Here is a 137,165-nt window from a genome sequence, read left to right as displayed (position 1 = left end):
ATTAAAGAAAGTTGATTTAATAAAAGAAAAATACTAATTAATCAGATGAATCACTTTTTCAAATTGAGGAGTCTAAGGAGGATTTTCTTTTTCTTTTTTTAATAATTTGTTTTATAGACATTCGAAGCTTCGTTCGAATACTTCAATAGAAGCTTCGAATGTAATGGAAATATCAAAGACAAAACGATGACCGTTTTATAAATCATTCTGAGTCATTATTAATAATAGGAAACAGTTTATTCACTGTGCCACAATGAAAGGACAGTTTACAGACAGATACATCATGTTCACAACACTAGCGTCTGCCATAAAGTGACCAAGAGTCTAGTCAGACGTACATTAATACACAGAAATAGAACTGTACATTGGATTATCGATGAAACCTTACTTGGTCCCAAGAAGAGGTCTTGTGTATTATTGGGTTAGGACATTTACTGTACATTGAGGGGGTTGGGTTAGGACATTTACAGGGGCCAGTTTTTCGAATTGCAGTCTCCCGTAGGTGCTCCTTGAAGTGGTTTAAAAGTGGTATGATTCACATTCCTTTACAGATACCTTCATTCGTTATCAATACCACAAAGATATTTACAACTAAAACACCTTCTAGAGAACACCGTCTGGATTTGAGCTGTAGCAATAGATGACGTGTACCCAAATAGCTTGTGTCGATTGGTCGATCTGATCATGTTGATACAATAACACTGATATTGTATATTAAAGTATTGAAATTATATATATTTTATTATGAGTAGTATTGATTTTGATCGATTCCAAACAGAGCAACTTCCTATATCATTGGAAACAATGCTTCTGATTATTACCTACCCAACCACCACCCAACCACCCAACCACCCAACCAACCCAATCACCACCCAAACCACCCAACCACCACCCAACCACCCACACAACCACCACCCAACCACCACCCAACCACCACCCAACCACACAACCACCACCCAACCACCACCCAACCACCACCCAACCACCACCCAACCACCCACCACCACCCAACAATCACCCAACCACACAACCACCACACAACCACTACACAACCACCACACAACCACCACCCAACCACCACACAACCACCACACACCACCACCCAACCCACCCACCCACCCCACCCACCCACCACCACCCACCACCACCCAACCACCACACACCCCACCCACCACCACCCAACCCCCACCCACCCCACCCAACCACCACCCAACCACCACACAACCACACACAACCACCACCCACCACCACCCACCACCACCCAACAATCACCCACCACCACACACCACCACACAACCACCACACAACCACCACCCAACCACCACCCAACCACCCACCCCAACCACCACCCCAACCACCACCCACACACCCCACCCCACCCACCACCACACACCACCACACAACCACCACACACCACCACACAACCACCCACCACCACCCACCCCACACAACCACCACACACCACCACCCCACCACCCACCCACCACCACCCACCACCACACAACCACCACCACAACCACCACACACCACCCACCACCACCCACCCACCACCACACACCACCACCCACCACCACACACCACCCAACCACCACCCAACCACCACACAACCACCACACAACCACCACACAACCACACAACCACCACACAACCACCACACACCACCACACACCACCCAACCACCACCCAACCACCACCCAACCACCACACAACCACCACACAACCACCCAACCACCACCCAACCACCACCCAACCACCACACAACCACCACACAACCACCACACAACCACCCAACCACCACCCAACCACCACACAACCACCACCCAACCACCACACAACCACCACCCAACCACCACACAACCACCACACAACCACCACACAACCACCCAACCACCACCCACCACCACCCAACCACCACACAACCACCACACAACCACCCAACCACCACCCAACCACCACACAACCACCACACAACCACCACACAACCACCCAACCACCACCCAACCACCACACAACCACCACACAACCACCACACAACCACCACACAACCAACCAACCACCACCCAACCACCACACAACCACCACACAACCACCACACAACCACCACACAACCACCACACAACCACCCAACCACCCAACCACCACCCAACCACCACCCAACCACCACACAACCACCACCCAACTACCACCCAACCACCACCCAACCACCACCCAACTACCACCCAACCACCACCCAACCACCACCCAACCACCACACAACCACCACACAACCACCACACAACCACACAACCACCACCAACCACCACCCAACTACACCAACCAACCACCACACAACCACCACACAACCACCACACAACCACACAACCACCACACAACCACACAACCACCACCCAACCACACAAATTAGTTCAAGAAGGCAAATAAAAAGCACCCTAAAAGCTAATTCCATACCCAGGTGTGAACTGACATTGAGACACCAATGCCAAGGAAGATAACACTCAAACACACACTATGACCACTCACACACTATGACTACACACACTATGACTACACACACTCAAGCACACACTATGACTACACACACTCACACACTCACTATGACCACACACACACACACACACACACACACACACACACACACACACACACACACACACACTCAAACACACACTATGACCACACACACACACACACACTCAAACACACGCTATGACTACACACACTCACACACTCACACTATGAATACACACTCACACAGACACACACACACACACACACACACACACACACACACACACACACACACACACACACACACACACACACACACACACACACACACACACACACACACACACACACACTATGACGACTCACAGACTCAAACACACACTTTTACCTCACACACTCAAACACATATGACCACACACTCATAAACACAAATGTTACCTTCTTTTTTATGTAGTACATCCTCCACAGTGTCACATGAAAACTCTTCCGTCAGAATGACCCAAATGGTGCAAAGCAAGTGGGACCATAGCCTAACCACATCAACAACCCAGGACAGCAAAGGTTAGGCGTGATTGAGACAAGGAGAAATGAACGACTGAGAGAGAGAGATAGATTTGTAGCGCTGTGGTGCGTCTGACACACTTCATGATGTTAGTCTGCTCTGCTCCGGGTCACATGTTAGTAGCACACACACATGCACAAAAAGTACACAAATCCTAGGGCTGTCCTGGACTAAAGAAGTTCTTAGGCTGCGGTTACACTAATGGCCAGTTTTCGTTTTGTTGTCAGGGTCAGTTTCGCTTTTCAGAATGCAACGTAATGGCAGGCAAGTTAGACATTGGTTTTGCCTCCTGAGCACAGTGATGTAGTACAATGCCAAAGCAGTAGGTGTCAGTAGGTGGCGAACATGAGGACAATTTTCAACCAATCAGAAAAGTTTACTGTGCCAATACACTTCCTGCAAAAAAACAACAAACCACCATCTTTAAATGCCTCGCGTGAGCCATTTAGCCAACGTAGCATTTATTTTTCAGCAAAGAAAGTGCAATAAAAGTGCAATAAACAAAACGGATACATTCACTGTGTGTTCTGCCTCATTTGTTGATGATTTGTTGATGAAACAAAACTAACATCAACACAATTGACCACCAAGAGCGGAGTTTTAGTCTCACAAAAAGATCTCCGGTGTTGTTAGCTACATGCTAATGTGCATGTAGCATCATGTTAATAGCATCGAGTAGAAATGGGTGAACACTTTATTTAACAGATTGCAGAATGGATACAATACAATACGGCTCAATACACACAATTGTTAAGGGTATGCAGACTGTTGTAGCTTGGACTGGGCTCCTTATAACAACTAACAGGGTTTGGAAGTAACGTTAGCTAGGTAGCTAACGTTAGCTCATGTTAGCCAGCCAGCACCAAACTGATGATATCAGGAGCTATCAGTAGCTAGATAACATTAGACAACGCCTCATGTATTAAACAAAAGTTGTAGCTTGGACTGGGCTCCTTATAACAATAACTTGACAACACGGTAGCCACAGCTAACAGGGTCTGAAATTAACGTTAGCTAGGTAGCTAACGTTAGCTCACGAGCGACGAGCCAGCCAAACTGATGATATCAGACATTGATATCAGGAGCTATCAGTAGCTAGATAACATTAGACAACGCCTCATGTATTAAACAAAAGTGAATAGATGACTGGGCCATTTTGTTTAATGCTTGTTATGTTGAAAGAGGAGCTCTGAGCTAACCAGAACCAGACCAAGGGCCGAGGTCAGCCCGGGGGAGCGACTCCGGTGAGGTGATTCTGGGAAAGAAGGAGACGAGCTGTGCTGTCTGGAGGCGATAAGATTGATGAGGCCCCAGGGCGGCTAGGTGGTGAAGTGGGCAAGGCACTCGCCACCAGTGTGGAGACGCTAGGATTCGCGTGTTCGAATCCAGCTCTCCACATTGTTTTTCAGTTTGGCTGGTCGTCCGCAGTAATACACATTGGCCGTATTACGGGGAGGGAAAACTGAAGGGTGGGGATCGAACGTTGTGAACAAGCAACTCCTACAAGTCGGTTGGTGCGCCTGCGCAGTAGAATCAGGAAGTGTCGGGGGCAGCGTGAGCCTCCCACGCGTTACTCCTCGACACTGAGAGATCGAGCTGCGCAGGTGAAAAGATGCGACTGCTGTTACCTCAAGTACCGGAGGGGACTTGTGCTATGTATGACTTAGTCCACATTGCAGCCGGCTCGTGGGAGGCAAGAAACAGCGTTCGTGACAGGGGAGGGTTGAATTGGATGATACGAAATTGGGATGGGAGAAAATATGGAAAAATGGGAGAAAAAGTGGATCAAAAAAAGATTGATGAGGCCCCCCTCCCCCCTCCCTCCACCCCCCCTTCTCTATCTACCCCTGTCTTCGTGAGTAACTGGCGCCTATGTCTATTGGACGGCCTGCCTCTGATGCGCGTTGGTGGGGGCCCTTAGGCTGCTTCATTACCAAATTCCTGTCCCCCAGTCTCCCACGTCCCCCCCCTCCCTTCATCCCGCCCCCCCTCCCGTCACCAGGCGCGATCCATCTTGTTTACTACTCGGTGTTTGAATGCTGCCGACTATCGCGCATACGGTGTCTCAGGCCTCCTGTAAGATGACATGTGTCAACAAATGTACATGTCTGTTGAATTTATGCTGTGCCATTGTTACTGTAAAAATGTAATGATTGTGATGTTGTTATTATTAATGAGACGTTGAGCTGTATGTGTGTGTCACGAATTTCCCCAAGGGGATTAATAAAGGAATATCTTATCTTATCTTATCTTAACAGGGTCTGGTAGCTAGGTAGCTACGGTAGGTAGCTAACGTTAGCTGATATTAGCCAGCTGCTCATGTAATCGTTAATGCTAGCAGAATGAATGGATGTAAACTTTATTTAACAGATTGCAGAATGGATACAATACAATATGGCTCAATACAAACAATTGTTAAGGGAATGCAGACTGTTGTAGCTTGGACTGGGCTCCTTATAACAATAACTTGACAACACATGGTAGCTGCAGCTATTTGGGACAGCTCTGCTGTAAACACTGGAAATAACCGTGCAGGTCTCTACTGCGCATGGGCGTTGAGCAACAACGGCTCCGTATCCGGCTCGCGCAGATTACATGGCAGCATTGTCGGCGAGTTTTGGCGAGTATCCAAAACGGAAACACAATTTCAGCGTTGCCAGTAACCAGCCCCTTAGTCGACTAATAGTGTTTTTCTACTAATCAATTAGTTGACTTTATCTGCAAATCTGCAAAAAGATTTCCTGAGTTTTCCACGTGCAATAATACAAAAGTACATATCTAGTGCTGATCATAGATATGATCATCATCTGTCAGGAAATAACTCATTCAGCACAAGCACAGACGCACGCACGCACACACAGTCGCACACAGTCGCACACACACACACACACACACACACACACACACACATATATATACATACACACACACACACACACACATATACATACAAACACACACACACACACATGCATGCACAAGCAGAAGGGGAGGCTACAGGGAAACAATGCTACTGCTGTAGTTTTTCTATCAAAGATATTTTCTTTTTTTTATCCACTTTTTCTCCTCTTGTTTTTCTGTGGTTTTCTCCCATCCCAATTTAGTCGTTATGCCAATTCCCCCCTCCCCTTCCTGTTCGTTGCTCGCATGTGCCCCCCACTGGTCGGTCTAGGGAGCCCTGAAGTCTATCAGATGCTTCCTCCGAGACATAGGAGACAGCCAGCAGCATCTTTTCACCTGCCAGCGCGGACTCTCATTGGCGAGGTGTAACGTGTGGGAGGTCACACTACCCTCACCAACTCCCTCCCTCGCTGTGCAGGCGCCCTGACCGACCTGTAGGAGTCGCTGTTTACAACGACCAGAACACCACCCCACCGGCTTCCCTCCCGCTGACTCTGCCAATTGAGTCAGTATGACGGCCGGCCAAGCCAGAGGCAACGCTGACAGCCGGATTCGATACCAGTGTCTCTCGCGTTGGTGACGAGCGCTTAGTCCGCTGCGCCACCCAGCCGCCCTCCTATCAAAGATCTTTTCTATAATTTTTTAAATACATACTGTACAAAATATCAATAACAGTATCAATAACTCTTTCTGCCAACAGTGTCTACTGTAGATATGGACAATCAACAACAGCAGAGTCACATTTATTACCAGAACTCAACTAATGGAACTCCCTTTAGTGTCCCTCGCTTACAGGTAGAGGACAGACAGTATCTCCATTATGACTAAATGATGTGCGAACCAGGGCTCCTGAGGGATTTTGGACACAAAAGAAAGCCACTGAAATAATATAATATAGAAGCAATGTCTTTATTCTCACTTTAATGTGAGTTGGGCTAGGCATCGTTTCAACATTTAAAGACCCAATATCGATACCTTGCATTCGTTATCAATACCATGAAGATACTTTGTACGATACTTGGTGTAGGATGGAGGAACTAAAACACGCTTGCTGGGAAAAGCAGGCCATCTAGATTTGAGGCTGTAGCGAATAGATGACGTGTACCCAGATAGCTTGGTGTCGATTGGTCGATCTGAGTCATGTTGGATACAATAACGCTGATATTGTATATTATTAAAGTATTGAAATTATATATTTTATTATTATGAGTAGTATTGATCACCCAACCACCACCCAACAACCACCCAACCACCACCCAACAACCACACAAATTAGTTCAAGAAGGCAAATAAAAAGCACCCTAATCAATAATCAATAAAAGCTAATTCCATACCCAGGTGTGACCTGACATTAAGACACCAAGGCCAAGGAAGATAAATGGCTACACGTGTTTGAAGCACACTCACACACTCAAACACACACTATGACCACTCACACACTCAAACACACACAATATGACCACTCACACACTATGACTACACACACTCAAACACACACTATGACCACTCACACACTATGACTACACACACTCAAACACACACTATGACCACTCACACACTATGACTACACACACTCAAACACACACTATGACCACTCACACACTATGACTACACACACTCAAACACACACTATGACCACTCACACACTATGACTACACACACTCAAACACACACTATGACCACTCACATACTCAAACACACACTATGACCACTCACACACTATGATACACACACTATGACTACACACACTCAAACACACACTATGACCACTCACACACTCAAACATACACTATGACTACACACACTCAAACACACACTATGACTATGTACACACTCAAACACACACTATGACCACTCACACACTCAAACACACACTATGACCACACACTCATAAACACAAACGTTACCTTCTTTTTTATGTAGTACATCCTCCACAGTGTCACATGAAAACTCTTCCGTCAGAAAGACCCAAATGGTGCAAAGCAAGTGGGACCATAGCCTAACCACATCAACAACCCAGGACAGCAAAGGTTAGGAGTGATTGAGACAAGGAGAAATGAACGACTGAGAGAGAGAGAGAGAGAGAGAGAGAGAGAGAGAGAGAGAGAGAGAGAGAGAGAGAGAGAGAGAGAGGAGAGGGATGGGAACCCAAAAAATGGTACGTTGTTCTAATTATGGCATGCCCAGACTTAGACAGGCAACACCGGGGTACATGTACGCACACGCTAAAAAACACCTTGCGAAGGCCTGCACTAGGTAAACACTGTCTGGTCTGACATGCCCCAGAGAGAGAGAGAGAGAGAGAGAAGAGAGAGAGAGAGAGAGAGAGAGAGAGAGAGAGAGAGAGAGAGAGAAACTTCAGGTTTACTGTACAAAATTTTAGCAGTTGAGCAGTATTCTCGATACTGCTCGAGGAGATTTCCAGGAGATAAACACTAAAGTGAGATGTGTGACACTCTTGCACACAATACTTTTATAACCAGAGAGAGAGAGAGAGAGAAAATTAGGTAAGAAGGAAAACGTAAAAAGAGGGTCAGCGACCGAGGTGGGGGCCGTGGCTTTTTGTCTTTTAGGCCACTCCCCTCTGTGTATCAGTTCTGAGCTAAATCAAAAGCCCAGACCAAGAAGGATCGTTGGAAAAAATTACACAATTTTACATAATGTCTAGATTACGTAAAAGAAAAGTCCAAAGCGTGTTAGACGGGACGATGCCGAACACAGGGTTCAATAGCTAGATATCATAGCTTCTAAAATTGAAGGTCCGCACTGGTCTGTGTGCATTATTTAATAACAATCGCGTGTTATTGGAATTCTGATCATTTTCTACCTGGGCAGGTCTCAAGGTATAGGCCTACTGAAATGTGGCACAGATTGATCTAACGTGAATCAGTACTCAATAGTAATTCTACAGACGTAATTCTGTTGGTACCCTTGAAAGTACAGTATAGAGACTCTAGAGTTTGATACCCAACCCTAATATCCACAGAGCTTTTAGAAAGGTGCGGAATACCACCCACAGAAATTTGTTCAAGTATGCAAAAGAAAGCACCATAATCAATAATCAATAAAAGCTAATTACATACCCAGGTGTGCCAAGGAGACGCCAAGGCCAAGGAAGAGAAATGGCTACTCGTGTTTGAAGCACACTCACACACTCAAACACACACGAGTGCTACAATGTAGGTCAGTATATTAGGACAAATGCATGACAGTAAGGTTAGTTATAGGGTTATAAAAAAAAGAAAAGTCAGGCATTGATAGAAGAAGTGCGTCTTTAGTCGATGGCGAAAGATTGGTCGGGTTTCAGCTGTCCTAACTGTGGTGGGAAGTTCGTTCCACCATTGTGGGGCAAGGACAGAGAATAGGCGGCTTCTCTTTGATGACCCTCCCGGAGCTTGGATAGGAGTAGGTCTGAGGCGGCCAGAAGATGCAGAGCATAGAGGTCTTGAGGGTGTGTAGTTAGAGACCATTGACCGGAGGTAGGTGGGAGCCGTTCCCTTTACCGCACGATATGCCAGGTCGAGGGCCATGAAGCGGATTCGTGCAGCAATGGGGAGCCAGTGCAGGTCTCTAAGAAGTGGGGTGACATGGGTTTGAGATCAGGCGGGCGGCTGCATTCTGAATGAGTTGAAGAGGCTTGGTGGCAGTGGTCGGAAGGCCAGCAAGCAGTGCATTGCAGTAGTCGAGGCGGGAGATGATTGTTGATTGGACGAGGAGTTGGGTGGCTTCTTTTGTCAGGAAGGGGCGGATTCTTATGACGTTGCTCAGGAGTAATCTGCAGGTTCTGGTCATCGCTGCGATGTGAGCAGAGAAGTTCAGCTGGTCGTCAAGGACGGGGATGCGGCCACAACTACATTCTCCACTGTGATGGAAAGGTCGGTCAGGGGGGAGGATTCGGCCGGCAGGTGAAGCAGTTCAGTTTTGCTTAGGTTCAGTTTGAGGTGGTTGGACGTCATCCAGGCGGAGATGTCGGACAGACAGGCCGAGATCCGCTCAGCGACGTGGATATCCGAGGTCATCTGAGATTTTGAGTTTTGTACCATCGGCATAGCAATGAAACGAGAAGGCATGAGACGTGATAATGTTACCCAGAGTGTAGAGCGAGAAGAGGAGGGGTCCAACGACGGAGCCCTGAGGGACACCCGTCTGCATGACACTTGGTAGGAGCGGTCGCTGAGGTAGGATGTCAGCCATGTCAGCGCGGAGCCAGTGTTGTGGAATATTTAATGTGGAATATTTAAAATGAGCCATCGACAGTGAACCGTAGAAATTGAGATTGAGTCATTTGTTTATAAAAACATAGAACATGGTTTAATATCTGTGCTTCCACAGAGATCAGTTTATAGAGAGACACACATGTGTACTGCAAAAAGTGACCAAGAGCTCTGGTCCGACGTACATTAATACATAATTGAAATGATGTCCACTAGACGTCACCCAGAAAGGTAAACAAAATGCGCCCCAGTTAGGGAATAATAACAAGACTGACTCAATAGCCTTTGTTATGGCTTAACTGAGGAGAGAAATAACCTTGGCACCTTGGAGTCCGTAAAGAGACACACACAGACTGTAGCCTAGTGTCTGGGCTGTTTATACTAGTTGGTCATATTAACCAATCAGCTGTAAGACATATAATATGTATTTTAACACAGATGTATAGACATAGATAACATTTCCATAACAATAGCCACTCCCATTCCTGCGAGGGATGCAAGGAGGATCTGGTGGTTGACTGTGTCGAAGGCTGCAGACAGGTCCAGGAGAATCAGGACAGAGGAGAGACCTTTCGCTTTTGCTAAGTGAAGAAGAGCCTCTGTGACCGCTGAGGGCCATCAGAAAGACACAAATGGTGCAAAGCAAGTGGGACTATAGCCTAACCACATCAACAACCCAGGACAGCAGAGGTTAGGAGTGATTGAGACAAGGAGAAATGCATGGCTGAGAGAGAGAAGAGAGAGAGAGAGAGAGAGAGAGAGAGAGAGAGAGAGAGAGAGAGAGAGAGAGAGAGAGAGAGAGAGAGAGAGAGAGAGGGGGAGAGAGAGAGAGAGAGAGAGATAGAGAGAGAGAGAGAGAGAGAGAGAGAGAGAGAGAGAGAGAGAGAGAGAGAGAGAGAGAGAGAGAGAGGGGAGAAGGATGGGAACCCAAGAAAATTGTATGTTGTTCTAATTATGGCATGCCCAGACTTAGACAGAGGCTGGGATCTGTGCCAATATGACCCTGAATCAAGTACAGGCAGTTCTATAAGTCATATGGGGACAGCTGCCATAGACAGTCAATAATACAGTCCTATAGGTCAGGGGTTCCCAACCTTTTTTCTCCCAGGGACCCCCAAACATCTCTGATGAAATTCCTGGACCCCCCTCCTAATAAAATACCATAAAATACTTTTTTTTGTCATTTTAATACTTTTTTTTGTCATTTTAATACTTTTTTTTGTCATTTTAATAACAAACTGCTTATACACAGGCATATGCATCATAATTAGACCCACTATGCTTATTTGACTTGTACCTTCAATCAACAAATCTAATCTTGCACCATATGTATTTCAAAATGTTGGCCAATATTCAAATCCTGTATTCATCCTCTCAAATCAGGCCCTAATGGTGAACGGTTTGCATGTATGTTGAATGAAGTAAGAATCCACTGCAGTAAAAATATCCTCACCTCGAGTGGTGGTAGTAAGGTTGACTGACATGAGAATGTCCTGCTTCAGATCCTCATTTTCGATATACTGCACATAAACGATGAGCACAGCCTCGTCTGCGACAGTTGTAGTTTCATCAAGTTATATGGCAAATGGACCCTTTCTAAGCTTTTCTGACAGCTGCTGCTCGCAATCACTTGACATCTTATCAATTCGGTCTTTCACTACATTGTTCGAGAGTGGTACTGATTTTAGTTTATCCGCCACCTGTGGGCCGCACAGTTTCTAAACCATTTTGATGCAGGCTGGTTTGATGAGCTGCTCGCCAATATTGTGCGGTTTCTTTGCTTTTGCAATTAAAAGCGAACACTCAAAGGAGGCTTCGGTAGCCTTCTGTAAATCACTGCCACCCCTGCTCCACGCTACTCTAACATCAACGGGCTTGTTCGCCTTGAGAGACTGTTCTTTCCTCCGAAAAAAGTCTGGACCTTCCCAACGGTTTCTGGGTGCTTAGACGCCTGATGTCTCTTCAGCTTGCTGGGCTTCAGGCTCGAGTTTGCCAACTTTTCTCCACAAATCACACACTCAGGTCGTTTGTCTGGTCCCTCAGTGAAGCCCATGGTGATGTAATTTTCACAATTGCTGTAGGTCCTAACTTTTTTTGCAGATGAGCTGCCGTCATCTCCTTTTCGTTTGTCACACATTTTCGCCTCTGGCGGCTGACTGCAGACAAGCCGAGAAAGTTAACTAGCGTGCTAGGCTAGCTACGGAAAGTGATACAGTCAACTGATTCGCGTTTTAGCGGCTACCCGGTAGCCTACTGTTAACGTTCAGAAATCATGTCTAGATGTTTATTTATTTATCTTTATTTTTTATTGTAGTGAAGAGACTATTCATGCTTCTGATGATAAAAATATGCTAATTAAATATTTTCTATATTTTGTATATAATATTTTATATAATATTTCTAAAAAAGAATACTCAAATCATCTGTGGTCTGGCGGACCCCCTGCGCCCCCTGGCGGACCCCCAGGGGGTCCGCGGACCCCAGGTTGGGAATCACTGCTATAGGTCATACGGGGACAGCTGCCATAGACAGTCAATAATTCAGTCCTATAGGTCATATGGGAACAGCTGCCATAGACAGTCAATAATACAGTCCTATAGGTCATATGGGAACAACTGCCAGTCAATAATACAGTTGTATAAGTCATATGGGGACAGCTGTCATAGACAGTCAATAATACTGTTATATAAGTCATACAGAGACAGCTGCCATAAACAGTCAATAATACTGTTATATAAGTCATACGGAGACAGCTGCCATAGACAGTCAATAATACTGTTATATAAGTCATACGGAGACAGCTGCCATAGACCTCTGATATACATTTGTGGTGGAAGGCCATCTGGCTTCCCCTTTGTCTCTTTACCACCTACCTTTACCATGCCCCCTTCCGGCCCTATGTGTCTCCCCACCTCCCTCCTCCACCCCTCTCCAGCCCCTGGAGCAGGTTATCCTACCTGGTCACCTGATCACACCCCCTTTATCCAGGTATAAAGGTCTACGTTAACATTATTCTAGGAGCTCTCTGGGGTATCCTGACCTTGTACCCCGGTGGAGTCATCCGCCATAACTCTTGACTAAGTTGTATTTCAATTTTGAAACTGGCCCCCGTAAATGTCCAAACCCCCCCTCCCACCCCCTCCTAATGTACAGTTTCCTCCCTCGTATGTATATATTATCTGTTACGATCTCTGTTTAACAGTACTGTATATTTGCATATCTTGTATGTCACAAATGTAACAGTACTGTATACCTGTATGTCATGTATTGTCATAAATGTCATGATATATATCTGTATATCTGTATGGCCCCCGTAAATGTACAAAACCCCCCTCCCACCCACCCACCCCCTCCTAATGTACAGTTTCCTCCCCCTCGTATGTATATATTTTCTGTTAGGATTTTCTGTTAGGATAACAGTATTGTATATTTGCATATCTCTTGTATGTCACAAATGTAACAGTACTGTATACCTGTATGCAGGGCCTCCGGTAGGCATGTGCGAGCAGTGCGGCCGCACTGGGCCTCGCGAGAAGGGGGGCCTCGCGAGAAGAAGAAAAAATTATAATAATAATATTATTATTATTATATATATTTTTTTTATATTAAAATAAAAATCATCTATCTGAAGCGGCGCGCATATAAAAATCTGCCATTAAGCGCTGGCACGTGGACTGGTGGTCACTCACAGGTGTGTAGAGTAAGGTGGATGACTGAGTCAGAGTGGTGCAATTTTTTTTTAACACAATGTCGACGAGAGAACGCGATAAAGGGTGGAAATCTGTCTCCGGGAATTTTCAACGAAAGAAGGCAAAGAAAAAAGAAGTGTTCAATAACTCGATGAGAGGTTTGTTGGATAAATGTATCACAAAAAACAGCGACCCGACCGAAGCAGCAACAAGCCCCAGCAGGGCCTCGCGGGGGAAGAAGCTAGCAAGCCCCATGGAATACTTAGTTATTGCGACGCTGAATTCAGTATGCAGTAAAGGAATATAGCATCAGCCAATGGACATATCGATCTACCAGATGGCGATCAATAACTGGGACATCCTTTTTGGAATCAACATTATACCGGACGGGCACCGCCAGGACGGACGTTTCCATATGGAATGCATAGAGAAGTGCCCGCGTGGCGTGGTTGATTCAATGTCAAGGTGAGACCGAGGCGGAGGGACATACACACATCAGGAGGACGTGGACAGTCAACTCAAGAAAAGTGCAATTTGTGCAATTTAAACGCTAATGTTTTCTGAGTGGAATCGCCGTATTCTACAGTGCTAGGAATCGCTAGTGGGAGCTAACTGGCTAAGTGGCTCTGCTGCTAGCCACCCGAGTGCTAACACACTGCTAGCGGCGCTAGCCAACCAAGTGCGTCTGCATATTTCTCTGATGATGAATTGAAGCTAACAAGGTATCAGGTGAGACTAGTCATTTAATAAGCTAACGTTATGATACAGAAGGCTAACGTTATGATACAGAAGGCTAACGTTATGATACAGAAGGCTATAAATGTTCATTTCCTCTGATATAAACGTTCATGTTCATGTCCTCTGATATAAACGTTAATGTTCATGTTCATGTCCTCTGATATAAACGTTCATGTTCATGTTCTCTGATATAAACGTTAATGTTCATGTCGTCTGATATAAACGTTAACGTTCATGTTCATGTCCTCTGATATAAACTTTCATGTTCATGTCCTCTGATATAAACGTTAACGTTCATGTTCATGTTCTCTGATATAAACGTTAATGTTCATGTCCTCTGATATAAACGTTAATGTTCATGTCGTCTGATATAAACGTTAATGTTCATGTTCATGTCCTCTGATATAAACGTTCATGTTCATGTCCTCTGATATAAACGTTAACGTTCATGTTCTCTGATATAAACGTTATCGCTCATGTTCATGTCCTCTGATATAAATGTTCATGTTCATGTTCTCTGATATAAACGTTCATGTTCATGTCCTCTGATATAAACGTTCATGTTCATGTTCTCTGATATAAACGTTAATGTTCATGTCCTCTGATATAAATGTTAATGTTCATGTTCATGTCCTCTGATATAAACGTTCATGTTCATGTTCTCTGATATAAACGTTCATGTTCATGTCCTCTGATATAAATGTTAATGTTCATGTTCATGTCCTCTGATATAAACGTTCATGTTCATGTTCTCTGATATAAACGTTCATGTTCATGTCCTCTGATATAAACGTTAATGTTCATGTCCTCTGATATAAACGTTCATGTTCTTGTCCTCTGATATAAACGTTAATGTTCATGTCCTTGTCCTCTGATATAAACGTTAATGTTCATGTCCTTGTCCTCTGATATAAACGTTAATGTTCATGTCCTTGTCCTCTGATATAAACGTTAATGTTCATGTCCTTGTCCTCTGATATATCACAATGTCTCCCTCTGAAAGCTATTGTCTGAAGGGGGTTTCCAGGGTCCACTGAGCCCAGGTGCTGCTGCTGAAAACCATTCAGATGAGTTCATCTTCTGCTGAATGAAATGACTGAGGTAACTACCAGATGTAAGCACACACACACACGTGCACACACGTGCACACACACACACACACACACACACGTGCACGCACACACACACACACACACACACACACACACACACACACACACACACACACACACACACACACACACACACACACACACACACACAGGTGGGCTAGGTCCTAATACCTCATCTCTGCAACAAGTTGAAACACAGAAAGATCCTCCACTGCCCCTGTGTGTGTGTGTGTGTGTGTGTGTGTGTGTGTGTGTGTGTGTGTGTGTGTGTGTGTGTGTGTGTGTGTGTGTGTGTGTGTGTGTGTGTGTGTGTGTGTGTGTGTGTGTGTGTGTGTGTGTGTGTGTATGTGTGTGTGTGTGTCGGTGTGTCGGTGTGTCGGTGTGTGTGTGTGTGTGTGTGTGTGTGTATGTGTGTGTATGTGTGTGTGTGTGTGTGTGTGTGTGTGTGTGTGTGTGTGTGTGTGTGTGTGTGTGTGTGTGTGTGTGTGTGTGTGTGTATAATGTAACCTAAGTGTTTAAGCTTCCCACTCTGACAGCATCTAACGTCCCCCATGGCAGCCATCCCATTAGTTGACGCTCAGCGCTCCAAACATTCACCGACCTGTAGATAAGCTGCAGCAGTCCTCCACCGTCAACATGACGGAGACACAATAGGCTGAAGACACGCATCATCATATACAGGCCTCCTAATGACCTGTGTTGTGTACTGCTTAGTGTACTGTCATATACAGTAGTAGTTAGTAGAGTATGGCCCATAGTAAGGGGAAAACACTCATCCTCTGTGATGGGGTATGGGGGGTTGCTATTGCTGGCTACACCTCAGACTCTGACAAGAGAGAAAGTGAAAAACCAAGCAGGGCTCTAGAGGTCGCTGTTTGACCGTGTTACAGTTTCTACCTTTAAAAATGTTTTGTCTCTAAAGAATGTACATTTTTTACATCAAACAAATTGATTGGGATCCTTGTTCTCAGTGCGTACTTAGGCTGGTAAAGCTATGCCTCCTAAAGTGTGAAAACGGAAATACAGGAAGTACCGGCTACAGGCTTTCCGGTTTCGACAAAACAATTATAGAAACGTGTGAAGTGCACAATATTTCCTTGTGTAAGCCACTGCAACGTTTTGCCTGAAGACTTTACTACATGACCGGGACGTTCTAGCTTGTTTGCCGACAGGATTCGGGAAAAGTTTGGTCCGTTCGGAGGCAGCTTCCAGGGGAAGTACATACACCGGAAATTCTACCCCATACACACTTTCGGCCGTAGTGCTTTACCAGTCTTTATCTCACGGAGGAGATAAAACTGGGAACGAGGTTAGTGCGTACTACTCGTGCCCCTCAAGCACAGACTAGTACTGATCTGTTATTAACAACTTGTACTGAAAATGAATTCACGAGAGAAGGGAATAGAAAAGTCTGTCAGGCTCCAAAAATGAATGACATGCTATCACATGCAAATGAGTACGTGTCTAGACTGGGCCCAGTGTTATACAGCAGAGAGGTACAGTTGAGTTGAGTGAGAGGGGAAAAGGAATTGTCTCATCTAAGTTTTGAGAAAAGGCTGCCCCCTTTTGGTGGGAATATTTGGTGAACTACTGCCCGTTGATTCTAATGATGCATATGTCAAGGTGGAGAGAGATTATCCATACTGTACATAACAAATGCATATCATTGACTATTATAACATTTCCATATTTAAAGGACCACACCAGTCTTTTTTGACATGTGGGTTCCAAGTCTTTCTTGTCTTGATACAAAAATCAAGTCGCCCTTCTTTCTTCATAAACTTTTAATGTTACTGAAAATGTATTTTCTGCTGAAGCACCATTGTATCCAGTGTATCTGAAAATGTGTCTTAAACACCAGATAAACCAATGAAAGTTACCACATCTGATTATGCTAACATCTGACTAACATGCCATGCTAACATCTGACTAACATGCCATGCTAACATCTGATTAACATGCCATGCTGACATCTGACTAACATATGCTAACATCTGATTAACATGCCATGCTGACATCTGACTAACATATGCTAACATCTGACTAACATGCCATGCTAACATCTGACTAACATGGCATGCTAACATCTGATTAACATGCCATGCTAACATCTGATTAACATGCCATGCTAACATCTGAGGTGCCTTTATTTTTCTGAATAGTTTAGTTTCCCCCCCTGAAAAGTTGCTCTATTGTGTCTAAAAGGGAAGAAGAGGAATTATTCCTCAGATAGCCTAATGTATTACATCACAATGGCAAAACACATAAGATGTTTGCATGGCATTTTAGTCAAATGTGGTGACTGGCAAGAATGACTTGGAACCCACGTGTCAAAATGGATATGGTCCATATATAGGCCTACTGTGACTATTATTACTGTATTCCAACTACTTCTACTACAGTATCAGAATATTTATTTTTTAACCTTCATTTACCAGGGAAGGTTCGCTGATGCTCTTTTTCAGCAACGCCCTGCTTCACAGTTACATACATTCACACCTGGGAGCTGCCCAGTACAACCACAGTCTGACACTGTCGACCACTAAGAGCTGCCCAGTACAACCACAGTCTGACACTGTCGACCACTAGGAGCTGCCCAGTACAACCACAGTCTGACACTGTTGACCACTAGGAGCTGCCCAGTACAACCACAGCCTGACACTGTTGACCACTAGGAGCTGCCCAGTACAACCACAGTCTGACACTGTCGACCACTAAGAGCCGCCCAGTACAAACCACAGTCTGACACTGTTGACCACTAGGAGCTGCCCAGTACAACCACAGTCTGACACTGTTGACCACTAGGAGCTGCCCAGTACAAACCACAGTCTGACACTGTCGACCACTAGGAGCTGCCCAGTACAACCACAGTCTGACACTGTTGACCACTAGGAGCTGCCCAGTACAAACCACAGTCTGACACTGTCGACCACTAGGAGCTGCCCAGTACAACCACAGTCTGACACTGTTGACCACTAGGAGCTGCCCAGTACAACCACAGTCTGACACTGTTGACCACTAGGAGCTGCCCAGTACAACCACAGTCTGACACTGTTGACCACTAGGAGCTGCCCAGTACAACCACAGTCTGACACTGTTGACCACTAGGAGCTGCCCAGTACAACCACAGTCTGACACTGTCGACCACTAGGAGCTGCCCAGTACAAACCACAGTCTGACACTGTTGACCACTAGGAGCTGCCCAGTACAACCACAGTCTGACACTGTTGACCACTAGGAGCTGCCCAGTACAACCACAGTCTGACACTGTCGACCACTAGGAGCTGCCCAGTACAACCACAGTCTGACACTGTTGACCACTAGGAGCTGCCCAGTACAACCACAGTCTGACACTGTTGACCACTAGGAGCTGCCCAGTACAACCACAGTCTGACACTGTCGACCACTAGGAGCTGCCCAGTACAACCACAGTCTGACACTGTTGCCCACTAGGAGCTGCCAAGTACAAACCACAGTCTGACACTGTCGACCACTAGGAGCTGCCCAGTACAACCACAGTCTGACACTGTTGACCACTAGGAGCTGCCCAGTACAAACCACAGTCTGACACTGTCGACCACTAAGAGCCACCCAGTACAACCACAGTCTGACACTGTTGACCACTAGGAGCTGCCCAGTACAAACCACAGTCTGACACTGTCGACCACTAGGAGCTGCCCAGTACAACCACAGTCTGACACTGTTGACCACTAGGAGCTGCCCAGTACAACCACAGTCTGACACTGTCGACCACTAGGAGCTGCCCAGTACAACCACAGTCTGACACTGTTGACCACTAGGAGCTGCCCAGTACAACCACAGCCTGACACTGTTGACCACTAGGAGCTGCCCAGTACAACCACAGTCTGACACTGTTGACCACTAGGAGCTGCCCAGTACAACCACAGCCTGACACTGTTGATCACTAGGAGCTGCCCAGTACAACCACAGTCTGACACTGTCGACCACTAGGAGCTGCCCAGTACAACCACAGTCTGACACTGTTGACCACTAGGAGCTGCCCAGTACAAACCACAGTCTGACACTGTCGACCACTAGGAGCTGCCCAGTACAACCACAGTCTGACACTGTTGACCACTAGGAGCTGCCCAGTACAACCACAGTCTGACACTGTTGACCACTAGGAGCTGCCCAGTACAACCACAGTCTGACACTGTCGACCACTAGGAGCTGCCCAGTACAACCACAGTCTGACACTGTTGACCACTAGGAGCTGCCCACTACAACCACAGTCTGACACTGTCGACCACTAGGAGCTGCCCAGTACAACCACAGTCTGACACTGTTGACCACTAGGAGCTGCCCAGTACAACCACAGTCTGACACTGTTGACCACTAGGAGCTGCACAGTACAACCACAGTCTGACACTGTCGACCACTAGGAGCTGCCCAGTACAACCAGTCTGACACTGTTGACCACTAGGAGCTGCCCAGTACAACCACAGTCTGACACTGTTGACCACTAGGAGCTGCCCAGTACAACCACAGTCTGACACTGTTGCCCAGTATAACCAGGAGGTTAAGTGCCTTCAAGGGCACTTCAAATGTTCACTTCTCCACACATTATTTCACAGATTTTCTGGCGTCCGGTGGATCAAACCGGCGACCTTCAGGTCACAAGCCCACTCAGTACCGCTGGTCTATGAATTATGAAGCTATGAGGAAGCACATAAAGAATCTGTCAATGGTTCAATAACATACATCCCCATCCATTGTTCCTACTCACAACCATACACTGTATCATTTATCATTGTAAAAATCACAACCACAAACAATAACAAAATTTGGTTACACATTCTTTCACAGTGAAAGAGTAAAGTGTTAACTTTAGGCCGAGCCAGGATACATACAATCATTCCATGTCCCAGTGAAGACTATTACAGAATGCAACATTTCTGTTTTAAAGTCCTATTCTCACACGTCGTGTAATTACATTTTTAAATAGGTAAGATTAACTTGTGAGAAGTTATAAGCATAAAGAGAGGGTTACAGTGGCTCAGGAGATAGAGCGATCGTCTGGTAATGAGGTAATTTGCGGTTCGATTGCGGCTCCTCCCGGCAGCGTGTCGATGTGTCCTTGAGCAAGACACCTAACTGCCCGATCAGCAGGTTGGCACCAGCCGTCAGTGTGTGAATGTGTGAGTGAATGAGTGAATGTGAGGCATAAGTTGTAAAGCGTTTTGAATCAAAGAACAATAGAAAATGTCAGTCCATTTATCATTTAAAGATGAGAAAGGCCTCTTTAATTTACATCCAACTCCAGGGTCAATAAGTTCACTACCAAGCTGTGGTCTAATTCACGATACATACACACCACAGACCTTTACACCAGAGTACATATTAGGCTATTGTACCTATGTAACATTAAGCTATGAAACCAAGTCAAAATCCACTTACCGTGCTACAACGTTGCATGGGCTCACTAATGCACAACATGTTAGGGTTCCCTCGCAGCGTGGCGATGTGGGGATGTGGGGATGAGTCCCCACACCCAGCTTTGGATGGTATAGGAGCGGTTAACTTGTCAGGCTCTACTCAAAAAGCTACAGTCACTCATCTAAACTGGGACTGCAAGGGTGGAGCTCTACGATTCTAGCTGAGCACTTGTTAGCGCAGGTCATGATGCAGGGATGCAGGAAAAGTCTTCCCTCTCCTCTCCTCTCCTTTCCTCTCCTCTCCTCTCCTCTCCTCTCCTCTCCTCTCCTCTCCTCTCCTCTCCTCTCCTCTCCTTTCCTTTCCTCTCCTCTCCTCTCCTCTCCTCTCCTCTCCTCTCCTCTCCTCTCCTCTCCTCTCCTCTCCTCTCCTCTCCTCTCCTCTCCTCTCCTCTCCTCTCCTCTCCTCTCCTCTCACCTGTTTCCCTTGCCGTGAACTGGGCCTTCTCAATAAATCCTGCTTCTAACAACAAACCCTGGCCCTGCCCCTTTCTCCCTCTCTCATGACTATGCATTACCCGCCCCAGGCAGGCCCAGGCTTGCCCAATGAGAGATTGGAACCTACAGTACAGTAGCAGTATCCCAGACCTGATAGGAGGGAGGGAGGGAGGGAGGGGGCAGCCTAGGTGTGTTTGGGAGTGAATTACTTTTACTAACTGTATCCCCTGAGAGATGTACTGTGATTACGCACACACATTTGATTTTGATTTGATTTTGATTTGTCTCGAACATAGAAACATAAAACAAGTTTAAAAAACAAAAAGGTAAATAGTCAAAGACTATTTCCATACAATAAGTGTTCGAGAAGGAACAGGGGGAAGTAAAACAACTTATCAAGCCCTGCCCCTTCCTTACAATATTTGACATTATAATTAAATAAAAATACACACACGCACGCACGCACACGCGCGCACGCGCACGCACACACACACACACACACACACACACACACACACACACACACACACACACACACACACACACACACACACACACACACACACACACACACACACACACACGCACACACGCACACACACCTTGCCGTGCAGATGGCTCTACAGCGGAGCAGCAAGGAGCTGTGGCTTGGCCTTTAATTAGGGTGTGTGTCACCTCCCCCTGATCCCAGCAGGCCACCGGCCAGGAGGGAAAACGCCACAGAGGAGAGGGAAAGTAGGAGGGAATCTCCTCTCTGGCTGTCGGGGAATATTAGGGGTGGAAGATGATGCCAAAATATGATTGGATATCTTTATATCTTATCATGATATTTTCTTTTGTATGTGATTTCCTAGTATAAAAATGACAATGTTTATATAAAGCAACATCTTTGAATATATATATATATATTTTTTTAATACAATTGTTGGTGAAACTTTATTCAAAATGGTCTTTTCTCATCCGATCACAAATTGACTATACTACTGCAATGTGTAACTCATGTATGCTTTATATATTAAAACATAAGAATATAATACTATATACGGTACTGTGTATATTATTGACAATGGTATTGTAAAAATACATACCACTAGATGGATCCATGATGGTATACCCTAAAATATTGAATATCCATGGACAGCTTGCCTTCTAGCGAGTCTTAAAGTGCAACAGCATGCAATAGCCACACAAAACGTCCATACAACCATAAAACAACCAATAATCCAACTACAAAATTCATTAAAAACAGCACACAGTCAAAACAGAAAAGGCATAGAATGAGGAATAAAAACTCATTTATAATAAAACACAAGATACTTGTCATAAATATGTGGTATCTTGACACCTTTAGCCTCAGCAGCTACACAGAAAGCTGAGTAGGTACTGACATGTCTTGAAAGCTGCTGACTTGGAATTCCTGGTAAATATCAATGGGTGCTTTTGCTCATTTGCATATTCATAGATCCTTGCGTTCTCAATGAGGGTAAAGGTGTAGAGAAGCTGCTGGACCATTTTCAGTAATTCAATGAACAATTGTGTGGAACCCCTATATATATATAGACAAAGTGTTCCTTAGTATACCACATTTTAAGGGTTTGAAATACATCTGGGGGCGGGACTCTTCAAAACAACATATTCAAAGCAACATGATAGAGCTCTGCATTATCTTACAGTAAGTCTGGAGGGTGGGGCTTAGCACCAAGAGATGGAGGGGAGGGTGGGGCTTAGCACCAAGAGATGGAGGGGAGGGTGGGGCTTAGCACCAAGAGATGGAGGGGAGGGTGGGGCTTAGCACCAAGAGATGGAGGGGAGGGTGGGGCTTAGCACTAAGAGCTGGAGGGGAGGGTGGGGCTTAGCACTAAGGGCTGGAGGGGAGGGTGGGGCTTAGCACTAAGAGATGGTGGGGAGGGTGGGGCTTAGCACTAAGAGATGGTGGGGAGGGTGGGGCTTAGCACTAAGAGCTGGAGGGGAGGGTGGGGCTTAGCACTAAGAGCTGGAGGGGAGGGTGGGGCTTAGCACTAAGAGCTGGAGGGGAGGGTGGGGCTTAGCACTAAGAGATGGAGGGGAGGGTGGGGCTTAGCACTGAGAGCTGGAGGGGAGGGTGGGGCTTAACAATAAGAGCTGGAGGGGAGGGTGGGGCTTAGCACTAAGAGCTGGAGGGGAGGGTGGGGCTTAGCACTAAGCTGGAGGGGAGGGTGGGGCTTAGCACTAAGAGATGGTGGGGAGGGCGGGGCTTAGCACTAAGCTGGAGGGGAGGGTGGGGCTTAACACTGAGAGATGGAGGGGAGGGTGGGGCTTAGCACTAAGAGATGGAGGGGAGGGTGGGGCTTAACAATAAGAGCTGGAGGGGAGGGCGGGGCTTAGCACTAAGAGCTGGAGGGGAGGGCGGGGCTTAGCACTAAGAGCTGGAGGGGAGGGCGGGGCTTAGCACTAAGAGCTGGAGGGGAGGGTGGGGCTTAACAATAAGAGCTGGAGGGGAGGGCGGGGCTTAACACTAAGAGCTGGAGGGGAGGGTGGGGCTTAGCACTAAGAGATGGAGGGGAGGGTGGGGCTTAGCACTAAGAGCTGGAGGGGAGGGTGGGGCTTAGCACTAAGGGCTTGAGGGGAGGGTGGGGCTTAGCACTAAGGGCTGGAGGGGAGGGTGGGGCTTAGCACTAAGAGCTGGAGGGGAGGGTGGGGCTTAGCACTAAGTGCTGGAGGGGAGGGTGGGGCTTAGCACTAAGAGATGGAGGGGAGGGTGGGGCTTAGCACTAAGAGCTGGAGGGGAGGGTGGGGCTTAGCACTAAGTGCTGGAGGGGAGGGTGGGGCTTAGCACTAAGAGATGGAGGGGAGGGTGGGGCTTAGCACTGAGAGATGGAGGGGAGGGTGGGGCTTAGCACTAAGAGCTGGAGGGGAGGGTGGGGCTTAGCACTAAGAGCTGGAGGGCGGGGTGGGACTAAGAATTATATTTTTCTTTAGCTAAACGTAACCGGATCAAAATGCCATGAATTGAGAGCAACAATCAACAGTAGCCTGTTCCTACCATGTTGTCGTTCATGTCTCTCATGTGGTAAACGTCCATGCAGACCTCGGTGGCGCTGCACTGGTTTCCTGGGGTGCTGGTGGAAGGCACTGGGCACTCTCCTGATTGGCTACCCTGGGGGAGCTCAAAGTAGGTGCTGTCTGGCTCCCTGGGGACAATGGTAGAGAGGATGCATGATGTTGGCGTGGGGGTTGCTTCAACATTCACAGGCAAAGTTGTGGTTGTGTGCAACTAAAGGCCCAATCTGTGATCTAAATGAACACATGGGTAGCCCCACCACTATTCTTTTTTGATGTGGTGGCATGTTTTCATCTCTTATGGTTCAACGACTGAAACTAAACAACTGGTAAATATTAAATTGTATACTGTGGCTGCAAAAGGTTTGTTGACAAAGTTTGTAAACATTATGATTAAACAGACATTCTGATTTACAGTTGTTGAAGGAGGTTCCGAAAAGCTTCTTTTCCATCGATAATTCAAGCACTCAAAGAATATATGTGAATACACCCCACGTTGTATGTTCAAAAGATTCTGCATTGTGCTTTTAACACATCTCTTGCATGACTGTGTGAAACACATGACAAACATTCTAATCCGTTTAATTTATTGAAAGATAATTTTCTAAACCATTCCGATAAACTCTCTTTGCATTGCTGCGGCTAGGTGGTGTAGTGGTCTAAGGCACTCGCCACCAGTGTGGAGACGCTAGGATTCGCGTGTTCGAATCCAGCTCTCCACATTGTTTTTCAGTTTGGCTGGTCGTCCGCAGTAATACACATTGGCCGTATTACGGGGAGGGAAAACTGAAGGGTGGGGATCGAACGTTGTGAACAAGCGACTCCTACAAGTCGGTTGGTGCGCCTGCGCAGTAGAATCAGGAAGTGTCGGGGGCAGCGTGAGCCTCCCACGCGTTACTCCTCGACACTGATAGATCGAGCTGCGCAGGTGAAAAGATGCGACTGCTGTTACCTCAAGTACCGGAGGGGACTTGTGCTATGTATGACTTAGTCCACATTGCAGCCGGCTTGTGGGAGGCAAGAAACAGCGTTCGTGACAGGGGAGGGTTGAATTGGATGATACGAAATTGGGATGGGAGAAAATATAGAAAAATGGGAGAAAAAGTGGATCAAAAAAAAAACTCTCTTTGCATTGCTGACACATATTATGGAAAATGGGTTTTTATGGATTTGGTCGTCTCAAATGTTATGTAGGCACTGGGGGGAAATTATATAGAGACTCATTGCTATGAGTAAGTCTTCAGATTAAAAGATTCATTATTGCTGTTTGTGATGTCACAGGGGTAACACAAGCAATTAATTTGCTTTGATTAATCAATTAGCTGTGCTTTTTGGAGTCAGGAACATTGCCTACCTAATGTACTGTCTAGTTTACAAACGTGTTTTACTGTACTGTACTCTGGGGTAGCCAGGCAGGTAAAGAGATAATTAATAAAAAATCTGCTGTGTGCTGCACCCACCAAAACACTGTGTTCAATACAAGGGAAGAAAGAGGTGCTGGAGAATAAAGAATGAGAAGAAAGAATAAGATAAGATAAGATCAGATAAGATATTCTGTTATTGATCCGATTGGGGAAATGCAGGTGTCATGGCAGCATGGGGGAGGGGGGGGGGGAGGTACAGGTATGGGCAGGGTAATAGAAGAAAGACAAATAAATATAGGCAATACAATTTTATCTGAATATAGAAATATGAGAAAATAAATAATAAATAAATAAAGTGTAAACAAAGATGTATTCCCTATCGGTTATAATATATGTTACAATAAATATAGACAATAAATAGACAATGGAATCTGAATATATACTACGAGTAAAGGAATAAGTAGACACAAGGTGCAGGTGAGACTCTGAATATATACTACGACTAAAGTAAACAGTAAACACAAGGTGCAGGTGAGGGTCTGAATATATACTATGAGTAAAGTAAACAGTAAACACAAGGTGCAGGTGAGGGTCTGTATGAATCTGAATATATACTATGAGTAAAGTAAACAGTACAAGGTGAGGGCTTGAAGGTCTGTCTGCTGAAGGTCTGTATGGCCAGAAACATTAGTTTTCTATAAATAAGTGTCTGTCGCTCGCCACCAATGCAGGAGACGCTGGGTTCGAGCCCAGCTCTCCGCATTGCTATCAGCTTGGCTGGTCGTTCATACTAACACAATTGGCAGTGTTAGGGGTGGGAAAGCTGATGGGTGGGGATCGGACGTTGTGGACAGCGACTCCTACAGGTCGGTTGGTGCGCCTGCGCAGCAGAATCAGGAAGCGACGGGGGCGGCGTGTCCCTCCCACGCAGACCCCCGCCGCTGAGAGATCGCGCCGCGCAGGTGAAAAGATGCGACGGCTGCCTCCTCGAGTACCGGAGGGGACACGTGATGTAAGGCTTCGTCCACATTGCAGCCGGCTTGTGGGAGGCATGGCCTAACAACGTTCGAGACAGGGGAGGGTAGAATTGGACGATACGAAATTGGGATGAGAGAAAAATAGAAAATGGGAGAAAAAGTAGATCAAAAAAGAATAAGTGTCTGTATTGTTTGTTACCTGAAATAAAAATATATACTAGACTAGAAAAGAAAACTAACTGAAATTATATTGTATACTTACAAAACAAACTAAAACTAAATTAAAATATAGAGAAAATGTCTTTAGTTTTAGTTTGAGACTGATGTCTACATGACTGAGTCATATGTTCAGACTGAGACATCTACCTGACTGTGAGTCAGTTACCATCACAAAGTGGTGTGTGGTTGTATTACACAATACCTACTCTGAACTTCTTAATTGTTGCCCTTGAAAAATAACCCAAATGTTATATAAATAAAAACGAAAACTAATAAAAACTAAAACTAAAACAAAACATTTTAAACAATAACTAGAAATACCACATTGTGGTTGTATTGGGGGGGGGGGGCTTAATGCTACTAGATATACTATAAACCAAAAAATCATTGGCTAAAACATCTTTAACCACTCAATCTGCACTGTCAAACTTTGACCAATTTGAAAAGAGAAAACAGTAGTAACTTGGCCAATGGTAGTGATGCTTCACCAGGGTAGTGATGCTTCAATAACTAGCGATGCTTTACCAGGGTAGCGATGCTTCACCAGGGTAGCGATGCTTGGCCGAGGGTAGTGATGCTTAGCTGAGGGTAGTGATGCTTCACCAGGGTAGTGATGCTTCACCAGGCTAGTGATGCTTCACCAGGGTAGTGATGCTTCACCAGGGTAGTGATGCTTCACCAGGCTAGTGATGCTTCACCAGGGTAGTGATGCTTCACCAGGGTAGTGATGCTTCACCAGGGTAGTGATGCTTCACCAGGGTAGCGATGCTTTACCAGGGTAGCGATGCTTCACCAGGGTAGTGAGGCTTCACCAGGGTAGTGATGCTTCAACAGGGTAGTGAGGCTTCACCAGGGTAGTGATGCTTCAACAGGGTAGTGATGCTTCACCAGGGTAGTGATGCTTTGATGCTTTAATAATAGGTTCAGCCAGACCTCTCTCCAGCGCTGGCACAGCACTAACTTAGTGTGGAGAGAGGTCTGGCTACGAGAGACTAGCTAACCCAAACAAGTTTAATATTGTGATGACTGCTGGTGCAATTATAATTGTCGAAGCTCTGGCATAGTATGTATTAAATATAGAACATGTCATTATCATTGAAGAGTAAAAGAAGCAGGGCAATGTTTCCTAACCCACAATACCATTACCTTATCAACACTGTATCACCCAAAACACCTTATCAACAACTTATCACCGAAAACACCTAATCAACACCGTATCACGCAAAACACCTTAGCAACAACGTATCACCGAAAACACCTTATCAACACTGTATCACGCAAAACACCTTAGCAACAACTTATCACCGAAAACACCTTATCAACACTGTATCACCCAAAACACCTTATCAACACCGTATCACGCAAAACACCTTAGCAACAACTTATCACCGAAAACACCTTATCAACACTGTATCACCCAAAACACCTTATCAACACCGTATCACCTAAAACACCTTATCAACACTGTATCACCCAAAACACCTAATCAACACCTTATCATGCAAAACACCTTATCAACACCTTATCACCCAAAACACCTTATCAACACTGTATCACGCAAAACACCTAATCAACACCTTATCACCCAAAACACCTTAGCAACACCTTATCACCCAAAACACCTTAGCAACACCTTATCACCCAAAACACCTTATCAACACCTTATCACGCAAAACACCTTATCAACACTGTATCACCCAAAACACCTTATCAACACTGTATCACCCAAAACACCTTATCAACACTGTATCACCTAAAACACCTTATCAACACTGTATCACCCAAAACACCTTATCAACACCTTATCACGCAAAACACCTTATCAACACTGTATCACCTAAAACACCTTAGCAACACCTTATCACCCAAAACACCTTATCAACACCTTATCACGCAAAACACCTTATCAACACTGTATCACCCAAAACACCTTATCAACACCGTATCACCCAAAACACCTTATCAACACTGTATCACCTAAAACACCTTATCAACACTGTATCACCCAAAACACCTTATCAACACTGTATCACCCAAAACACCTTATCAACACATTATCACGCAAAACACCTTATCAACACCTTATCACCCAAAACACCTTATCAACACCTTATCACGCAAAACACCTTATCAACACTGTATCACCCAAAACACCTTATCAACACTGTATCACCCAAAACACCTTATCAACACTGTATCACCCAAAACACCTTATCAACAACTTATCACGCAAAACACCTTATCAACACTGTATCACCCAAAACACCTATCAACACTGTATCACCCAAAACACCTTATCAACAACTTATCACGCAAAACACCTTATCAACACTGTATCACCCAAAACACCTATCAACACTGTATCACCCAAAACACCTTATCAACACTGTATCACCCAAAACACCTTATCAACACTGTATCACCCAAAACACCTTATCAACACCTTATCACCCAAAACACCTTATCAACACTGTATCACCCAAAACACCTTATCAACACTGTATCACCCAAAACACCTTATCAACACCTTATCACCCAAAACACCTTATCAACACCTTATCACGCAAAACACCTTATCAACACCGTATCACCCAAAACACCTTATCAACACCTTATCACCCAAAACACCTTATAAACACCTTATCACCCAAAACACCTTATCAACACCTTATCACGCAAAACACATTAGCAACACCGTATCACCTAAAACACCTTAGCAACACTGTATCACCCAAAACACCTTATCAACACCTTATCACCCAAACACTGTATCACTAAAAACTAGAAAGTGGCAACAATTTTATATTTATTACATAGGCTACACTACGGACTATAATTTTGAGCCTCCAGAACAAATCATTCAGTTATCATCTTGTGTAATTATCAAATGGTTTTATGCTGTGTTTTTCAGAAGGCATAGTGTGCGCTGTCCGCTCTCAATGGTTCTGAAATGAGTAATAAGTGCTATCAATGTCGCCATCTACAGGTTGACAGACGTAGGGTACTTGGCAGACTACTGACTTGTTTGAATGAGTTTGGACAGGTTTTATATAGTGTGCTCGTGTTCTCCTTTTCTGTGTAGATTATAAGTAAGTTTATAAGTAAGTTTATAAGTAAGTAAGTAAGTAAGTAAGTAAGTAAGTAAGTAAGTAAGTAAGTAAGTAAGTAAGTAAGTAAGTAAGTAAGTAAGTAAGTAAGTAAGTAAGTAAGTAAGTAAGTAAGTAAGTAAGTAAGTAAGTAAGTAAGTAAGTAAGTAAGTAAGTAAGTAAGTAAGTAAGTAAGTAAGTAAGTAAAAGTATAAACTTTCTTAAGATTTAGACAAATAATCAAAGACAAAACCTGTTGAGATTAGTGCTACAGGGCTTGACACTTTTTTTCCAAAGAGCACATGTGCATGAAAACATTTAGGACGACACAAAGAAATGTAGGAGCACAGTGAAAAATGTACGTACTGATACTGTTTGTCAGTAGGGTTGGGTATTGTTTGGATTTTTATAAATGTTTGTTCTGGTTCTGCTTATCAAATCAGTTTTTTATTGAATCTTCTTGAAATTAAATATCAAGAACCGAAACTATTCATCCTTGGCAGATTTAGGCTATAAATTGTGAACCATGACATGAAGGTATCTTTTTTCTCGTAACCTGCTGTAACTTGGCCTTTAGTTTTTGTCATCTGTTTGCTGCATTTTGACAGGAATAAAGGATATTAGATGTATTAATATTGATGTGGATGATAATGTATTTTGATAACTGTTGCTCTGTGAATATATATTTGTTACTCGAGTGGCTCGCATATATAGCCAGACCTCTCTCCACGCTATTTTAGTATACTTGTGCAGCACGGGAGATAACTCTAGTTTAAAGAGCGTCGCTATGCTAATTGTACAGTATATGACTGGGAGACCACAACATGTGAAAACAGTGCATGGAGGGTTGAAGCAAATGCTTTGTCATATTGGAGGTGCTTCCTTGCTGCACAAAATTGGGCAACACTTGAGGCGCTGTTGCCCACAGGGACACCGTGAGGTCTTAATCCGGGCCTGGATATAGGCACTTAACGAAGAACATATTTAGGACTAGAAAAAAAGCATAACCTCGGAAAACAAGCACAGACCAGATGATTTGAATATTAACTTCTTCTATGCATGTTGATGATGGAAATAATTTGTCATTACAAAAAAATTAAACCTATATAAATGTACATCTTACATCATGCAAAAAAACAAACACATTGTCAAATGGATGATAGGAAGCAGGTTGACACTCACAAGGAGACCCACAGGTGTTCAAAGCCGCCTCCTTCGCTTGCAGTGGCGGACTGAGACATCTCAGGTGACGGGTAGCTCACTCTGTAAAGGACACAGGCGGCACGTAAATCACTCATTAATAACTGTGCACATATTCCTGTAACAGTATGAACAAACTAGGTTTGAAAATGTTATAAATGCTAATGTTTCTTTCATTCAAGATATTTTTGGTCAGTGGAGATTATGCAGAATATAGAACACACACACACGCACACACACACACACACACACACACACACACACACACACACACACACACACACACACACCTACACACACACACACACACACACACACACACACACACACACACACACACACACACACACACACACACACACACGCACACACACACACACACACACACACACACACACACACACACACACACACACACTTGTATCCAGGTGTGATCCACTGGTGTGAGCTCAACAAGCTGGTGAGGGTGTCGAGGGGCCTGGTTGGTCGTGCCCAGACCTGCCTCGCACCTCATCCCCTTCTCGCCCCAAGAGAGCTAGTACATGATGTGCCATGTGGCAGAGCAACATGCTTCCCCCTCGCCTCTCTGCAAAGCACGAGGCCCAAATCAAGTCTCTCTCCCCAACACCACCGGCAGACACTATGACAAGGCAACGAAGCGACATATATCAACTAGACTCCAATACACACGCACACGCACGCACACACACACGCATGCACACACGCACACACGCACGCACGCACGCCCGCACGCACGCACACACACACACACACACACACACACACACACACACACACACACACACACACACACACACACACACACACACACACACACACACCGTGGTATATGGAGGCCACTGGTAGACTCCATCTATTTCCCCAGATTTGCGTTATTTGCTCCTCCAAACCAACAGCTCTTCTCATCAGCCTGACTGACAACTCGCTCCCTCTTGTGGCATTTTGAAATAAATCTGATCTGCATGCAGCGAGCAAGTGTTTGGATTTTGTCCGACTCGAATAAGGTTGTGTGTTTCTTTTCTTTTTTTGTTTTGTTTACTTTATCCTAGTTGAAAACATGAACGACATACATAACAATAACAAAAACAAAAACTGTCAGCTACCATCATGCAACTAATAGCCTGTACGTGGCATTTCACTCACTCGTAAATTAGCACATTACCCACTTCTAAAACAATGCCTGTAAATTTTACCTTTGGGCAAAGTTAGATAATAGCTCATAGCCTGCAGTTTTGTGTCCACACAATGCAAGTTGTCCAAAAAAGTTCCGAGTCGAATTGGAAATCAAACAGACAAGGGGCCTAAAATATACCGCGAAATGCTAAAATCATCACTCTCTTTCCCATAAAATATCAAATGTATGTAGACTATGGGTTATAATATACACACAACACGGTGTCGACATCTTGGACCGTGCGTCGCACCAAAGCTCTATATCCTCGAGTGAGTCTAGTGCGCAGCGTCATATATCTCCTTAGTAACCCCGTATTGTAGGACTGCAAAACAAAACTGTGGCAAAGGTCCATGTGCGACAAATGATACACGTTTATGACCCCGCTTCGAATGAAGCTGCTAGGTGACTTTAAACAGACTCCAGTACGAATGACTTACATCCCTGCACGGCCAGTTATACTATTATTCACATCAACTGTCTATTTATCTCTCTATAGGAGTTATGAGTTATTAGTTACCCAACCTCCTCCAATGTACGTCAAATCAAATGTATATACTCTCTTTTCTGGACTATTTTTGTATCACAAACTGTATTTGCAAATCTGGTATGTCATAAATGTATAGATGTAGCACTAGCAGTACTGTCTATCTGTATGTCATGTATGTCATATATGTTATTATGATGAATTGAAAATGGGGGACCCTGATGTAAACATGACGAAAGTCTTTCTCTGGTCTGCATCCCCTTAACAATTGTATGTATTGAGCTGTACTGTATTGTACCCATTCTGCAATCTGTTAATAAACTTTTCAATCAATCAATCAATCAATCAATCAATCAATCAATCAATCAATCAATCAATGATCTCCGAATAACAGCAATGGTGAATTTTATTTCCTTGTTATGTGTATTTTGTCTTGCTCTGGATCAATTATAGAGATTAGCCTAGAAGCACTGACCATCTGAAATTACGTTAGCGTGGCCGTGGGGGGTGTTTTGTTTGTTCCTTCCCATTCCTGAATGACACAATTGTTCACCTATAAGATTCGTTTTTCTAAATTAGATAGGTTTTTCTAATGTAAACCTCAGACATTTCAACTGCAAGTTTAGTTTAACACGCACGCACACGCACGCACGCACGCACACACACGCTAGATTAGTAGACTGGAACACATGATGCGCAATATGAACACTCTTGGTTCCCGCTATTCCCGAGGCAGCTGCCGCCTCCAGAGCGCTGGGTACAATTTAGGGACTCAAGTGAGATCCACCCGGACAATGTTTTCACTTACTGTAGACAGATATAGACGTACAGATATAGACAACCTATATGCAGTACAGCACAATAGGCACAATAGGCCGCCACTGACTCGAGCAATCGTGATATTTGAAAATATAGCCCATCAAATGACCGACATAATGATCGCACTACTGTCGTCTAAGTAAGTAACACATGACAATGGGGTTTTATAGGCCTTATAGTAATTTCTACTCACCTGTCTCAGGCTACTCCCAAGTTACAGCAGCGCCATGACAACGACACGAGCCCCACGGGCATTTCCTGCTAATGAATTTAAAAAACCGAAACCATTGAACAAAACATTTGTTTTGTTTCGTTTTAAATAGACTAACAGCATACAACAGGTCTTTACATAGATAATATTAAATAATAATAATAATAATAATAATAATAATAATAATAATAATAATAATAATAATAATAATAATAATAATAATAATAATAATAATAATAATAATAATAATAATAATAATAATAATAATAATAATAATAACAACAACAACAACAACAACAACAACAACAATAATAATAATAATAATAATAATACATGAACCTTTTTAATAATAAAAAAAATCACGGGCCTATCTACTATTATCAGACAAACAGTAGGTTAGATAACATGATTCGTCTTTTATTATTATTATTATTATTATTATTATTATTATTATTATTATTATTATTATTATTATTATTATTATTATTATTATTATTATTATTATTATTATTATTATTATTATTATTATTATTATTATTATTATTATTATTATTATTATTATTATTATTATTATTATACAGCCTCGGATATTATGATTTGCCAATGCATGATGCCAATAAACTGTAGGCTAATCATCAAATCAATGAAAATAAATTTTCATTAGCAGACCTGTTTACAAACAAGGCTACAGATTTAGCATTTAGACACCAACATATATATATATATATATTTATTATATTATATTGTATTTTATTGATGGCTATTTAGCTCGTGCTCTCTACTGCATGTACAGGTCTGCTGACCAATTTAACAATGCAAATATTTTATAACAATAACAAAACAACCCACTTTCTGGGCAAAATATTTGGGGTGCAGTGTAAATCTGGCACAGCACAGTAGATACTTGATAGTTCTTTGTGTAGGTTAAACACGTTATCTATTCAAACGACTAATTTATCTGATTTTAATTTACCATATAAGAGTTAGCTGTTGACATCCTAATAGCCAAGAAGTAATTTTCAAAACACTGCATCCCTTTATGGGCCCCCGGTCCAATCTATATTTCCCATTCACAGACATCAACCAAACGAAAAACGGATTTGGCGACATTATTATAGCCTCAATCACTGACCCATGACCAATAGTGAAAAGGAAAACAACTTACCAGAGAGCTATTGTGATCCCAATCGAAACGTCAATTAAACAGCACAGAACACAGTGTTTTCTGTCATGCCAAAATAGTTCCCCCTCCATAAAAAAAGAAAAAAGAAGAAAAAACTCATTTGACACGTGATAATAACGACCTTTGGAAATAATTAACTTTTCGAAGAATAATATTAACATATGGCGTTTTAGGAGAAACGTCGATTTGCCTGCTTTTGGCTATTCAGGGGAGTGTGAGCTTTGCTGTTATTGAAGTGAGGAGCTGGAAGGGCTCGTTGGGAGAGGAGGCGGTATAGCCGCGGTTTGGCTGCAGACAAGCGGGAAGCCTTATTCCAACTCACCAGGGGACTAGTGGTCGAGACTAATAGATGTATGGGAATATATTCATAAAACATATATATCTAATGTATACGTATGGGGATATATTCATAAAATATAACTCTGGGGCTACAAGAGGAAAAATTGCCATTTGAAGGATTGTTAATTTGTTTACGTCCCAGGGGATTATTATAAGAAAAAAATACATTTCAAACTCCTTGCTTTCACATCACAGTGTTGTCTTTTTCATACTTTAATGTGGCCGAGAGATGAGAGACAATTGCAAACTATTCATACATACATATTCATAGAAAAACTCACCCAGGCAGGACACACAGTATACTGTATATTTCTCTGCACCCACCCACCCCCTCCCACCCATCCTCCCCATGTATACTCTCTGTCAGGATCTATGGGTAACAGTACTGTATATTTGCATATCATATATGTCACAAATGTAACAGTACTATATACCTGTATGTCATGTATGTCCCTATGCCATAAATGTCATGATGTCGTGTATGTCATAAATGTCACTATGTATGAATTGAAAATGGGGGACCCTGATGTAAACAAGACGAAAGTCTTTCTCTGGTCTGCATCCCCTTAACAATTGTATGTATTGAGCCGTACTGTATTGTATCCATTCTGCAATCTGTTAAATAAAGTGTTCATTCATTCATTCATTCATTCATCCACTGTCTCAATTGGACTACATTTCAAGTCACCGTCACTATTGGACTACATTACCCAGCACAGGAAGCGCGCGGTAGGCGGACGCGCTGATTGGTCGCCTTTCAACGTTCATAGTTCTGGTTCAACAGCAACAGTCTAATCCAGTCCGATAAGAAACATGTGAACCAGGAAAGTTTTCAAATAATGTCTTGATGTTTACTGAATACAATATACACCCCACCGCTCTGCTGCTTTAAAAGGTAACGTGTAACTGCCTGGTGAAGTTTATGAGCGTGAGCTTTGAGCTACATGTCGTTAATTGAACCATGAATGAGCCGAATGCATAACTACATGGTAGCGTTAACGTGAAGCTAACACTGGCTAACCTTACTGTCCTACTACTTCCCTCTGCCTTTATTGATTATTGATTGATAGAGCGAATCCTTTATTTATTCTCGAAATGGACATTGAGAGGCTTTACCCTAATTTGCAACGCCGTCGAGATTACATGTTCAAACAGTTCAGAATACAAATAAAAACACCTGTAGGTGAAAAGAGAAAAAAACTACGAAAGAGTTTGATTGATTGATTGAAAACTTTATTAACAGATTGCAGAATGGGTACAGTACAGTACAGCTCAATACACACAATTGTTAAGGGGATGCAGACCAGAGAAAGACTTTCGTCTTGTTTACACCAGGGTCCCCCATTTTCAATTCATCAGGACATATATGACATACGTGACATACAGATAGTCAGTACTGCTACATCTATACATTTATGACATACCAGATTTGCAAATACAGTACTGTTTGTGATACAGAAGGAGTCAAGAAAAGGGAGTATATACATTTGACGTAGAAACTGTACATTGGAGGAGGTTGGGTGGGGGGGGTTGGGTACACTGGGATATTGACAACCATACTGGGTAATTTACATTGGAGGTGGGTGGGGGGGGGGGGGGGGGGGGGGGGGGGCACATTGTATAAACAAGCAAAACTGTACATTGAGGGGGGGGGGGGACGACTCTGTACAAACAAACAAAATTGTACATTGGACTATTGACAAGACCATACTAGGTAAATGACTGTACATTGGAGGGGGTTGGGTTAGGATATTTACAGGGGCCAGTGTTGCATTGCAGTCTCCCGTAGGTGTCTCTTGAGAGAGGTTTTGAAAGTGGGTAGTGATCCACATTCCTTTACAGCTTTGGGTAGGGCGTTCCACATTGATGTGGCATAATTGCGAAACGTGTTTAGTCCCTTATTTGAGCCGAATCTGGGTTTAACATGATTTGTGGAGCTCCCTCTGGTGTTGTGATCGTGGTATTCACTGACCTTTGGGAAGTATTTTGCCATGTACATGGGTACCTTGGTCGTGTAGTGTATCTTGTAGACCAGGCCCATTGCAAGTTGCTGTACTCTGTCATCTACTCTAAGCCATCCTAGGTTGTCAAAGTGGGCAGGGGTGAGGTGGGTTCTAGGAGTAAGGTCAAGCAGTAGTCTGACCAGTTTGTTTTGAGATGTTTGTAATTTTGTTTTTAGCGCCTTTGAGGTGCTTTGGTACCATGAGGTGCAAGCATAGTCGTAGTACCCCTGAGTGATCAATTAAAAACAATTACACACTGAGGTAGGGATTGATTGAAAATTGTATTAACAGATTGCAGAATGGGTACAGTACAGTACAGCTCAATACAATTGTTAAGGGGATGCAGACCAGAGAAAGACTTTCGTCTTGTTTACATCAGGGTCCCCCATTTTCAACTCATCATAACATGACCTACATGACATACAGATAGACAGTACTGCTACATCTATACATTTATGACATACCAGATCTACAAATACAGTACTGTTTGTGATACAAAAAGAGTCTAAGAAAGAGAGTATTTGAGGGGGAATAAACTGTACATTGGAGGAGGTTGGGATTGTTTGTTATCATGTTCTTAAATTGTCCATAGGGTAGCGGGGTATTGATTTGTAGAGTTCAAGATCATTCCAGGAAGCTGGTGCATCAAAACAAAAGGCAGACATACCAAGTTTAGACTGAACTCCTGGGACCTTAATAAGTGTGAGCCAACCATTTATATAATTTACCTTGTTATAATGATATTAATGTTATATTATATAACGTTATATAACCCACTGTCTAATGTTAGTCAAGTCTCTTAACCAGCTGTTTTAATGTTAGTCAAGTATTTTAAACCAGCTGTCTTAACATTAGTCAAGTCTTTTAAACCGGCTCTCTTAGTCAGGTCTTTTAACCGTCTGTTTGTTAAGTCTTTTTACCAGCTGTCTAATTTCATTTAAAACCTTTATTTAAACTCCAACAGCAACTGAGGTTTCCTTCATTTACAGTCATGTCGAGTGTACAGAAATAAGTAAAAAAGGCATATAAAAATCACACAGAATAACAATAAGACAAGTAAGGACAACAATCAATTAAAACATGTACAACTTGATTGGCAATGGTTGGAGATCAAGCTTTTAAACTCTGAAACAGAGGGGAGAATCTCAAGGTTTAAAGACTGTTGGACTTCATTCCATGAGCTTTTAAACCAGAGTCTATTCTCTTCGGTGCAAATAACAAACTCAGCAAGACCGATGGCTTCTCAGTTACAGTGGGTGACAATATTGTCACAAGGAAAGATGAAATTACATACCTAGCTAGGTTCCATCCTAGAGGCAAATCTTTCCTGTGACAAAATGGCATCCAATGTAATAAAAAAAAGTCAACCAACAAACTAGATTCTTGTACCGGATCTCCTCTCTGGTAAACAAGAATACCCTGAAGACTCTGGCAGGAGCACTCATTCAAGGGTACTACGACTATGCTTGCACCTCATGGTACCAAAGCACCTCAAAGGCGCTAAAAACAAGATTACAAACATCACAAAACAAACTGGTCAGACTACTGCTTGACCTTACTCCTAGAACCCACCTCACCCCTGCCCACTTTGACAACCTAGGATGGCTTAGAGTAGACAACAGAGTACAGCAACTTGCAATGGGCCTGGTCTACAAGATACACTACACGACTAAGATACCTATGTACATGTCAAAATACTTCCCAAAGGTCAGTGAATACCACGATCACAACACCAGAGGGAGTTCCACAAATCATGTTAAACCCAGATTCGGCTCAAACAAGGGACTAAACACGTTTCGCAATTATGCCACATCAATGTGGAACGCCCTACCCACAGCTGTAAAGGAATGTAAATCACTACCCACTTTCAAAACCACTCTCAAAGAGCACCTACGGGAGACTGCAATTCGAAACTGGCCCCTGTAAATGTCCTAACCCAACCCCCTCCAATGTACACTAAATGTCCTAACCCAATAATACACGAGACCCTCTTCTTGGGACCAAGTAAGGTTTTGTCGATAATCCAATGTACAGTTACCCCCACCCCGCCTACCCAACCACCTCCAATGTACAGTTTCCCACCCCCCCTCCACCCCACCTACCCAACCTCCTCCAATGTACAGTTTCTTTGTCAAATGGCTTTTTTAGACTCTTTTTGTATCACAAACAATACTGTATTTGTAAATCTGGTATGTCAAATGTATAGATGTAGCAGTATTGTCTATCTGTATGTCATGTATTGTATGTCATATATGTTATGATGAATTGAAAATGGGGGACCCTGATGTAAACAAGACGAAAGTCTTTCTCTGGTCTGCATCCCCTTAACAATTGTGTGTATTGAGCTGTACTGTATTGTACCCATTCTGCAATCCGTTAATACAATTTTCAATCAATCAATCAATCAGTCTGATAACTATGATTTCATTCTAGTACCACATTTATGCACATAAATTGGTCTTGGAGCACCACCCTGTGTTCACACTGATGAACTACACCATATTTGAATGGCACTTAGAAAATTTGCTTAATGTTAAAAAAAAATTACATAAAAAATAGACATTTTCGTTTTCTAAGCAGATATATACTCTGATTTTTTTTGCCGAACCACTGCTGCCTGGGCGCAGTGATTTCACGCATCGCCTCAAAAGCCCCGTTGTAACTATAGATCTCTCAGTGTCATCTTTACCATCTTTCTTTGTGTCATCTTTACCATCTTTCTTTGTGTCATCTTTACCTTCTTTCTCTGTCATCTTTACCATCTTTCTTTGTGTCATCTTTACCATCTTTCTTTGTGTCATCTTTACCTTCTTTCTCTGTCATCTTTACCATCTTTCTTTGTGTCATCTTTACCATCTTTCTTTGTGTCATCTTTACCTTCTTTCTCTGTCATCTTTACCATTTTTCTTTGTGTCATCTTTACCATCTTTCTTTGTGTCATCTTTACCATCTTTCTCTCTGTCATCTTTACCATCTTTTTCTCTGTCATATTTGCCATCTTTCTCTGTGTCATCTTTACCATCTTTTTTGTGTCATCTTTACCTTCTTTCTCTACCATCTTTCTCCCAGTGTCATCTTTACCTTCTTTCTCCCAGTGTCATCTTTACCATCTTTCTCCCAGTGTCATCTTTACCTTCTTTCTCCCAGTGTCATCTTTACCTTCTTTCTCCCAGTGTCATCTTTACCATCTTTCTCCCAGTGTCATCTTTACCTTCTTTCTCCCAGTGTCATCTTTACTTTCTTTCTCCCAGTGTCATCTTTACCTTCTTTCTCCCAGTGTCATCTTTACCTTCTTTCTCCCAGTGTCATCTTTACCTTCTTTCTCTGTGTCATCTTTACCATCTTTCTCTGTCATCTTTACCATCTTTCTCTCAGTGTCATCTTTACCACCTTTCTCTCTGTCATCTTTACCTTCTTTCTCTCAGTGTCATCTTTACCTTCTTTCTCTCAGTGTCATCTTTACCATCTTTCTCTCTGTCATCTTTACCATCTTTCTCTCTGTCATCTTTGCCATCTTTCTCTGTGTCATCTTTACCATCTTTTTTGTGTCATCTTTACCTTCTTTCTCTACCATCTTTCTCCCAGTGTCATCTTTACCTTCTTTCTCCCAGTGTCATCTTTACCATCTTTCTCCCAGTGTCATCTTTACCTTATTTCTCCCAGTGTCATCTTTACCTTCTTTCTCCCAGTGTCATCTTTACCATCTTTCTCCCAGTGTCATCTTTACCTTCTTTCTCCCAGTGTCATCTTTACTTTCTTTCTCCCAGTGTCATCTTTACCTTCTTTCTCCCAGTGTCATCTTTACCTTCTTTCTCCCAGTGTCATCTTTACCTTCTTTCTCTGTGTCATCTTTACCATCTTTCTCTGTCATCTTTACCATCTTTCTCTCAGTGTCATCTTTACCACCTTTCTCTCTGTCATCTTTACCTTCTTTCTCTCAGTGTCATCTTTACCTTCTTTCTCTCAGTGTCATCTTTACCACCTTTCTCTCTGTCATCTTTACCACCTTTCTCTCAGTGTCATCTTTACCACCTTTCTCTCTGTGTCATCTTTACCATCTTTCTCTCTGTCATCTTTACCTTCTTTCTCTCTGTCATCTTTACCTTCTTTCTCTCTGTCATCTTCACCTTCTTTCTCTGTGTCATCTTTACCACCTTTCTCTCTGTCATCTTTACCACCTTTCTCTCAGTGTCATCTTTACCACCTTTCTCTCTGTGTCATCTTTACCATCTTTCTCTCTGTGTCATCTTTACCATCTTTCTCTCTGTCATCTTTACCTTCTTTCTCTCTGTCATCTTTACCTTCTTTCTCTCTGTCATCTTCACCTTCTTTCTCTTAGTGTCATCTTTACCTTCTTTCTCCCAGTGTCATCTTTATTACCACCTTTCTCTCACCTTTCTCAGTGGAGCAGCTCCAGACTTTATACCTGATAACATCATAGAGAGTTGTTAGTGTGTTGGCTAATATATTTGGACTGTCTTAGACCACAGCAATTACATGTAGGGCCAAAACATTTCCAAATTGTGGTGTCGTTTCTCTTTAACGTCATTGGACCTCGTGCCCCAAGTAAGTAACTGACCACTGGACGCAGTACATGAGATGCCCCGGTTAAATGTATTACGGTTTATTGAAACAGTGGACTGTCTGATGAAAATAATCAACAGGTCATGGCATTCTTTCATTTGATTAGATTTATACTTTCTTTTGTTCGTTTTACATTTCAGAATTCTCCCATCTCTTATAGTGTTGCAACATAAAGGCTAAACCATAGAAGATGAATTTCTCTGAAGTCTTCAAGCAGTCCAACCAACTTTGCAAAGTGTCCCCTGATGGGAAATATTTGGTATGTGTGGTTTAGTTTTTCTTTTTGTCTATTAATCACTATATATGACGACGTATAGATTCAACATCTTGCCTTGTGACGAAAACATATTTTTAAATAATGTGGTAGTTGTTGGTATAATACAAATTGTATTAAAGCCAATGCCTGGATTACCCACCTGGCATTGCAGTTGTGTACTTGTGATCAGAGTCCTCTCTCTCTCTCTATGCTCTCGTCAGGCTACCTGTGTGCAGTACAGGCTGGTTGTGCGTGATGTGAACACCCTACAGATACTTCATCTCTACACCTGCCTGGACCAGATCGCCCACATGGAGTGGTCCTCTGACTCCCTCTTCATCCTCTCTGCGATGTACAAGAGAGGACTGGTGCAGGTAGGATGTTGGGAATTGTTATTAAAGGAGCACTTCACTAAAAAAACAATGCTGACCTATTTTTCACATAATCTCACACATCCAAAAAAACGCTAAACAGTTTAGCACACATCCATTTAATTTGACAGTTAATGGGCCTCATTCACGAAGCGATATAAGAACAGATTTCCTCTTATTTTGTTCCTAACTAGCATTTCTTTCTTCTTTTGTTCTTACCTGGGATTCAGCAATGTTTTGTTACTTTTGCTTTTCTCTTAGGCAAGACCAAATTCTAAGAGTGGTCGAGAGCACTCTTACCCAGATAAGAAACTCTTACCCAGATGAAAAAATAAATAAAGCCTACCATTGGTCAATTGCCCCCAAATACGACTTAAAAAACCCAGAACTTTTTAATAATAATAATAATAATAATAATAATAATAATAATATTATTATTATTATAACTTATTGTGTGCCTTCTGCTTCTGCAATGGATTATATAATGCTGTTAGAACAGTTAGATGCTCTAGGCGCCCAGGCCATACGCATATAACGCATATTTAGAGATCGTACTCTAGATCTATTTGCAGAGCCAGATGAGCGGCTGCTTAACCGTTTCAGATTGCCAAGAGCGGTCCTTTTAGATGTATGCAATACTCTGGAGCCTCAACTCAGACACAACACACGCCGGTCAAATCCTGTGCCTCCACACCTACAAGTTCTGAGCCAGTCAGGGTTTTAGCCACAGGGACCTTTCAGAGAGATAGGTGACAGGTCAGGTATTTCCCAACCTACTGCACGATTGGCTCTTGACAAGCGCACAGTCATTCAGTATTGACGAAGCCTACTTTGCTGGAACGATTCATTTTGCACGTATACAGTACGTGTGTGAGTGTGTGTGTGTGTGTGCGGCACAGCAGGTAGCCAGGCGCGCGCAACTAGACGGTATAAATATGGAATATTAATACAGTCTATTTAACTATATAGCTATAGGTGCTGTATGATGACAATACATTTGAATCTGATCTAATTTTGATCCGTCGCAAATACGGGGAAATTGAGCACAGTGAAATGCTTTGTACTGTATGAGCCCCTGAGAATGTGCTTCATACAGTAAAGAAAATAAAGGAGGAATAACAATATACAATACAATATATAAACTAAAGTACAACCTAAGTACAGTGAAAGACAATGAGGTAAGCATTTTTCTTTTGATTTCAACACAAATCTTTGTGTTGTGTTACATACAGCAGTAGATGCAACGTTTCGACCTTACCGGTCTTCCTTACCGGTCTTCCTCCTTGAGGAAGACCGGTAAGGTCGAAACGTTGCATATACTGCCTTTTTTGTTTATTAAAATCACCTTGGAACTACAAGTGAGTTGCGAGCCCCGCTTCGTTCTTATGTATTACTGTTTTTACAGTTTGGCTCAGCACCAACAAACGGAGGATGTGCGTTATTTATTTACAGTGTTACATACAGCACCATGAAATGATGTAGATGAAAAATAGCAACACCTTGTCTTATAGGGACTGTTACCTTGTAATTTAATTGAGCTGTAATTAGCCTGCCAACATTATGCTGTGAAAAGGGGCTTCAAATTTGCAGGAATATTCATTTGATTTTGGTAGTTTTATCATCACACAGGCACTGAGGAGATGTATATTTACTCTGGGTTGCCAGGATGTGCAGGAAGAATTAAGCATAGTGTATGAAGGGGATAATATGGTTTCTCAATCTAACACATATCCCTCATACAAAGCCTGATTTTATTCAAGTCACTATACACAGCTTAATTTAAAACCTTTTTGTTAAACGGATGATTATGTATGTTGACAAAAGAAGCATGTGATCTCTATCTTGGCTTGTTGCACAAATGTAATGAAATACTATAAGTGACAACTACAGTAAATGAATAGCCACTGTCTACTGTCACTTGAATTATGCATGGGAGGTATTTGATTGATTTCACAACATTATTTGGTTATTTTTAACTTACCAGCTGTGAAAGTAATAACATTATGATGATGAAAAATCACACATTTGGAAATGTATGGGAAATGCCAACAAAAACTGCCCAATCAGTTTAATCAAATCTGCGATTCTTCTGATCTTTTCCTGCTTTTGGTCCATTTTGCTTTCACACCTCAAACTAACTGCTACAGGGTTCATTTGGAAGCGGGCTGAGACCACCTCAAACAAGTAGACCAGGGTGAGACCACCTCAAACAAGTAGACCAGGGTGAGACCACCTCTAGACCAGGGTGAGACCACCTCAAATAGGCAGACCAGAGTGAGACCACCTCTAGACCAGGGTGAGACCACCTCTAGACCAGAGTGAGACCACCTCTAGACCAGGGTGAGACCACCTCTAGACCAGAGTGAGACCACCTCTAGACCAGGGTGAGACCACCTCAAACAGGTGGACCAGGGTGAGATAACCTCAACCACGCGGACCATGGTGAGACTACCTTAATCATGCAAACCAGGGTGAGACCACTTCTAGACCAGGGTGAGACCACCTCAAACAAGTATACCGGGGTGAGACCACCTCTAGACCAGGGTGAGACCACCTCAAACAAGTATACCAGGGTGAGACCACCTCTAGACCAGGGTGAGACCACCTCAAACAAGTATACCAGGGTGAGACCACCTCTAGACCAAGGTGAGACCACCTCAAACGAGTAGACCAGGGTGAGACCACCTCTAGACCAGGGTGAGACCACCTCAAACATGCAGACCAGGGTGAGACCACTTCTAGACCAGGGTGAGACCACCTCAAACATGCAGACCAGGGTGAGACCACCTCTAGACCAGGATGAGACCACCTCTAGACCAGGGTTAGACCACCTCAAACGAGTAGACCATGGTGAGACCACCTCTATACCAGGGTGAGAGCACCTCAAATAGGCAGACCAGGGTGAGACCACCTCTAGACCAGGGTGAGAGCACCTCAAATAGGTAGAACAGGGTGAGACCACCTCTAGACCAGGGTGAGACAACCTCAAACACACGGACCATTGTGAGACCACCTCTAGACCAGGTTTTCCCAGGAAATCTGTATAATCACTGACGAATGTGCATATTAACCACTTATTGTACTCTGACCACCAGTGCCGTGCAATAGGGCTGTCAACCATCCTCTAGAATCCCATTCGAATTTTTATGCTCTTATCATTTTTAATATTCCAATTGTATTCGAAATTTCTAATGCTCAAATTAGTTGCTCAATTACTATGTACCTATAGGCTTATGCCAATGCCAGCACTATCAGTTGTTCTATGTACATTCTGTCCACTAGAGGGCATTCCAACCCCTTGTTGTAACATTCCCAATAAACATTTGGAATTACCACTATAGCTTTCTTGTTGGGTCATATTTATTAAAAATAAATACAAATTTAATTGTATAGAAAAAATATTGAATATATATCCCTTATGTGGTGTTAGGGTCTCCAGCGACCCGTTTCAAGGTTATAATATGTAATAACTACCATGTAGTTGATTTTATTAGAACAAGGCTTTATGATATCCTCCACAACACATATATAAGCACAGCAAAACTATGTTTCACCATTTAGAAAATTCTGAAGGTATCTGCAGAAAAAAAGGTACGACCGTGGTGTTAGGGTCATTCTTGACCCGGCAAGGTAAAACTATACTATAGAAATACTAAATATAAATAAATAAAATAATAATAAATATACTAAACTTTTTTTCAGAAGTTATATTCTAATATTGTTCTATTATAGTCAGAAAACATTATTATCTATTAGGGCTGCAACTAACGATTATTTTGGTAATCGACTAATCTGCCGATAATTTTTTCGATTAGTCGACTAATCTAACGATTATTTTTGTCATTCGATTAGTCGACTAATCTAACAATTATTTTTGTCACACCCTCAATCTCTGCTTCCTGTGGACATGGCTCCTTCTCCAATGCATGTTTTACCTCACATGCTCAAGTCTGCACACCTGTGAATGTCACCCTGTTGTCCAGTCCCTCTGCCTTAACAGTTAACTTAACATAACATGATGATCCCATAGCAAATTAAAATAATGACTCATGAAACATTTGAATTTGGATCTTAAGCAACTTTCAATCAAAATGTATTTGAACAATACAACAATCACTCATAACAAGATAAATAAATTAAATAATACAAATTAAAGTGGAAGTGTTTAAATAACTAAAACAAATATATATAGCAGACTTCTTAGCTTAACATCCCAGGGAACTAATGGGATAACTGGGGATGTTGTTTGCTCCTGACAAGAGTCTCACAGTCTGGGGTGATGGTAGACAAAGCAACTCTGAGGTCATGCTCAATGTCCAATCTGTTCCTCTGCTTTGTCTTCAGCTGGACCAGAGCTGAGAAGCCACTTTCACAAAGATAGATAGTGCAAAAAAAAATTTATTAAAAAAGATTTTTATTTTTTTTATATTTTTTTATATGACTAATCGACGCAAACATTCTGCGTCGACGAGTTTTTATGATCTATGTCGACTAATCGTTGCAGCCCTATTATCTATGGGTTTCACATTTCATCTTAAAAATAAGGGACATGATGTGTCTCGGGGGCCATAAAATCAAATCACAATGGGATTATATGGTTATGAATGCATATAATATTAGTTAGGACGTAGTATTAACTATATCGAGTGATACTCCTTTCCATTTAGTGGTCAGGACTGAGTTAGACCCCGGGTCAACATTGACCCGCTAACAACGGTCAGTGGTGCCAATTCCTAACACAACATGAGGGATATATATATACATTCATATGGCAATTTCAGCATTCGAATAGTATACATTCTTTTAATATTCAAATCCCCGGAAATCGAAACGGCCCTACCGTGCAAGCGATCAAGCAAATGTGCATAGGTGTAACTTGACGGCGGCCAAAATGGTTTGACATGGCTTTCAGTAATTGTTATTGTTGTTTTAAACAGTGGAGGGTGCGACTCCCTCATACATCTGTCAGAACACGTGCTGCTCCAGACATGCAAGGGCCTTACCTTTGAAGAGGGTCCTTCATGTTTCTGATGCTGCTCAAGTGTTGAGGACAAGAGAGTCTGTAGTGATTTGTCTGTCTCTCTCTTATCTCTCTATCTGTCTGTCTGTCTCTGTCTGTCTGTCTCTCTGTCTCTCTCCCTCCAGGTGTGGTCTCTGGAACAGCCTGACTGGCACTGTAAGATAGATGAGGGCTCAATAGGACTAGTCTCCTCACGCTGGAGTCCAGACGCACGTCACATCCTCAACACCACTGAGTTCCATGTAAGTGTGAACCCGCTGTGTGTGTGTGTGTGTGTTTATATGTATGACTGTCTGGACTCAACTGTTGCTGGCCCACAAGGAAGAGAGGGAGCTGAAAATAGCCAGAGACACCAGAGCCTTCCTTTACCCTTGCAGACCCCCCCCCCCCCCCAATGTATTCAGCCTGGCAGTCAGCGTCTTGTCACACACAGGTTTCAAGTACCGTCTGGACTTTGTTGGGATGTGCAATGCGCCCTTTCCATGCATCTCTGATATTTTCTTTGTTGCTGATACGTTAGTGATGCGTTTTTGTCTTTTGGCGGTGATGCATGTTAAATTTAGATTCTTCCAGTAGGCACAGTCTATGTTTATCTGACAAACTTGACACATCTTTGACACATTAAAGGAACATTATGGGAAAGGCGCTTACCGTCTTTTCCAGAGTCCGACAAGATGATAGACACCAATTTCCTCTATCTGCGTTCAGTAGAAAGCTATCCGACTGCAAGGTACTGTAGCCTAGCTTAGCACAAATGAGTGGAAGTGGATATGGATCAGCTAGCCTACCTCTCTCTGAGTTTTAAGCTAGGCTAGTGGTCCGTATCCGCTTAGGTTAATTTGTGCTAAGCTAGGCTAGCTTGCAGCCGGATAGCTTTAGGAAATTGGTATCTATCTCCTTGTCTGATTCTGGAGAAGACGGTAGCGCATTTACCTTAATGTGGGCGTGTTCCTTTAATGTGTCGCAACTTTGAAACGCATCACAAGGTTGGTAGAAGCCATGCCATCATCATGTTTACAGATAAAGACCACATTCCATTGGTTTGAATAAATGCACTTTGATACAAACTGTGGGGCGCAGCCAGGCAAATTGCAGGGTGTGTGTTCTATGGTTGTTCCCTCATATAGTTCTATGATGCTAAATGTGTCCACTTAGGGGGGCCTGACTGAAAAAGTTTGAGAACCACTGATATAAAGGGATGTCCACTTTGTAGTAAGCACAGATCTCTCACAGTCCACTTTGTAGTAAGCACAGATCTCTCACAGTCCACTTTGTAGTAAGCACAGATCCCCACAGTCCACTTTGTAGTAAGCACAGATCTCCCACAGTCCACTTTGTAGTAAGCACAGATCTCCACAGTCCACTTTGTAGTAAGCACAGATCCCCACAGTCCACTTTGTAGTAAGCACAGATCTCTCACAGTCCACTTTGTAGTAAGCACAGATCCCCACAGTCCACTTTGTAGTAAGCACAGATCTCTCACAGTCCACTTTGTAGTAAGCACAGATCCCCACAGTCCACTTTGTAGTAAGCACAGATCTCCCACAGTCCACTTTGTAGTAAGCACAGATCCCCACAGTCCACTTTGTAGTAAGCACAGATCCCCACAGTCCACTTTGTAGTAAGCACAGATCCCCACAGTCCACTTTGTAGTAAGCACAGATCTCCCACAGTCCACTTTGTAGTAAGCACAGATCTCTACAGTCCACTTTGTAGTAAGCACAGATCTCTACAGTCCACTTTGTAGTAAGCACAGATCTCTCACAGTCCACTTTGTAGTAAGCACAGATCCCCCACAGTCCACTTTGTAGTAAGCACAGATCCCCACAGTACACTTTGTAGTAAGCACAGATCCCCACAGTACACGTTGTAGTAAGCACAGATCTCCACAGTACACTTTGTAGTAAGCACAGATCTCTCACAGTCCACTTTGTAGTAAGCATAGATCCCCACAGTACACTTTGTAGTAAGCACAGATCTCTCACAGTCCACTTTGTAGTAAGCACAGATCCCCACAGTCCACTTTGTAGTAAGCACGCACAGATCCCCCACAGTACACTTTGTAGTAAGCACAGATCTCTCACAGTCCACTTTGTAGTAAGCACAGATCTCCCACAGTACACTTTGTAGTAAGCACAGATCTCTCACAGTCCACTTTGTAGTAAGCACAGATCTCTCACAGTCCACTTTGTAGTAAGCACAGATCTCTCACAGTACACTTTGTAGTAAGCACAGATCCCCACAGTCCACTTTGTAGTAAGCACAGATCCCCACAGTACACTTTGTAGTAAGCACAGATCCCCACAGTACACTTTGTAGTAAGCACAGATCTCTCACAGTACACTTTGTAGTAAGCACAGATCCCCCACAGTCCACTTTGTAGTAAGCACAGATCCCCACAGTACACTTTGTAGTAAGCACAGATCTCCCACAGTACACTTTGTAGTAAGCACAGATCCCCCACAGTCCACTTTGTAGTAAGCACAGATCTCCACAGTCCACTTTGTAGTAAGCACAGATCCCCACAGTACACTTTGTAGTAAGCACAGATCCCCACAGTCAGTGTTGGGCAAGTTACTTTTAAAAAGTAACTAGTTACAGTTACTAGTTACTTCTTCCAAAAAGTAACAAAATTACTTACTCAGTTACAAATTATAAAAGTAACTAGTTACTTCAGAAAGTAACTATTGCGTTACTTTCAATATTTATTTTTTTACATAAACAACATACACAAATCTAAACTATTTTAATGTTGCTGTGGGACAAAGTGAGACTAGCCTCCAATCAAATGCCATGTATGTAGATATTATAATTACTATGTTTATATAGTGGATCATACAAATACAATAGATGTTTTGGAACTTTTGATATGTATTGCGCCTCAACAGGCCACAACTGGGCAACATTAAATTATGCTTGTTAAGCACTATACCAAAAATAAATAACAAATATATACTGATTGATTGAACATTTTAATTAACAGATTGCAGAATGGGTACAGCAGTACGGCTCAATACACACAATTGTTAAGGGGATGCAGATCAGAGAAAGACTTTCGTCTTGTTTACATCAGGGTCCCCCATTTTCAATTCATGACATTTATGACATACACAACATACAGATATAAGAATCTAATCGAATCATTCTAAACCAGGGGTCTCAAACTCAATTTACCTGGGTAGAGAGCTGGAGGTAGAGTCTGGGTGAGGCTGGGCTGCATCAAATATTCCACAAAAAAAGGGTTTAAAGTATTCCAAAAAAAAGTACAACTGATCCAATCTTCTCACAAACAAACTCACTAAAACCTCACAAACACCAGCAACTGAGCATTCTCAGTGGTGTCAGTGGACTCATCCACAGCTATGGAAATGCATGTGCATTTTTTTAACAATAATTCTGCTTGCAGCTTGATATGATTTCATTCCATTTATTTTTGTGGTTCTTAGCACTGAATTCTGAGGAAAGGCTGCATCAAAATAACTGTGTTTTGTTTCATAGTGGCGTTTCAAATTGCCACTCTTCACAAGAGCTACCGTTTCTTGGTGCTGGGAGGATGCACGCATATTTTTTAGTCCATGCACCATTGAATTGCAGCGATTTTCACTGTCTACTTTTCTTTTACTTTCTTTGAACATGCCACATTTTTTTACTAACTGCCTGCTGGCGAAACTAGGCTACTAGCTACATTTATCTCACAGGGATACAACTGGGAATGAGGTTACTAGCTGCAGATTAGACTACATGTCGATGCGCTGTCAACTCGCTCTGACTGGGACCCGCTGAAAGACAACATGCATTCCGTGAAGACCCGCCCTATTCTGCTCTGATTCGCAGACTGTGGGTGGGGGGGGAGACACGCTGACGGGACGCTGAATGTGATTGAACCAGAGTAGACAGACACAGACAGTGGAGCAGTGCTTGCAGAGGAGATGAGTGGAGAATTTGCGCACTAAACAAGGAAGAACATATTGCCCCTCAGCGCAGATATCTGTCTGATGAAAGAAACAGGTTCATTCATAGTAACGCATTTATTTGCAGTAACGGTAACAGCGTTATTGAGATTGGAAGAGTAATCCGATTACTCGTTACTGAAAAAACTAACGCAGTTAGTAACGTCGTTACTTATAGCGCTGTTATTCCTATCACTGCCCACAGTCCACTTTGTAGTAAGCACAGATCTCCACAGTCCACTTTGTAGTAAGCACAGATCCCCACAGTCCACTTTGTAGTAAGCACAGATCTCCACAGTCCACTTTGTAGTAAGCACAGATCTCCACAGTCCACTTTGTAGTAAGCACAGATCCCCACAGTACACTTTGTAGTAAGCACAGATCTCCCACAGTCCACTTTGTAGTAAGCACAGATCCCCACAGTCCACTTTGTAGTAAGCACAGATCCCCACAGTCCACTTTGTAGTAAGCACAGATCTCCCACAGTCCACTTTGTAGTAAGCACAGATCTCTCACAGTACACTTTGTAGTAAGCACAGATCTCCACAGTCCACTTTGTAGTAAGCACAGATCTCTCACAGTACACTTTGTAGTAAGCACAGATCTCCACAGTCCACTTTGTAGTAAGCACAGATCTCCCACAGTACACTTTGTAGTAAGCACAGATCTCCCACAGTCCACTTTGTAGTAAGCACAGATCTCTCACAGTACACTTTGTAGTAAGCACAGATCTCCCACAGTCCACTTTGTAGTAAGCACAGATCCCCACAGTCCACTTTGTAGTAAGCACAGATCTCCCACAGTCCACTTTGTAGTAAGCACAGATCTCCCACAGTCCACTTTGTAGTAAGCACAGATCTCCCACAGTCCACTTTGTAGTAAGCACAGATCTCTCACAGTACACTTTGTAGTAAGCACAGATCCCCACAGTACACTTTGTAGTAAGCACAGATCTCCCACAGTCCACTTTGTAGTAAGCACAGATCTCTCACAGTACACTTTGTAGTAAGCACAGATCTCCCACAGTCCACTTTGTAGTAAGCACAGATCCCCACAGTCCACTTTGTAGTAAGCACAGATCTCCCACAGTCCACTTTGTAGTAAGCACAGATCTCCCACAGTCCACTTTGTAGTAAGCACAGATCTCCCACAGTCCACTTTGTAGTATGCACTGATCTCAAATGGTAATTTATTATACAATTCTTACCTGTCCGATGCGAAGACATTAAACTCTACTCTGCGACCAAAGTCCTCTCTCCTTTGACAGCAGTCTTTAATCGTTGTCCTCTGCTTGCATAGTGAAGACATATCAAACGTCTATGAACGCTACACAAAGTAGGTGACATGTTGTTGGTACAATTTGGTCCATAGAATCCTAGTTAGTTTTCCTGGCTCTCACACACACACACGCATGCACGCAATTTCAGAGAGACTTCTGTTTGATTAAGATTGCTGTCAAAACAAGCACTTTTATTGGATGTACGTTACTGGGTAACGGTAACCAAATAAAAACAAGAGGGAATTATTTTCATAGGACATTATGTCAGAAGATATTGAAATATGTTGGACTTCAACACACAGGTGGCTCATAATGAACAAACAGGACACTCATTTAGCCAAATGAATAATAATAAACATTTTAAATAAATCGGAATCTGAACTGAGCCCCGAATGCCAATATACCAAACAAATTACGAACCATTCAAACGTTTGCGCCAGCCCTAGAGTAAGCACAGTACACTTTGGAGTAAACACATATCTACCAGCAGGGGGACATGGTGTGTGTGTGTGTGTCTTGTGTGTCTGTCTGTCTGTCTGTGTGTGTGTCCTGTCTGTGTGTGTCCTGTCTGTCTGTGTCCTGTCTGTCTGTCTGTCTGTCCGTCCGTCCGTCCGTCTGTCTTATGACGAGGCTTAACCTGACACCTGTTACTGTGTCTGGAGGAGGGGGCAGGGAGGAGGGGGCATCTGTAGCATGTTGTCTGGTTTATGTCTGTCTGAGCGGGGGTTCTTCCTCGTACCATAGTAAGTAGTGATAATAAGAACTTTTTAAAACAGCGGTACAAATCGGCCGATGAATCAATATTTGACTCCCTAATATTGGTATTGGTATCGGCCCCAAACATCCAGTATGGGTCGGGCTCTACTGTGGGCCTCTGTCTGGGCCTAGAGACGCTCCACATCCTCGGTAGAACCATAACGCTGTAACAGGAGATGGCTTCTTATGTGGTGCCCATGTCCTAATCCCCTGCTGACAGAAAGGCCTATATGGCATCACACACACACACACTCACTATGACCACACACACACACACGCGCGCACACACACACACACACACACACACACACACACACACACACACACACACACACACACACACACACACACACACACACACACACACACACACACACACACACACACACTTGGATAGTGGAGAGGTTTTCTTGTGGTTTGGGGTGATTAACTGCTGCTATAAGTGGCTTATTTATCAACGGTTGCCCATAGGAAGATTCCTCAATTGTGTGTGTCTTTGTTTACTTAAAAAGAGAGAATGGTTAGGTACTGAAAGTGAGTTGGAATGTTATCTGTTTGAGAAGCGTTGTTTTCATATCTCTTTTGATGGACTTGTGTGTATATATATATATATAGGCCTATTCACGCTACTTACTGGACGGGCTGTTAGTAGTTATTCTTCCATGTTGCTATGTACAAAGAATTGTGCCTTTTAGGTGATGGAAAGAAAGTTGCATCAAGGCTAAAGTCTGAGCAAACAAATCTGTACCCAGCAGCAGCGGTTGGTTATGCCAGGGATCTCGTGGATGAACAGCAGCTGTTAGGAGCCAGTCCCAGCCTCCTTGCTACGGCCCCGATGATCACCTCTGGTCATCCACCCCCCTCCCACTGCACGCTGCAATGCACAGAGAAGCATTCACACACCTATTATACTCCGTTTAGAGTTACACTTCCAACTCCGTCTAACCCCCGTCCCCCTTTCGACGGATACGAGGCCTCTGAGAAGTATGTGTGTTTGAGCTGTGTTGGTGTTGGTTGCCATGGGCTGTGTCCAGGGGGGGGGGGGGGGGGGGGGGGGGGGTCTGGGAAGCGCACGTTGAGGTGTAACTACTAGGCCCACACAGCTGGATGTCTTGCGCCAACAAGAGCGTGGACACTTCAAACCTGGCTACAGCAGATGACAGACTGGCCGGTTCACATTACTGTCTGGACCGTCTTGATTTCAACACTTTTAACTGTGCAGATTCCAAGTGCTAGGCAAAACATTAAAGGATGGGTTCCCTTTTTTTTTTTTTTTTTTTTTTTTTTAAAAAGCCAGGCCGTACTTTAACATTGTCTGGCGTAAAGATAAGATAATATGTAAGGGATAATGTATATCTACGAGGTCATTGTCGCAAAATAATTGACCGACACAGAGTTTAGAATACAGAGGCGCCTCGCCGAGTTGTTCTAAACGTCAGTGAAGGTCAATTATTTTGCGACAATGACCGAGTATAGCTATACATTATCCCGCTTATTACATGGCTAACTTACTAACAATATACCTAATTCATTTTACACCATCGACAAGACGAGATCAAATGCAGACGCAGTTGTTCTGTGGCTCTGTCAGCCCAAATAAAGTGATTATTATTATCGCCGGCAGCCGGCAGGTGTGTCTGATTGCACTGATGCAGTGTGTGTCAGTGGGCTTGATTGCTCCAGCTGCGAAAAGCAATAATCACCGGTGATTATTGCGTGTTGCCCATGGCAGCGGTCAGTTATCGAAAAATTATTCACCGCTGTCGGGGGCTATTGACCAATCACAATCAAGCATTTCGGCGAATGTGAAAACGCCATGTAATAAATTCCTTTATTGATCCCCTTGGGGAAATTCAGGCATCATAGCAGCATGGGGGAGGGGAGGTACAGGTAGTAGAAGACATACAGGTACAGGTCACAGAATTGTAGTACATTGGAGAAGTAAAAATAAAAATAGAATAAAAAGGCAGAATAAAGAATAAAGAATAAATATACAATATAATTAACTCTGGACATGCGCAACATGATGTTGACTAGTACGAACCATGATGTCACCGATCGCTTTAGCATTGAGAAACTTAGCACTGTGCTGCATCTATCTCACAAGATCTCACAAGTGTTTTAGCCTTCAAACACCATGATACATGTTCTTTTCCACAGTAGCAATCTCAAGGTATAATCACATGTGTCTTAATATGTTCTACTGAGGTAATGGTTGCAAAGTTATTAGTGTATTAAGCCAGTTATGTAACTGGGCAACTTGAATAGGACAAAAAGGCCTATGAAACTCATGGTACGATGTGTATAGCTTGCAACCATTTCCTCAGTAGGACATAATGAAGACACATCTGATTATACTTTGAGCTTCCTATTCTGGAAAAGGACACACCAGACAATGTTTAAGTAGGGTCTCTGAGTTAAAACAAATATATATATATATATATATTTTTAAAGTGAACCCATCCTTTTAATGATGCTTAGTTTTTAGAATATTGTGGAACGGAAGTGGTCCAGCACATGGGATAAGTTTAGTCCAGCATTTTCAGAGCTCTTAACATTCACAGACGGGGCTGCATGCACATTATTATTGGCTTACAAGCTGTAAAAGTGGATATGAGCCGTGGATTTAACACCCCTACATTAAATTGGTGGGCTTAACATGGCCACGCTATTTGCATTGCTTGTTAATGACTACTGTCCAGGGTTGTGTTTAGGTGGGTGCAGTGTACCACATGAAACGCAGCTGACACTATGTAGCATAGAAGCCAGACTATTTATTTACAACCTATTAACCGGCTGTACATCTTTGGTGATGTGAGCATGAGGAGCGAGAGCACAGTGCCGTTAGTTTCACCGGAGCGAGGATCACATTTTAATGGGTTAAAGGGGAACTACGCCATAGTTTCAGAATTCATACATGTTCTTTTTTATATCCACTTTTTCTCCTCATTTTCTATTTTCCTCCCATCCCAATTTCGTATTATCCAATTCTTCCTTCCCCTGTCTTGAACGTTGCTAGACTGCCTCCCACTGGTCGGCTGTAGTGAGGATAGAATCCTTGCATCACGTGTCCCCTCCGGTACACGAGGAGGCAGCCTGTCGCATCTTTTCACCGCAGCAGCTCGAACTCTCAGTGGCGAGGAGTAACGTGTGGGAGGCTCACGCTGCCCCCGCTACTTCCTGTTTCCGCCACACCGGCGTCACCCAACCGACCTGTAGGAGTCGCTGTCCACAACGTCCAATCCCCACCCACCGGCTTTCCCAGCCTCTAACACTGCCAATTGTGTTAGTATGACGGCCGGCCAAGCCGGTAGCAACGCAGAGAGCTGGGCTCGATACCAGCATCTCCTGCGTTAGTGGCGAGTGCCTTGCCCACTGCGCCACTCAGCCGCCCTAGAATTCATACATGTTATTCCTCTGGTCCTAATGCTAGAAACACACACCCCACGGAAGTGCCGGGAACAGCAGCCAGTTTCCTTTCGGCGCCTCTGTTACCAGATTGGTCCGTTCAGACCAGCCATGTTACCAGATTGGTCCGTTCAGACCAGCCATGTTACCAGATTGGTCCATTCAGACCAGCCATGTTACCAGATTGGTCCGTTCAGACCAGCCATGTTACCAGATTGGTCCGTTCAGACCAGCCATGAAGTAGAAGTCTTTATTTGTCATCAGATTAACACACATGCGATGGCGACCCACAGGAACACACACGCATGCACTGAGTCGCTGACGAAATATTCTCTGCACCTCCCATCCCGTCGTCCTTCCCCCCCAAGGGCAGCAGGGAGCAGACAAGGGCTGCAGCGTGCGCCGCGCCCGGGGACCAATCCAAGTTCTCCTGTCCGTCTTCGTCAGGGACGCGACAGCGTTAGCGATCTGTTGTGCATGTTTTTCCATTGGGTTTATCTTATCGGGAGGGGAAACCCTTGCGAGCACGGGGAGAACATGCAAGCTCCACACAGAAAGGCCCGGGAGATACCCCACCTGGGTAACTGGCAACACGGCAACCTGGTCCCCAAGCGGGAATCGAACCCAGGACCTTCTAGCTGTGAGGCGACAGTGTTAACCACTACATCACCGTGCTGCCTATACCAGATTGGACCATTCAGATCAGCCATGTTACCAGATTGGACCATTCAGACCAGCCATGTTACCAGATTGGACCATTTAGGGCGCGTTCACACCTACCCTGTTTGGTCCACTTTAAGTGGACCATGGTCCCTTTAAGTGGACCATGGTCCCTTTAGATCGATAGTCCGTTTGGTTTGTACAGGTATGAACGCAAACCGAACTATAATGAGGACCAAACAACCGAACCATGGTCCTCTTGAAAAGTTGGGACTCGGTTCGTTTCAAAGTGGACCATGGTTCGTTTGCTGTTGGTGTGAACGCAAAACGAACTTTATATAGTATCTAATCTAGAGCAAATGACTGAAATGAGTGACAGGTGCCTAGTGGCGGCGGTCGCGCGACCCAACTTGACAGCGCCAAGTGACAGCTTGCGCGCGACCCAACTCAAATGAATGACAGGCGCGCGGACAGTCTCTCTCGTCCTCTCTCTCTCTCTCTCTCTCTCTCTCTCTCTCTCTCTCTCTCTCTCTCTCTCTCTCTCTGCCTGCCTCTCTCTCTCTCTTCCTCTCTCTGTCTCTCTAGACTGGCGCCGCGCGCGGACAGTCTCTCTCGTCCTCTCTCTCTCTCATCTCTCTCTCTCTCTAGACTGGCGCCGCGCGCGGACAGTCTCTCTTGTCCTCTCTCTCTCTCTCTCTCTCTCTCTCTCTCTCTCGCTCTCTCTCTCTATATCTCTACTCTCTAGTCGACTTGCGCCACGCTCGTAATGACAGTATCTCTCTGCTTTATCACAAGAGACGCTGTCGGCAACTGTTATGTTTGTGAGTGCTAGTCCAATAGATGAACGACTTGGCGACAGCATGTCCTTTGTTTACAAATTAGATCCGCACCAAACAGGGTAGTGTGAACGCAGACCAAATCAAACAATGTAACATTTTCACATTTGGTCCACCAGAAAGTCCGGACTATCCACGGACTTTCAGATGTGAACACACCCTTAGACCAGCCATGTTACCAGATTGGACCATTTAGACCAGCCATGTTACCAAATTAGACCATTCAGACCAGCCATGTTACCAGATTGGACCATTCAGACCAGCCATGTTACCAGATTGGTCCGTTCAGACCAGCCATGTTACCAGATTGGACCATTCAGACCAGCCATGTTACCAGATTGGACCATTCAGACCAGCCATGTTACCAGATTGGTCCGTTCAGACCAGCCATGTTACCAGATTGGTCCGTTCAGACCAGCCATGTTACCAGATTGGTCCGTTCAGACCAGCCAGTCGGCTCGCCATCTGCAGCGATAGTTTCCGCATCTGGTTTATTTTCTCTGTGAGCGAATCCGACATAATTATACCAGATAAAAAAAAAACATAAAAACTGAATAAACAAACACGTTATTAAGGTTTTAATATGTTAATTGTATATCAGTGAAGGTACAGATGAAGGGTAGGATGTGCTTTGTCAATCTGTTTGGTTTTTCAAATAAATGTTATGGTTCAGCCACAATTTTGTGTTTTTATAAATTGTTAATTTGTTTTATTATATTTTGCTACTTTATATATGTTATTATTTCATAATATGCATAATAATATGCTGTCCATTTGCAGTGAGGAGAGGAGGAGGGGAAGCATCGTAAGACACACAGCCTTTAGGAGCTCTTAGGTTACACATTAGTAGCCTGGCTGATTGAGCTCTTAAAGTACAATAAAGTACTTCTATTCTATTAATAGGGGGCTTTTGACGCTCTCAATGCAGGTCTCAATGCTCGGCGCTCATCATATAATGTCAATCAGCGCTAGTCCACTAATAGTTCTTGTAAAAGTGAATGGCTCATGGCAGCGGTGTTGTGTCCAAATGGCTACTGTTATGTAGTTGTTCTAAGGCTGTGCCACAACGCCCTGGGAAGTGATCATGTCTCTTTTAGGTATGGGTCTTTAATGTATTCATGCTCCACATACATTTACAGGGAGATGAGCTACATTTTGGTTTCTCCTCTGCTCTTTTTGACAGTTGAGAGTTACCGTCTGGTCGCTGCGCACCAAGGCTGTGTCTTACTTCAAGTATCCCAAGGCGTGTCAGAAGGGTGAGTGTGTGGCCATTTATATATTTTCATTTATTTGTACGTCTTTTGTGATATTGTGTTATGAAGAGTACCTGGGTAGATCATAGGGGTGGGGGGAAAAATCGATACGTAGTAGTATCGCGATACTTTGCGTGGCGATACTGTATCGATACAGGGACGCCAAGTATCGATATTTAATTATAATTATTTTGGATAAGGAAGTTGCATTGTTCATTTCAATACCTGTAATAGTACAGTAGTCCACACACACACACATGTGCATTCAGTTAAGTTGGAATATGACTGTAATACAAACAGTTCAGTTTGTCAGGTACATGCAACACAGATTACAGTGTTTACATCTGTCTGCTTGAGAAAATCCCATTTGCTGCAATAAAAATGATTGAAGTGAGATGAACAGACTGAACTTTATTTTATTAGATAAAACATGTTGACAAAGTTTTACTTTGCAGTTGAAAAAAGGTAATAAATAAAATGTGCTAAAAAAAATACTCTGCGTATCGCGATATATTTGGTATCGCACTACTATCGTATCGTGACGCAAGTAACGCTAACGCGATCGTATCGTGAGGTCTCTGGCGATTCCCACCCCTAGTAGATTACATGTTGTCCTTTGCAGGGGTGCAGTCGTAATATCAGAAGTGCCTGTACTCTGTTTAAATGACGCTGCGAGCGCGCATGCGCATACATGTTCCCTCGCGTGCGCACAGAACGGATGATTATTATGCACAAATAGTAGGAAACATGTTTGTATAGGAAATTACTAGTTTTAGTTTAGTAGTAATGTTTTAAATGTAATTGTAGATACAATATTGTAGTTACAATTTCTTTAATTGAATTAACTTAAACTAGAAAAGTAAATACAAACTAAATTAACAATGTAACTTACAGTTTACAGAAGGACAGTTTCCTTCTGAAGCACAAGAAATGTCTCATCCTTTCAGTCTGGACCATTTTTGTCACACTGAGAGGTTCCACAGCTCAAGCAAACCCCCACCAATTGGTACAGGGCTTGTATTTTGGTTTTGCACTTCTCGTTCTTTGTTATGCTATTGCTATGCTATTGTTACGCAAAGACTAGGTGATAGCTGAGTACCGGTACTTGGCGCACGGATGACGAGTCGAGTGAAAGTTGTGAACACATTTTTGTGTTTGCGCGCGGGCACGTACTTCTGCTCAGAAAAGTGCTGGGACGCGTTGTACCGCGTGGCATGACCACTGCACCCCTGGTCCGTTGACCTTATGGCTCGGCCTTGGGTCTCCTTTGCTGACCACTGTGACCCTTTGCTGTGAATGGGGCATGTTTACCATAATAGACCTGTCGGTGGCTTGTGGCTCTCCTGCAGTTTCACATGCAACCCATGCCCCTATGTGACCCACCATATAAAAAGTACCGCCATGTTGGTTACATGACCACTAGGGGTGGGGAAAAAAATCGATACGTAGTAGTATCGCGATACTTTGCGTGGCGATACTGTATCGATACAGAGACGCCAAGTATCGATATTTAATTATTAATAAAAAAAATCTTTATTTTCTTTTCTTTTGTATAAGGAAGTTGCATTGTTCATTTCAATACCTGTAATAGTACAGTAATCCACACACACACACACACACATGTGCATTCAGTTAAGTTGGAATATGACTGTAATACAAACAGTTCAGTTTGTCAGGTACATGCAACTACAGTGTTTACATCTGTCTGCTTGAGAAAATACCATGTTCTGCAATAAAAATTATTGAAGTGAGATGAACAGACTGAACTTTATTTTATTAGATAAAACACGTTGACAAAGTTTTACTTTGCAGTTGAAAAAAGGTAATAAATAAAATGTGATAAAAAAAAATAATAATCTTTTTTTCCGCAATACTCAGCGTATCGCAATATATTTAGTATCGCGATACTATCGTATCGTGACGCAAGTATCGCGATAGTATCGTATCGTGAGGTCTCTGGCGATTCCCACCCCTACTGACCATGTTATTGTTCATGACGCTGCATACTATGTTCAATGATCATTTTTGTAGTCCAGTTTTCTGGATTTTGAATATGTGTTTTCCTTGCATTGTACTCTTCTTTAAACCCCCATAACACATTCACGGCCAGGGGTCGCTGTTTACCTTCTGGGTAGAACGCCAGCGCTGTAAGTCAATGGGGCGCTTTGTTCACTTGCGAGTGCTTAAAATATATGAAATATTATAGCTATGGATCTAATACACCCGTCGATTGTCAGTGAGTTGCTTCCAGTCAACATGCATGAAACAGATTGTTTTTTCATCCGTACATTTCCGTTTTTATACAGTTTTGAATATGAGTATAGTTTGGGTGCTTCCGAGTAATTTCAGGAAAAGACGCGATAATAGCGTTTTAGTGAAATCCACTTATCACGTTGTAATTTTTCGCCTGATTATCTAATCATCCTGAAATCAACGCTAGATTATCGTTATTATCCTTCCTCATGCAAGAATGAAATGTGGTTTAGAGCGGCACGCCCCCCCCCCATCCCCTCCCCCCCTCCTGCCACCAACGGCACACACACACACACACAGCTTCAATTGCGGGAGAAAAAAATATCAGATCACCGCAAGATTTGACATATAGTGTTCTTACCTTGTCTCTGATGTAATGCAAAAAAAATAATCCAATTATCTGATCACCATTTGAAGTACTGGGCGCGGAGGTCTGTGCCACGCTCTCCAGCATTGCATATGGAGGGGGCAGCCTCGTAGATGTATGGTGGTGACAGGTTACCTTGCCGGAGTATTTAAACCCCGCCCACACGGCTCAGCTCGGCCCAGAAAAAAAAAACATGGTTTCTAATGGAGTGCAATAGCGGCCACAATGCGTTAGGGGGCGGTATTGACCGTCTGCAACCGCAGACACACTCAGAACGGCATGCACAAGGTGCCTCGATGAATTATGAATGGCAATAATGAATAAAATAAATAACGAGTTAAAAACGTATATATACGTGATTGGCCGTCAAGCGCTGGCTCCCAATCACGTATATATACGTGAATGGCCCCGGATGTGTTAACAGTTAGATGTAGCCTAATGAGTTTTTTCCATTTACAACCATTCAATAACAGTCAGATGTTATACCTGGCTAACACTATATAACACTAACCCCTCCCCTAACACTATATAACACTAACCCCTCCCCTAACACTATATAATACGAACCCCTCCCCTAACACTATATAACACTAACCCTTCCCCTAACACTATATAACACTAACCCCTCCCCTAACACTATATAACACTAACCCCTCCCCTAACACTATATAACACTAACCCCTCCCCTAACACTATATAACACTAACCCCTCCCCTAACACTATATAACACTAACTCCTCCCCTAACACTATATAACACTAACCCCTCCCCTAACACTATATAACACTAACCCCTCCCCTAACACTATATAACACTAACCCCTCCCCTAACACTATATAACACTAACCCCTCCCCTAACACTATATAACACTAACCCCTCCCCTAACACTATATAACACTAACCCCTCCCCTAACACTATATAACACTAACCCCTCCCCTAACACTATATAACACTAACCCTTCCCCTAACACTATATAACACTAACCCTTCCCCTAACACTATATAACACTAACCCCTCCCCTAATACTATATAACACTAACCCCTCCCCTAACACTATATAACACTAACCCCTCCCCTAACACTATATAACACTAACCCCTCCCCTAACACTATATAACACTAACTCCTCCCCTAACACTATATAACACTAACCCCTCCCCTAACACTATATAACACTAACCCCTCCCCTAACACTATATAACACTAACCCCTCCCCTAACACTATATAACACTAACCCCTCCCCGTAACACTATATAACACTAACCCCTCCCCTAACACTATATAACACTAACTCCTCCCCTAACACTATATAACACTAACCCCTCCCCTAACACTATATAACACTAACCCCTCCCCTAACACTATATAACACTAACCCCTCCCCTAACACTATATAACACTAACCCCTCCCCTAACACTATATAACACTAACCCCTCCCCTAACACTATATAACACTAACTCCTCCCCTAACACTATATAACACTAACCCCTCCCCTAACACTATATAACACTAACCCCTCCCCTAACACTATATAACACTAACCCCTCCCCTAACACTATATAAACTAGAGCGCATTAGCATGGTTCTTCTGTAGTAGGATAAGTAGCGGGAAAAGTGTAGCATGGCAAAGCTAACCGTTTCATGTATGTGAATGGAAAATGCTAAAAACAATTAGCACCATATTCCGGAAGGTACAGTATAGTTAAATAAAAACACAGATTTGCTAATCTAGTTGACTAGTTATTCAATTAGTCAGGCTTTCTAACCAAGTAGGGTCCAGTTGATAGATTTGGTAGTTTTATAGCTAAATGTTTTAGTGGTTAAATAGACATATTAAATGGCATCCGTTAGGCCTATTGTTTATTCAATAAAAGTATTTCTTTGCACCGCTCCCCACCTCAGGTGTGGACTTCAGCCGGGACGGCTGCTACATGGCTCTGGCGGAGCGCCGGGACTGTAAGGACTACGTCAGTGTGTTCGTGTGCGATGACTGGCACCTACTCAGGGTGAGTGTTTTCACATCCAAGTGTTTAGTCTACATTAAATGGTCAGTTTTTTCATTGGGCGTCTTTTCTCAAGCAATGTCAGAAAGAGTTTGGCTCAGCAGCAGAGAAACTGTCACGCCTACATTCCAGTTAATTCGGTTATTGTAAAAGTTGGCATGTGTATTAAATGAAGGTAAGGAGGACACATGTAACATGCAAGTTAATTTCAACACCAACCAAATAGAGGATGCAAACAAAACACGTGGCATCTCCTTCTACACCGGGGTAGGGGTAGGTCTTCTAGCTTTGGCTTGTCGTTTGCGTTCGCCATACTCTGAGGCTACTGTATGCTAAATTACAGGTAATCTCTCAGTGGTGTGCGTGGGCTGAACGAACAACATCTGGCCCTTTGTGCAAGTTATACGTTGGGAAGGGGTGAACTTGGAGTTTTGAATTAAGTTCCACACACCAAAAAAAGTTCCGCACATGCATTCCGTTAGTGGTTAAAGTAACATTGCATGATGAATTAGCTAAACCAAGATGTTGGCGCCTGCACAGCGTGCATTTCAGCATATCCAGATTCTGCAAATTAGTGCTCATCTACTTATTCCTTTTAATTCTGCTCACTTGGAACCGTTTTGCAAACCTATCATATACCCAACAAGAACTTTTTTATATTAAGTACATTAAGAATAGATTCACCTGGACCCACAGACTCCAGAAAAATTTTGTTTCTGAGAGTTACGGTTGAAAAGTGACAAAACATTGTTTGTTGTTATAGCGCCACCATCTGGCCAAATGGCACCAATTCGAGTCAAATCGTGTGACTTGAGTCCCCCACCTCTACAACGTTGGGTACTATGCCTTTCACAGTCAGATCGGTGCATGAGTTCCCCATCAATTCTACAAATGAAAGTATTGCCTGGGGGTCAACTTGATGGGTCTCAGGCCTGACTCTCGATGTACCTTGTGTCCAGCCGGTGCCATTGGAACATACATGCATATGTATTGGGAATGCCCACCTGTGGAGAGCTTTTGGGAAAATGTCACCACTCAACTGTCAGAGATTTTCTCTCTAACTATACCGGCCTTGCCTTCAGTTGTGTTGTTAAATGATGTTTCTCAACTGCCGACCTCTGCACAAGTAAAGAGACTAATTTTGGCTGGTCTGACGGCTGCCAAAAAGCTGATTGCCTCACGCTGGATACAACCAGATAAGTTATGTCCGAAGGTATGGATTCTCACCTATCTTGATGTTATTTATTTGGAGATTTCCACTGCACGTATCATAGGTGTTAATGAAGCCAATATTGCGGTCTGGTGGAAAAACTAAAAGAACGCATATGATTCTGGAAGATGAGTACTGAATAAGATGTTATGTTTATGTCTCACGTTGGGGTCTTGGGGCGAGAGGGGGTGGGGGGGGAGAACGAGCGAATATTCATGTATGTTGATGATTATGTTCTTTTTTTGTAATTTTTTTTTGTTTATTATTATTATTTTTCACTCAATATTGATTGATCCTATGTATATTTTCTGACTCCCTTCTGGTCTGGTCTGGCGATCGTGGGCTATGGCTGGGGGGGGGCGCGGTTCGGGGTCTCTGCGGGTCGGGGCGCTAAAGGGGCATGGTGCTTTGGCTCGCGGGGGGGCCGGGCAGTGGTTCCTCCGGGGTGGTGGCTCGCGGTTGCCGGACCTGGAGTTGGAGGGGGCTCGGTAAGGAATTTTTTTATAGTATAATATTTTATTTTATTATCCTTTGACATTGTTTCAAATTATTTTGACTGGTTGTGTATGCAATATATAATAGGTCTAATTTATGGTCTAATTATTGTTGTTAGTTTGTGTTCTTGGATGTATGTATAATTGTCATTATTGTGCTGTGTTGTTTCTTGTTGAAAAGTGAAAATAAAAAGATTTGGTCACAAAAAAACAAATGAAAGTATTGTAATGATTGAATTGTCTCAATTTCTTTTTTATTATTAAATAAACGGTACTATTGCAGCATACACTATAAAATGGTTTGGTTTAGTGTATGCGTTTCCTATATCTGCACAGGCCCGGCTGCAGCACACATGTAACAGCCAGGGAGCAGCAAGCTACCCCAGTGGTACAAAATAGTAGGGCTCTGCAATTAATCGAGTTTCAATTTCAATTATGACTTTGGTTTCCCGTAATCATGATAATCGCGATAAAAAGATGATTGTGCTGCATGCCGTGTTGCTCTCATTTAGTTTTGTGTTGTAAATGCAGAGCACCCTTCCTTCACATCGGTGCGCTCCACCCCTCCCCCCAAGTCCAAACAGTAGTTTTAGCTTGTGTTGAGAGGGATTAGTTAATCATGGCATTTCTCCAGTTATTTTTAAACGTCTTTGGTAACTTGAAGAAGATGACAGAAAGGCAGCCTTTGGTCAAGAAGAAAGGTAAAAGAAATTCAGTCATCATATGATGTTCTCGAATCAATAAGTAATTGTGTTTAATAATCGTGATTTCAATATCAATCAAAATAATCGTGAGTATATACACCATCATTAGCCTTGAACTGAATAAAAAATGACCTGTCATGCTGGGTCCTATCAATCGTAGCAAAAGTAGCTACTGTAATGTGATTGGAATGCAAGTCAAGCTAAGGCTGATAGCAGTGGTTGCTAAGATATGATTGAAGGGTCAAGAAAACAAGCTGCGCAATCTAGACGCTTGCGCCCATAAATATGAGATAGGTGGACCCGGGCCCTAAGACAGAGAGGGAGGAATGGATGATTTTCTGTAACCAAATACGTCACAGCTTATCACAAATGACATGCTCGTTCTAAGTGACTGTTATTCAACTTTCGGGTAGATATTGTCAGGTAGATATTGTCAATGCCCTTATAAGAGCTCTTCACTTTTCTTTTCCACTTTCTTGCAGCATTTTGAGACGGAGACGCAGGATCTTGCGGGGGTGGAGTGGTCACCCAATGGTTGTGTATTAGCTGTGTGGGACAGCTGTCTAGAGGTGAGTCATCCCCCAGACTCTGAGGAGTAAACTAGATCTAGGAAGATGAAAGAGGAGATATCAATTTCACTATCTTTTTAAGGGTTGGGGGACACATACCCAGTAAAAACCAGTGGCAAGACTAGATAGACTATGAAAACCAGTGGATAGACTATGAAAACCAGTGGATAGACTATGAAAACCAGTGGATAGACTAGACACTAGATAGACTATGAAAACCAGTGGATAGACTAGATAGACTATGAAAACCAGTGAAAATCAATGCATTCAGATTTTTTTTGCCGAACCACTGCTGCCTGGGCACAGTGATTTAATCACCTCAAAAGCCCTGTTGTTTTTTGAAACAATTCTGTTATCGGAATGAACCATGTGTTGTACCCAGCTCTGACTGCTGTGATGTCCTCAGAATGAACCATGTGTTGTACCCAGCTCTGACTGCTGTGATGTCCTCAGAATGAACCATGTGTTGTACCCAGCTCTGACTGCTGTGATGTCCTCAGAATGAACCAGAAAGTATGCAGAACCTAGTGTTATGAATACCATGAGCATTGTGTCAATGTGATGTATTTCCTCTTTCCAGTACAAGGTTCTGCTGTACTCTCTGGACGGCCGCCTGCTGTCCGCCTACAGCGCCTACGAGTGGTCGCTAGGTATCAAGTCACTGGCCTGGAGTCCCAGCAGCCAGTTCCTGGCCATCGGCAGCTATGATGAAAAAGTATGAAATACAGTTGGTTACAAATGCCAGTCCTATAAATTCATTCAAATAGTTTCTGCATGTTGAGACACATAGCACTCAATCCCATTTGATTTTCATTCAAAGCCTCAGCCCTTAAGCCCTCTGATCAGATGAACACTCTGTGATTTTTGAGCCTTCGTCATTATGAGGGTCAGAGAGAGAGAGAGAGAGATATTATTTGACAAGTACATTTTTACATATACCATGGATCTAACTCATCCTAACTATTTAGGAGCAGTGGGGCAGCCAGGGTCCAACAACAGTTCTAATGCCAGTGCCTTAGCCATTCTAAGTGAACATAGAACACAAATAATGCATATCAATACTGCATTTAGCTAATACTAACAAGAAAAGGCACAATAATGATGGGCTTAATAATGTGAGCTTTTTCTTCATAATGAAAACGGGGATGACCCATAAATGTGTTTCAGATGCCTAGCATGCATTTATCTTATGGTTGAAGGAAACCAGAGTACCCAGAGGAAACCCACGTGAACAAAGGGAGAGCATGCACACTCCACACAGAAAGGCCTCTTGTCGGGGTTCGAACCCACAACCTTCTTGCTGCGAGCGGGCTAACCTCCATGCTACCGTGCCGCCAGTTAACACTTGTCTGTAATGTCCCTGCTAGGTACGCATTCTAAATCACATCACATGGAAGAAGACCACAGAGTTTGAGCACCCAGCCACCATTAGCAACCCAAAAGCTGTGAGTATTGTCATCATGTCATTTCGAGCCAGATAATGACCTGCATTCATTCATAATTGTATTCCCTTCTGGAAGAGCCTAACCAGGGATGGATTACTGAGTGGACGACCCACCAGGCGCTGGCCCAAGAGCCTACGGGCATAAAAATGGCACTGATTGGGCCATAGGGGCCGCTATAATAAGCATGCAAACTCTAAGGCTCAGCCCGGCCACCCCATTTTTCATAGAAATGTGAAACTTGTGAAAAGATGTATCTGAATGTGCCAAATAATTTTGCCTCTAGGACCGATAAAGTCTTCCTATAAAATATTTCTGACTTTGCAGGGCAGGACCATGGGCTATGCCTAAACATAGACAAGAGCTAAGAGATTGGTAAAAAATTGGCTAAATTATTAGGCAATCAATTTGACACTGTTAAATATCCACTTGAGATTTGTCATGGCAACCAGAAACATCTAAAAAATGTAAGTCAAACCATAGAAAACCATATTTCTTTATATATTTTACTTTACACTTCTCAACCCCCCTCCCTTTACAATTCTTGCCCCCTCCCTCAGACTTCTGGGGTATTTTGAGATTTCTTGGGGGACTTTTTGTCCTTTCTGATGCTGAATTGAGGCAACTTTTTCTGATCAGAGTTTGTGCCCCTGGGTCATCATAGTTGTAGTCTTAGGCAAGGGCTGTTTCAGACGCTGCAGTGCAGAGGATCATCGCAATGGTTGATTCATTCCACAATGTATATCGCCTTGCTCACCTCTCACTTTATATTGCCTTGCTCACCTCTCCTTTTTCACTGTCACATTGTATGTAGATTGTCAGTGCAAACACTACACACTACACATAGACGGGAGGGGTTAAACGCAGAGCTCAATCGCATCGGCGACTGAGAAAAAAGACAATGCATGTGTGTGTGTATTCCAGTGTGTGTGTGCTGCTCCCATTCCATGTCCCAGTTAGTTGCATGCCGAATAAAGACCTCTAAAGAGGTCCTGCATTAAAAAAAAATAATAATAATAAAAAAAATAATTATAGTTGTATCTTTCTTGACTCGTGTTGGTTCTTGGTTGTGTCATCAGGTTGTTTATAAGGAGGTGCAGAGGAAGCCAGCTGAGGACCTGTCTCTCCTCAACATCACCACAGGCAGCAGTCTCTTCAACATCCAGAGTAAATGTACGTCTTCTGTCAAGAGGAGAGATACCCATAGAACAACATTTACATTACACTATGACTACACAGTACACACACACACACACACACACACACACACACACACACACACACACACACACACACACACACACACACACACACACACACACACACACACACACACACACACACACACACACACACACACACACACACACACACACACACACACACACTATGACCTCACAAACTCAAATGTTACCTTCTTTTTTATGTAGTACATCCTCCAGTGTCACATGCAAACTCTTACATTACATTTATATTTTGTCATTTAGCTGATGCTTTTATCCAAAACTGACTTACAAGTTTTGTACAACAAGACACCAGGAAGGGTACAACTCTATCAGCTGAGTAACAATGTTCATCAAAGTGTTGAGTGCTACAGTGTAGGTTAGTATATTAGGAGTACACGACAGTAAGGTTAGTTAGGTTTCTAAAAAAATAAAAATAAAACGTTTTTAGGTACAACCCCTCCAATTGTAAATAGTGGCATCTTCCTTTTTGAAATGGCTATAGAATTAGCCTTATTAATAGTGCTGTAATATGGTTCCATAATAATTCCTAGCCTAGCTCCCCTAGTGCTATCCACGCTTCACATTACATTCATCATTCATTACAACCCCACACTTAATGTATCGCGTAATTTCAATGTGGAATTAAGGAATACCAAAATAAAAGCACACGTTGTTGAACTTGATCATGCATATTTATTAGATCATTTTATTACAGCACTATGTTATCAATACACATTTATAAAACGAGGCATATTTATCCAAAATATGTTGCCAGAACATTACACTTTTGCGGCCAACCACGTATATATACGTTATTGGGCGCCAACGGTTAACGGCCAAAAACATATATATATTATGTTGCCGTTAAAAGGCATACTGGGACTCCGTAGGTGCATTACACCTACTGTAGACCTCAGTATATTTTTACTGTATTTATTTACTGTATATTTTATTCCATTTTTATTCTATTTGATTCTACTCTTATCTTAGGCAATTTGATTTGTTTTGTTATTCTTATTTGTGGCCTGTTCTGTCTAAATGTTTAATGTTGAGCGATTTGCAGTGTCAAATTTCCCTCGGGATAATAAAAGTATTTCTATTCTATTTAGAATATTTACCTGTTGTATGTGCTGCTCTATATTGATGCTGCTGTTATAGGAGCCAAGAACAAATCATTTCACTCCTCTTATGCTGTAACAGGAATAGAAAGATGAGACCATAGAGCTCATTGTGATTCTTCTGATTCTGATCCCAATCCCAATCCTGCTGTATATTTTCCCTCGTTTAAACTGTTTTGGTAAAACGATGCTTGGCTAGAAGATGTTCGGTTAAAGCCTAATAGAACTCTTTGGGTTAATTAAAGCAGCAGTTTCATCAGACACTGTGTTCTGACCCACTCCAGATGAGATCTGTCCGCTGCCGTTCCAGATCCCCGTCATCAAACCAGACCCAGAGCGAGCTAACCCTAAAACCGGGGTCTCCACCCTGGCTTTCAGTGCAGACAGCCGCTACCTGGCAACCAAGAACGGTACGACTTCCATGCTTGTTTACATTGACTGCTGCTGTCGGTGAACCAAAACACACATAGCCTGATGAATGGTGGACAGGGGAACTTTATATATAAGGAGGAATCGAATTTCATCAAGGTCTGTGCTGTCAGGTTTGTGATCAAGTCAGGTGATTGATTGATTGAAAATGTTATTAACAGATTGCAGAATGGGTACAATACAGTACGGCTCAATACACAAAATTTTTAAGGGGATGCAGACCAGAGAAAGACTTTCGTCTTGTTTTACATCAGAGTCTCCAATTTTCAATTCATAATGAATTGTAAGTAAGGGTGCAATTAGCACCGTGCAATCCATTCTTTGTGGATTCCGCCCTTAGTCGGGTCCCAAGTCATTAATGTCAAGTCTCAAGGCAAGACCCCAAATCAAGTCTAAGGTCAAGTGGGAAGTCAGGTTTTCCAACATCAATTTAATAAAACAAGCGCTCTTGAAGTTTTCATTGCAATATCCTTTGAGTCGTGTCATTTATCTTTCCTTTTTTATCGAATTAGTAGAGTCAAAATTTTTTTAATATAAAATCCAAGTATATATATATATATTGCTTGTAAAAAGTTTCAGGCAATGGGCCTCATGCAAGAACCCTGCGTCAGGCCAGATGTGATCTTAAATCAAGTTCACGTTTCCGGCAATTTTGTCTTCTATATTGTCTTTATTCATTGGTCAATACCAGAGTGGAGTCGGTGGTGCAGTCGTACAGGATACACACAATGGTCCAGTGGCTCAACCACGGATTTATGAAGAGTGAAAGTCCATAGATTGATTTCTTTACACAAGGAAACATTAGTTTTGATTAGGGATGTCCGATATTATCGGCCGATATTGGAACCCAGCATATATCGGTATCGGTTGATATCGGTATCGGAAATTAAGAGTTGGACAATATCGGTATATCGGTAAAAAAGCCAATATCGAACATCCCTAGTTTTGATATAAGTGAACATAGAATACATATAGCCTAATGCATATCAATACTAATGCATTTAGATGATAGTAATACTAACAAGAAAAGGCACAATAAATGATGGGCTTAAGTTAACAATGTCGGCTTAGATTCATAATGAAAACGGGGATGACCCATAAATGTGGTTCAGAAATGACATATAATAAAACAAATACATGTTTCTGAAATAAGATGTCGCACTGCCACATCCATGTGAAGACCAGGCAAACATAAAAGGATATTGTTATAATACAGACCTGTAATGCTAGCATGTACAATGTATACCTATTACAGGGGCGTCGTTCTGGTATGGCAAGGTATGGCACTCGCCATACCTTGGCAAATAAAAATGTAAAAATAAAAAAAATACATTTATTTTTTATTTTATTTTTTTTAACAATTCTTTATGTTGATTTAAATCAAAATCAAATCAAATCAAATTTATTTATAAGGCCCGACAACACACGTTAATGTCCCCATGGGCCGTACAGGTCCTCTTTAAACAAGTCAAGAAGAAAACATAACAATAAGTCAAGAACAGAACAAGAACACCATAAGGTCCAAATAGAATTCGAATGTCAACATTATGAACGAAGCTTCGAACTATTCGGTACAGCCCTAGCATGTTTTGATATTGTCAATTATCTCACTTTTACTAGGTGACTTTTACTGTGACTAACTGAAATATGCCCAAGAAAAAAGGAAAATGGACATAGGGACGTTTTTTAATCAAAGGGCAGCAGAGACAAGTGATACAGGGACACAGGTAAGGTCTGGCTTAGTGATTATAATAGTGCAGTTCAGCATTCAGTAACCCATACTTTTTGTGAATGTGTTTTTGATACTACATTCTGTTGAACACACACCTCAAAACCGTACCTAAGGAAAATTTGGACCTGTCTCAAACCCCGCCCCTTTTCTTGATCCTCCAATCACAGCTGTCGCTTACCTCTGACTTCCTCGTACAAACTTTGTTTGTACGAGGAAGTCAGAGGTAAGCGACAGCTGTGATTGGAGGATCAAGAAAAGAGGGCAGGGTTTTGAGACAGGTCCATTGCAAGAAAAGTAATAGACAGTTATGATATTACATTCTGCATAATTCGTATGCAAAATATTGTGGTTCCCTGCTTTAGTCTGTTGACACATTTCTATACTAAAAATGCTTGTGTAGTCCTGTGTCATACCTAAATGTCATATAACTGAATTGTATAGAAACAACTCACCAAAAGTGACTATTGCACAACTGATTTGACAAAAAAAATCCACCAAGGGGGGGAAACACCCCCTTCACCCCCCCCACCACCTCCCTCCTCGCCATACCTTGCCTTTTACTGAAACGACGCCACTGACCTATTGGCACGTGTCTCTTGCCTCCTCCCCACAGACAGCATGGCCAGCGTGGTGTGGGTGTGGGACATGCAGAAGCTCAGCCTGCTGTCTGTGCTGGAGCAGACGTCGGCCGTGCGCTGCTTCCAGTGGGACCCCTGTCGGCCCCGGCTGGCGCTGTGCACAGGCAGCTCCAAGCTGTACCTCTGGTCTCCGGAGGGCTGTGTCTCCGTCCCAGTCCCCGCTGAAGGTAACCAGCTAGGGCTGTACTGAATGTCATTTTTTAACATTTGAAGCTTCGATTGAAGTATTCGAACAAAGCTTCGAATGTCTACAAAAAAAAAATGTACTTCATAAAAAAAATATTTATTTAAAAATAATAAAAAAATGTAATAATTCTTTTTTACTAAATCCTCAATTTGAATAAAGTGATTAATCTGATTAAATGAGTATTTTTCTTTTATTAAATACACTTTCTTTAATGAATATAACTCAGCAGTTTCGTCAACATAAATAATCCAATAAGGGCACGGTTGGTATGAAAGTGATGGTGACGTCTTATAGTATAATGTTAGTGTAGCCTAATCTTTAAAGTTAAAGATTAGGCTACACTAATCTTGTAACTGTGAAGAAACCCCCCATTGGTTTAAACAGATTAAATAGACTAAAAAAAAAGATTTTCCGTCTTTTAGACCTGAAGATAAACATCAAGAGGATGTTTTCACACACGCATGTCTCTTTGTCTTTCACGTGAGCACTCCAAACAAACATCAGACTTGTTAGACAGTCCAGAATGTGTTTTTTTATAGCTGCAACCATATAGTTAGTAATAACATTTTATAAACAGGCATCGTGTGCCGCTCCCTAGCACCGGCAGGAAGCACCCGCTGCTGCGTGTCGATGTGGCAAAAGTGAAATTGAAGTGTTGTCGTCAGGGACTCCTCTTTATAATTGACTATATTGAGTCAGTAGCACTGTCTGTAGTACTAGGCCCTATGCTAGGAATGTTACTGGTGCAGTTTGTTCCTTCAATACATGTGTTTATTAGTGTGGGTGCTCTAGGCACATACATTATTATAATATTGTTATTAGTGTGGCTGTCCTAGGCACACACATTATTATAATATTATTAGTGTGGGTGCTCTAGGCACACATTATAATATTATTAGTGTGGGTGCTCTAGTCTAGGCAGTGGCACACATATTATTATAATATTATTATTAGTGTGGGTGTAATATTTTTTGTGTCTGTCCTAGGCACACATATTATAATATTATTAGTGTTGGTATCCTAGGCAGTAGGCACACATATTATTATTATATTTTTAGTGTCTGTGTTCTAGGCACACATGTTATTGTTTTCTTTTTTTTTTTTTATCTTTTTCCCCCTCCATTTTCCTCCGATTTTCTCCCATCCCAATGTTAGTCGTTATGCCAATTCCCAATCCCCTTCCTGGTCGCTGCGCACTTACCCCCCACAGTCGGTCTGGGAGAGTGGAGGCTACCACGTGCTTCCTCCGACACACGTCTAGCCAATCAACCGCTTCTTTTCACCTGGCAGCGCGGATCCTCCCTGAGAGGGCGTAGCGTGTGGAAGGATCACACTATCCCACTCAAGTCCTATCCGCGCTTAGCAGGCGCCCCGACCGAACTGTAGGAGTCGCTGTTTACAACGACCCGGACCCACCCCGCCAGCTTCTCCCACCCTCTAATACTGCCAATTGTATTAGTGTGAACGGCCAGCCAAGCTGGTGACAACCCCGGAGCTGTGAGCTGGATTCGAACAGGCGAATCTAGCCGCTCCGGGGTTTGGTGACGAACGCAATCTCCGTTACGCCACCTGACCGCCCCCCGGCACACATGTTATTGTAATATTATTGTTAGTGTTGGTATCCTAGGCACACATGTTATTGTAATATTATTATTAGTGTTGGTATCCTAGGCACACATGTTATTGTAATATTATTGTTAGTGTTGGTATCCTAGGCACACATGTTATTGTAATATTATTATTAGTGTTAGTATCCTAGGCACACATGTTATTGTAATATTATTATTAGTGTTGGTATCCTAGGCACACATGTTATTGTAATATTATTATTAGTGTTGGTATCCTAGGCACACATGTTATTGTAATATTATTATTTTACATTTAGTCATTTAGCTGACGCTTTTATCCAAAGCGACTTACAAGTTCTGTGCGACAAGACAGCAAGAAGGGTATAACTCTATCAGCTGAGTAACAATGTTCATCAAAGTGTTGCGTGTTACAGTGTAGGTTAGTTTATTAGGACAAGTGCATGACATTAAGGTTAGTCAGGGTTCGATTTTTTTCTTTTCTTTTTTCTCTTTGATGACCCTCCGGGAGCTTGGATAGGAGTAGATCTGAGGCGGCCAGAAGATGCAGAGCGTAGGGGTCTTGAGGGTGTGTAGTTGGAGACCATTGACCGGAGGTAGGCGGGAGCGGTTCCCTTTGCCGCACGGTATGCTAGGTCGATGGCCTTGAAGCGGATACGTGCAGCAATGGGGAGCCAGTGCAGGTCCCTAAGAAGTGGGGTGACATGGGCCGACTTCGGTAGGTTTGAGATCAGGCGGGCCGCTGCATTTTGAATGAGTTGAAGAGGCTTGGTGGCAGTGGCCGGGAGGCCAGCTAGCAGTGCGTTGCAGTAGTCGAGGCGGGAGATGACTGTTGATTGGACGAGGAGTTGGGTGGCTTCTTTTGTCAGGAAGGGGCGAGTTATTGGGGGTTATCCAGGTCTCAGTAAGAGCCAGGAGCTGCAGATTTAGACTATGGGCGTAGGCAGTAATGAAGTCAGCTTTCTTGACTGCTGATTGACAATTCCATAAGCCTCCCTGTACTGTGACAGGTGTATTAGTGGCTGTAGGAGGGTAGGAGAGATTAGCCGGGTTGCTAATGTGTGGTATCCTAGGCACACATAGTATTATAATATTATTATTAGTGTTGGTATCCTAGACACACATATTATTATAATATTAATTATTAGTGTCTGTGTTCTAGGCACACATAGTATTATAATATTATTATTAGTGTTGGTGTCCAAGTCACACACATCATTATAATAGTATTATTAGTGTGGGTGCTCTAGGCACTAATGCTAGTAGGGACCATTTTGAAGTGATTCTGAGCAACTTGGGGGAGAAAGTGACATCACGGCTCATAAAATGTTACTTTAAATATCTCAAAAACTAGTGATGCACGATATAACGGCCGCCGATATAATATCGGCCGATATGGCAATTTTTTTTTTTTTTCTTTTTTTTTTTTTTTTTGTACATGTTTTGGCCTTAAATATTTTCAAAATATCAGTAATTTCTGAAAATAAGTTACAAAAGTATTAGTTACAAATCGGCCAGAACAGCGATATTAATATCGGTTATCGGTATCGGCCACAATTTTCACATCGGTGCATCACTATCAAAAACCATACTGGCACAAACAAACGGCACTAAGAAATCAAATACCTTTTGATTACATGGGGTGTTGACTTCGCGCGGGTAATCTATTGCATTATAAAAAGTGTGTTTTTCTCGAGTGAAAATGACTCCCCAACATTTTAAACGTCACACAGTATCCCATTAATAACGAACCATTCGGAGAGATTGAATGCAGGGTGCTAATGGAGAGATAATCACGTTTTAGTGGAGGTTGAAGTCCATGACGTGTGGGTGTCTCTCTCTCTCTCTCTCCTAGGTTTCCAGGTGCAGTCTTTGAGTTGGCACTGCAGCGGTGACTCCCTGATCCTCCTCGGGAAGGAGCAGCTGTGTTTGTGCTACATGGACGCTGAGCAGGAGGACCAGTGACCAGTGTGGCACACAAATGGGCACGTCGTCCCAACCACCACACCACATTCCCTTGCCCCCTTGAACGGTACCCTCTTAAGCTGATGATCAAAAAGATGTATGGAAAGGAGACCAGTCGGCTCAGTGGCTGTTAGGACGTCACTCCATGGGATCCTTTACATATTCTTATGTCGAGACCACCTCACAGGAAGTGCTGCTGACCAGGGTTGAGGTTCCTCCTGAGCACCTCCTTGGAGTCATCATTCTACCTGATAGATCTCACCTACATACCTGTAGACTAGGTCTGCTCGTCTGAGAATGCATACTGAGGTCATTCCAAAAACTGCAAAGATAGAAGTTTACATAGTTTCACAATTTTGTCATACCTTATTATAGTTTGAAGTTGTTTGTATGTATGTGTTTCCATGTAAATGTTTGATAGTAAATTATTTTTAATAAAGTTTTCTATAACTGAATACAGATTGGAATCAGTGACTATTTAAGCTATGGATGTGATATTGTGTCAACTAAATTACTCTCTGCGGGTTCTCTGTGTCAAGACTCGAGAGTAATGGTGGTAATGGTAAAATCTTTTTTCTTTTGTAATGGCCTATTCCAGCGACGCGGAAGTCAGCAGTGGGGGTGCTGAGATAAGTGATATAATAATAACGTCATAGGTTTACCACTCTGGTAAACGAACACTCTCGTTCACTAGAGGAGACCACTGCCCAACTCCGCGCTCTCACGCATCTCTGCGGAGCGAGAGCTGAGCGTGCGAGACAAACAATGTAAACGTTTTGATGCATACATCTCTGCCCAGCCTACCCCACCTATTGCGCCCCCGCACAGAGAGCCCCATGTCCCCGCACCAGAACGCTATGACGGGGACGTCTCTAAATGTCGTGCCTTCATTTTTCAATGTTCACTAGTATTCGGACAACAGCTGCACACTTTCAAAGTGATACATCTAAAATCGCTTACCTTACCTGTCGGGTCTGCTCAAGGGTCCAGGACTCCTGCGTTAGAATAGGCGACAGGCAGCTCTCCACTTCAGTCGGTCTTCCCTCTGCAATTCGTTCCCCGCATACATCGCCAAGTTGCAAAAGGTCTTCGATCACCCTCCCGGGGGCTCGTATAGTTCTGCTGGCTTGTTCGCCATCCGCCAGGGAAACCGCAGATATATTCCTTTACTCAATTGAGCGTCCCAAAAACTATTCCAGGCCGCTATTTTTTTACCAACGGATTTCCAGTTCCGCGTTGACGCTTCCAGGCCGTGTCTATCCGAATCCCAACTGGTTCATGCGTCGGCTACACGCTGCTTTAATAACGCTGCATTATCGAGACAGCGCCCCTATGAGGATCTGGCAATGAATTCCAAGAGTAGGGTAAATCTGCAGTGCCGCTCTGCTCTGTGACATTGAGTAGCCTCGGTATTACAATGGAATAAAAGCCAAAACAACCTTGCAGTTGCAGTTACACTCCCCGCCAGCAGGGGGTGCTGGCGCACCCGCCGCACCCCCACTTCCTGCGTCCCTGGCCTATTCAACATGTTCTAAAAATGTCACTGTTTGACGAGGCGGCAGTTTAGACTCATTTTACGGAGCACTGTGGATAGGGGATAATGGAGGTCGCTGTTCAGCATGTTACCACTAGGTGCTCCCCTATAATAAGGAATGGAAAAGCCTGTATCTTGTGCATTGAAGATTGCGCTGCATACAATCAGTGTCTGTCTAAACTGCCTCCTCAAATGGTTTGCAACTAGGCTGCACCTACGTTCGTCAGAAATTTCATGGAAGATATTACTATCCGTATTTTTTTATTAGAATCAAATGTAATCATGACGTTGCAGAAACAACAGCTTTGCAGATGGTAATGTATCAGTCAGTTCCAAAAGTTCACAATCACCAAACTTTTCTGCCCATCAAAACGGACACAACATCAACCCTGTCCAACAACCAGATACTCCTCATTGAAAATGTATTAACACATTGACGACCAGCGTGTCGCGCCCATTTATAGGCCAGAGGACCGAGCGTTGTCAACAAACCGATGTACTTTCTAACAGCTATATATATACTTTATAGTATTGCTATCTGTCCATTCTCATTGTCACTTGAGTGCATAAACCGTGCCTTCATAATGGCTTAAAGAAAATAAAAATCCATCGGCTGGTTGTCATTTTATAGTGCCGTGAATATAAGGTTTATCGCAGTTTTCGCCTAGTCTTTTTTCTGGGGAGCTAGATAATAGGCTAAAGGCTAGTCACGTTATATCAAACGCCATTTCTGCTGTATATATACGAATGAAATAAAACAAACTGCGTAGCATCCGGACTATTACAGAGCATCTATGGATGAAATGGGTGCGGCGGGCGACGCCGATTACTATTATTGATTAGCAATACAGTGTGCGTTCAATCAGCCATTTTCACTGATCGATCACGTTGCGTTTTAAAACAATGTCCAATCCAGCTGTAATTTGGGGGAATAGTATCCTACCGTCAGCCCATGTGATCGCCGGCAGCATTTCGTCAGTAGTCATCGGAATCTGGTAGATCGATATGTCCATTGGTTGATCATAAATCCCATTATTCCAGGCTGAAATCTGCGTTCGGTAACGGGATCAAAGATGGAGCGTGTTCGTTTGGGACCGAGGCTCATATGAAATGCCCACAGACAGTAAAATTATTTTTTTCAATCGCCCTCAATGATACTGCAGTGGAGCGATGGCGCCCCCAAGCGGATCTGGCCGGTATTGCATGTTTCGAAAATCAAATATGTGGGTAGGTCCTGCAAGTCGATCGCGGACGTTAATAGCGTTATTAATATGGAATAAAACAATAACAACTTGCCACGAGTTAACTCGTGGCTCTGGTCCACAACGCATGGCACCGAAACACGAGTTAACTCGTGGCTGGTCCCTAGACGTATACGGACAAACACAACAGATCAATGTAGTATTTATTTATTTTTTATCCACTTTTTCTCCTTATTTTTCAATTTTTTTCCCATCCCAATTTTGTATTTCCAATTCTCCCCTCCCCTGTCTTGAACGTTGCTCGACTATGCCCCCCACTGGTCGGTTGTTGACTCTCAGTGGCGAGGTGTAACGCATGGGAGGCTCACACTACCCCCGCTACTTCCTGTCTCTGCTGTGCAGGCGTCCCCCAACCGACCTGTAGGAGTCGCTGTCCACAACGTCCAAATCCCCACCCATCGACTTCCACCCGCTAACTCTGCCAATTGATGCTGACACCCGTATTCAAGACCGGATTCTCTTGCATTGGTGACGAGCGCAATCTCCGCTGCGCCACCCAGCTGCCCAGATCAATGTAGTATTGATAAATAAATTAGAGAAGATGGGAGGCATTATTTATGAATATAGTGCTGAAAGATTTGGAATCATTGAGAGGAAGAGGGTGGATAGATTAGACAATTAGGTCCAGATGGCAGAAAGAAAGAGAAATGAGTGAAGGAGAGGAGACGCTAAGAAAGGCGTCAGTAGATGAGAAAGAGGGAATTCATGTTTTGCAGGAGCTAATAAATCGACTGGCAGATGGCAGTACTCATTCAGGAGGGCAGAACTTAGGAGGAAGAGAAAGAAGAAGAGGGAGCGAGTTAGGACAGCATTTTATAGGGATTCATAATAAGTTTGTTAAAGCCAAGGAAAGAGAGGCTAACTCAAAGCTTCAAAGCAAGAGTTTGAATACTTAAAAAATACGAGGGTGGTCGGGTGGCGTAGTGGAGATTGCGCTCGTCACCAATGCAAGAGGCTGCGGTCTCGACTCCCGGAGTCAGCATTGCCCTGTGGCTTGGGCCGGTCGTCATACTAACTCGTTTGGCTGAGTTAGCGGGAGGGAAGTTATGGGTGGTAATCTGGCGTTGTGGACAGCGACACCTACAGGTCAGGTCTGGGCGCCTCCTCAGCGAAAGGCAGGAAGTGGTGAAGGCAGCGTGACCTCCCACGTGTTACACTTCACCAATGAGAGTCCTCCCTGCCAGGTGAGAAGAGAGCCGCTGGCTGTCTCTGCACGTGTCGGAGGAAGCATGTGGTAGACTTCAGGGTTCCCTTGTACCGACCAGTAGGGGGAACATGCGCACAACGACCAGGTACGGGAGGGGGGAATTGGCATAACGACTAAATTGGGGAGGGAAAGCATAGAAAATCAGGCGGAGAAAAAGAGGATACAAAAAAAAATACTTACTCGGATACAGGAAATAATAGAGAAATGTGCCTTCCTCCAGATATACCACCGTTAGGAGAGATAGAGTATACGATGGATATTAGGCCACCAAGATGGAAGGAAGTGGAAGCTGTATAGTAAGGCATGCAAAGGCTTCTTCAGCCCCAGGGCCGAATGGAGTCCCCTACCGGGTTTATAATGGAGTCCCCTACCAGGTTTATAAATGTGCGCCTGATGTACGTCGTTCACATCCCTAATTGAAGCAGCCTTTTAAAGTGGAATGACTGTATTCAACATATTGCTATTCATTACCTTCAGGAACTAATGTGGTCATTAGCAGAAAGTTTTAATGTGTTCCAGAGCCTGGATCCTCAGACTGAGCTGGCTGTCTGAAGCTGGCTGTCTGTCTGAAGCCGTCTGTCTGTCTGAAGCTACCTGTCTGAAGCTGTCTGTCTGTCTGAAGCTACCTGTCTGAAGCTGTCTGTCTGAAGCAGAACTTACACTGCAAGTATTTCATACAACCTTGTCAAAAGAAACTACCAATTTAATGTCTACTATGACCACTACTCTTTAAATCACTTTGTCGACTACAACCACTAATCTTTAAATCACTTTAATGTCTATCAAGATCACTAATCTTTAAATCACTTTAATGTCTATCACAATCACTAATCTGTAAACCACTTTAATGTCGTATAACGATCACTAATCTTTAAATCACTTTAATGTCTACTACTACGACCACTAATCTTTAAATTAAAGTCTACAACAATCACTAATCTTTCGACCCATTTTGTTTAGTATTTGTGTGGTATGTGGTGAAGGGTTTAAGATGGCCTGCCCAGTGAATCTGACCCTCTTCAACGTTCAGACTGTATTGGTATCTGGTTAGTTAGATAGCAATAACATGCAAGTCAAGTCAAGAGTTTTATTTGTCACGGCATACGAGTATACAATGAAATGCGGGTGGTCTTGCCCGCAACGATGTGCAATACAGTGGGTACAACATATAATAGAATCCAATACAAAAAACATTGTGCAATAACAGGTAACAGGTAACATGGTGTGACATCAAAATCGGTATCTGTACATAGTTATTTACAGAGCATATAGGACATGCTAGGTAGCTTTGGTAGTGCAATACACTGTTACTGTTGCTAATACTGATTTAAAGTGGCCTTTCCTTTTGGCAATAAGTGTGAGTGTGTGCCCGCTCATGTTGAAGTGTTAAAGTGGCTGCTAGTGTGTGAGCGTGCGTGTCGTGTGTGTGCTTATGTGTGGATAGTTCAGTGTTCTGTGGTACTCAATGTTCATTGTTCAGGACTCTGATGGCCTGGGGGAAGAAGCTAAGCCTAAGCCTCTCTGTCCTAGTAGCTGGGGTTCGCAGGCGTCTGCCTGACCTCAGCAGCTGAAACAGGCTGTTATTGGGGTGGTGGGGGTCTTTCATTATTCTGCAGGCTCTGGATTTGCACCTCTTGTTGTATAGAACCTGCAGGGGAGGTAGTGCAATACCCGTGGTACGCTCGGCTGAGCGCAGCACTCTCTGTAGGGCCTTCTTGTCCTGTGCCGTGCTGTTTCCATACCAGGCAGTGATGTTTCCGGTCAGGATGCTCTCTACAGCTCCTGAGTAGAAGGACTGGAGTATCTTCCCCGATACTCTGAACTTCCTTAACTGTCTCAGGTGGTAGAGGCGCTGTTTCGCCTTCTTTACTACTGTGTCTATGTGTGTTGACCATGTCAGATCCTCTGAGATGTGGACCCCCAGGTACTTAAAGCTGCTCACCCTGTCCACGGTAGCCCCGTTAATCATCAGTGGTGTGTGCGTCTCCTGCTGTCCTCTCCTATAATCCACGATCAGCTCCTTGGTTTTACCAATGTTCAGGAGCAGGCTGTTGTCCTGGCACCAGCGTTCCAGTACCTCAACCTCCTCCCGGTAGGCCTTCTCGTCGTTGTCCGAGATCAGCCCCACCACCACCGTGTCGTCTGCAAACTTCACTATGGAGTTGGAGCTGAACTTGGCCACACAATCGTGTGTGTAGAGTGAGTACAGCAGGGGGCTCAGAACACAGCCCTGGGGGGACCCGATGCTCAGGGTGATGGTGTTGGAGGTCTGACCTCCCACCCTGACCGCCTGGGGTCTTTCGCTCAGAAAGTCCAGTACCCAGGCGCTCAGGGCGGAGCTCAGACCTAGCTCGATCAGCTTGTCTGGTGGGGACTATGGTGTTGAACGCTGAGCTGTAGTCAATGAACAACAGTCTCACATAGCCCCCCTTCTTGCACGGTCAAGGTGCGAGAGGGTGCTGTGCAGTACCTGGGAGACCGCGTCGTCGGTGGACCTGTTTGTCCTGTATGCAAATTGCATAGGGTCCATATCACTGGGGAGGGAGGCACAAATGTGGTCCTTGACCAGCCTCTCGAAACATTTCATGACCACAGAGGTGAGTGCCACCGGTCTGTAGTCATTTGGACATGTTGGGGAGGGTTTCTTCGGTACAGGGATGATGGTAGACATCTTGAAGCAGGCAGGGACCACTGACTCCGCCAGGGATTGATTAAATATGGCGGTGAACACTGGGGCCAGCTGGTTGGCACAGGACTTGAGTATGCGTCCTGTTATACCATCTGGGCCAGCAGCCTTCCTGGTGTTCACCTGCATAAATGCTCTTCTCACACTGTGTTCCGACAACGAGAGAGCGTCCCCGCCCCCCCGCGGTTGACCCCCCCCCTCCCTTTTCAGCAAGCAAGGACTGTGGATTGTGTTGACCAAAAAAACAACAACTTAAAAACAATGTTTTTATTCAAAACGAAATATTAAGCCATGACATGTAACGGTGTTGACCAAAAAAATAATTTAAAAACTGTTTTTATTCAAAACGAAATATTAAGCCGTGACATGTAACGGTGTCAACACTTGTTGTGTCTACATAGATATGGCAATGTGGAAAAGAGAAAGTAATTTATATTAACAAATCCAACATGGAATATTCCTCTCAAAATAACTCATGCAAACCCAACATGCAGGACACATGCACAACAAGTTAAGACCAGACAAAAAGGCATTTGGGGACAAACCTGTTCATCACTGTTGAGCATAATAATATGACCTGTCACTGATGAGCATGATAATATGACCTGTCACTGATGACCATGATAACGACTGGTCACTGATCACCATGATAATATGACCTCACCATTGGTACTGTAGCACAATGTACAGGAGGGGAGAGGGGAGCAGTGCAAGGAGAAGTGTCCTGAAACTTGTAGACCATTCATTTAATGGTTTGCATTAAATGAAAACACACTCTAATATTTACTTATCAACCTGAAATGTTTGTTTTTCTTGCTACTACATGACAGTGATTCCTCTTTTCATCCTCTGTCAGTGTCTTGCCATTATAGAATTTTCAGGATCTTGAAGACAAATGGGGGGGGGGGGGGACATAGTATCATAATATACAATACAAACTTGCATAACACCAGCTCACATTCAGTTCTTCAGAAGCAGCTCCACATTGACTTTGCAACGACACAACTTAAGCAAATTACACAAAAGCAAGAAGATACAAAGTGTCCCAACATGATGAGAAGGTCACACAAGCCATGGGCCACATCTCCAGAGATCACAGATACTCAAATGAGCAGTTCCGTTTACATCAATGTAATTTGCCATCTGTTGGTAAAAAGCCTGAGGCCATATATGAAGCCTCTCAGAATAGGAGTGTATATCTGGGACCTTGCTTTTAGCCAAGTTATTCGTGACGATTATGTGAACTGACCACAGTGAATTTAGATCAGTAGCTGCTCCATAGGGAGGGAAAGTGGTGACTGTTGCCATCTGGTGGTTGTGGTGGAAACGTATTGTAGGTTTGAATCTACATGATGTGGAACATACGGTAGGCTTGAATCTATGATGTGGAACGTACTGTAATTAAATTATGTGGAACATACTGTGGGGTTGAATCTACATGTGGAGCGTATGGTAGGGTTGAATCTACATGTTTTCCCCCCTTCCATCTGTGGAAAGCCTGAATAAATTTCATTCTAAAACCCGAAATAATAACCCTTATGTTGCCATTCTTCCAACAAAAATGAAAGTTCATATTAACCTTGACAGTCACTTTCACTCAAGGGTCAACCTAGCAGCATCAGCTGACAAGGTCAACTTGGCAGCATCAGATGACGAGGTCAACTTGGCAGCATCAGATGACAAGGTCAACCTGGCAGCATCAGATGACAATGTCAACTTGGCAGCATCAGATGACAAGAGGCTTGTTCAAGATGGGATAGGCGGACGCAGATCTGCGCAGGTTTTACTACGGCCTCGCCAAGCGCGTTGCATGACGGTTAGAATGTTGTCCGATTTGCTCTGAAAATCTGACGAGGCGAGGCGCGGAACTCCCGCGGGAGCGAGCCTCGCGCAGCCTTCAGAGCGAGGCTCCACAGTACCTCTCAGCCGGCTGCTCCCGGCTGGGAAGCGACTTGCTACGGTCGCGCAAAGCGCCTATTGGCTCAGAAAAGTTGTCAGTCACCAGCCATTTGACAGCCAGGGTGTTATGAGACGTTTGATTGATTGAAAACTTTATTATGTTATGCGTTATCAACTTATCATCATATCATCATGATAAACTTCAAGCTGTCAGACACACACACACACACACACACACACACACACACACACACACACACACATACAGCAGTGTGTTGTGTGTGCGTGCGGCCAGGAGCGCGCAACAAGATGGTATACATTATGGTATATGAATAGTATATTCCACTGTAGCAGTATATGGTGTGCTGTACATTTGAATCTGATCTAATTTTGCACACGGCTATCGCATTATAATGAGCTGGACAGGTGTGTAATGTGTGTGTGGTGACGTGAAAGCGTATCTGCCGTGCGAGACTAGGCGAGAGGCTCTCGTGAAATCGGCAGTGTCCGCCCTCTTAACTCCTCCCCCGGCTTCACTCGGCTACTCTCGTCTACTAGTCGAGGCAAACCGAAATCCATCTTGAACAAGCCTAATGTCAACCTAGCAGCATCAGATGACAAGGTCAACCTAGCAGCATCAGATGACAAGGTCAACCTAGCAGCATCAGATGACAAGGTCAACTTGGCAGCATCAGATGACGAGGTCAACTTGGCAGTATCAGATGACAAGGTCAACCTAGCGGCATCAGCTGACACGTTCAGTCTGCCTTAATATGCTGGAGGGGGTTAACTGATGCACAAACTTCACACACAAGACTTCATATTTCCTGCCACACATATTTCTCCCAACTTAATTGGCACACCCTCCTGAGAGCCCAAGCAGCTGTTGCAAAACCAGAATAGTCCTTTGTAGGAGAGGGGTAGAGAACCAGTAGTGATGAGTGGACAGTCTAGGGGTAGAGAACCAGTAGTGATGAGTGGACAGTCTAGGGGTAGAGAACCAGTAGTGATGAGTGGACAGTCTAGGGGTAGAAAACCAGTAGTGATGAGTGGACAGTCTAGGGGTAGAAAACCAGTAGTGATGAGTGGACAGTCTAGGGGTAGAAAACCAGTAGTGATTAATGGACAGTCTAGGAGTAGAAAGCCAGTAGTGGTCATGACACCAACTTAGGGAGGGATGAACACCTCAAGGGTGCAAATTGGAACACAGAGATCGACTGCAGTCACACTGACCGCTTCCCTCATAGACTTCAGGGGGTAAACTCTACAAAGCAACTCAGGGCGGGGGTTCATGGTGTTAGAAGCCAATCTTGCCGCGGGTCATGGAGTAGCCCAGCTTGGCCTCGTTGTTGATGAACGACATGATGCCCAGGTAGGTCTCGATGAGCAGGGGTCTCTCCAGGATCAGGACCCCGTTAGCCCGTCCTGGGATGGGGTGATCCTTGTGGGCCTTCTTCACCGCCTGTACCAGCTGGGTCCGGAAATTGTCCATCTTGGTGGAAAAGGGGACAATAACAAGCACATAGTCAACCCAGACAGAGGTGGGTTCACTCCTTCTCCAGGGCAGTGAGCTTGGACTGGGTCCATTTAGAATGTTCACTGTATGTTGTGAAGTTAACACATTGGGTGCCTCGTAGGGGTGGGAATCGCCAGAGACCTCACAATACGATACTATCGCGATACTTGCGATACGACAGTATCGCGATACGATGAGTATTGTGGAAAATATTTTTTTCTTTTTCTTTTTTTTTATCACATTTAATTTATTACCTTTTTTCAACTGCAAAGTAAAACGTTGTCAACATGTTTTATCTAATAAAATAAAGTTCAGTCTGTTCATCTCACTTCAATAATTTTTATTGCAGAACATGGTATTTTCTCAAGCAGACGGATGTAAACACTGTAATTTGTGTTGTACCTGACAAACTGAACTGTTTGTATTAGTCATATTCTAACTTAACTGAATGCACATGTGTGTGTGTGTGGACTACTGTACTATTACAGGTATTGAAATGAACAATGCAACTTCCTTATACAATTTTTTTTATAATTTTTTTTTAATGAATAATTAAATATCGATAAAGTATCGCGATACTACTACGTATCGATTTTTCCCCCCACCCCTAGTGCCACGCCCCTTTGCCCAGATAACACCTTGAGTGCCAGCGCTTTAGTCAATGGGAGGTCGGGGATATTTGCGAACTATATCTTAAATTATGGCTATGGGTCTAAAACACCCCTCGCTTATCAATGACTTGCTTGCAGTCAACATGTATGAAACGGATAGTTTTTTCATTGGTACATTTACGTTTTATACCGTTTTGAATACGAGTATAGTTTCGGAGAGTTCTAGTCATTTCAGAGAAATTCCGCGATAATAGCCCTAAGTGGAATACACAAAACACTGTAATTTTTCGGCTTATTTATGAATAGTTTTCAAATAAACACTAGATTATCGATAGTATAGGTGTACTTATGCACGCTAGATAAGCGGGCTGAAAAATCTATTATCCATGACCTGGTCAGCGCTAACGGCATACACACACACACAGACACGTTGTGATCGCTATGAAAAAAACATCTGATTAACCCAATACTGGTAAAATAGAGTCCTTACCTCACATCAGATGTTCTGCAAAAAGATTAATCCAATTCCTGATCGCCATTCCAAATATTGATCGCATTTATTGATCCAACGTTATAGTCTGAAACGCATAATCGACGCTGCTCCGAGCCTCCCCAGTGAATGTGGTAACAGAGATGGGGAAACCCTGGACCGGACTTTCTTTCTGATGCACATGGTCACTCAATCCAATCCAATGATGTGCATTACCATCCGGGAGACGATAGGCGGCGGTATTTGCCCTTTTCGAGCTCAGAGCCATTCCCAATGATAACGTCAGGCTGGATGGATGAAAAATGTATGGATATCGCTAATAAAAGAAACAACGATTAAAAAAACACGTTTTCTAGTTTTTTCTCAGGCCTTGGCACTCAACGCATGGCTTGTTAAAATGACTAATCTCGTCGTTGGCACTCAATGTGTTAATAGAATTAGGCTCAGGAATCAGTTATTAAAGCTAATTAGCCTAATCCATGTAAAAATAGCCTATAGTTTGACTAGTATAGTCAAAGTCAGCTTTATTGTTGCTTCTCATAATGTGCAAGACATACAGAGAAGTGAAATTTCGTTTTCCCCTTCCCACGGTGTATATAAAAAAATATATCTATTATAAACAAAGTAACATATAGAACACTAAATAATAATAAATAATACCTCTTCTGTATTAGAAAATCCAGCTTTAAAAAATATATCTTTATCTTTTCAATGTAATGTAAATTATAAAACAGTAACCTCACAAAGATACTAATTTAAAAGTGCACTATGCAGTTTTGAATTTGTACATTTGCATAACTTGCAATTAGTGTACAAAACTAATTTATTACACACATAATCCTTAGAATGATTGTATCATAACACGCATCTTATCAAACCAAAACATCATTTTGAGGCATCAAAATAGTTTAAAATTATTTTCTTTCTCTCTGTATAGCTGCATACTTCAATCAATTCGGTCAACTTTGCCATCAAACTCTCGCCTCGCACAGCTTTATTTGTAATGTTTTTCTGTGTCCATGTGAGCTTTGAGATCGCCAGCACCTTTATTAGACACAGAAACATATGGTCAAGCTTTGCATGTGTTGCACTCCGCTTCCAATTAGTCTCGACCGGGACGGTAAATTGGGAATTTTCTCTGCAGTTCATCTGTAATGTACATTTTCGCATTGTGAGCAGAATCAATGCTGGTCGGATCTGTCCGCTTCCTCATCTGTTGTGTGTGTGTGTGAGCGCAGTAGCGACGCCCACAAAGCACTGAAAGCAGGCTTCTCTGGGTAACGTCACTCGCAACAGGGTACCGTAGTATTCGGTGCAACGCGCCAGTCAATTTAACTATGCATATTTTACACAAACGTTTCTATGTGTGCAAGAGATTTCAGATGTGCGCGGGAGCGTTTTGCTATGTGCGCACGGGCGCACCTTAGAGGGAACATTGATAATAACTATTATGATCGACTTACTCTCTAGTCCTCCTGTAACTGAGGGGTACAATTCCCTGGCTGTATTGTTAGATATGATACTTACTACCACTACCTCTTGTACTTTAGACTCTGGCCACCCAGTACTAGGCATAAATAATTATGGTAAACACTCCCACGTAGATGAAACGATCCAACACAAATGTACCAAGTCGAAAGTCTGCGTTTAATAATAATTAATACATAGCAAAAGGTATGTAGAGCAATCACTTAATTACATTTATGATTTGAAATAGGATGCACTTTTATGGCAAATGAGTATTCGTTGGTATATCAATAGAGAACGTCCAATCTCTGGTGGCGCAGGCGGTAAATATACAACCTGGAATATTTAAGGAATAATAGCAATGATACTTTAATGATTATAGAACTGGATACACTAGGGGGGAATTCCGGTCGCTTGTAAGACAACTGGAGAAGGGGGGGGGGGGTAGAGTCTGGCTGTATCCGTCTGGCCGAGGGTATCCTGGGAGAACCCACGGTTGTGCGGCTCGGTGCCTCAGCGATCCTCGATCCACAGATGAAAGCAGTTGGACTCTCTGTGGGCCGGCTTCCTCCGGTCCACGATGGAGAGACGTGAAGCGACCTCGTCGTGTAGAGCGTCTCCTCACCTGTCGTCCTCTCCGGGGGGGGGTTTCCAACACACGGCAGTGTTGGTCTTTATCCATAGAATAATCACTGTATACAAAGCATAATCCGTGCCTGGGAAGGCGGGCTGTCGTCGGTAGAATAATCCGGTATGCAGGTCCACTCGCTCGTCGGCTCTGGGGCTCCTCGGGTGCAGCCTCACATGGGGTCGGCCACCCTGGATAAGCAGCCAGTTCTACCCGAAACGATGGGGGTACTGACTACGATAGTATTCTCACCGCACGAAGCACTACATATGAATAGACTATTATTAGCTTAATAGACTACGTCCAACTCGACGATATAGTGCCAAATATGACTATTCAAATATTAATATACACGATGTCTCAATACCGATGGTAGGCCGAACTTGGCCTTACTCCCACACGTGGCGTCGCGGGGAGGCTTTACGTCTGTCACTCTATTGGAGGGTAAGAAACTGGACTAAAAGGGAAGTCCTACTTTAGTAGCGCAGTATATATACGCACTATGAACAAATAGTACCATTAGTGGTGCGGTAGCCAGATTCCTACGCGGAACTAGGACTTGTTCGTACATGTTGAGCGGTACGTTTGAACTGGGTCTGGGGGGTATGGCAGCCTGGCACCAAGGTCTCGACCAATAGTAGAATGGAGACTATTATGGGATGTTCAGTAGGCTAGAATGGATATTCAATGCATATTGTACAAGGAATATACAAGGGATATCAGGGAATATTAGAGAATATACAAATACAATTAAATATATATATATAAATAAATATATATATTCGGTTTAATCTGGCCCTTCACAACAGCCACCCCCTGATTGGTCCCAGACCTAATCAGTTAAGCAGAGACAGATTAATCGCGTCTATTGTCTATTTACACATAAGGGTTTGCTGTAGGGGTCAGTCAACTTCACAAAGTCATAGGGTTATAGGGTCATGGTCATCATCGATTGTGTCTGGGAGTCGGGGCAGTTCTATGAGCCTCGCCACGGGACGGGTGTAAGTGCGACCCTGGACAAGCACTTCAGCTGCTCGGACCTTGCCGTCGGCACCGGTGATCACTTTGCTTACGCGGCCGGCCGGCCACATAGCTCTGGGCAGTGATTGATCAATAATCATGACGACTGTTCCTTCTGTCAAATTGTCTCTCTCCTTTACCCACTTCTGGCGGGTCTGTAGAGACGGTAGGTAGTGCAGTAGGAATGTCCTTTGTTGTGCACTCTCTATGGTAGTGCAATCATCTATGTTGGGGTCTGCGGAGATAACAGTGCTCAATCCACAGAACATAGGTTTCTTATTCCCAGCCTCCTCTTGACTGGCTTCCCTCGGGATAGGCGTGGGCCACTCTCCTTCCGGGAGCTTTAGGAATGCTGGGCCGTCACTGTAGACATTGCGACGGGTGAGGTCATCTAGGGGCATTCCCCGGGTGATGACGTCAGCTGGGTTCTGTTTGGTATCAACGTAGCGCCACTCTGTTTCTCCGGTTAACTCTTCGGTTAAGTCTTGAATCTCGGTGACTCTGACTCCCACGAAGACTTTGTACTTGCATGAGTCCGATTTGATCCAGGCGAGTACTGTCGTGGAATCTGACCACAGGATTGTTCTAGACACCGGTATGGTGAGCTCACGTTGGATGAGCGTGGCTAGGTGCGCTCCGGCTAGGGCTGCGCAGAGCTCTAGACGTGGGATAGATTGTTGCTTGCGTGGGGCTATTCTCGAGCGGGCGAGGACAAATGCTGTGTAGATCTCTCCCCCCTCTTCTTGGGCCCGCAAGTAGGCTACTGATCCGTATGCGACCTCTGAGGCGTCACTGAAGACGTGTAAGTCCATTTTACATGTCTCTGGCCTCACCGTGGGTGGGAAGTAGCTTCGGCGCATATTAACGCCTGGGAGTGAGTGGAGCTCCATCTCCCACTCTCTCCAGGTGGATGCAAGGTGTGCGGGAATGGGGTCGTCCCAGCCCTGGTCCTTGTCCCACAATGCTCGTACAATCATTTTTGCCCTGGTGGTGTACGGTAGAATACATCCTAGCGGGTCATATTGTCGGGCGAGTGTTGTGTACACACTCCGTCTGGTGGTCGGCGCCGCCGCCGGCCTTCCCTGCTCCGTAGTCAGGGGCTTGTGTCTGTAGTGAAGCGAATCTGTTTTGAATCGCCACACCAATCCCAGGGTCATCTCCTGGGCTTCTCCCGGGATTGTAGCCATCCAGGTCTCGCTGCTGGCTGCCTTGTCCTCGGAGGAGAGGCTGCGCAGTACTTGCGGATCGCTGCTGGCCCACTGCCTGAGATCAAAGCCGCCTTTGATCAATGAGGCGCGGAGTTTAATCAGGAGAGCCTCGGCTTCTTCCTGGGTTGAAAGGCTTTGTAGACAGTTGTCTACGTAGAAGCTGTTCTTTACGCTGTGTCGGACCTCTTCGTCCGCTGCTGGGTCCTCTGCTACATGTTTCTGTAGTGCAAATGTAGCACAGCAGGGGCTGCACGTCGTTCCGAAGGGGAGGACTTCCCATTGGTAGATGGCTGGGTGCTCATCTCCTGGCTTCTCTCTCCATAGGAACCGTAACAGGGGCTTGTCCTCCTCTACTAATCTCACCTGCAGGAACATTCCTTTAATGTCCCCGCTGATGGCCACCTTTTCCTGGCGGAAGCGGAGTAGAACGCCGAGTAGGGAGGGGCCGAGTGTGGGACCGGGCAGTAACTCTTTATTCAGATTTTGGGATCCGATCTGGTAGCTGCAGTTAAATACTATGCGGTCTTTACCGTTGTGATGGACCTTGTGGTGAGGCACGTACCACGATTCAGTGGTCTGGTCAGCCTCTTTAATGTCCATCTTTGTGACGTGTCCCGCTGTGATGAGCTTCTCAATCTCGGCGCGGTATACACTCTCTTGGGCGGGGTTCTTGGCTAAGCGCCGCTCCGTGTTCAGCAGGTACCGTTCTGTGGCGTCTGTCTTGGCGTGGAAAGTAGGCATTCCTTCTCGCCGCAGGAGTGGCGTGGCGTATCTCAACACGCCGTTGACCGGGACTCTCTTGGTCCCTGTCTCGAGGAGGTGAATGGCGTAAATGTCATCTTTAGAGCGAATGTCTTTCTTTCCGTTCTTAAAGGGCATTTGTTCCAAGGTCCATAGCCGCTCTACGTGTTGCAGGAGTGCGGTTTCTCCCTCTGTGACTCGGGAGTGGAGACATCTAGTGGCTGTACTTCGGTTGAGAGATTTGGCGAGCGGGCCTTGGAGAGTCCATCCCAAACGGGTCTCGACTGCTGCAGGACAGCCTCGGGGTCCGGTATGAACCCGGTCTATCGGGACAATGAGGTCTGCATGGTCGGAGCCTATCAACAGGGTCGGCATAGCATTGTCTATGAGCGGGATCGGTAGCTTGCGCAGATGTGCATATTTCTCCATCAGCTTGGCGACGGGGTATGTGTACCGCGACAGTCCTATTTCTTGGCTGGTGAAAGCGTCTGTAATCTGGTACCGTCGCTCAGGCTGGCCGCTTGCTGCGATAGAGAATGAGACATTCTCGCCCTTTATCGTCTTCAAATCTCGTCTTATTGTCCGAATTGTCATTTGGGTTTCGCTTCCCCGCAGCCCTAGCTGGGCCGCAGCGGAGGCGAGCAGAAGGGTCTTCTCTGACCCGTCATCGAGGACGGCGTAAGTGTCCAGGACTTTATTCTGGTAGCTTAGTGTCACACGCACTACTTTTAGGAGTACTCGGGCTCCACTGCTGCTGGCGGGATCGATGTACATGACGCTCGCTTTGCTGCTGGATGGTGCGGGTGAAGGGCGCCGTCTGTTACTGTCGTGAAGTATGTCCAGATGGGCTCCATCGCACTTGGTGCACCTTTTCTTTAAGCGGCATTCGGCTGCCATGTGTGAGCGCGCACAGCGAAAACAGCGCTTGTTGGACTTTATCCATTGACTTGCTTCCTCCGCGTTCAGCTTGGGGAAGGAGTCACATTGCGCTAGCCAGTGTTCTTTCTCACAGTAGGGGCACACTATCTTCCACTTCTCCGTTCTGGAGGGGGTACTGTGGCTCCTGCTGCTCGGTACTGACTCCGATTGGTGCATCACAGTCACCGATCTTCTTCCATCATTTAGTCGTCTGGTTCCTTCTCTGGAGCCAGGGGTGCTCCGTCCGAATGTATCTAGCCGTAGGCTGCTGACTTCTCTCGCCAGGAAGTCTGCTAGATCGAGGAGGTTCGGTTCGGGACCATTCGGGTCTCGGTGGTCTCTCTGCCGCCTAAAACGCTCCTGTCGAGCGGGCGGCAGCTTCTCCAAGATCCTTTCCACATTTGAGTTGGCGTAAAGTTCATGCCTCCCCTTCTCTCTCTGCGCTCCCAACATCCCTACCAGGGACTGCACTCTGATGGACAGGTCGTCCAGTGCTCGATTGTCTATTGCTGGGGGTAAGCGGTCGATGTGTCGGATCTCCTGGATCACGTAATCCCATATGCGCCCATACCTCTGGTCCAATGCTACCAGCGCTGCTGTGTATGGGGTGGTGGAAGTCGCGTAGGCGAGCGCTATATTATGTGCGCGGGGTACCTTTAAGTGCTTCAGTAGGATGGCGTATTTATGGCGTTCATCCAATACATCCACCAACATGGTCTCCAGACACATGCGGAGTTCTGTATACTGGGCTCGGTTCTCTTGGGTGAAGTCGGGTACCATAGGCGTGCCAATGTATGACGCTGACTGTGGATACATCGGCGAGCGTTGGGGGAGAGGCCTCCTAGGCGAGTCTCCTCCCGCTCCTTGGTATGGGCTGGTACCGGCAGTGTACCATGGCCCGCTTGTCCAGGTGCTGTTCCTCGGTGCGGGTCGTGCGTCGTGCTCACCCGTGTATAGAGTCGGGGGTCTGTAGCGCAGCTCCGCGGGAGTATAGCCTGGGCTGTACCGGACCTCCTGGTCCGGTAGAGTACTGTGCTGTCGTCGGGCGCGGTTCTCCTCCTCTTCCTCTTCGTCTTCAGTTAGGTCATCCAGTGCTTGTAGTCTCTGGTTTAGCCTCTCCACAGGATATGCTGCTCCTTCCCGGTTGCTAGGTCTCGCTTGGACCGGTGGGGGGAGGTGGTCTGTGGGGGGTATAGACCTCGTCTGTTGGTCAAGTTCAGGGTTGTTTACTCGGCTAGGGGATGCCGCCCTGGAGGTGTGTCTAGACGAGTTCCTGGAGCCTCTGGCGGAGGGAGAGGGTGTTGTCCGTCTGATCAGCTGTTCTATTAGTTGCGCTTGCTGTCTGTCGCGCTCTGCGTCCCGTAGAGCACCAGCAGCTGCTCGCTGGCTGTCTGCTCGGTCTCGGGCCACATTCTCTTCCATCTGAATGCGTCTTATTTCTAGACGTATATGCTCTTCTTCGCTCCGCTGCTGGATCTGCAGTCGGTCGCGTTCAGCAGCGGCGTTCAGGCTGATGAGGAAGGCCTGCTGTAGGGTCCTCTCTGCCTCGCTGGGAGAAGGCGGTTGTATAGGGGAGCCTTCCCTCGGGGTACTCCTTGCGGAGCCTTGGAGCTCTATCTCCACGGTGCTCTCCCCGTCTTCTTCCGTGCCGAGTTCTCTCTCGGTAGCGTTGTATTCCTCCCGGGACTCATCGGGGACTACTTCTTCAGTACTGGCGGGGTGTGAAGTCATGTCTGGTTCCCACTGGTCCCCACCGTGAGCTTGGTCAGTTACATTAGAACCCGTAGGGGCCTCTATGGTCGGGGTAGTCTGGGCGTTGGGGTTAGACATACTTTTACTTTCTAGTTTTACCGCGTTTACTGTTAGTAGAAGACTAGGTTGTTGACTGACAGCGTAAGCCTCTAAGTACTGAGGGAGCCGTCGTTCGCGCTGCGGGCGTTGGTTAGGAGGATCGTTTCGTGGAGTGTTCATCATAGGCCATTTCAATATTAATAACACTATATTAATATTACACTAATTACCCTCCGGCTCGAAGGACCAATTGTAACTGAGGGGTACAATTCCCTGACTGTATTGTTAGATATGATACTTACTACCACTACCTCTTGTACTTTAGACTCTGGCCACCCAGTACTAGGCATAAATAATTATGGTAAACACTCCCACGTAGATGAAACGATCCAACACAAATGTACCAAGTCGAAAGTCTGCGTTTAATAATAATTAATACATAGCAAAAGGTATGTAGAGCAATCACTTAATTACATTTATGATTTGAAATAGGATGCACTTTTATGGCAAATGAGTATTCGTTGGTATATCAATAGAGAACGTCCAATCTCTGGTGGCGCAGGCGGTAAATATACAACCTGGAATATTTAAGGAATAATAGCAATGATACTTTAATGATTATAGAACTGGATACACTAGGGGGGAATTCCGGTCGCTTGTAAGACAACTGGAGAAGGGGGGGGGGGGGGTAGAGTCTGGCTGTATCCGTCTGGCCGAGGGTATCCTGGGAGAACCCACGGTTGTGCGGCTCGGTGCCTCAGCGATCCTCGATCCACAGATGAAAGCAGTTGGACTCTCTGTGGGCCGGCTTCCTCCGGTCCACGATGGAGAGACGTGAAGCGACCTCGTCGTGTAGAGCGTCTCCTCACCTGTCGTCCTCTCCGGGGGGGGGTTTCCAACACACGGCAGTGTTGGTCTTTATCCATAGAATAATCACTGTATACAAAGCATAATCCGTGCCTGGGAAGGCGGGCTGTCGTCGGTAGAATAATCCGGTATGCAGGTCCACTCGCTCGTCGGCTCTGGGGCTCCTCGGGTGCAGCCTCACATGGGGTCGGCCACCCTGGATAAGCAGCCAGTTCTACCCGAAACGATGGGGGTACTGACTACGATAGTATTCTCACCGCACGAAGCACTACATATGAATAGACTATTATTAGCTTAATAGACTACGTCCAACTCGACGATATAGTGCCAAATATGACTATTCAAATATTAATATACACGATGTCTCAATACCGATGGTAGGCCGAACTTGGCCTTACTCCCACACGTGGCGTCGCGGGGAGGCTTTACGTCTGTCACTCTATTGGAGGGTAAGAAACTGGACTAAAAGGGAAGTCCTACTTTAGTAGCGCAGTATATATACGCACTATGAACAAATAGTACCATTAGTGGTGCGGTAGCCAGATTCCTACGCGGAACTAGGACTTGTTCGTACATGTTGAGCGGTACGTTTGAACTGGGTCTGGGGGGTATGGCAGCCTGGCACCAAGGTCTCGACCAATAGTAGAATGGAGACTATTATGGGATGTTCAGTAGGCTAGAATGGATATTCAATGCATATTGTACAAGGAATATACAAGGGATATCAGGGAATATTAGAGAATATACAAATACAATTAAATATATATATATAAATAAATATATATATTCGGTTTAATCTGGCCCTTCACAACACCTCCTATAATAACTGATGAGAGGCTGTCTGTGTTGAATGGAAGCTTTTTCTGGAATATATTTAAATTAGAATGTACATTTGATCATTAAAATGCTATTCCACAACAATATTATCATTTTCCACTTATGTAAGCATTATTTGAATCAAAATGTAAATAAAAATGAAATAATCCACTTCATTTTCATTTCAAGCGCGACAGTGGCTCGAGAGGTAGAGCAGTCGTCTGGTGATCCGGAGGTTCCCGGTTCGATTCCCGCTCCAGTAGCAGAGTAGTATCATGTTGTAGCAGAGTATCATGTTGTAGCAGAGTAGTATCATGTTGCAGTTAGGGATGGGAATTGATAAGATTTTATCGATACGATTCCATTATCGATTCTGCTCATCGATCCGATTCTTTATCGATTCCCTTATCGATCCCTGATAAATTTATAATTTAAATAAATAAATTGGAAATGCAACAGAACTAAGCTGGTTAGAATAACAACATGCAACTTGACATTTCTGATTGTCATTTATTGTTGAGCCCCCATGTCAGAAAAATACAAAAACTATAACTAACTATAGCCTACACTTAAATAAAATAATGTATGAGATTCTCTTAAAATTTATTTATTTTTTGAATTTTTGTATTCTTAAACTAATTTAATCTATTGAATAACGACCTGTTGAATGTAACTACAGTTCAATATCTTAAACTAATTTAATCTATTGAACAGTAGTTGCATTCAACAGGTCGTTATTCCTCTGACTCGCGCGCACACACACACACACACACACACACACAGTGTATGTTGCACGGTACTTCCTGACTTACCTGCGTTATTTTTTTTCGTAGCCGCAGTTTGCCGAGACGCTCTCTGATTGGCCACTGACGTTTCTGGTCATGTGACATGTGCGCCCAGTCGCGTGACGAGCTGTGTCTTTGCCCATTTCCGCCTCGAACAGCCTGCAAACTACCTAACGCCTAGTTTATCACTGGTTAAGCTTAGGCGACTCTTTCGAAGTTGGTTAAGGTTAGAGTTTGGAATCAGGGCTGGTGTTCTATCGCCATGCTCTAAGACAAACTCTAACCTTAACCAACTTCGAAAGAGTGCCTAAGCTTAACCGGTGAAAGAAACAGGTGTCACACGATTGGGTGCACATGTCACATGACCAGAAACATCAGTGGCCAATCAGAGAGTGTCTCCGCAAACTGCGGCTACGGAAAAAAATAACGCGACTTACCTACTAGTAAACAGTCAACGTGATCACACGCTCTCCGTCTCTTATGTGAACTAAAGAGTACAAGGTTTACACAACAGCCCCCACATTTAATTATTTTTATTTGTACCTGTACTACCTGCTGTCAGCTGTTATCTCTCTCTGTGTCTGTATGAGCTTGGTTAGCTAGCGTTAGCTCCGCGGCTGTTAGGTTGCCCCAAATTAAATTAATGACTCGGTTCTAAAGCATTAGAGTAGTTTTCTATCACTGCACTTAGAAACAGTCAAACAGCGGGAGCATTTCAGGGCCCTATTCCCCGTACCTGGTTCAACTAAGTCGATCAAGAGTCCCATTATCCAGATTCAATTAACCCGATGTTTGAATCCGGGATGTTCCTGTTCCTCGAAGGTGGATTCAGTCTCGTTCATTTGAACCAGACTTGAGACTCAGGATAATTGCGGACGGCCGCTTCAGCTGAAAAGACAGCAGGTGTCGATCGCAGAAATCCTGATCTTCTAACGGCATTGATTGATTGATTGATTTAAAACTTTATTAACAGATTGCAGAATGGGTACAATGCAGTACGGCTCAATAGCCTCGCCGACAAGTTAAATGCATAATCTATAGGCTAATTTTAAGTCCCTCATTACCCCAATCAATCGGATTATATTTCTTTAAACGTGCCTGCTGGCAGTAGGCTTATGGAATGAATAATCAAATGAGATCTTGCTAGCGAAAATAATTAGTTCAACTCTTTCAGAATAAGGATACGGCTCTCTTGTCCATTGATGGATGTATGGTGGATGTTTTATTTGTCTGGCACCGTGGTGTGATGGTTAGTCCTTATGCCTTTCACGCGGACGACGCGCGTTCGAATCCCCCCTTTTTCTATTTTTTTCTTCTTTTTGCAATGTAAATGCTTCAATTTGGTGCACTTTGAGAGCTATATAAAGAATGACATCCTCAATGCATGTAGATTTATAATATTTTAACTTAAAACTAGGCTACTTTTGCGTATAGTCATTAATATTATATTCCAAAGAAATTATATTGGAAACGCGGGGTTTCGAACTAGGGTCATCCGCTTGACAGGAGTAAGCACTAGCCGTTGCACCACTGTGCCAGACGGGATATATCCATTGTGTATCCATCAATACAAGAGTCCCGTGTTTCGAATATTTTTCTTTTGAATGAAGTTTTATCTCTTTATTCTCAAATGCATTAATGTGACGTCAACGGCTCATTCAATTGCTCAAATCCGTCAAACAGCGCATCTCATCAGACATTTTAATCCCAGTTACAATATCACAATAACGTGTGAGTGATGATACAATTCAACAATCCTCAGATTCCTTGTAATTCATAATCCACAAAAACCACAATCCACGCATAGACACTTCAATTTTATGCTTGAATGAAACACAATCCGGGCGCTCCGTTAAGCAAATCTACAGCGGAGAATATATGAAACTAATCAGAGCCAAACGGCCGATAGGTTTCATTCATTAAAAATATCCCCGCGGGATTCACATTTGCAATGCGCCGTTATTAAAATAACCACATGCAGCGTGTATCGCGACTCCGAGCGCCGTATATGACGTGCATTATTTTATTTAGGACAAAGTAAATCTATAGGCTGAATATGATTTATTATCAGCATTTAGTTCTATTATTATACATTTCAAAAGCCCCCTCTAGGAAAACGAAGCACAAAAACATAATTCAGAATGGTATAATGGGATCTAGACTGTGAGAAATATTTCAGGAAGCGAGCTGGCATTTCTTTGCGAGGGCGTGGCCATGGTTCATCCAGCTAACTGAACTTAACCCTGCTCCGGACCAGGTTCAAACTTTCTGATCTGTTACCATGGTGATTTAGAAAATCCGACTTCGGGGAACGGAAAGGTCCGGCTTAAGTCAAGCTATGCTGAAAATTATCCGGCTAACTCAGTTAGCCAGGTACGGGGAACGAGGCCCAGGAGCATATGACCAAAACCCAGGCAATTTCGAGCCCTTAAGGAATCAAATAGTCTGCCATGGCTACATGCGTGGCGCTAACGTTATTGTTTTGAAATGCGCAACTGTCAGAAAAACCTGGCAGCGATAAGAGGAATCGATAGTCACGGAGGCATGCGATTCCAGGAATCGAACAATTAGGAACCAGCTCCCAACGGGAACTGGTTTTCGATTCCCATCCCTAGTTGCAGTAACTGGAATATGGGCAGAGTCACTATTGTGTGTATTGGCAATAGAGAGTGCATTTTCTGTGACATTTATTTATATGAACATATTCAAGATTGTTACTTTAAGCCAGTATGGTAATGGTGTGTGTTTTTGGTAGGAGCCTTATGGGGCTGGCACAGCCCTGAAGCGCCACCGAGCGCTGGGATCGGCTTTCAGCACCCTTGTTAACATATTATACAGTTCAGATCATGTTAACAGATTATACTGTACAGACCATGTTAACATATTATACTGTTCAGACCATGTTAACAGATTATACTGTACAGACCATGTTAACAGATTAGACTGTTCAGACCTTGTTAACATATTATACTGTACAGACCATGTTAACAGATTAGACTGTTCAGACCTTGTTAACATATTATACTGTTCAGACCATGTTAACAGATTAGACTGTTCAGACCTTGTTAACATATTATACTGTACAGACCATGTTAACAGATTAGACTGTTCAGACCTTGTTAACATATTATACTGTACAGACCATGTTAACAGATTAGACTGTTCAGACCTTGTTAACATATTATACTGTTCAGACCATGTTAACAGATTAGACTGTTCAGACCTTGTTAACATATTATACTGTTCAGACCATGTTAACAGATTAGACTGTTCAGACCTTGTTAACATATTATACTGTTCAGACCATGTTAACAGATTAGACTGTTCAGACCTTAACATATTATACTGTTCAGACCATGTTAACAGATTCGACTGTTCAGACCTTGTCATATTATACAGTTCAGACCATGTTAACAGATTGGACTGTTCAGACCTTGTTAACATATTATACAGTTCAGACCATGTTAACAGATTGGACTGTTCAGACCTTGTTAACATATTATACAGTTCAGATCATGTTAACAGATTAGACTGTTCAGACCTTGTTAACAGATTGGACTGTTCAGACCTTGTTAACAGATTAGACTGTTCAGACCTTGTTAACAGATTATACAGTTCAGACCATGTTAACAGATTGGACTGTTCAGACCTTGTTAACAGATTAGACTGTTCAGACCTTGTTAACAGATTATACAGTTCAGACCTTGTTAACAGATTAGACTGGACCGGTTTCAGTGTCTCGTCTATTTTAAGCATGAGCCGCGAGTGAATGGGACATATACCAGATTAGAAAACCATGCAAACTAGATGAACAAACATGTTATTAAGCATTTAATATGTTAAAATGTTAATGTACAGATGAAGGGTAGGATGTGCTTTGCAAATGCTGTCCATTGTGGAGAGGAGGGGAGGGAAAGCAGAGAAAGACACACACACACACACACACACACACACACACACACACACACACACACACGCACACACAGAGAGGAGGGGTTGGAGAGAGTGGAGAGAGACAGTGCAGGCAGACACTTTCTCTCTTGGGCCGAGACAGGTACAAACGGAGACAGAATGGTTTCAAATCATGGATTTAAAATGTCTCTCCACGCTGTCCCACAACCCATCCCCTCTCCTCTGTGTGTGTGTTCGTCTTTCTCTACGCACGCACACACACACACACACACACACACACACACACACACACACACACACACACACTGTCACACACACACACACACACACACACACACACACACACACACACACACACACACACACACACACACACACACACACACACACACACAGAGGGGAGGGGTTGTGCGACAGTGTGTATCAGCTCTACCTGTGACAGCAGAGCAGACTGTCGCGTGAGAGAATCACTGCTGGTGTGAACAACCAGGTGCACTGCTCAACACAAGAAATTAGTTTGTGGCGCTTTGAGGCTATTCAGCCCTGGTCTGTTCCCAGTGTCATGTGTGTAGATTAGCTGCTGTACTAGTCTCCACCTTTTGTTCTTTTAAAATGAACACAGACTCCGAAAGAACACCGTAAATACATTTGACATATTTCCTCCATGGGCCTGAAATCTGCAGAGTGAAATGGACTAAAACTGAATTGTATTTAGCCACTGCTTTAGTGAAGGGAAGGGTTGGTACCTGGCAGAGCGACGCCACCTTCTCATCAGCACGTGCCATGGGGTGCTCTGTGAACGTGGCATACGGCATGTCTGTGGACCAGGGGTTCCAGCGGTTCATGAACGAGGCCCGTGGACGTTTGTCCCACTGGACACGGATTCCATAGCCTTCCCGCCTGTAGGAGATGGACCATGAAGGGTTTTTACCACACAGCATTGTCAATGAGGGTAAGCTGTGATGGCTACGCCAAGGCCATGATGTAAAAGAAAAATCCACCATTAAAGATTTAAACATGTTAAACAGTTTTAGTTTTCAAGAAGAATATACTATTTTCATTGGAGCTACGGTGAAGCTGTTTTGCTTTCCACCAGCCTGCACCGCACCGACTCAACATTACTTTATTTGTTCTTTGGGCTATTTGTTTTGGACATAAAGGCTGCCAAATAAAAATACATACAATTATAGTTAGGGCTGGGTTAAAAAAAAAAAGGATTTCCCGATTCTGAATAGATCTTCACTTGAATGAGCAATTATCGATTCATAATCCAGAGATCGATCTTAAAAAAAATAGCATCCCCCAATTTAGTTGTTATGCCAATTCCCTATAATTATATGGCTGGCCAGAACCAAAAACAATGGCAAATTTAATAAATTGATAGTGAAACATTTATTAAAATTAACTCTGTGACAGACAGACCCGGCGCCATGGGCGGGCATTTTTGTCAATCAAAGTCGACTATCCAAATCCTTAGTCAGGGACAGCCCTAGTGGGCACTGATGTCAACAACAACACTACTGAAGCTAGCACGGCACTCTGTGAGAATTTGTTTTCTACCCTCAAGAACGTCTTTGCAGAACATCGCCTTAGTATGCTTCATCGACGCAAGGCCAATTTAATTCAGTTGGCATTTGAGAAGGACTTAACAAAAAAGTTCAGGAATGAGTGGAGGGGCAGTGTTTTAAGAAGATTTCACTCTGTCCCCAAACGCTGCTTGCCGCTCTACTAATGATGGTGAGTAGCCTGCGGAGGAATTTTGTTTGCTTTTTATGCACCTTATTTTTGTTAGTTCAGTTCAGTTTGTCGGTGCATTCAGAAGTGTTGAATAAATGGAGACTTTTCAGAGATATAGAATAGAATAGAATAGAATAGAATAGAATAGAATAGAAATGTATTATCCTGAGGGACATTTGACACTGTAAATCACTCAACATTAAACATTTAGACAGAACAAGTCACAAATAAGAATAACAAAAGAATAGAATAAAATGAAATAGAATAAAAGATACAGTAAATAAATACAGTAAAAATATACTGAAGTCTACAGTAGGTGTAATAATGCACAGTGCTGTTTAAAAAGTAAGAGTCCAGGAAGATGGTAACTGTCACCCTGTGCTCAGTGATGCAGTGAGGCACAGTGATGCATTGTATAGTCTGATGGCTGTCGGAATGAAGGACTTCCTGTGCCGTTCAGTGCTACATTTAGGTAGTGTGAGCCTATAACATGCTCCTCCTGTCAGCCAAGTCTGTGTATAGTGGGTGGGAGGGGTTTTCCCTGATGGCCTGGAGCTTAGCAAGGCTCCTCCTCTCCGCCACCCTCGCTAGAGTCCAGCTCCACCCCAACCACGCTACTGGCCTTCGTGACCATCTTATCCAGCCTGTCTGTGTCCCCTGCTCTCAGTCCGCTGCCCCAGCAGGTCTGTTATATATATCCTTTCAGTCTGTTTTTGTATAAGTGAATGTTCTTAAGATAGAGAGAAATTAGATTTTTCAACTGCCTCTCTGCTGTTTAGTTCAGCACCGTGGGCAGCGCCAAGCAAGCCACAGCGCCGCTGTCCCAGCTGAAATGTATAAAAGGGAACCTGTGTTGAAAAACCATTGTGCCCCCCCAAGAACATTTTATGCCCCCCCACTAATTTGTTTCTGCAGCCTGGTCTGGTGACAGACCACCTTATAACTAAGACATACATTTGTGGCAGAGGCAGAAAATGGATACAAAATCAAATGGATCAAAGCTGCTGCATAGGTGGCATAATAAACTGTAAACAAGCAGTTTTTTCTACTTTCCATTCCATGATTAGAGGGTTCCTTAGAGGGTTTTGGGAAATCAGTGGCGATACCCAGCTCTAATTATACAGACGAGCACAGACATAACGTGTAGAGCAGATGAGCACAGACAAAGTGTGTAGTATAGATGAGTACAGACAAAGTGTGTAGTATAGATGAGCACAGACAAAGTGTGTAGTATAGATGAGCACAGACAAAGTGTGTAGTATAGATGAGCACAGACAAAGTGTGTAGTATAGATGAGCACAGACAAAGTGTGTAGTATAGATGAGCACAAAGTGTGTAGTATAGATGAGCACAGACAAAGTGTGTAGTATAGATGAGCACAGATAAAGTGTGTAGTATAGATGAGCACAGACATAATGTGTGTAGTATAGATGAGCACAGACATAAAGTGTGTAGTATAGATGAGCACAGACATAAAGTGTGTAGTGTATAGATGAGCACAGACATAATGTGTGTAGTATAATGAGCACAGACAAAGTGTGTAGTATAATGAGCACAGACATAATGTGTGTAGTATAATGAGCACAGACAAAGTGTGTAGTATAATGAGCACAGACATAAAGTGTGTAATATAGATGAGCACAGACAAAGTGTGTAGTATAATGAGCACAGACATAAAGTGTGTAATATAGATGAGCACAGACAAAGTGTGTAGTATAATGAGCACAGACATAAAGTGTGTAGTATAATGAGCACAGACAAAACGTGTGTAGTATAGATGAGCACAGACATAAAGTGTGTAATATAGATGAGCACAGACAAAGTGTGTAATATAGATGAGCACAGACATAAAGTGTGTAATATAGATGAGCACAGACATAAAGTGTGTAATATAGATGAGCACAGACATAAAGTGTGTAGTATAATGAGCAGACATAATGTGTGTAGTATAATGAGCACAGACATAATGTGTGTAGTATAGATGAGCACAGACATAATGTGTGTAGTATAGATGAGCACAGACATAATGTGTGTAGTATAATGAGCACAGACAATGTGTGTAGTATAATGAGCACAGACATAATGTGTGTAGTATAGATGAGCACAGACAAAACGTGTGTGTAGTATAATGAGCACAGACATAATGTGTGTAGTATAGATGAGCACAGACATAATGTGTGTAGTATAATGAGCACAGACAAAACGTGTGTGTAGTATAATGAGCACAGACATAACGTGTGTAATATAGATGAGCACAGACATAATGTGTGTAGTATAGATGAGCACAGACATAATGTGTGTAGTATAATGAGCACAGACATAATGTGTGTAGTATAGATGAGCACAGACATAATGTGTGTAGTATAGATGAGCACAGACATAATGTGTGTAGTATAATGAGCACAGACAATGTGTGTAGTATAATGAGCACAGACATAATGTGTGTAGTATAGATGAGCACAGACAAAACGTGTGTAATATAGATGAGCGCAGACATAATGTGTGTAGTATAATGAGCACAGACATAATGTGTGTAGTATAATGAGCACAGACATAACGTGTGTAATATAGATGAGCACAGACATAATGTGTGTAGTATAGATGAGCAGACATAATGTGTGTAGTATAGATGAGCACAGACAAAGTGTGTAGTATAATGAGCACAGACATAAAGTGTGTAGTATAATGAGCACAGACATAACGTGTGTAGTATAATGAGCACAGACATAACGTGTGTAGTATAATGAGCACAGACATAACGTGTGTAATATAGGAGAGCAAAGACATAACGTTGAAATACACACTCTGCTCCATGCTAAACTGTAGGCCGGCGCATTAGGTCGGTGTTATAATAGTACTTCCAGTTTGACAGTCTTACTTGGTGAGGGATTTAGGCGGGAACTCGAACTCGCCCACTGAGATGGTGTCCACAGCGTTGAGCGAGATGCGGACCACTTGCTGACACAGCAGGTTGATGAAGTCATATTTACACACCAGCAGGGACCTGTGTGCACAACCCAAACAAAGGAGTCGATGACAAATCAACCAAAAAGAAAATGTCGGATAGGATTGCTTGATTGATTGAAAAGTTTTATTAACAGATTGCAGAATGGGTACAATACAGTACAGCTCAATACACACAATTGTTAATTCATCATAACATAATATATGACATACATGACATACAGATAGACAGTACTGCTACATCTATACATTTATGACATACCAGATTTGCAAATACAGTACTGTTTGTGATACAAAAAGAGTCCAGAAAAGGGAGTATATACATTTGACGTAAAAACTGTACATTGGAGGAGGTGGGGTGGGGTTGGGTGGGTAGGAGGGGTTGGGGGGGGGGAAACACTGTACAACTGTACAAGCAAAACTGTACATTGGAATATTGACAACCATACTAGGTAATTTACTGTACATTGGAGGGGGTTGGGGGGGGGGAAACACTGTACAAACAAGCAAAACTGTACATTGGAATATTGACAACCATACTAGGTTTGATCTATCCTGAAAAGTTCTTAAAATCAAAACCCAACGAGGAGTTGTTTACCTGTCAGTTATAAGAACCAGTCTCTCCTTGTCGTTGTTCCAGTGGTCAACTCTAGAGAAACCACACAAACAGAACGAATTATTTAACTAGAGATAGAGGAGGCTACACATGTATCATGCATTCATACTCTTTGGCGCCCCCTGTTGTCATTATGGGATAGCCCTACATAAACATTGGGTGGGTCCCTGAATTAACATGTACTGGAAGCAGTTAATTTTAAATAACAGAAGTGCTAACGCATGCTCATCATCATCAAAAACTATAACCATAAACCATTTATATTTGTGCAAAACAATTATCAAGTGTATGATGCATAATAATGAATATTATTACAATAATAATAATCCAGGCCTACTCACTCAGACAGTAGCCAGACACTCAGTACTTCTCCATCCTCTGAAGGCAGCGCCACTGTCCTGATGTCGCTCACAGCCTGCTCTATGGTACCTGGCTGGAATCAGTGGCACAAAGCTGTCATCAGATCAGAGCCGCATCTGCAGCTGTCAAACCATCAGCTGATCATTGCACTGACGTTTGTCTTGTTTACATCAGGCCCAGGGTCCCCCATTTTCAATTCATAGTGACATTTATGACATACACAACAACATACATGACATTTATGGCATCGTTTGAAAAGATTCTGAAACAAAAACTCACCCTGAATACGAAGTAATCTTTCACTTTGGCTTGCATCGTGGGGTTATGCACGAGAAAAGGCGTCAGCGTTTGTAACGGCGAGCAGCAGGCCGTGGTACCGAGGATCCCCCCGGTGGTCCCCGGCGGCGTGAAGGCGACCTCCACCCCATCCTCCTCCTCGGTGTCTGCGGGATGGAGCACCGCAGGCTCCGCCGCGTCGTTCAGCTGGAGCATGGTGATGGTGCAAGAAGCTGCTTTTTAATAAAACAATATCATCCAACTGTTAGACTTCATAATCCTTCTGAGGAGAACGGTTTAGAAAACACAGTGAGACACCACCAGGCTCAGACATGGTCAAGAAATACAGGATGCGTCATACACTATGCGGATGGACAGGGTCTCCTCATTGATCAGCGCGCAGGAGGAGAAGGAGACATGTTGGAGGAGCGCTGTGGACGCGCGGACAGAAGAACTGAGCGGTGCGCGACATCATGTCGATGATGCCTATGCGGAGAATAAGCTCTATGTCGTTTACCGCCACACACCGCCATCTGCTGGTGGGATACAGGCCCTACAGGTGATGTATGATTCGGATATGGGGGATCAGTACTGTTGGTAGGGTTAATTTACCAAGCAGCAGTTTGTAAACAAGTTAAGCCTAATATCTAATTTATGAAGTAAACGAGTCAATTTATCTCGTCATTAGTTGGGATACCAGCTACAAAGATCCATTGATTGATTGATTGAAAAGTTTATTAACAGATTGCAGAATGGGTACAGTACAGTACAGCTCAATACATACAATTGTTAAGAGGATGCAGACCTGAGAAAGACTTTCGTCTTGTTAGTAAGGAGTGAAGGAACGAACCTTGTAGCATCTCTCTATTTATACCCTGGCCGGGTCTACTATGACATCACTGCTATGACATCACAATGTTCCAGAACGTTCTAGCCTGTTGTAACCGGTTCTACTATGACATCACACTGCAGCTTAACTGGAATTACACTATGACACGGCTGCAGTTACAATCAGGGTCCCCCATTTTCAATTCATCATATGACACACACGACATACAGATAGACAGTACTGCTACATCTATACATTTATGACATACCAGATTTTCAAATACAGTACTGTTTGTGATACTAAAAAAATACAGAAAAAGAGTATACATTTGACATATAAACTGTGCATTGGAGGAGGTTGGGTAGGTGGGGTGGGGCTGTACATTGGAGGTGGGGGGGGGGACACACTGTACATTGGAATACTGACATACATTTGACATAGAAACTGTACATTGGAGGAGGTTGGGTAGGTGGGGTGGGGTTGGGTGGGGCTGTACATTGGAGGTGGGGGGGGGGGGGGTTGGGTACATTGGAATACTGACAAAGCCATGCTTGGTCTTTATTGTACAACTGGGTTAGGACATTTGTAGGGGCCAGTTTCGAATTGCAGTCCCCCGTAGGTGTTCTTTGAGAGTGTTTTTGAAGGTGGGTAGTGATTCACATTCCTTTACAGCTTTGGGTAGGGCGTTCCACATTGATGTGGCATAATTGCGAAACGTGTTTAGTCCCTTGTTTGAGCCGAATCTGGGTTTTACATGATTTGTGGAGCTCCCTCTGGTGTTGTGATCGTGGTATTCACTGACCTTTGGGAAGTATTTTGACATGTACATGGGTACCTTGGTCGTGTAGTGTATCTTGTAGACCAGGCCCATTGCAAGTTGCTGTACTCTGTCGTCTACTCTAAGCCATCCTAGGTTGGCAAAGTGTGCAGGGGTGAGGTGGGTTCTAGGAGTCAGGTCAAGCAGTAGTCTGACTAGTTTGTTTTGAAATGTTTGTAATTTGGTTTTTAGTGCCTTTGAGGTGCTTTGGTACCATGAGGTGCAAGCATAGTCGTAGTACCCTTGAATGAGTGCTCCTGCCAGAGTCTTCAGGGTATTCTTGTTTACCAGAGAGGAGATCCGGTACAAGAATCGAGTTTGTTGGTTGACTTTTTTTATTACATTGGATGCCATTTTGTCACAGGAAAGATTAGCCTCTAGGATGGAACCCAGGTAGGTAATTTCATCTTTCCTTGTGACAATATTGTCACCCACTGTAACTGAGAAGCCGTCAGTCTTGCTGAGTTTGTTATTTGAACCGAAGAGAATGGACTCTGTTTTGCCCATGTGTAATGATAGTTTGTTGTCGGCGAGCCATATGCAGATTTTGCCTAGTTCCGAGCTGAGGGTTTTTTCAACCTGTAACTTGTTCTTGTCAGAGACCAGCAGGGCTGAGTCGTCCGCAAACAGGAACAAGTTGCAGTCACAAGCTGACGACATGTCATTTGCATAAATTAGGAACAGTAGTGGTCCTAGTATGCTTCCTTGTGGAACACCACAGTTCACTGTGAGGGGGGGGATAGGGTACCGTTTACCTCCACCATCTGTTCTCTCCCCTCCAGGTAGGATTGTATCCAGCTCACTGATAAACTATCAAAACCAATTGCTTTTAGCTTGTCAATCAGAATGGTGTGATTGACAGTATCGAAGGCCTTTTGTAGGTCTAGCATGACCATGCCGCAGTATTTGCCCGCGTCCACCTCTTGCTTGATGTGGTCGTTCAAATAGAGAAGGCATGTGTCAGTGGAGTGGGATGTTCTGAAGCCAGATTGGAATTCGTAGATTAGATTTTTATCCGCGAGGTACTTTTCGACCTGTTCGTATACTATTTTTTCCATGACTTTCGAGATGGATGTAAGGATAGAAACAGGGCGGTAGTTGCCTGGGTCTAATTTGCTGCCCTTTTTGTGCAGGGGTGTTACTCTCGCTATTTTGAAGTCCCCCTGTTTTATGGAGAGGTTTATTATGTGTGTGATGACTGGGGTGATGGCGGCTGCTGAGTCTCTGAGGAATTTGGAGGGGATGTTGTCATGGCCAGTGGCCTTGTTCGGTTGGAGGGCGCTCAGTTTATTGAGTACCTCATCTGTTGTTACCATTTCCAGTTTGAAATCGTCTATGTGGACGCCTAGGTTCTTGTAGTATGCTACTATGTGTTCTACCCCATACTGCCCTGAGTGGGAGAGTAGTTTGTTTACCAGTGTTGTGGCTATGTTTGTGAAGAAAGTGTTTAAGTAATTGGCTACATCCAGTTTGTCTGTGATGAGCGTGTTGTCCGTCTTTATGTTTATGTTTGAGAACCTGGTTTTAAGTTTTTTACTGCAGCCTAGTTGATTATTGAGTAATTTCCAAAGTTCACATGGTTTATTTTTGTTTTCCTCAGTTTTGTCATTGATGAATTTTCTTTTGCAGTTTTTATCATGGAGTTTACGTCATTTCTTAGTCTGTTTCTTTCTAGTTTGAGTTTAGTCACGTGGGCTTGGAGTTCACTGCTCGTGCTTTTGGTAAGCTTTGACTGACTTTTACGAAACTCAGAGCATTTTTTGTCTCTGGCTTTCATAGCAGTCAGTATTTCAGTGTGCATCCATGGCTCAGCGCGATTTTTTACCCTGGTGGTTCTTAGGGGGGCCATGTTGTTTAGTATTGTTGAGAATTTGGTTTTGAAGCCAAGCCAGGTTTCTTCAACCAGTGTACCATTGAGCTCATCTGACCAGTCCAGGCTCTCCAGTTCAAGGTTAAAGGCCTCGCTAGAGTAGGTTTTGAGGTCTCTAGATGTGACTGTTTTGTGACAGCCAGCCTTTTGCTTTAGCTTTTTGCGGGTACAGAATATCATATAATGATCACTTAACCCGCATGCTATAACCCCTTTATTGGAGATCATGGACTTGTCGGAGGTCAGGATGAGGTCAATGGTAGTCTGAGTTGATTCACATACCCTTGTGGGTTGGTTGATATACATACAGTACCTATAGTTATAGGCAAGGCGGGCCTTGTTGGTTATAGTGGGCTGTGTGCAGTTACACATCTCATGGACACAGCCTGGTCCAAACCAGCACATTTTCAAAGTAATGCTGTCCAATACAGCCATACCTCATACCACTGACCTATAACATTGATTTAACCCCAGACAGAACCAGAGACCCTCGATTTGTGGGCATAGTCCGCCATCTACAGGAATAACTCTGTAATAGCATGTAAGCTATTGCTAATCAGTGAATAATAGTGAAAATAAATGTGGTAAATAAACAAAATAACAAAAAAAATTATATGTAATGTCTGTTATTATAAACGAACCTTTTCCGGTCCTTGGAGAATCATCACATGGTAACAATCAAATATCAACATTACTTTATTACTACTGGAAAATGAAAAGTGTTAAGAGTCAGACAGGCTTCTACTTCTCTAGAAACTGTGAGGATTCGCCTGTTCCCTGAACTTTTCCCTGTCTACTCTCCTTCACCAGCCCCCACCCTTGCGAGATTTTTCCCTGTCTACTCTCCTTCACCAGCCCCCACCCTTGGACTACCTTCACGCAGCTGTCATAGTTTGTGATTAGCGCCTCAGAGGGCTTTATATACCTGGACCTCCCTTCCAGTCCTGGTCGGGTCGTTCTGTGTTCATGGAGTTCTGTACGTTACCATCCTGTACGTTACCATCACCTGCCGCGTCTCCGGCGTGAGACGACGTGCCAGCCATCACCACCTGTCGCCGTTTGCCTGGAGTGGGACACCGTCTTCGCTCTCTAATTCTCTACGGGAGGTTTTCCAGTGTTCCCACTCCAGACGTCAAGCCGGCGCGCCATCGCTCCCGATTCCACGGGAGGAAGGCGTCTCTTCGTGATCCTCGTTCCTGGGGTGAGGCTTGTCGTCGCTCCCTAGTATTCCACGGGAGGACGGCGTGTTCCCATCCCGGTCCCCTGGGACCCCCTTTGTTCTGCGCTGCCCGTCTGCAGCATCCGAGGAGGAGGAGGAGGATCTCCATGCCCGGCCCCCGCTGTCGGGCCCCTGTCTCCGTGCCCGGCCCCCACTGTCGGGCCCCTGTCTCCGTGCCCGGCCCCCGCTGTCGGGCCCCTGTCCCCGTGCCAGGCCTCCGCCGTCGGGCCCCTGTCTCCGTGCCCGGCCTCCGCCGTCGGGCCCCTGTCTCCGTGCCCGGCCTCCGCTGTCGGGCCCCTGTCCCCGTGCCAGGCCTCCGCCGTCGGAACCCTGTCCTCATCCCTGTAAGCAGCTCTGGCCCTCGCCCTGTCCAAGGCCTTAACCCTGTTCTCTGTCCCTGTCTCCAGCCCGCCTCTCCGGGCCACTGTCCCTGTCCCCCTCTCCAGTGCCCCTGGTCCTGGCCCTGACACTTAGCCCTGGCCCTTAGCCCTGGCCCTTAGCCTTAGTCCCTTAGCCTGTTCGCCTCTTAAAGGCACAGTGCCGCATTTTCCATATTTCCTTGACTCTAGTGTTTTTGTGTTCTCCCTTAAAGGGACTGTGCCGCTTTTTGTTCTATAATAAATATTTGCCCTGTTTTGGCTTACTCTCATACCTGTCTTGTGTTGTGCGATTGGGGTCGGTTACAAACCATAACAGAAACTTTAAATGAAGGGATGTTCAGTCACCCAGGAGTGAATGGTGAGTGACCCTTCACCGACCTGCATGTATCACAAGGGGAATGGCAGCAGAATCCAAGATAGACAAATAAACATGACTGGAGATAGAATGAGATTAAACACATTAAACATGTGGACCACGCGGGAAACAGCAATGACGTAACCACTACTTGGTGTGTGTAGGGTGGAGTGGTGTGTGTGACGTGTAGGGTGGATTGGTGTGTTTGTGTAGGTTGGATTGGTGTGTGTAGGGTGGTTTGGTGTGTAGGGTGGGTTGGTGTGTGTAGGGTGGGTTGGTATGTGTAGGGTGGGTTGGTGTGTGTGTAGGGTGGGTTGTGTGTGTGTGTGTGTGTAGGGTGGGTTGGTGTGTGTGTGTGTCTGCATGTGTAGGGTGGGTTGGGTTTATATGTTGGCTTAAAACTGAAAATAAAAATTATATTTGCAACAAAAAAAGAGTTAAGATAAGGGTTACGTTTAAAAATAGCAAGGTTAAGGTTAGGGTTAAGGTAAGGGTTAACCTGTGTGTGGAGGTGTGTTTATGTGCAGAGACTCCTCCCCCCTCTGCTGCACGTCAACCTGTGGGCAGTGAGTGCATGTTATCATCACGTGATGTATATCCCCTCCCTTCCAGTTACAGTGGGTGACAATATTGTCACAAGGAAAGATGAAATTACATACCTAGGTTCCATCCTAGAGGCAAATCTTTCCTGTGACAAAATGGCAAACAATGTAATCAAAAAAGTCAACCAACGAACTAGATTCTTGTACCGGATCTCCTCTCTGGTAAACAAGAATACCCTGAAGATTCTAACAGGACAGGCGGCTGAGTGGCGCATTGGGCAAGGCGCTCGCCACTAACGCAGGAGATGCTGGTATCGGGCCCAGCTCTCGGCGTTGCTACCGGCTTGGCCGGCCGTCATACTAACACAATTGGCAGGGTTAGAGGGTGGGAAAGCCGGTGGGTGGGGATTGGACGTTGTGGACAGCGACTCCTACAGGTCGGTTGGGTGACACCGGTGCGGCGGAAACAGGAAGTATCGGAGGCAGCGTGAGCCTCCCATGCGTTACTCCTCGCCACTGAGAGTTCGAGCTGCTGCGGTGAAAAGATGCGACAGGCTGCCTCCTCGTGTACCGGAGGGGACACGTGATGCAAGGCTTCTATCCTCACTACAGCCGACCAGTGGGAGGCATAGTCTAGCAATGTTCAAGACAGGGGAGGGAAGAATTGGAAATACGAAATTGGGATGGGAGAAAAATAGAAAATGGGGAGAAAAAGTGTACTCAGTTTGAGTAAAACTTACTCTGCGAAATTTACTGTGTACCAAAGCACCTCAAAGGCACTAAAAACAAGATTACAAACATCACAAAACAAACTGGTCAGACTACTGCTTGACCTTACTCCTAGAACCCACCTCGCCCCTGCCCATTTTGACAACCTAGGATGGCTTAGAGTAGACGACAGAGTACAGCAACTTGCAATGGGCCTGGTCTACAAGATACACTGACTACACCACTAAGGTACCCATGTACATGTCGAGGTACTTCCCAAAGGTCAGTGAATACCACGACCACAACACCAGAGGGAGTTCCACAAATCATGTGCAACCCAGATTCGGCTCAAACAAGGGACTAAACACGTTTCACAATTATGCCACATCAATGTGGAACGCCCTACCCACAGCCGTAAAATAATGAAAATCCCTACCCACCTTCAAAACCGCTCTCGAAGAGCACCTACGGGAGGCTGCAATTCAAAACTGGCCCTCGTAAATGTCCGAAGCCCCCCTCCCACCCAGGGCTGGACTGGGACCAAAAATCGGCCCTGGCATTTTTGGCCCAGACCGGCCCACCATAATCGGTCGGACACCACCCGACAGTACACCATCCTTGCGGCCCCCTTAAATATGCTTACCTACTGTACTATTCCCCCAAACCACTATAAAGCTGGGTAGTAAGTGCCATGGACAAGTGGACCAGTGCAAGTGGACCAGTGGCTGAATCTTGTTTTGGGTGGTGATGTAAAAACATCTGCATCATAGCAGGCTCAGGATGGGCAAAGTAGTCTATAGCCTGTTCATCCCTGTCGCTCTCCTCCACAACCTGGCTTGACTAGACATAAGGAGAGAGAGATGATTACAATTAACTGGTACATTCAGTTCAAGAATTGTTGGAATTCCCTGACAAAGATGTGCAAAAAGCTGTACAATTTAAACAATACCATACCAGGTAATGAGCAAATAGTTGTTTATTCAATTAATGCATGGAGCTGTTCCATCTTATTTCATTTGATACTAACTACTCAGTTCATACAGATTTCAAGTATTCAAATATCAATGATGAATATTGCATAAGGTTTACACAGTTAATAGATCACCTTCTTGTTTATATTCATGTTCAGAGAGGAGTAATAGTTAGTTCTTTGTATGTGATTTATATGGCAATTAAATCAATGGTGTGCTTGTTTGTTTGGGGAGTTTAAGTTAGTAATAAGTAATAAGTTATAAGAGTAAGTAATCCATACCATATGTGCTGTGTTTTTATGTCTTCCATCGAGGACCACCTTGGAAATAAGTGTTTTTTTTTTTTTAAACTTTGACCAGTCAGCTGGTTCTTTTTAGCGTTTATCGCTTTTTCTTCGCATTCATACTTGGTCAAGTTCGACCGACAGAAGCAGGCTGAAAGGGTTCAGATGGGGGGGAAGACACTCTGGGAAAGGCACGGCTGCCGTCCGGGATTCGAACGCGCTCAGCCCCAGATCCGCGCGAGCGAGGTTGTCCACAGCGCTGAAATAGCACTCGCGGTACGTGGTGAGCTACTGGAGCTCCCCGGAAATAAGTGTTTTAATGAATGCTTTTAGGTGATATCCTCAGGAATACAAATTGGTCAAGATAATTTGTTTTTATGATGTGTTTTTAATTTCCAAATACAAATCTAATCAAATCAAAAAAGCAGTTTTTGCAGTTGAGCTACAGGTGGTGTATATTATACAGCCTTTTCATGCATCTTTATCAAGGGAACCCTTATCCTAATGATTTTTTAAATAATATTATGATGATACGATATGGACCTAGTAGTTGGGTCATCTGTGGCACTTCGTTTCTCAATGGATGTGTCATCTAGGAGGGTTAATAAAAAAAATTAGCCAGGGTGTATTTTTAAAAAAGGCGGGGGAAATTTGTGAGAGACCAAAATCCAAAATGGCTGCCTACAATGATGCACAATACATGGTACCAGCCCCCTCTCAGTCATGTACCAGCCAGCCCCCTCTCAGTCATGTACCACAGCCCCCTCTCAGTCATGTACCAGCCCCATCTCAGTCATGTACCATAGCCCCCTCTCAGTCATGTACCATAGCCCCCTCTCAGTCCTGTATACCAGCCCCCTCTCAGTCATGTACCAGCCCCCTCTCAGTCATGTACCAGCCAGCCCCCTCTCAGTCATGTACCAGCCCCCTCTCAGTCATGTACCAGCCAGCCCCCTCTCAGTCATGTACCACAGCCCCCTCTCAGTCATGTACCAGCCCCCTCTCAGTCATGTACCATAGCCCCCTCTCAGTCCTGTATACCAGCCCCCTCTCAATCATGTACCAGCCCCCTCTCAGTCATGTACCATAGCCCCCTCTCAGTCCTGTATACCAGCCCCCTCTCAATCATGTACCAGCCCCCTCTCAGTCATGTACCACAGCACCCTCTCAGTCATGTACCAGCCAGCCCCCTCTCAGTCATGTACCAGCCAGCCCCCTCTCAGTCATGTACCAGCCCCCCTCTCAGTCATGTACCAGCCCCCTCTTAGTCATGTACCAGCCCCCTCTCAGTCATGTACCAGCCCCCCTCTCAGTCCTGTATACCAGCCCCCTCTCAGTCATGTACCAGCACCCTCTCAGTCATGTACCACAGCCCCATCTCAGTCATGTACCAGCCCCCTCTCAGTCATGTACACAGCCCCCTCTCAGTCATGTACCACAGCCCCATCTCAGTCATGTACCACAGCCCCCTCTCAGTCATGTACCACAGCCCCATCTCAGTCATGTACCACAGCCCCATCTCAGTCATGTACCAGCCCCCCTCTCAGTCATGTACCACAGCCCCATCTCAGTCATGTACCACAGCCCCCTCTCAGTCATGTACCAGCCCCATCTCAGTCATGTACCACAGCCCCATCTCAGTCATGTACCACAGCCCCATCTCAGTCATGTACCAGCCCCATCTCAGTCATGTACCACAGCCCCCTCTCAGTCATGTACCACAGCCCCCTCTCAGTCATGTACCACAGCCCCCCTCTCAGTCATGTACCACAGCCCCCTCTCAGTCATGTACCACAGCCCCATCTCAGTCATGTACCACAGCCCCATCTCAGTCATGTACCATAGCCCCCTCTCAGTCATGTACCACAGCCCCATCTCAGTCATGTACCACAGCCCCATCTCAGTCATGTACCACAGCCCCCTCTCAGTCATGTACCACAGCCCCCCTCTCAGTCATGTACCACAGCCCCCTCTCAGTCATGTACCACAGCCCCATCTCAGTCATGTACCAGCCCCCTCTCAGTCATGTACCGGCCCCCCTCTCAGTCATATACCTGCACGACTGGCGGGGGGGGGGTGCTTAATAAGAGATGTGATTGGGCCAGCCCAGTGTCAGTCAGTACCAATGGGCCGCTGTCCCAGCCTAGTAGTGGGCCGGTCGTTGACCAAACACTAAAAAAAAAAAATTACAAAAAAAAATAAGATATAAATATATATATATTTTTTTCAAATCATAACGGCCCATTGGTGCGTCGGCCCCAGTGCAGGCCTGCTCCCACCCCCTCAGTGCAGGCCTGCTCCCACCCCCTCCTAATGTACAGTTCCCGCCCCCTCATATGTATATATTTCCTGTTAGGATCTCTGTTTAATTAACAGTACTGTATATTTGCATATCTTGTATGTCACAAATGTAACAGTACTGTACAGTATATCTGTATGTCATAATTGTCATGATTAGATTTAAAGATTAGATGATTAGATTAGATTTTTTATATCTGTATGTTATGTGTCATAAATGTCATGATGAATTGAAAATGGGGGACCCTGATGTAAACAAGACGGAAGTCTTTCTCTGGTCTGAATCCCCTTAACAATTGTGTGTATTGAGCTGTACTGTACTGTACCCATTCTGCAATCTGTTAATAAAGTTTCCAATCAATCAATCAATCAATCAATCAATCAATCAATCAATCAATCAATTCCCTACCATTTGTCCACCTGGAATGCACCTGATTGGATACATGCAGTGCTGGTGGGCGGTTTGTTTTTTCTCTGCTCCCGTTTTCAAAAGGAAAATCGCAGCTTGTTCACTTGTCAACTTTATCTTTTTCTACCCAAAGTTTAACCAAAAACATTTTGATATTGCTATAGATGTTGAGTGATATTTGATCTGCAATGTCTAGTTTGATAATCTAGTCAAATGGGTGGCATGGCGGTGGTACAGTGGTTAGCACTGCTGCCTCACAGCAAGAAGGTCCTGGGTTTGAACCCCAGCAGGGGGCCTCTCTGTGTGGAGTCTGCATGTTCTCCCTGTGTTCACGTGGGGTTCCTCCAGGTACTCTGGTTTCCTCCCACACCATGAAGACATGCATGGTAGGCAGGGACTACAGATGAAAACTAGCTCATTAGCTCATTCTGGCACATTTACATTGATGTGGAAACTAGGGCTGGGACTTAGTTAATTAATTTCGATTAATTAACTACAGAAAGAATTAAAAGTAAAAAAAAATGTATGCATTTAATCGCATGATGATTTTTCTTTATTGTGTAAGAATGTTACCCTTTCAAAGGAGACCAGACTCATGCATGTGCTATAAGTATAAAGTATAATAAATCGCAAATAACTTTTTTTCTTAGTCTGGTTTGTTCATAAAAAAAATTAAATAAGAGAAATTGAGATCAATCAAGAGTTTATTTTTTTCAAAAGTACTGCGTTTTACTTTTACCTCGAAAGTGCTTGAGTTTACAAAAGGTCCTTTGCGCTATATACTATTCTTAAAATTGCTGCACTTTGTTAAAATTGCATTGATCTGTTGCTCTGTGTGTAGTAGCTAATACAGGATTTTGCTGCTTAAACGTATGTATATGTATATTCATTGATTCACTCGTATACCAACATTTATTTGAATAGAAACATTTTGCTTTTCGCATCAAATATTGATATGCGTTTAAAATGTGATTCATTTAGATTAATTAACTATAAATTCGTTTAAAATGTTTAATCGAGTCCCACCACTAGTGGAAACTGAAGATGTTGATTCATGTCCCTTGGTAAAAAATATATATATATATATATATATAATGATTTTTCAATCTATATAAAACGCATTGTTTTTTTCGTGCTCTAGCGACATCATTAGGTCTTTAATATAGCATGCTTCCGTTGCACCACTCTGCTTCAAAACCCACAGTTCCAGGTGTAGGAGGCCAGCTCCTCATGCATCAGACCACTGGGCTTAAGTTGTATCTCATTTCTAATGTCACATTATGTCTTTAAAGGCCAGTGGATGCTTTTGGTTCACTGGCCGCATGATTGCTACCTGGGAAAGCTCACTTCCGCTAAAGCAGCCAACCATCTTGGGAGTGCAAAGCTCTCTGCATGACCAAGCCAGCTCCGCGGCTCCCTCTGCTTGTGTCCCAGAACCCCATCGTCTAACTGATCATTGATTTAGCTTGGTGAAAAGAATAAGAAATAGCAGCGGTTACTTCAGTTGTGTTTTCTTAGACAGGCATATTTACTGATACAATCATTCAGAATCAGAAGAGCAAGAATAGTCTCTTACCACCCAGATCAGAAACACATGGCGGACCTTTCCTTTAAAAAGCACACAGGTTTTATTGCATATCAATTTCATGTATAAATTCTTCATAGCATTGGAAAGATTACATTTGGTATACATTTCTATTCTACAGAATTAACATCAGAATCATATCTTTTTCCATGAAATTTCTCTTTAAGTACATCTTCAGTAAATCACAAGCATCAAAAGAACTGCAATTTCAGAATTGTTCAATAGTATTCTACAATCCATCATTTCTTCTCATTGTCTTCTCCCACAAGCTTCTATGTGTTTTCAGAACCACCTGCCCAGTACATTTGTGAGGTCAAACCTACGAACCTAAACCACATGTACAATAAGTGCATCTACCCATTTATTATTTTATGTTTTTTTTTCTTTTCTTTTTTCTTTTCCAATTTGATACACATTTCACAAATGGACATCATTATGACTGCTAAACACATCATGCACAATATTTTTTTGTTGTTGTTTTTAATAAACATAACAGAGGCGGTAATACAACTCAGATTCAAACCAAACAAGCACCATCCATTTAAACCCATATTTTTTCCAAAAGATTTTTTTTTCTTCAGACAAATGCACCAGTTTTAATTCTTTAAAATACTATACAGTTAAAAAGAAACTTGTTTTTATTTTTTTTCATTTAATTTTTTTAAACTTTATCCTGTAACAGTGGGGTAAAAATAACAGCAACCGTTTTTTATTATGTTGAACATGTTCATTGCTATCAGTTTTGTGACCACTTGCCAGAATATGTGTCGGCAAAATGGAAAAGGTCAATGTGAATCCATTGCCCTACACAGCGCGTACTTATCACAGTAGTACATGACATGAAGTACTATATAGTCAACCTAAATACCCAAGTCTTTGCATTGAATAACCAGATGTTGGGAAAACAATATGTCAACCATGAAGGAAACCTTATTTAGTAGAATACAATAACTTCTGCCTATAAAGAAGTGAGATGATGTAGCAGTCCCAGCATCAAACTACCGCCTGCTGCCATAGAGGAAAAACTACAGTGCTTGAGTTTCAGATCGTTTTCTTTTGTCATTTTGTGTGTGTGGTGTTCCTCGTCCATTCAAGGTGAAACCAGTCTCAAAGGAAAAAAAACTCTAAATGTGTTCTCAGTTCCGGAGACATAAACCTGACCAATCAATGGCTTGGACCCATGCAGTTTAAGTGCTAGTTTAAAATGACAGCATCAGGCCTAGTCCTCAAAGTTCCAGTACGCCAGCAGGACTAAAGGCAACAATGATCAACAAAGCTCACCCCCCTGCAACTTACAGTTATTGACAGTGTAGGCATCATGCCCTAAGTGCCACTTCTACCTTGTAGACCATGTGGAATGAGTTCTCTGCACGATCTCCCATCTCACACTGAGAGCAGAGACCCTGATGATCTCCCATCTCATACTGAGAGACCCTGAAATTATATGTCTGTTTTCTTCTTAATCCAAAATTGTATGCCTTACAACAAGAAATATTTAGATGTGTTGAAAGGACTAATGAATGTAAACAGTTTGGAGGGATCACTATTAACGCGGGCATGATAAAGAATAAATATGTATTTTTTTTCTTTTCTTTTTAAAAATGTTTTTATTTATTTTTATTTTTTTTGTAACTTTTTGAGATTTTCTTTACTAGTCTGTCTTTTGCTTCCATTTGGACAAGAACAGTGTTTCTATTTCTTCAATATTTTAACCACCAGCCGCTCAGTCACGTGAACACCTAGCTGGACTCTTACACTTTGTGATCAAGGACAGGGCGTTCTAACTGATTTTGAAAAGACACTTGATTGGTTGCATTAAACGTATTCTCTGTAAGTTCAATAACATTAATGTGACAGTGTAATGCCCTTTGATTTAGTGAGTATCATAGTAACTTCAAACATTCAGCATACTGGTTTGAAATGGCTGAAATCAAAACAAGACAAACAGAAACGCAACGGCGAGACGTCACACAATGGAAACATGTAAAACTAGAGTACAAGTATCTTTCTCTATAAATAAAAATGTACGATGTTCATGGGTGCTTTTGATTTTGGCACACTATAAACGCGTTCAACCCAGAGATTCAGAATCTCACTTGTGTTCTGGTAGGCGTTCGTTCCTTCAGCAACAAGAAAAGCGGGGTCAAATTTAACTTTTTTTTGTACTCTCCTGCAATCATAACAAAACAACCAAAAAAATAAATAGAATACACACACTCCCCAAATCAAATATACAAGAGTGTGATAGGAACAACAATACATCTATGACGGCAAATGCAAAGCCCTTGAAAAACAAAACAAAACAGATTGTCAAAGAAGACATGTTCTATGGGTTATTTGGCACATACCACTCTCGCTAGGAACGCCCAGGCTATTTTGTACATCAATCATACAACGATATCATACAATTTTGGTCCTTCACTAAAATAATTATATTAACATTTTCGGACTGTGGTGCCTACGAAGAAACAGTTTTCTTTTATCAACGAGAGAGAGGAAAAAAAGGAAATAAAATTAACAAATGACATGACATGACAGATGACTAACGAGAGGAACACTGACCTGTCTTTGACTGTGATTTGAACACATTGTACAGCGTGATCAAACGGAATATACTTGAAAATCACTAGTTTTTATTTTAATTTTTTTTTATCTATCCACATTTGAACGTTGGTTCCATTTCCTATCAAAATAAATCGGCTAAAAGCATCTACCAAAACTCATTTTGTAAATCAAAACACAAAAAAAAAAAAAAAAAAGTGTGTGATTTCCTACAGTAACATTTGGTACGACGCCACCGTCAGTCCCGTAGTCGGTACGGATGCGCGTGGGAATCGAGTGGACGAGTCGCAATGTTTCCTACTGTCGCACTTGTCGAAGGAGAGTGCCACCCTGTGGACATGCAGTGCTAATGCAGCGCTAATGTTGCAGTGACGTGGTTGGGGTCGCGTGAAGACGTGTTAGCAGTGGAGCGTCTCTGTTCTGAGAGCCTTCAGGGCTCCGGCGGGGGGGCGAGAGGGTTAGAGCTTTCATCACATCCTTCATATCAGCAGGGGGTAGCAGCACCTCTTCCTCTTTACCAGAGTCTTTCCATCTGCTTGTGAGACCCCTCAGAGAGGGTACCCCCCTCCCCTTTACACTCTCGCTCTCTCTCTCTCTCTCTCTCTCTCTCTCTCTCTCTCTCTCTCTCTCTCTCTCTCTCTCTCTCTCTCTCACACGCACACACACACACACACACCACACACACACACACACACATAGTATTTCTATTTCCAGCTCAATGTATGTGACATTGAGTTCTTATCTTGTGGTCTTCACTTGTCTTCTCACTACGGTCTTCATCTCAGTCGGTTTCTATCCATTGTGATGCTATTGCTCTCCTCCTCCTCCTCCTCCTCTTCCTCCCCTCCTTCTCTATCTCCTCTAGATGTGGTTGAGTGGGTGAAAGCCGCTTGTCTCTGACGGACCGCCTCCCATGCTCAGCCACGCGTCCAGGGAGTTCTGGGAGGGCGCGTGCAAAGGGTTGTTCTCTGAGAGGGACAGCATCATTGCATAAGCCTAGTGGAGGAGACACAAAGAAGAACACCGGTGAGAGGAAATCATATTGTTTTGTCTTTCAACTCAAACTCATTTAAAGGTAATATGTGTAATATTTAATCATTTGGAATGAGGACCATGTACACTCTACCACATGCAAATAAATGTGTATGTAGAGCGATAGACCATTAATCCCATTAAATCATGTGCCTTGGAGCACAATTTTGCCCTTTTGCTGATAATATATCATAAAACAGTTGGTTACTACAAAATCACCAAGAAGTATTCTTCCCAATGATACCTCTATCTTGATTCCAGCTGTAAAACCGAGCCCACTACGACCTCTGAAATGTACCATATCTAGGGAGGTAAAATATTCACAGAAAATATACATCTTTTTTTAAATTGATGGTTATTTAAATAGCATATTCCGCCTCTGTGAGATGGTCTAAACAAAATAAAGAAAATTCCCAATCAGAAAGAATAATCTGATTCCACACGATTGTAGTCGAGACTTGAGGAAACAATTGGATGCAAAAACCTCCATGTCGGCTCCTATTTCAAAGGAGTAGCCATTTGTAAAACGCAGACACCATTTTGACAGGCATTTCTCCAACCAATCATCGACCGACAAAAGAGCCATTGTGTGCGCACAGGAGTTGGCTACAATTTGAGTGGTTGTTTGTTCTACCAATTGAAAGTATGGTTCGGGCCTTTGGTTTATTGTGAGGAGAAAACTGTTCTGAATAGCAGTGGGCAGAGCTCCCATTGTGATTATATTATGGCAGAACATTACGCAGACCTCCCTACCACATCTACAGTAGCTAGCTAGAGTCCTCTCCCCCCTGCCTCCCTGTCACTTTTTTATGTCTGATATCTGATATCAACCTGACAGCTAGAATGAGGCTAGGGTTGTCATTGGATAGAAAACATCTTGAAGACTTTGTAGGAACCAGCCATTTCATGCAAGCTTATTTGTAAAAGGACACAAATGTGCTCCCAACGCACATAATTCAATGGGTACATCTAAACAGCACACCTATTTGGCTGTGTGGCTTATTCCATATTATTTGTACATGGTTGAGTGTACATGATCCTCATTTCAAAGGATTAAATATTACACATAGCACCTCTGAGTATCATAGCATGTCTCTCCAACAACCTGCCACATATTTGGCTATGTGCATGAAAAAACACCAACGACTGCAGCATTTTTACTAGAATTTGCCACGGTGGATTTCAGAGATAGAGGTTAGAGTTAATATGTTAGTCAGTAGGTTAATAGGAGGGGAAGAAGAAGAAGACAGGCGACGTCACAAAACTGCCATCTGTAGAGAGGACCAATCACTCCGGTCGACTGTGTTGTGTGTTGACAGGCAGATGTTTGGAATAAAAAGATGGTTTGGACATCTTGTGTGAAAAGCTGCCACAGAAACCATCACCACCACCATCACAGGAGAAACCTCCACCCCTCTGTTTCTACATCCCTTCTTCTATCCCTCTCCCTCTCGTGTCGTTTTTTTTTGTGGACGTTCCAAATTGCGTTCACATACCTGTGTTTTAGCCTGTCTGTACAGTGTCTCTTTCAACGCCTCGGACTCTAGCGAGGTGTTAAATATGTCTTTAACGTCAAATGGGGGCTCGTCGCCGGCAGCCTTACGTAGCCCATCCAGGCTCTTGGGAAAGCCGGGGAGAGCCTCCAGGTCCAAGAGGGAGCCCTCCTCCACAATACACCTGCACGCCAGGGGACGGAGGGAGGGAGGAAGAGGGATGGATGGATGGATGGATGGATGGATGGATGGATGGGTGGATGGATGGATGGATGGATGGATGGATGGATGGATGGATGGATGGATGGATGAAGTAAGGGAAGGAGTGGAGAGTTATGGTTAGCGAAGGGTTCATGAAAACGGAGAGAGAGATTTTGGGAATATAATGGAGGGCAGAGGGAAAGGGGGAAAATAGGCGAAAGGAAGAAGTATAGAGAAGATGGGTGGAGGGAATGAAAGGAGAGCAGGAGAAGAAGGTGGAGCAGGAGTTGACCTCAGGTTAGCTCAGTTGACATACTATCATATCTTTATAGTGGAGCAGGAGTTGACCTCAAGTTAGCTCAGTTGAAATACTATCATATCTTTATGTGTATCCGATAGTCTTACTGCAAAAGCGGGCCATTCGGAGCCTTCATAAGGCTGGTAAATTTCGCAGAGTAAATTGTACTCAAACTGACTTAAAGTTTTACTCAGTTTGAGTAAAATGTACTCAGTTTGAGTACAATTTACTCTGCGAAATTTATATGACCACACAAATCCACTGTTTATAAAGTCACATGTTATAAAATTGTATGATTTGGTTTATTACAAAATTATGCAAATAATGTACAGAGCTAAAGCAAAGTTACTCCCGGACGGTGTGCAAAGGTATTCTTCAATACATGAAAGAAAATATGATTTGAGAGACATTTGTAAATGGACTGTTCAAAAAGCTAAGAAAGGGATTAAAAGGAGGTGTATTTCTATTGTTGCGGTTAACTTGTGGAACAATGCTGATATACATTTAAGAATGAGTCATTGTTTTTTTGTTTTTAAGAAAATGGTTTGTATAGCTATTTTTGAAGATTACAAATGTGAATAATAATTGTTTTGTTATTTTCTTTTAGAATACTGTTTTGGAGTCTTAATTTTGTTAAGAATATAGGACAGGCATGTATAAGCATTATGCTTCAGTCTGTACCTTTTCAGTCACTGCCTGAATCAAAGATTGTTAAATGATTGTGTATATTGTATTGTGTGATGACTGAATAAACTACTACTACTACTACTACTACTACTACTACTACTACTACTACTACTACTACTACTACTACTACTACTACTACTACTACTACTACTACTACTACTACTACTACTACTACTACTACTACTACTACTACTACTACTACTACTACTACTACTACTACTACTACTACTACTACTACTACTTTATAGTGGAGCAGGAGTTGACCTCAGGTTAGCTCAGGTGACATACTATCATATCTTAGTTTATAGTGGAGCAGGAGTTGACCTCAGGTTAGCTCAGGTGACATACTATCATATCTTAGTTTATAGTGGAGCAGGAGTTGACCTCAGGTTAGCTCAGTTGAAATACTGCTCTCATATCATTATATCAACAGACAGATATACAGTAATGTGGGCAGTCCAACAGACACACTACAGATATACATTAATACTCTGTTCATGTCTTCATAGTGGGCATTCGTGTATATATATTTAGATGGGAGAGAGGGGTGTTGATAGATAGATGATCTACAGTATGAGATGGACAGATTCATTTAAAATGCAGGACAAAAACTGAATACAGTCAAAGGACTAAGCGACTGGGTTCTCATAGAACAGGTCAATAAAGTAAAATTACTCTGCATAATAATTGATAGCCAGCTGTCATGGGCAGAACACATTGATACCATAGTGAAGAAGATGGGGAGTGGTATCTCCATGGTGAGGAAATGTCTTTCTTATGTCCCTACATACATTGTGGGACAGGTGGCGAAATCTTTAATTTTATGTCACCTGGATTATTGTGCACCAGTATGGTCCTCTGCATCCAAAGGTCAACTAAAGCAATTGCAAACGGCCCAAAACAGAGCTGCAAGGTTAGTCTTACATTGTTCCATGAAAACAAACACTATCAGTATGCACCGTCAACCAGTGATGCGTTGCTCATGGGACGGGGTTGCATGATGTGCAACCATGCTTTTGTGAGCAGAAGTGCGTGCACGCACATGCACGGATGTGCACGCGCGTGCACACAGGAATGCGCTGCACTAGACTGATGCGCCAACTCGCTAACTCGCTAAGTACCCACCTGGCTACTTTGCATATCAATAGCGTGGGTCGTCAGGTGTGTTCAAATACGTTCTCAGATACATTCACACAAAACTTGTGAATGAAATGTGTTACATTCCATTCGTAGAGGCAATTAGGCACTGTCTTTAGTCTGTGCTTATGCGAGGGAACATTTAAGCGCGCGTGCATGTGGCGTCATTAGCGTGCGTGCAACCAGTTATGATATCAGCAACGCAACACTGCCGTCAACCCTCATGGTTCTGTATCGTTAGTGGCTTAGCTTGGCATCGCCTTCTGCACTATCTCGCGTACGTGCACGCGTACTGAATAAACCACAAATGTACCTCTAATACCAGTATTAGTCTGACCACACCCCTCATCAGCTTACCTTCATAAGCAGGTGTGTGGTCACCTGCTCTCCTCCTTCTCGCTTTCACCACAAGGAAGAGGTGCCTCGGTAGATCCCCACACTTGACACCATGATGGAAGAAATTGGATTAGGAACAGCTTGGGAAACAAGGATACGTTGACATCATATCTTTATTTTCTCTCTCACTATTTTCGAGAAAATACGGCGATATTGTCTTCGTACTGGAGTGTCTAGAAGATGATGATCATTCTACAAACCCTCCACCGGTTTTCGTATTGGGAGCACGCCGCTGCATGCTTCTCAACTGCAGTTCCTTGCTGTGTTTGTTGGGGTGAAACCTGTCAGGCCACAGCTGAACTGTCGGACATGCCGCTGTTGTGAGGAGCGGTGCGTTCCAGGTTGGGTGAGTAGTGTTTGCTGGCGGGCTCCACTTGTCTGTTAGTGCTATGGGGGCTACTTGACAAAGTTTATGGAAACCGGCCCCAGGCTAGGGTCCTTTGTTTAGCCGTCTAGGCGACAGAAGGCCTTGGTCTGGCGACCATTATAGTTTTAACTAATGGGCCGCGACCATTGACACTGGTGATCCCTGTGTGTTCTGGACGAGTGGATTCTCTCTGTCACCGTGTTAAGACCCCATCTTTCATATCCAAATGAGAGTATTCCTTCACGAGGGGATATGTGCATGTAATGTGCGATAGCGGCAGATTCATGTTCAAAGTCAGCTATACAGGCCAGTTGGTACTGTGCTGATTCCGCCGGACGTGTTAATGTCACCGTTGTGAAGCGGTGTTGACGTCTTGTTTTCTCTTTTCTCTTAAAAAGTGAGGAGGGTTCAGAACGGCGGCCTGTCTGGGTGAGTGTTATGTCATTGTTTACATGTTCATAGCTTACGGTTAGCCGGTCGGTGGCCTGGCGCGGGGTAGCTTGGCTTCTCGCGCGCCGCCGGGAGCTCGCTCCTGATCGCGTGCGTCGTAGATCGGCGTCTCGCGAGCGGAAGCAATAGCACCCGAACGGTTGGAGCAGCCGTTAGCTTGATGCTATTCTGTTGAACGTGCTTTGATTTTTAACATGTTTTACACTCTTGACCACGACGTCATCCTTGACAGGGGATGTTCGTCAACCCTGCCTGAGCCTAGACGGGGATTGCGTCAACAAAGAGGACTGTAGCGACTGGTGGAGCGGCGACGCTGCCCGGATCGAACAACACGGGACGGCTGTGTTCTACGGTGGCTTGTGACTGCACTTCGCTGATCTGCGTTCCGGGCAGGTACGGGGTTGGCCAGACCCTCATAACACGTCTTCTGGTTTTACCTTGCTAAATGTATTGTGAATGACGGTGTTTTTTCCCAAAACGTGTGTTGTTGCAATGCATTTGAGATACGTTGCGGGTTGTGTGTGAGCTGTTTTTGTCACTGGCAGTAGCTTCTCCGTGCAGGTCGTGATGTATTGATCTGGTTGTTGTGTGAGAAACATCATGGTGTTTATGTGTACCGTGTACTCACTACTAAGGCAACTAACCTATGAAGCTATGCTTGGTGACGAGTGAGTAAAAGAATGTTCTTTCTCAGACTGTAATGACAATGAACAGTGAGTTCACACATTAACAGGTTTTCCTGTTTTAACTGGCCGTATTGAGGGTAAAATAGGAGGATTGTGTTTTTCCCCCCCCGGTTCCCTGGGGACTTTATCACCTCCTATCAGACATGTTGTGCATTAATTGTGTCTTTTGTGTGGTAGGGATACGATGTAACTCTCAGCTTGATTGCTGAGGTTGTGCTAAATCTGCTGGAGAAACTTATTTCCTAAAGGGAAATTGGTTTGGTTGCTGTCATGTGTGCTTAGCAAGGCCTGTGGTCGATACTAATCAAGAATGATGTATTCTCTCATTGTGCAAAAAACGGCGTTCCTCTGTTGAGTGTTTTTGCCATTTTTTGTAGGTGATGATGGGTTGTGTGTGTCATGTGACCTACAACTGGGTTGTACTGGCCACAGAAGCACATGTGTATGTTGGACCGGGGTTCTTAGAGCCCTCTCTATTCTGTGTTTTTCCTTAGTAAAAATCAGGTAGCAGGTTAGCTCGTGCGCTGTGTGGAGCTGTGAAACGCTTCATAGAGCTGACTATGACTGTGTCATATTCTCTTTTTGTCGTTACGTCGTATCATGGGTGTGGGGTCGTAAAGGGGTGAACTGGTAACCTTTCCTCTCCCCATTGTTCTGTCGGTCAGGGGTACACCCCCTGTCCTTCAAGGTTCCCGTCACGTGGCGGTTCGGCACGTTACGGGGGGGGGGGGGGGGGGGGGGGGAGGGAGTTCCTGGTCCCACGGCCTGGTATATTGGGCGTGTGCACCGCAGGAATTCCCCCGCCATAGAGTACGTCACCGTGCGCGTCTCTGTTGGTAGGACTTCCGTGTGCTGTTCAGGTCCATGTGATGGATCTGTTTTCAGGGGGGGTGGTCAGGGCTCCTCCTCACCAAGCGCCTACTCAGGCCTTCTGTGAGTTCGGACTCCTTCTTCCATGTGAGGAAGCCTCCATCAGAGTACAGAGCCTTCCTCCTCAGATTGTCAAAGTGAGTGGACCCTCTAGAAGGGTCCTTTTCTATTGTATGTATATTCGATTCAATTCGTTTATTGAGTGTGTATGGGTTCGGTGCCTCTTCCCCGGAGGCCCTAAAACCAGTTTTTTACATGGCTCAAGGTGCAATATATTCTTTTCAATCTGTACAGCTCGCGTGGGAAGTCTCTCTGGGGATCCCCGTCTCTTTCCTATGGGAGGGTGGTGGGATGTAAAAATGTGAACATTTTTTACCCCGGCTGTGTAGACTGGGATACATACTGTTGATGCTTCCTTCTTTCTATTCCAGAAGTGTTAGAGTTAGGGAGTGTCACACCCCTCTTGTCGTTCCCCTGGGCGCCTTGGGGATTCAATGACAGGTCTAAATAGCCTGTTCATTGATGGGGGTGTGTCCCGACGCACGTATAGTGCTAGCTCGCTGTAAACAGGCGATTGACTGGCACGCCTTAGTTGCTTGTGGTTGAAACAGCGTTTTTATAAAGCAACTGAGATGGGGGTTTTTCCTCTTCCGGCGACCACATCCCATGACCTGGGTGGGTTGTCGACGGATTCTCGTTCATGTCTGGGGGATGATGACGGGATGGATCTGAACATATGTAGTGGGGTCTCACGCCCTTGGGGTGGGCCACCAGGCGCGGTTCGTCCCGACGTCTGGGTGGCGCCTTCTTTTCATGTTAAGATCAACACGCATATCTGCCCTTCTCCTGGAGTAGGCATGTCGGCGTGGTTAGGGCACGGGACTGGTTCTGGTCACGCTGGTCCAGATCAGTTGAACCCGTTGTCCGCCGGGGATGCAGATCTGCTGTTCTGGTACCCTGAGGGACTTGGGCTTTTTTCAGGGGGAAAAATGCCAGGTCGGTCTGGGTGTCACAGGGTTAAGCGCTATGGAGACCCTGGTTGGGTATGTTTTTACTCAGCACTGTCGTCATGGCTTACAGCCATGCCATTCTGTACGCGCTCGATCTCGTCGGATCTCGGCCGCTACACAGGTTGGTCCTGGTTAGTACTTGGTTGGGAGACCGCCGGGGAATACCAGGTACGGTGTGCTTAGGGGCTGGTTCTCCATTATTTTTCGCTCCTCTCTCACGCATGGCGAAGAGGGGCCTGTGGGGGTGGTTTTTTGACCTCCTCTGGTGACCCTGTGCTTCCCGTACCGCCAGGCCCGGTCCGAAGTGATGTTTGCGACCCGTAGGCCTGGGTTAACCCTTTTTGGAAACTGAAACACTTGTACTGCGGTATAGCCGGTGTATACCCGCAGGTGTGTTTTGGAGTTTTTTCTTGAGGGGTTATAGGAACAACCACCGCATTGGGTAACACCGAGGTGGTTGATTCCCTGGTGTGTTGGAGCAGTGTCAACTCCCGGGTTCACCGGTTGAGGGTGCCCCTGCACGTTCATGACGTCTGCCAATCGTGTCAGCCTTCTCTGCCTCGACCCCTCTGGGTGGGGGTTGTTAAATGGAGGCTTGGTCATGCAACACCGCCAGCTTACGCTCCTTCCGCCGGGGCGGCTGTGTTCAGCTGTCCCCTCTGGCGCCTGTCTCGTCCGCAGTCTCCAGGCTAGGGTTAACAGCCTGTTGCCTGGTTTTTCCCCGGTGCGCTGCCTGCTTCCGTTGGTTAACCTTTTTTGTGTGCTTACGGCCATGCTGACTGCCTATTCTGCAGGGTCAGTGTGCCAGGCGGTGTACTATTGGGGGGACGGGGCCCGCTCGGCTTACGGCCATACCGACCTGAACACGCCCGGTCTCGTCCGATCTCGGAAGCTGGGCAGGTTCTGGCCTGGTTGGTTCCGCCTGGGAATACCAGGTGCAGTAACTGAGGGGCCTTTGTCCGAATACGCTGGCGATGTGGGGGGCGGGGCACTACGTGCCCACCTGGTGGGGTCTTGATGCTGGCATCATGGACTTCTCCGGGCCCCCATTCCAGGGAGTCCAGTCCTTTTGGTGGGTCTGGGTCTTCCTTCGTGCTCCGCTGCTACGGCCTTGCCACGGGGTTGGGTTTGCCCTTGACCCCGTGATTCTGGGGGCAGTAACGAGGTTGTTCCTCCGTTCGTTCCCGGGTGGCATGCGGGTTGTGCGTGTGTGTAGTCGTGGGGTCAAGCCACGGTCTGCTCACCCTGTGCGTTGAGTTGCTTGAGTGCCTCTTCGCACGGTCGGGTCCGTCGCCCTCCCGTGACGTCCCTAATAGGGGGGCTACCCTCCATTAGGGGGGGTCGGGGGGGCTCGGCCCTCCCTGTTCTGATGGTTTTGGGGGGCTGTCAGCGGGGTGTATTTGTCAGCCAAGTGGCTCCGCTTGGCCTCCCTTGTGCAGAAGGCGATGCCAAGCTAAGCCACTAACGATACAGAACGTTAGGTTATGACTATAACCAAGTTCTGTTAGTTAGGGGCGATGCTTGGCATCGGACGCCGCTGCAGCCCTTGTCCTCACCTTGTGGTGAAAGCTTGGGAAGGAGGAGAGCAGGTGACCACACACCTGCTTATGAAGGTAAGCTGATGAGGGGTGTGGTCAGACTAATACTGGTATTAGAGGTACATTTGTGGTTTATTCAGTACGCGTGCACGTACGCGAGATAGTGCAGAAGGCGATGCCAAGCATCGCCCCTAACTAACAGAACTTGGTTATAGTCATAACCTAACGTTAACGGTAGAGAATAGGCTGGTTTTCAACACGTTACATTTTTCAGGAACACTGTCTTTTCGTCTCAACCTGTTTTCTTATACAAACAAATTGTCAGATGCAATCAGGTTCATTCATAGTTTACTAGGTCAGCCGATGATGGACAGATTATGTTACCACGTCCAAAATCAAATGCTTTAAAGAGGGCGGTTGTTTATCGTGCCATCAATCATTGGAATAACTGCCCACTGAACATAAGTAAATTGAATAGCAAAGTGTCTTTCAAGTACCACCTAATTATACACTACTTAAATATGTGAGGAAATACTGTTCACGTTTGGGAGTGGAAATACCTACTGTAGGAATGTAATAACATTTTCTGAAAATATTCATGTCTACCCATGAATGTAATAACCTTTTCTGAAAATATTCTGATGTTTATAAAGATGTCTACAATGTTTTACTGTTTTTAGATTATCATTGTTAATGAATTGTGAATTGTGATTGTCATATGTATCTCATGTATTGTTTTTTTTTTTATCCACTTTTTCTCCCATTTTCTATATTTTCTCCCATCCCAATTTCGTATCATCCAATTCAACCCTCCCCTGTCACGGACGCTGTTTCTTGCCTCCCACAAGCCGGCTGCAATGTGGACTAAGTCATACGCACAAGTCCCCTCCAGTACTTGAGGTAACAGCAGTCGCATCTTTTCACCTGCGCAGCTCGATTTCTCAGTGGCGAGGAGTAACGCGTGGGAGGCTCATGCTGCCCCCGACACTTCCTGATTCTACTGCGCAGGCGCACCAACCGACCTGTAGGAGTCGCTGTCCACAACGCCCGATCCCCACCCATCAGTTTCCCACCCCCTAATACGGCCAATGTGTATTAGTACGGACGACCAGCTAAACTGAAAGCAAATGTGGAGCGCTGGGCTCGAACTGACGAGCCCAGCGTCTCCAGCATTTCGTGGCGAGCGCTTTGCCCACTACGCCACGTAGCCGCCCTATCTCATGTATTGTTATGTTTTGTGTTTTGTGTTGTCTTTCTGTGTGGACCCTAGGAAGACTAGCTCGCCACTTAGGTGGCAGCTAATGGGGATCCTTTTAAACAATAAACAATAAACAACAATAGTGGCGTATGAATGTGCTCAGTGTCTCTGCTCTTAGCATGCAGGTATTATGGCATAGTAGGACACTGAGGAGAGTGGACACCACAAAAGCTTCTTCTAACTTGTGTTGGACAAAAGACATTTCACCACATGCACAGTGAGACCCCCCCTACTGGGTGGCATGACCTTATAGATGACCTTCAAGGAAAGGATTCACTGTGGAAGTAAATTAAACTTGAAATTACTGAAAGATATCAATTCACAGATGAAGATAGAATATGATTAACTCCTATTTATACCCAAGTCAAAAATCTGTATATATTTCCATATTCAAAGTATATTTCTTGTATATTAAGTGTGTTGAAAAGTAAACTACATTCAACTTGTATTGTTTGTACTTATGTGTTTTCATGTACTAAACGTTTAGCATGATAGTCATTAATATGCTGTGAGTGTAATCTAAGTACACAAAAAACGGACCAAACCTAAGTTGTACTTTAGTAAACATATCGTATTATTTTGGTATGCAAAATAAATAAAAATAAACATAAAATGTATACCTTTTTATATATTTAAGTACATATGAAGTAACAGTTACAACTTGTAACACACTAGTACAACTAGGGGTTGTACGAAGTGGTTTCAATTGAACACAACTTTAGAGTACCTTCTGAATACATACAAAGTTCTGAAATACCTTATTTTTTTTCTCTTAACTTGGGTACCTATATTCAATTCTTAATTTGCATCCCTCTTACTCCAAATGAAAAGGCCAGTTTGTTAGAGTTTAGTAGTGGTGTTAGTTGTAGTCAGGAGGAGGGCGTGAATGTAGTTATACATGTTATTTGATGTTGTAATTGTGGTGTGCGTGACAGCTTCTTGCTGAGCCCTTAGCCTTCGCAGTGACAGCGGCTGTGGGTGCAGCCTCTGCTATAGTCGAGTGAAAGTGCCATGGGCCATGGCTAGCCTTGTGTACCTGCCAGTATGTTCGTAGCTCATCGCTAATGGAGTCGACTCTGCCTCCTCCTCCTCCTCCTCTTCTTCATAAACACCTGTCGTCATGGGAACGGGGGATGGGGACTCCGGCGCCTCGTCTTGAGACTTCTCCGTCAGACTGCCTTCCTCTTCCTCCTCGTCATCGCCCTCTGCCTCCTCCTCTTCCTCCTCTAGACCTTGGGGCCCCAGTTTGGAGCAAGGCTGACTGTGGCTGGGCGGGCGCTCTTCCTCAGCTTGGTCTGACCTGGGGTGGGGGTCAAAAGGTCAAGAGGAAAGGTTTAAAATATCATCAAGATCACTGATGCTGCTCACCTGATTCACACAACATTATGCTGTGTGGCACCAATATCTATAAAGGGACAGTTCACCCAAAAATTCTAAAAAGCACATTTGTGTCCAAGCATATACTTAAAAAGGCACTTCATCAAAAAACAATGCTGATTTATTTTTAACCTTATCTCACACACATCCAAAGACTCTCAACAGTTTTGCATTTCTAGTGGCCATATT

General features: G+C 44.0%; 4 protein-coding genes across 5 annotated transcripts in view; 1 reads left to right on the top strand and 3 right to left on the bottom strand.

The window, feature by feature from the left end:
* Window positions 1-3,059, bottom strand: part of tp73 (tumor protein p73) — a 50,894-nt gene extending 47,835 nt beyond the window's left edge. The window contains exon 1 of the mRNA XM_084333005.1: window positions 2,947-3,059. Within this exon, the coding sequence (XP_084189131.1) occupies window positions 2,947-2,967 (21 nt within the window). The 5' untranslated portion in view covers window positions 2,968-3,059. The remainder of the gene's footprint in view (window positions 1-2,946) is intronic.
* Window positions 3,060-36,512: 33,453 nt separating this feature from the next.
* Window positions 36,513-78,382, top strand: wrap73 (WD repeat containing, antisense to TP73). 2 transcript variants are annotated; one of them, XM_084334224.1, is made up of 13 exons: window positions 36,513-36,626; window positions 42,479-42,577; window positions 42,796-42,948; window positions 48,091-48,207; window positions 60,038-60,110; window positions 64,636-64,739; window positions 67,627-67,713; window positions 68,294-68,428; window positions 69,081-69,158; window positions 70,235-70,328; window positions 71,784-71,909; window positions 74,274-74,465; window positions 77,927-78,382. In XM_084334224.1, the coding sequence occupies exons 2-13, from the start codon at window positions 42,509-42,511 to the stop codon at window positions 78,034-78,036; spliced, it is 1,338 nt and encodes a 445-aa protein (XP_084190350.1). In that variant the 5' UTR covers window positions 36,513-36,626; window positions 42,479-42,508; the 3' UTR covers window positions 78,037-78,382. The 2 variants fall into 2 exon arrangements, with proteins under 2 accessions (XP_084190350.1, XP_084190349.1); XM_084334223.1 differs by having other exon boundaries at window positions 36,516-36,626; window positions 42,459-42,577.
* Window positions 78,383-87,921: 9,539 nt separating this feature from the next.
* tprg1l (tumor protein p63 regulated 1-like) lies at window positions 87,922-109,563 on the bottom strand (the record flags this gene model as incomplete). Its single annotated transcript, XM_084332995.1, has 6 exons — window positions 87,922-88,116; window positions 104,141-104,294; window positions 108,010-108,135; window positions 108,694-108,744; window positions 109,053-109,144; window positions 109,351-109,563. 6 exons carry the CDS (start codon window positions 109,561-109,563, stop codon window positions 87,922-87,924), a joined length of 831 nt encoding a protein of 276 aa, XP_084189121.1.
* A 12,343-nt stretch (window positions 109,564-121,906) lies between these two features.
* Window positions 121,907-137,165, bottom strand: part of LOC311243977 (histone-lysine N-methyltransferase PRDM16-like) — a gene marked incomplete at its 5' end in the record, with an annotated part of 43,320 nt that continues 28,061 nt past the window's right edge. The window contains 3 exon segments of the mRNA XM_084333385.1: window positions 121,907-125,172; window positions 126,705-126,885; window positions 136,636-136,899. Coding sequence (XP_084189511.1) covers window positions 125,038-125,172; window positions 126,705-126,885; window positions 136,636-136,899 — 580 coding nt within the window. The 3' untranslated portion in view covers window positions 121,907-125,037.

Source organism: Notolepis coatsorum, assembly GCF_963971535.1.
Source record: "Notolepis coatsorum genome assembly, chromosome: 17".
NCBI lineage: Eukaryota > Metazoa > Chordata > Actinopteri > Aulopiformes > Paralepididae > Notolepis > Notolepis coatsorum.
The sequence above is the reverse complement of the archived record's forward strand: the minus strand, read 5'-3'. Positions and strand labels throughout refer to the sequence as shown.

What these genes read in the sequence shown, in the direction of transcription:
- wrap73 (XM_084334224.1), top strand. Translation starts at nt 42,509, where the DNA reads ATGAATTTCTCTGAAGTCTTCAAGCAGTCCAACCAACTTTGCAAAGTG. An exon ending in TCAACACCACTGAGTTCCAT is followed by an intron (nt 48,208 to 60,037) that starts GTAAGTGTGAAC and finishes TCTTTTTGACAG; the next exon opens with TTGAGAGTTACCGTCTGGTC. An exon ending in CCATTAGCAACCCAAAAGCT is followed by an intron (nt 69,159 to 70,234) that starts GTGAGTATTGTC and finishes TTGTGTCATCAG; the next exon opens with GTTGTTTATAAGGAGGTGCA.